The 101,341-nt window shown below is 39.0% G+C and overlaps 7 protein-coding genes across 13 annotated transcripts; 1 reads left to right on the forward strand and 6 right to left on the reverse strand.

Moving 5' to 3' along the window:
- Nucleotides 1-406: 406 nt before the first annotated feature.
- Nucleotides 407-6,398, forward strand: ctsz (cathepsin Z). The gene is made up of 6 exons (XM_031752009.2): nt 407-670; nt 2,291-2,454; nt 2,600-2,779; nt 3,176-3,326; nt 5,251-5,413; nt 5,621-6,398. Exons 1-6 carry the CDS (start codon nt 543-545, stop codon nt 5,744-5,746), a joined length of 912 nt encoding a protein of 303 aa, XP_031607869.1. The 5' UTR covers nt 407-542; the 3' UTR covers nt 5,747-6,398.
- A 1,795-nt stretch (nt 6,399-8,193) lies between these two features.
- nelfcd (negative elongation factor complex member C/D) lies at nt 8,194-14,812 on the reverse strand. The gene is made up of 15 exons (XM_031752011.2): nt 14,756-14,812; nt 13,133-13,245; nt 12,939-13,048; nt 12,732-12,841; nt 12,472-12,579; nt 11,404-11,556; nt 11,134-11,264; nt 10,848-11,013; nt 10,623-10,757; nt 10,402-10,541; nt 9,539-9,653; nt 9,358-9,453; nt 9,104-9,244; nt 8,665-8,794; nt 8,194-8,549 (listed from the first exon to the last, which is right to left on the reverse strand). Exons 1-15 carry the CDS (start codon nt 14,810-14,812, stop codon nt 8,515-8,517), a joined length of 1,740 nt encoding a protein of 579 aa, XP_031607871.1. The 3' UTR covers nt 8,194-8,514.
- A 2,520-nt stretch (nt 14,813-17,332) lies between these two features.
- kdm5ba (lysine (K)-specific demethylase 5Ba) lies at nt 17,333-35,929 on the reverse strand. Its single transcript, XM_031752035.2, has 27 exons — nt 35,639-35,929; nt 31,563-31,640; nt 31,068-31,190; nt 30,138-30,308; nt 28,054-28,179; nt 27,266-27,359; nt 27,034-27,140; nt 26,771-26,929; nt 26,505-26,624; nt 25,246-25,404; nt 24,720-24,901; nt 24,263-24,425; nt 23,962-24,081; nt 23,588-23,782; nt 23,162-23,343; nt 22,689-22,813; nt 22,435-22,585; nt 22,008-22,128; nt 21,447-21,802; nt 20,917-21,055; nt 20,657-20,836; nt 20,352-20,510; nt 19,444-19,863; nt 19,192-19,282; nt 18,917-19,101; nt 18,538-18,801; nt 17,333-18,408 (listed from the first exon to the last, which is right to left on the reverse strand). The coding sequence occupies exons 1-27, from the start codon at nt 35,789-35,791 to the stop codon at nt 18,271-18,273; spliced, it is 4,461 nt and encodes a 1,486-aa protein (XP_031607895.1). The 5' UTR covers nt 35,792-35,929; the 3' UTR covers nt 17,333-18,270.
- A 3,763-nt stretch (nt 35,930-39,692) lies between these two features.
- On the reverse strand, nt 39,693-42,487 carry rabif (RAB interacting factor). 2 transcript variants are annotated; one of them, XM_031752005.2, is made up of 3 exons: nt 42,355-42,487; nt 41,558-41,800; nt 39,693-40,167 (listed from the first exon to the last, which is right to left on the reverse strand). In XM_031752005.2, the coding sequence occupies exons 2-3, from the start codon at nt 41,693-41,695 to the stop codon at nt 39,919-39,921; spliced, it is 387 nt and encodes a 128-aa protein (XP_031607865.1). In that variant the 5' UTR covers nt 41,696-41,800; nt 42,355-42,487; the 3' UTR covers nt 39,693-39,918. The 2 variants fall into 2 exon arrangements, with proteins under 2 accessions (XP_031607865.1, XP_031607866.1); XM_031752006.2 differs by lacking the exon at nt 42,355-42,487 and adding an exon at nt 42,220-42,352.
- A 2,620-nt stretch (nt 42,488-45,107) lies between these two features.
- adipor1a (adiponectin receptor 1a) lies at nt 45,108-52,297 on the reverse strand. Its single transcript, XM_039612649.1, has 8 exons — nt 52,220-52,297; nt 50,165-50,380; nt 49,972-50,083; nt 49,346-49,519; nt 49,053-49,239; nt 47,598-47,785; nt 47,253-47,446; nt 45,108-47,033 (listed from the first exon to the last, which is right to left on the reverse strand). The coding sequence occupies exons 2-8, from the start codon at nt 50,309-50,311 to the stop codon at nt 46,905-46,907; spliced, it is 1,131 nt and encodes a 376-aa protein (XP_039468583.1). The 5' UTR covers nt 50,312-50,380; nt 52,220-52,297; the 3' UTR covers nt 45,108-46,904.
- A 2,037-nt stretch (nt 52,298-54,334) lies between these two features.
- Nucleotides 54,335-74,066, reverse strand: inavab (innate immunity activator b). Of its 6 annotated transcripts, none has more exons than XM_039612520.1 (10): nt 73,780-74,066; nt 65,301-65,378; nt 61,341-61,474; nt 59,140-59,262; nt 58,821-59,052; nt 58,683-58,736; nt 58,132-58,432; nt 57,346-57,501; nt 56,480-57,179; nt 54,335-56,176 (listed from the first exon to the last, which is right to left on the reverse strand). In XM_039612520.1, the coding sequence occupies exons 1-10, from the start codon at nt 73,814-73,816 to the stop codon at nt 56,084-56,086; spliced, it is 1,908 nt and encodes a 635-aa protein (XP_039468454.1). In that variant the 5' UTR covers nt 73,817-74,066; the 3' UTR covers nt 54,335-56,083. The 6 variants fall into 6 exon arrangements, with proteins under 6 accessions (XP_039468454.1, XP_039468456.1, XP_039468457.1 ...); XM_039612522.1 differs by having other exon boundaries at nt 65,301-65,383; XM_039612523.1 differs by lacking the exon at nt 73,780-74,066 and adding an exon at nt 67,553-67,779.
- A 7,846-nt stretch (nt 74,067-81,912) lies between these two features.
- On the reverse strand, nt 81,913-83,668 carry gpr25 (G protein-coupled receptor 25). The gene has a single exon (XM_031747965.2). The coding sequence runs from the start codon at nt 83,502-83,504 to the stop codon at nt 82,398-82,400; it is 1,107 nt and encodes a 368-aa protein (XP_031603825.1). The 5' UTR covers nt 83,505-83,668; the 3' UTR covers nt 81,913-82,397.
- Nucleotides 83,669-101,341: the final 17,673 nt, after the last annotated feature.

Raw genomic sequence — 101,341 nt, forward strand, 5'->3', positions numbered from 1 at the left:
CGTAATGACCAAAGTGTACCCATCTTATAATAAACCATGTTATAACACTCTGATCATCTCTGGTTGACAGCGAGGTCACTGTACTCAAATGACAACTGAGGTTCCAACCAACCAGGAAACAAGTTGTATCTAATAAAGTGTTCACTGACAGTAAAACACTAGAAATGTGCATATAAAACAGCAGCACATAACGAGTCTTTTATGTTTAAATTCATCTTATCTTGTCACACTGCTTAATAATTCCTCTCTTGCAGTTTAGGATAGTTTTTCACTGTCATTACAACATTATTAAAACTGAGCTGCACAGACAGGGCGACACTAAGAACATGCTCACACAACAGTGCCACAACATGACTTGTGATTTCCTTGTAAAGCACGTGGGCTTTCGTAGTTGGGGTCATGTGACTAGTATCGGCACCGGTCGATCTTTACTGCATTCACCCACCCAACTCACTCACTCTCAGGTTGTTTGTGCAGCGGACTGAAACTGTAGAAGCGAGTATCTCCTGGTCCCGTAATTAAAGCACTGCTCGGTGTCAGAGATGGCTCTCAAAGCTGCGGTTCTTGTGCTGTTTTCGGCCGTGCTGTCCGAGGTGTCGGCCGGAGTGTTTTTTAAGCAGAAGGAGCCCTGCTATGTCCCCTCACCGAAGAGAGTCGGCTTTGGACTGCGGTAAGTTCAACAAAGGCTTATGTCGCTTCTTTACATAAAGCATAGCAAGTAGTTTAAACTATAAAGAGAAGCGGGTTTAAGTATCTAAGTAACTAACCGAGGCTAGCAACAGCCGTCTGTTAGCTAAATTGGCTATTGTAAATAACCTTAACTAAGAAGTAGTTACTTTTTTAAACAGATTTATATGAATAAATAATTCAATATAAAAGATTTAAATAAGCCTTACGCAGATGTACTTGAAGTCAAAATCAGACCGTTTAAATCCTTTGTTTTATTTTCTTTGTTTTTGGAATGTGTAACAAAAGAAAAAAATAAACCTGTTTTCTCGGTTGGTACAAGTCACGGGATTTGGCGGATCCGTTTTTGCGGAAGTCCCTGCAGCTCAACCATCAGCCCCCAAAGCCTCATTTAGATTCAAAAACAGGTCTGCTAAACAGCCAGGAGCTCAGAAATAACAACGTGCCGTTCCCAAATCTCCGTCAGATTAAATACTAAATACTAGGCGTCTTTATGTGCAATCTGCGCTTTTATGTGAAATAAAAACAATAAAACTGAGAGCTATTTAGTTTGAACTTGAACTGATTTGTGCCGTATTTCTGAAACCAGTGCAAAAATAGATATTCGGTATGTTAAAGAAGCATTTACACTGCTGTGCAAACTCTCAAACCTGCCCTCGTGTCTTTATATTTTGCTTCCAAGGAGCCAGACTGCCTTGTAATTTTTTAATGTGATCTTTAAAGTAGTTCTTCAGGCTTTCTGAAGGTCTTTCACAGTTTTTCTTTGGACATTGTCTGTTTTTTCTCTCCTTTTTAGTCTACTCATTGTATCTGACTTGACCAAGGGATTAACCAGTGTTGTGTCTACAAATAAATAACCATTTTTCCTAGCATAAATACAATTATTTATTCAGTTTCTTCTGTTAAATCTATGAAACACACACACACTGAGAGATATAAAATAGTATTTTTTTCTTCAACAAGCTGTGCTATTGGCTGGAAAGTTTGCATATGACAGCATGTAGTGTAGCGTGGCCTTAAAAAAATTCAGGAAACTGGACAAATAGAGGAAAAATGAAAATGTTGCAGGGCTTAAAAAAACTATCTGCAGCAGATAAACAATGTCCTTAAGAAATAGGGGGAAAAGACCTGACACACAAGACCCGAAAGACAAGCTAGAACTGTGCAAACTCTGTTTTTGCTTAATATACTGTATTTCAATAAAGTACTGCACCAGTTTCCCATTTTCTGAGCAAAATCTAAAGAAATGAGGGTTGGCTCAAGACTTTTGCGGAATTTTGTATGTTACTGGTATTACATTTGTGTAATACCAGTAATATGTGTAATACATATGTGTAATGTATATGGTATGGACTGACAGAGCACACGATATTGGTATATTCCTCTTGATACTGCAGCTGTAATGTGAGGTTTTGCACATCAGACTAGTGAGAAGGACAGTTTTTTTTGCATCTTGTATCAAGACAAGTTATTTTTTAAAGAGAGAAACTGAAACAGAAGAGCAAGAAAAATTTCAAACAGACTTTATATGTTGTAGCGGGGACGTTAAACTTAAACATCGGACTGATCCAGTAACTGTGTGCAATGACACGTGTGTTCACAGGACCACACCTCGTCCTCACGAGTATTTGAAGATTTCCGATCTGCCCAAGTCGTGGGACTGGAGGAACATCAATGGCACCAACTACGCCAGCACTACTCGCAACCAGCACATTCCCCAGTACTGTGGGTCCTGCTGGGCACATGGCAGCACCAGTGCGATGGCAGGTATGACTCAGCAAAGCTTAACTATGTCACATTGTACATCACAAGACTATGACACAGGTGTGCTTTCATTTCTTCTTTCCATAGAAGGGACATTGATGAACAGAAAGTAATGGCTGCTACTTATTTCTTATTTGCATTAAATCAGATCGAATCAACATTAAGCGGAAAGGAGCGTGGCCATCTGCCTACCTGTCTGTCCAGAATGTGATCGACTGCGGTGATGCCGGCTCGTGCCACGGAGGAGACCACACCGGGGTTTGGGCATATGCTAACAGTCACGGGATCCCAGATGAGACCTGTAATAACTACCAGGCTAAAGACCAGGGTAAGATTTTCACAGTGCACACAGTGACCAGAGTGATGATCATATGCCGTTTACTCAGTGCTAATCTAAGAGGCCTTGTTTTGGCTCAGGACACTCCTGCAAGACAGATGAATGCTGTTCTGATAACCTAGGGGAATATGATTATTGACATTAAAGGGTTTTTACACAGTGTAGGCTAAAATGCACAGGATTTACTGTATTTCACTGCATGTGCAAGAGTAGACAGACTTTTTCAAATATGCAAAAACTAAGATTAGTAAATATATTTAAAGGACTTAATCAGAATGTGTTAGAAGACAATGCATTTGTGTTTTTATGGTCAAAATGTTCCCCTGGCTGGCTGCTGCATGTCCCAGTGAGGCTGAGTATGTATGTTCTGTTTCTCTCTTTCTAAAGATTGCAATAAATTCAACCAATGTGGCACCTGCACCACTTTTGGAGTGTGCAATACTGTGAGTAACTACACTCTGTGGAAGGTGGGAGATTACGGATCCGTCAGTGGGAGAGAGAAGATGATGGCAGAGATTTACGCTAATGGGCCGATCAGGTTTGCAGCTTTTTCATACGTTTATAAAACAGTCCATTCTGGTTGCTTTGTTTTACTTGATAATTCAATCGTAATAATAAAGCAGATATCCCAAACCAACATAGCACACTAGTTATAATCCTGATTTCCACCCTAAACCTTTTCCTGTCATTCCATACTTTCCTGTCTAATAATTGCTAAAAAGGCAAAAAGAAATCTCTAAAAAACAAGTTTGTTCTAGCAAAGTGAATTGTAAAATATTTATAACAATGTAGCTTTGAAAGAAGCTATGCAGTACTGCAAATTGTGGTATCTGTAATACCAAGTAATTAGAAATGCAGTATTGCCAATACCAATACTGTTACCGATACTTTCAACCTATAAAGGCAACTTATGTAGGGGAGAGCAGTGTGTCATGTTTTATGAGATAAATTGTCAAAGATATACAAATTCTGTAAACATAAAATCGCTGATTTAATAATTAATTAGTTCTCTGGGACAACTTTCATTTGTTTAAATGTGGTATAGGCTATAAAAAAATAGACGTGACAGTCAACACAAAAAGTACATGTTTGAGGTATAATTTTTTCAATTCCAAAAAATATATATATTTAAAACAATTAAGTGGGCTACATACTGAATGGATCATAACACACTAGTATTGATCTGATAGCAACACCAGCACTGGTATTGATAAAATTAATATTTGGATCGATCCGCCCGCAGATTTTTAAAAGAATCAAAAGTATGACTCATGTGACCTTTCTCCCTTTGAAGGGTTGGTTCCATTATCCACTCAGTTTCCACTCAACAAAATGTACTCACATTTTGTTAAATATACAGTATAGCAATGAGCGTGATGACAGTAAGCTCATGATGCACGAGAGTTTGTAGTGTGATCGGGTACTAAATATGGTGCAGCTAGAATACTATTGTACTTCCTCTTGTCTTGTTTCTTTTAGTTGAAATCCGAGGTGTGAAGCTGTTGGAGCTAAATAAAGATTATACTGAAACAAGAGAGGAAAGCTGCAGTTTGTCTCTGGGTTGAGCTTCAGTAGGACAGAAGTGTAGTTTTATATACCGCCTTCGATTGCAGTGAAAGTGAATTGTCATCTGTGACGGTATAGGCACATGTCAAACTTAAAGCTCAGAGGGCAAATCCTTGTTATTTGCAGATTATGAAGTGATTGCAATGACAGATGAGAGTATTTGTAGTTCTTAGGTTTTAATAAGCATCCAATTTTATTAATATTTCCCACAGTCATTGAGTTGTCATGTTGAGATTTTTGGAAATGTGTAAAAACCCAATGAAAGACATAGTGTTCCGCTTTTCCACAAGGATTTTTGCAAGCAAAGTATATATTTGTGCTTCACTTACTAAATTGTGTGATGGCAGCTAGTTGAGGTTTTGTTGAAGGTTTGATTTTAAGAGTGGGCCTTGTATTATTTATTACTAGCAAATGTACCAATATATACGATTGTGGGAATCCCTAAAATAGTTGAATGCGAAATATAGATATTGGCAACATTTATGCAAAGTTTCATCAAGGTTGGTCTGCTCGTCTAGGAGGTGATGGGAAACATACAGTACTTACATACGCTGCGATCATTATAGTGTGATGTCAGTAAAGTGTATTTGTCTGTTCTTGGCAGTTTGACAACCCTGACCCATTTTGGCTCTGCTTAGAAGGTGGTGGGTTGAGCAGCTTTTGTAGTTTCTTTGAATCATGTTTCTGCCTTGGAAATAAATGTTCATTAAATTCTATCTGCAGTCAAGAAGATCTGTGGTTTAAAGTAGCTTCTCCAGGCTTCATCATTTCAGCATCCGATCATCTGCTGCTGAAATGTTGTCAGTGCAGCAGGGCATTAAACTCATCAGTGACTGCTGCAACTTTTAAGCAGAAAGAGGAAGTAACCTGTGGTGTTTATTGGTTTTATTTTTTAGCTGCGGGATTATGGCCACAGATAAGCTGGATGCATACACTGGAGGTCTCTACTCTGAGTACCAGGACGAAGCCTACATCAACCACATCGTGTCAGTGGCAGGATGGGGAGTGGAAGACGATGTCGAGTACTGGATCGTACGCAACTCCTGGGGAGAGCCATGGGTGAGTCGATGCCAGATAGCTAATGAAAATGTCCTCTTGTTGCTGTTTAATTTGCAGCCGTTTTTATCAAATCTAATACATTTTCATGGTCACAAATAGAAGAATATTAAGTTTATTTCATTTGAGAAAGAAATCCTGTATCTGGTTTCTTAAATGAATGACTTTATTATTTAAGTCTTTGCTTCTTTACTTTATTTTTGCCTTCAGGGTGAAAAGGGCTGGCTCAGGATCGTGACCAGTGCCTACAAGGGAGGAAGTGGCAGTAAGTACAACCTGGCAGTAGAGGAGGACTGCATGTACGGAGACCCAATTGTACCCAAGAATTACCACTAGAGGAGCCCAGTGTCAGGTTGTCGGCAGACACTCCGATGCCTTCCAAAGAAAAGCTTTTTGTGTTTTAATGTTAAGAAGGGAATACGTTCAGGTTTTTCTTTTTTTAAACCTATAATCATTACCAGGGTCTTCCAGCTGAATCTCAAACTTGTTTATGCCAATTCAAACTGTCTTATTACCACAGAGAGGTGTGCAGGCTGTTTTACAAATATAACCTTTTAAAGGGTTTTATCAGAAAGAGGAGTGACACAAGTTTTTGTGCTGCAGAAAAATTCAGGCCATGCAAAAGTCATCACAGTAAATAAAGAGGATTTTTTTGTAACCTATAGTATCGAGACAGCGTAGGAAAGATTTTAGTTTTAATTTGTAAATTCACAGTGATTCAGCCAAAGAACACAACTATCACACTTTCTCCTGCACTGCTACGACATCGAATGTTTTCAGTGTATGGCGTTATTGCTATTGACAATGTTGCACTACACAGTGATGAATGCAAAAGCTGAAATAAACAAACTTTGTGTGCCTTTGAGTCAAATATAGATTCTTGTAATTTGCCATTTGTTTTATGATGAACACTTTGTATCAAAAATATTTCTAAAAATATTTTGTGATGATTTGTTTTCAAACAGTACCAATAAACACTTCATCTGTCCTTTGAGTTAGAATGTTTCATAGAAACCTCTCAGGCTCTCCTGCAGACATTCCCTCTTTTCTATTTTACCATCCACTGCCTTTACTTTAATACACACACATGCTAGTCATTATTCTACGTCAGTCAGGTGAAGATGAACTGACAGTCAGTTTGGCAACCTCTTATGATTCCATAACAATACAATCACCTGATCTCACCCAGCAGAGCGTGCTTTTGGTTTATTAAATATAAGACATAAGTTGCAAAGACACACAAGAAAGCTGCAAATGAAGATGCTGGCAGAGCATCTTAGGGAGGAAACAGAATCTAGTGATGTCCTTTGGCCCCGTTAGCTAACCGAACTACATTTATGCTACCTGATGATTTCCTCCAATACAGTGATGATGTTTGGAAGGTGCAGTTTGCCCAGTACATTTCAGAGGCTTCTGAAGTTTACTGAAAGAAGCTTTTTGCAAAATAAGCAGTCTTGATACCAGCACAGATACACAAAAGGAGAAAAGGCACATAAAGGTAAAAACAAGCCTTCCATTAGTTAATTCAGTTTATTTCAAATAACTTCCATTTTATTTGTTTAGTGCCGAATCACCGTCACCTCATGGCCCTTTATACAATCATCCGATTGTTGGTGTTTTGTCGTTTACAGAGAAAGCCAAACAATTGAGTGATTCCCTGAGCAAACACATGGCGACAGTGGGAAGGAAAGACTGTCAGGTGGCTCAGCCTGGGTAAAGCTAGAGAGTGTAGGACCTGAGAGCAGAAATTAAATTGAGTGGAAAATTCAGACTGAAAGGCAGATCTTGCATTTTCTATTAATGTGACAGCCCTGCAAAGAATGAACTACATCCCCGCTGTAAATCAAGAGCCTGTGCAGGTGAAATGCACAGCCCGGTGAAGGCCTTTATCAGAAAGTTGCCGTTTCCTTCAAGCCATTTGGAGAGCAACATTCTTACACGCCAGCAGTGAAGATGTTGGTTCTCTTTGAATTCATGTGCATTTGTGAACGCACATTTTTAGTGATAAAGTTTAACAAATACAGATCCTCTCTCAGTGGTGATCCCCTGTCTGCTGGTGTACACCAGGTGCTGCTTTCCCTAAAGGAACACTTCCTCCACTACTTGTCATTGTTAGCCAATGGTAAATACTTAGTTAACTACAGAAGTGACATTTTTACAATTCTTAAGACAGGAAGGAGTTCAGAAAGGCTGTTGGCATACACAAAAGAATAAAAGAAAGGTAGAACAAAACAATATGTTTTAAAGAGGTCTAATTTGCATTGTTAAACAGTCATTGGTTCACTAAGACTTAGTGGGGGACCACTGATGCTAATGACCCCTAGCTTTAAAAAGAGGGAGCGGTCACAATACACCATATGGGAAAAATAAAATAGCATAACATAATGTATTTAAATGTCTTACACAACCAGCATGAAAGGCTTTGGTGATGTTTTTTTGAGATTGTGAGTTCACTACCTCCAGTATCGTTTGCCTTGCAATCAGTATTTTAAACTTCTTAAATCTGCCTCTGAGAAATATCTGATATAATTAGAAGACTAAAACAAACAATGAAACTAATAAGAACTAACCTGAAATCGGCAAAGTCACCCTGGAAACAAACTGAAAACAAAAACTTCAAATGAAAGTGTTGTGTAATCACCTGTTTCAATTAAATATGAGGCTTTTGAGGTTCACAGATCTCCATATTAAAACAAATAAATAAATAAAATGCATGAGAGGGAGCTGATTATATTTACGTAGTCCGAGACTGTATGAAAAACAAACAAACAACAGAAACAAGCAACATTTTAAAAGTTTATTTTAAAAGAGCTCCGACCAACATAAAATATAGAAAATCAAATATACAGGTAAAAAAAAAAAAAGAAGCAACATTCAGCTGCATCTTCAGATAAATCTGTGTCATTACTTTTACACCACTCTGCCAGCTCAGCGACAGTCACAGCTGCTTTCATGTTTCCTTAACAGAAACTAATTTCCACTTCACTTTGCCAAACTGAAAAGTCCACCTTTTCATGTGCTTCAGCTGCAAGCACAGCACCTGCTTATCAGATAACAGATCTTCCACCTCCTTTACGTCTCCCATTTTGGGTGTCAATTCCACATCAGTTGATCATGATGAAGTTTGACTTGCAGTGGGCTGAAAAACAATCAGCCACATGTTAGTGCTTCAGACGGATGAGAGCCCAAAGACTTCCTTTTATTTATTACAGGAATAATAGACTTTCTATAAACTTTCCTTTCTCGCAACTTACCGATAAACTCAGCAACAGCGTCGTGTTCTCCCTCTGTGCGGATCGTTCCTGCGATGCTGTCGTTCTCAAGGATCGGCAAGAAGAGTTGAACAAAGTCTGACGTATAGGGAGGCGCGATCACATCCAGCACCTTTCAGACAAATACCTCACACTGAGCTCTGTTCACAAAGATCTGATGTACTGAAACAGTGTCTTATTTCCACATTAACCAATTATAGAGCATCAACTTCAGGTGTTTTCTAACGATTCTAGGTCAAATATTCATCCCTGGTTTTTTCTGGCATATACCAACTCCTCGGGTAAAGACATCACTAACCAATAAAGGAATGGAAACAGTTAACATTAATCTGCGCAAAGCTGAAATTGGACAAACAACAGGAGAACAGACCTGACAGGAAAGAGCGCACACATAAACCAGATTTCCATAAGCAGCTGTTACCTCAGTGACAAAATATCTAATGAGGGAGATATCTGTGTTGAGTTTCTCCAGACATTTGCGCATATAGCTGACGACGGGCAGGACATAGCCACGGCTCAGCAGGTGAACCATTCGGTCCAGCAGAGTCTTCTTCAACTCCAACTGGAGGGGGAAATAAAACAAACACGCTGTCAGCTCAGAGCTACAACACACAGGCGTCTGTTAACAAGCTGAAATTACAAGCATGCGAGGCACGCGAGGCACACAACGCCCACCTGCTCCATGACGTCCAGCTGAGAGTGCTCAGTCTCAAAGAGCTTGATAAGCAGCTGGAGGACCTGCGGGTGCAGCAGCTGGTGACACGTACAGATCTGTGCAGAGAAAAATTTTATGTTTGAACTTCAAGCTCCGCAAATTAACCACAATTTAATCTTTCATCTTGCAGCAGTGTCGCACCTCATCCAGTAAAGCTAAATGGACAGGAGTGTGGTCTGTTTGCAGCTGGAAATACCGCGGCTCGGACACTGTCCAGTCCACCCACTTCAGAACTCCCATAGCAACCACTGGAAACCTGAACACACAGACAGTCAGTCAGTGAGGAAGTCGGGGTCTCAAACTCCGGTTTTACTTTAAGTACCAATATTTGAACCCTTCTGTACTGTATATACAATAGATTCTAATGTTATAAAACTAAATAATCATACATGTAAATAGATTTTTCATCTGCACATTTCATCTGGTAAATCTTGGAAGCCCATCAGCTCGAGCTGAGCTGTATTCAGGCTTTGAATGATTAACTGAAGATCAACATATTAAAAATGCTGTTGCTTCAAGTTTCCCCTTTGTTTCTTCTTTAACACAATATACCTTAGTCTACAACAATGAAAACATTATGACACAGAAATCTGACTGTACGGGTTCTGCTTCAAAATATTGAACTGTCTTCAGTGCCTATGAAAAAAATCAAAATTAACTGCACAGTCTGGTAACATCACTAGATTTGTTGCTTCAGAAAGAAAAACAGGTGGAAGTAACGCTACGATGGTGCAGTAAGCACTGAAAGAGCTGCATTCTAATAAATAACCTTGTTCATTTTCACTGAGTAAAAGTGCATTTTTTCCTAATTAAACGATGCTTAACAATCACTGCGACATGTCTCAATAACCCTTACACTCCTTTACAAACATTCACTGCATGATGGGGTTAAAATGTACAACAATTAAGATTAGTGTGTTAGAATATGATAGAAGAGTAACATTAGATACGATGAAACCAACTAACCAATATTTCACATTTTAAAGCTCTTGTCAAACACTCACCTGATGCACTGGTACAAAGTGCCGAGCTCAGCGATCAGCTCTGTGGCTCCTTTGTTCTCATTGCAGCACAGGTTGTGCACGGTCTCAATAGCCTTGGAGGTTGACTTCAGCTCATCTTTATTAATGTTGACTCGCTTGTTCTGGATTTGGGATAAAATAAACATTTTCATTATTATACGATTTAAATTAGCAACGCACACAGCATCATTGTTTTTTTGTACCTTTTTCCAGGTCTCCACCACACTGGCAGCATAGGCCAAGATGTGGATGTATTTGTGTTTATGGTCTTGGTTGATCTTCGATCCAGGCTTGAAAAGCGACTGCATAAACAGGTCTAGAAAGGCCGGCACTCTGATCTAAAGACAAGACAGACATGTGCTTAAATTCAGAGTGCTTTAGTTATTAAGCACTGGACATAAACAGCAGGAAGGATGTTCTGAACTCACCAGTTCGACAGGAGGAGGGTCCATGCTGCTAAACATCTTGAACAGAACTGTTATATCAGCAGGATTCAGGGCTCCCTTGGACAACATGGCACCGAGAGCCTGGCAGGCTCGAGGGTAGGCTGCCGCTGTACCAAGCGCAAGGGTTATCTGACTGGCATCATGACCTCTGCAATAAAAACCCCATTTATTGCACCATTTTTATTACTCAAGCTCATCCACAAAACTCTAATCTCACAGTTAATCACATTCACTTGATCAGTTTGACCACATCAGATGACAACGTTACCTCTCATGTGCAGACTTTTGCACCTCCTGGCCGATCCTGCGGACAGCTGAACCTCCCTGTTCCTCCTGAGCGAGGATGGACATCATCGCCTGGGCAAAGAGGTAGGTGTGCTCGCCGTGACACACCATTTTCTGTTGGAAAGAGTCGGGCGCAGCTCATCAGAGACCATTACTTACAGCACTTTAAAAAAAGTGGCACACTGAGACAAAAGGATATATATTTTACAGATTTTTAAAGGTTGACAAAACAGACAAGCAAAGTAATCCTCACAGCAAATTCGGGCAGGTTCTTCTCCAGGTTTTCTTCTCCTCCGTCTAGCAGGGCGGCCAAAGATGTTCTCAACACCCGAGAGAAAACTTCCAGCTGTTGGCAGGCTGTGGACACGCTGGTGATCTCGCCCTGGTAACCTGCGTCTGAAATAAGCTAAACAAACACAAACACAATACTGAAAAGAAGCAGAGACAGTCCAAGTCATCAAGCTGCAAAAATGTATCAAAAAAAAAAAGAAAAATGATAAAATTAAGGTGAATTTTCATATTCGTGTAAATTACAATTACAACAATACCCTTACTGACCATGTTTTTATGTACACCTGTTCAGGTGCTTGTTAACAAAAATAACTAATGAGTCAAACCTATGCAGAACCAGACTGATTTATTGGCAGGCCTACATTACCTTTTCTGCTGATCTATTGGTATTGGCATTAACTGTTTCATAGTTTGTCCACCAGAGGGCACTCTGCAACTTCCCTGCTGGCAATACTTTTGTGGGATCTCACTAAGACAAAATCTAACTGATCCAAGCAGAGTTGGGCAGAGCATATACAAATAAATAAAAAACTACACATAAAAAATGTTAGATAAATCTGTGTTTCATGTGTCTGAAAAAAAAATTAGATGCCAATGTCTCTGAATGTTTGATTCTTATATCGGTCATACAAATCATATTAGTCACATGGCAGATCAGTGTGTGTAGACATGATCAAGGCAACCTGCTGAAGATCAAACTGAGTATCGGAATGAGAAAGAAAGTTGATATAAGTGACTTTGAACGTTGCACAGATGTTGGTGCCAGGATCAATGTGGACCAAAATCTGAGGAATTTTCCCAGCACATTGTTGAATTCACGGCATGAAGAATTAAGGCAGTTCTGAAGGCAAAGGCTTCAAGGAAAGTGTCCCTAATAATGTGTCCAATGAGTGTAAATGACAATGACAGAACATCAGAAACAAATTTAAAGTTAAAATCTTTAACTCGACTCTTTCTACTGGTTAGTTTGTGTTCATGTCCTAATCTTCAGCTCCTGCTGCTCTTACTGTTTCCACAGTCACTACTATACCTTTACAGTGAAGTTGAGCATCAGGCAATCTGGGTGAGCCTCCGCCAGCTTATAGAAGAGATCTCTCCACGTTGTGTGTGCTATCATCTGCTCGAGCCAAGCAGGAGTCTAAAATGGCAGGAGACTGGATTAGTTTGGTTTCTCTGAGCTTCAGTTAGATTTAAAATCACTCATTAAATTATGAAGCACAACACGCTCAAAGTTTCTCACCACTTTCATTTGTCATATGTGTAATTACCCCGGGTGTTTAGAGATCTCACCTCTCCCTCAACGGTGAAGATGGAATCAGCTTTCTGGGGGTCAAAGTGTTTTATCAGAAGACTCTTGAGGTGATTTTCTACTCGTTCTTGGACTTGTGCAGGCTCAACACCTGAATAATTACATTACACGTTAATGAAAAGCCATCAGTAAGACAAACTTAAAATAGTTTTCTGACACAACAGTAAGACCAGTAGTCTGATAGGTACCCATCTGGATGAGCCACTCAGCCAGCAGATTAACAGTCTGAGCCACGGCAGAGTAATTTTCAGAGAGAAGCTGGATGACATGTTCTGGAGAGCCACCTGCTTGAAAATACCTGCAGAAACAACATGGTTGTTAATCAATAAATGTCTTTTTACCAAAACTTATATTACATTTACATGAGAGTGCAGACACTTACGTTTTGAGGGTGCTGAAGATAGCAGGCTCCATGATGTAATCCCTACTGGAGAATTTCTCCAGGCAAGCTTCCTGGATTTTCCCATCATTTTCTCCTTCACCGTAACCATCCTCCTGAAATACACGGTGATGCAGATGCTTCTAAAGTGATTCATCTATCTTGGGAATAATAAGTAATACTCCAGTTCTCATTTGCATATAGTAACAAATTATGGTGTAGCTACAAGGTAGAGGAGAATCAACAGGTGCTATAGAAGATGTTATTATTAGATTCTGAGCAGGCTTCCTTACATTCATCCAAGTTAAAAGACACTGATATGTAGACATCAGGTTTGTGCTGCAGTTCAGTAACTAGGCAGAGGTTTCCCCAACGTTTAAAACACACAGCTCTCATACTTTGAGCTTATTTTTTTGTCTCTTCTAGTTGAATACAGGTCTATGTGACTATCGCACCTTATCCTGATTTACTACTGTTTGAAAAACATGCACACTAAAAACGCAACAAGGTGCCATATTGCAGGGCAGGCAAACTTAACTTCTACAGTCATAGTTTACATATGAGGATATAATAAAAATCATCCGTTCCTAGAAGTGGCAATCACCAGACACTCCACGATACGATGTTATCACAATACTTTGCTCACTTTGTCGATTATTGCATTAGATGAAAATTTTCTCTATATTTTCAACTGTAAATTATATCATCAAAGTTCAACTTTATCAATATCTTTTTAAGCCAATAAGATAAAGTTCCATTAGTTTTGCTGCGACCAGTCTGTGATTGAATGGGGTCACGCTGGCATTTAAGGGGGTAAGTAATAGCCAGGTTTCTGTGTGAGCACATCTATAAATGTACTGGCAGTTTGCTGCTCTGGAGCATTCAGGTGTCTCTCTTCCCAAGAGAACCCATCCCATCAAATTCACCTCAAGGTCAGACCGTGCCATGCTCAAAAGAACTGCAAAAACCCAAGAACTACATCTCAGACACTACAGATTTTATCAGTATTCATGTTAAAGGTTAAAGTTCGTGGTGGGGGGCTGATGATTTGGGCTCGTTTTGCAGGACCTGAGCGTCTTGTAAACATTGAGTCAACCATGAACTCCGCTCTATACCAAAGTGTTCTAGAGTCCAATGGTCCAACAGCTAAAGCTTGGCCCAAAGTGGGTCCATTTTTATCATGTCCTGATATATAAAACCTTAGAATTGACACAGGTGTGATTTCTCCTTTGTGACCACGACTGTGTGAACACTATCAAAACAGTCGATTCTGTTTTCGGTCATCCAAGTCAGAGATAAAATATATTTTATCAATTTATTTTATCATATATTTTAGTCAGAAATAAAACAAACTTTAACCTATGCCGACTTGATCACCAGTTTGTAACATGAACATGAAGCAGCTGTGTCGTTTGTTAGCCAGCTGCAGGCTAACTAAGTAGCCGAGCCGCTGAGTTTAGACTATACAATGCATCTTTAGAGTACCTGAAGCACTTGTCTCAGCACATCAGCTCTTATACTAAAGATAACAAAGGTCTGACAATTAATCATCAGCTGCTGTGACTCCAGCGATGCTAATGCTGGCTAGCTAACCGAGAGCCAAACAGCAACAAGTCGCGATCTCACCATGTTACCCTCCGTGCCTTCCCAGTCTCCGGAACCGCTGTAATATTCCTCGTCCATGGTGACGGGGAAAGCAGGGACGTTGGGAACCGCTACAATAACACACCTGTTGGATTTAAATCATGCACTGACTCGTTTAACTGCAGAAACCGGGCTGACAGTCAGCTTAGCCAGCAAGCTAACAACAACACAGGAGGAAAATGGCGAGGCGGTAGGCTGTAGGCCACGCCCCCATTCGTGGGTTCACTCCCTGAGTTTAGACTTTCAGGCTCAAACCGAATGGCGTTTCCTTTGTTTAGTACTTAAAATGGTAAACTTTTGCAAGGAAAACTGGAAAAAGGTGCGGTGATTTATTTAAACTTTCAAAACATATATGGAAATACAACATATAAGGAAAAAACTGAGTTTGTGCAATTCTAATGAGCTCGAAAGCCACTATTTGGTTCAATCACTGCAATCTGAGATTTCTTAGGAAAGCTTTCTCATAATTTTTTAAGTAGTCTTCAGGAATAGTTCTGCAGCCTTCCTGAAGTGCATGGGTCAGGGTTAAGTGGTTTAACAAAGGAATACAAAAAACAAAAAAAACCCATTCCTTTGAAAATGTTAAGGTAAAAAGAAGAAGTATTGCTCAAGAGCACTTAAAAGAAATAAAACAAAAGAAAGTCTGGCTTCTTGGAAAGAAAACAAAGAAATGAGGAGTGATTAAAATATTTGCATAGTACTGCATGTGACCAATTTATCTTCAGGTAGACCTCTGTAAAACCAGAGGAATGTTTACTATTTAATAGTTTCTTACTGATATAAACTAAGTGGATCATTTAATTGGCACAACTGTTTAAAGCATCTCTGACGGCACTAAAAGTCCACATATTACATTATGCACATTATAACCGACAACATGACTGTCGAGTAAAATAGCATTAGACCAACAAAAATGATCTCCTAGATTATAAGTGAAAATATAATATTACAGAAGGTGCAGATGGTAAAGCTTTACAGGATGTGAAAATAGTTTCTCTAGATTTGCATGCATGCATTACAGAGGCCTAAACTATTTTAAGTGTGCACTAAGTGAGTCTGTCAAAACTGAGAGTATCCACGTCCTGCCTTGTCTACTTAGAGAAGAACACAGACTGTCTGGGCTGAGTTACCAGAATTTCTTCTGTAATTTTACACATTTCTTAAAATTTAAGCCCAAACTGTAGCACTGAAAGATTTCTTTCATTTCCTCCAGCAGAATTTCTATATCATGTGGAAAATGTAGGATATACTGTCAGAATAACACTTCTTCTTCTTATATTAAACTATTTCAGGGGTTAAATGTGCAGGTAATCATCTTTACACCAATAGAAAGGGGAGGTTTCAGTGGTCTGGCCGGTTAAGGATCAAAGTGGGCTGTATGTGGTCCTTGATATAAATTGAGTTTAACATCCCTGTATTAGAAGACAAGACTTCCTGCCGTTTCTCCTCTTAAAAACGTAACCATTTGTTATTAACAGTTTATATCCTTTTTCTTTCTTTCCCTCATATTAACTACATGCGAGTAGGGATACTAGTTTTTCTTTTGTGGTCATTTTCTTTCTCTTGACATGGATGTAATTTATGCTTTTACTTTGGCGCCCTCTATTGGTCACATACTACATTGCAGAAGTTAGTACTTTGTTTTTAATTCTGAAAGATTGGGTCAGACTCTGCTGAAAACTTGCATAGGTCACTCTTTTTATTATTATACTTCATTCAATAGAATTAATAAATCTAACTGGTGGAGACTCCATCCACATAATGTTTAGTAAGACCACTCGTGATGTACACCTGTTGGCTCAGCCATCGGACTCATGCACAACTCCTGTCTCCTTTGGTCAACAGCCTCCTTACCTGTATCTTGTTGCATACTGTTCCCTGTACGTTAGCATGGACCACAAATAAGGGCTATATATTAATTTTTACACAGTTAGTGTATCTAAACATATGAACCTCAGAGTACAGTATAGACTTTTAAATTACACACTGTTCAAATAAAATAAGATAGTCAACTAAACAACCCTTTATTGGGTTTTAAAAGAAAATTTTTATGGAATAGTATGTCAAAACTTGTGCGCGAGAAAGAACATAATCACAAGTGAATTTCATTTTTGGCTTGCCAGCAGACACTGGAGCCTGTGATAGTGTGTGTATGCTGAGCTCTTTGTGCAGTTTATTGAATTTACATGTGAGGAATTTAATTATATGAGTGGCAATGAATACCTGTGTCTGTTAAACAATCACAAATAAATAATGTTTCCCCCCCCTCACTCAAGTTTGAATGAAGTATGCTTTAAGCTCAGTTATTAAGCGAAGGCGATTAAATAAATTCTGAAGTCTCCCCAACAGGTTGAAGTGACTCTGTTTCTGAAGCGATCAGTTTACCTGTGACTTGTGTTCATTTCCTGCCGGCTTGAGGATCACTGAACATCTTTTCCTCTTCCAAAATGGATGGAAAAAAATAAAATTAAAAAAAAAAACAAACAAAACAGAAAACAGCTGAAAATCCACAAACTAACTTTCATGGTATTCAACGCTGAGTACTGAGGAGTCCAGCCGTACAGGAACAAACGTTTTATTTTATAATGCAAACCGCAACATATGAATTATATTATTTACCCAAAGGAGCAGGAAAAAGGTCATATACCCGTGGCAAAATAAATCACACAGTCTGTGTTAAATCTAAGTCCAACACATATATCAGCCTCAGCCATAAAGGGAAAATCCACCCAAAAAACAACATGTACATTCCTTTGATGTCGGACAGTTCATTCTTACTTTGTGGCTTTAATTGAGTCTCACCCAACAGCAGGAATATGGGGTCCAGGACTTTTACTTTCCTCTGCAGACATCGCAGAAGGAAAACCTGACTTTATATCAAAGTCAGTGATTTGTGAAAGGATCGTTGATCCATTTCGGTTTTGACGTGTACACAAATTTGAAGTGAACTGTGTATCATAGGGTTCATAAAGTGAATTCTTCAGGGTTTTTGCTTTCGGAAGGCATTTTATCAAAGTTTTTCTACGCACAAATATAGCTCAGGTGAAAACTGAACTTTCAATTAATCTGTTCAGCTATTGCTTAGATAAATAATATTTACTCTACAAGAAAAAAGATAAGTTTCACATTGTTCAGATGCATGTAAAAGAAAAACAAACTGTTCTAAAATGTCAAACTGACATTTTTTTGGTTGAAAAATCCCTGCGCTGTTGGTTCTTGAAACATGTTACCACATCTGCATCGAGTCTTGGAAAGTTTCAGAAAGGATTAGTTGACTGGCTGAAAACCCAGCCATGTGAGAAAAAAACAAAACAAAAACAAAACAGTGACAGAAGTCTTTAGTAACTCTGGGGGAAAAAGAAGTAGCACCATGTTCACTGAGGGCAAGCCAGAAGGTAAAGGGGAGAAGCCGCAGGACACACAGAGTTCAGGTGTGCACTTAAGTGCTGCAGCATCTGCAGTAAATCTGCTCATCCTTCAACATGACTTTTTGGTCTTTATTCTGCTCTGCTGTATTCTGGCTGTGTGCAGCTTATGCAAACATAATCCTCCTTCTCCGCACGCTCAGCAGACAGACCGACGCAGATCTGGTGAAACCACTGATTGCAGTTGCCGTCACACTGGACCCAGTTTACCTAAAAATAACAAGAGGAGATACAATAAATTTTCCCTTTGTATTCTTAAACCTCAACTAAACAGGCACATAAGTCAGTGATCCATATTTACATAAGTTGGTGTAAATACAGCAGACTAATGAAACTCACCTCATCACCCTCTGGCTCTCTGCACCACGGTGCAGCACACAGCGAGTAGTCTTCTTCTGAATCTGAAAGAGCAGGGTCAGACGACGTGTGTGTGGGCGAACCGCTTCTCTTCGATTCTTCGCTCCTTTCTTTGCTTCTCTTGGGCTTTTTCTTGCGACACTTCTTGGCCTTCTCGCTGTGCTGAGAATCGGAGCTGTCCTTACGCCGCTTGGTCCGCTTGCTCTGAGTGTTCACGGCCTCCTTTTTCAGACTCGACACGCCATTCTAAGCACAACATACGAAAGGTGGACTTAATAAAGAATAGCATTATGGCATAATGCATTTGGTGTGACATACAGTATCATCTAAATGTAGTAAACTTAGTAGGAGCTGTTGTTACCTTGTGTTGAGGGCTCCCTTTTGGAGACTTCTGGTCCTGTTCTGTGCTGTTCCCACAGGGAGGGCTCTGTGAGGGCAGGGGGACCAGTTTGTAGAGTAGATATCTGTACAGCTGCTCCGTCTCAGGCAGAGTGACCTGCAGCAGGAATCCCTCCACCATCAGCTCCTCCAGCTCAGGACTTAGTCCTGTGAAAAATTAAAACAAAATGAGCATCAGAGTTGCTGTGAAAAGTGAAACTGCAGAGAGTGCTTAGACGAAAAAGCTTTGACACTTACCGTGGAGCGGAACAGACTGGTGCTCTGTATAAAAAGATGACCCACTCTTTTCCTGAGGCAAATGTGAAGACTCTCTAGGTCCAACTCTCACCTGAAACAATTAAAAAAAGCCATCAGTGTCTGTAAATGCTCAGTGTCTAGTGTTTCCATGATGGTGTCTAGAAAACGGGACCCCTGATGGTGAAATACAATAATTCAGACCACAAATGCTTCACTTAAATCAACAATGTTTACAAAATAAAAGCCACTGACCATCTTTGACACGTTCTCGAGTACTCCATCTGCACAGGCTTGCTGGACTCTGTGCTGCCATCTCACAGTCCTCTCGATGAGGAACCGCAGAGCGTCGCCCTCTGGCAGGCGGACCCGAATCCTCTGAAGGGAGGCCAGCAGGGGCAGGACTTTGTCCAGAGGTGGTTTTCTCGACCGCTGGCACAGCGGGCACAGCCAGGCCTGACCGTACTCAAGTTCTGCGGTTGTTGTAACACAACCGCAGTGGAAAATGTCTCGACAGAGCTCGCACTGCATCATGGCTCCTGAGGGAGCCTTTTGGCAAACACAAACACTAAGTGCACAACAGCTTTCAGCAGGAAGGAGCTTAGACTCGTTTGAAGACCTCAGAGCCAGTAAGATCTCCATCTCCCTCTGTCGGACCTCTGCGAGAGTGGTCATCTGTGAGGAGAGAAAATTAGATGAAATTAAAGACTAATCTCAAGCCTAACAACAATGCCTCTATTAATATATGAACTTTCCCTGATGGGACTTCTAATAAAGGAAATCATATTTTTCCCCCATTCACTTTCTGAGGAACCCTCCACTCATCGTTACACAGATTTGTGCCTACTAAACCTCATTTAATGCTAGGTTAACCTGCTGAAGGTGACCAAGATAGAGTCAGAGTCACTGCTTCTAATACTTGGGATAGGTTAAATGGTTGAAATGGCACATTGATAGACAATATTTACTCTGACAGAGTAAGGAAGAACAAGTGAATAAATAAAAAGATCAGTTTTTATCTGTTTATAAGTTATAAAAAAAACAGCACTTCTTAACAAAGAAAGATTCTGGAGTAAAGGAAACTATACAAGAGCTGGTTTTTAGTCCTAACTATACTGAAAAAGTTACCAGAGAAAAAGAAAATTTGATGCAGCCATACTTACAGCAGAGGCAGAGTCCTTACTCTCAGAGAGAGCTCTCTCTACATCACACACAGAGTCCAGTTTTGTTGAAGTCTTTTTAATGATCTGTGGAGCTTCTTTCACTTTTTTAGATTTTGACTTCTGATATGCAGATCCGATGTCACACCTTGGGCAGAGGACCTGAAAACATGATGACAAATTCTATTAGAGGCGCTTTTCAAGTTCAGGAAATTTGCCACATTTATAGTTTTGTAATATTTGGCACCAAATTTTCATACTGATGCATAATGATTATATTGGTCAGCCACATTTGCATACGCATTTACCTCTAGAAGTGAGAAAGGGGAGTTTTTTAATAGGAATGTCTTTGTGGCCGTCTCCTTCCAGCTCTGGACATCACTGACAAGGGCCTCCAGTCGACTGAGCGGGTCGAGCTTCACTGGGATGCCCTCTGCTCTGAGAACCAGCTCAGAGAGGCTGTCGAGCACAGGAATACGTCCCCCAAGCTGTAAGCACAGACAAGATTAATAATTCAGTTTCACACATTGCTAAAACTAAAGTGCTGAAAGCATAAAGTATGATTTACCTGCAGTGTTTCAGCTTCATGGAGCCATTTTTTGGCCTTGGTGACGACATCCTTCAGCTGCAGACAGTTGGGCAGATAAGCAGGGATGTTTTCTACTTCCTGCAGAGCAGCTTCAAGGGTTTCTATGCCCTGATATGGCCTGTGAGGAGGCGTCAGGGTTAGAAAACAGTGTAGATGTTTAGGTTTTATACAAGTAATAAAGAAATAAAATAGACATTTCTATAAATGAAAGACCATAAGCTCATTTGTAGTATTTGGTTTATGTTCATCCATTAATGGGTTAACCACTGTCACAGCACCATAATCCACTTTATCCACCATGACCCAGCTCTTGTCATGGCCACAGACGTGGCACATTTCACTCCGTCTGAAGTTTTCAGCTGGTTTTACACTTTCACACAACACAAAATGTGAATTTTACTGCATTTTCATAAAGTTCATTAGCTGCAATAACCTTGGATTTTCTTCATTTCTGCCTTCTTTCATCACGATGTGAGCATTAAAGAAGATGTGAACCTTCATATCCTCACCTGGCCTCCAGAAGACTGAGCACTCGCTCCTCCCACTGCTCTGACACGGTCAGCAACTCCTGCAGACGAGCCATGGCCCTCTCCACAGAGCTGTGAGGGGCCAGGCCTACACCCTGGTCTATCAGCCTCCTCATCGTGTCCAGACACAAGCTGTCCGGCCGACTGCTGGCTTGCTGAACGGTCTCCAACCATCGAGCCTGCTCCAGTCTCTCTCTGAGAAGGGGTAGCTGCGGCAGCTCCACGTCCAGGCCCAGACTCACATCCAGCAGGTCCTGCAGCTCCAGCGCGCTGGGTGACTCATCAGAAAGGAGGCGTTCACTGCGCTGCTGGAAGTCATCCACCCGAGTCAAAAGGTCCTGGAGATCACATCCAACAGGTATGACATTGCAATATTAGCTCGGACACACTAAAGTCTAGAGAAACTGACAAACCTTGGACACATAAGGACTGAAGTTGAAGCAATTTTCTCAAGAGACTAATAGCTTGGAATAATTACATTTATACAATTAAAAATTGTATTTATTAAAACAAACAAACAAACAAAAAAAAACAACAACAAACCTTCAGTAAAGGAGCCTGTCGGATGTTACATGGCAGGCTGTCCAGTTGTTTGACAAACAACCTCAGCTCCTCCACAGTTAACTCATTCTGGCTTTGGGACTTGCCTCCCCCAGAGCGGTACCTGAAACACAGATTAAAGCTGATTTACACACCACTTAGCACTTTGACTGGCAAAAAAAAAAAAATAGAAAACACCACGAGCAGATGAGCTCAACAACAGCAATTTACATAAATGTGAGTCAGCTCACACTAACACAAACTGGAAATCTGTCCCACAAAACAGGTTGTTCCAGAAAATAACAAGAACATGACATAATTGTGTAATGCCTTGTGTGACCTTATATGAAACTGAATCAACATGGCCGTTTCACAGCAATAAAGATGGAGCCACGAGCAGCGTGGAACATTTCAAATCAGATTTCAGTACCTCGTCTGCCTCTTCCCGTTGAGAAGCTGCTGTGCCGTCACAGAAACTTTATCGGCCTCTGAGGCAATTGTACGCAGCTGATCCAGGAGGCTGCTTTGAGGAAACGCCTTTGTTTCCGCTTGCTCTACCAGGATGTGAAGTTCCTCCAACCCTAACCAGGAAAAACAAGAGTTTGTTAGAAGAAGAGTCCAAACTACACGTTAACATTTGAGTAACTCGCTGAGATTACAGAAAGTGCGTCACGGTGGTGGCACCTTTTTTCTTGGTTCCTTTGTTTTCCACAATGTCCTGAACATTAGACACCCAGTCTTTATATGAATTGGCACGCAGCTTCACAGATGCCATCAATGGGTACAACTCATCCAGTGTAAACTTGTAACTGGACAAAAAAAGAAAAACGAAACTTGGTGAATAAACTGACAAATGTCATTTCAGTTTTCAGCAGAAAGTCATAATCGCCTGTGCCAAACATTACAAGCTCCAAACCTTGTCTTCATAAAGAAGGCAGGCTGGCCTTGCACAGCCTAATATTTGTAGGTTGAGTAGTAGTTGGCGAGAGTATAAAGTTACTTTTTTTTTTTTGTGAAACAGTGCTTATTTTTTTATGTTTTTGCTTTCAGGGAAAACTTAGTAGGCCATCCAGCTGAAGCAGACCCCTTGTGACAGTACATGAGAAGAGAATGAATATGAAAATGAGTATGCAGTGTTCCTCTGATTAATTACTTACTGGAGTGTGAGGTTGATAGGAGGACAAGAGCAGAGGTTCTGGGTGTGGTACAGGCAAACCATCTTGTCAGGACTGCAGGCACAGGTGATGCCAGACAGGTAACAGGTGGTCAGACACTTGAAACACTGCCGCGCCTCGTCTGGGAGCACCTCATAATCAACCTGTCGAGACTGCATCACACCCTGGGGACACAGATTCAGTCGTTAGAGCAACACAAGAGGCAGAGGAGCCAAATGTGACATATGTGTACCCAAAAAACAAAATCTCTCGAGCGGAAACTTATATTGAGACAAACAGCTTCTTTAAAATGTTTAAGTTCTCTCTTATTGCAGTCTGATAGATGAAATCTGTTATTTTGTGCTTCTTTTTGGATGGCTGTAATGTGCATGTTTAAAAACACTGGATACTGAGGATGAAGCTGCTCACCATTTTAGTGATTTTCTCTCGTAGTTCCTTCTCCCTTTGGATCATGATAACCATATCCTCATGCAGAGTGGCGGCCAGGTCGACATCCATCGTGTCTGCTTTAGTGGCCATGTTGCAAACCATCTCATCATGGGAGAAGACACAGTATCTGTTCAGCTGGCGATAGTGATCCACACAGCCACGGCCAAGGGGCATCTATCAGAAAACATGGAGATCGAGGGGTGTTTAAGAGGAATGAGTCAATCATGTGGCGCCAAAACAGTAATATTAGTAACAACAAGCTTCTGTTTAGGGTCTAATCCTGGATTAAGCTTAATGAAAAAAAACTGCAAACTAAGTATAGCATTATGTGATACAGTACAAACATTTCTTACCCAGTCCATTGTGCAGAAGTTGACCGCTTCAGCAAAGTTGAAACCCTGGTTGAATCCACTGTGGTAAGCTCTGGGGAAAGTGATGACGAACTCACCTGCACACTGGTTGGTGCGATAAATCTACAGGTGAAAATACAAGACAGAAATGTTCCATGAAGTTGTTTTAAAATGAATTAAATCTCAAAACAAACAAGTAAAACAGTTTAAACAATGTTGATATTTAAATCTTTTTAAATTTGATTTCCATAATTGTGTAAGAACATCATGTATGCGCAAATTTGTCTTCACTGTTTTTATTTACCGGGACGCCGTTGTTCATCAGCGTGTTGGGATTCATGATGGTGACCAGCTGATGAAGGAGGTCTGGCTGAGACTCAAAGAGCTCAGGAGCTAGTTTCTTCATGACCGCCTCGAGGTGCTCTGCAGCATAACCAGGAGCCCCATACCACGTCTTAGGCTCACCCCTGCACATGTGGACAAACCTCTTATTAAAACAAACAATCACAGTAACCCCGTATGTAACATATTCGTATGCATTATAAATAAGTTTCACAATGAGTGACACTCCTGTCCGTTTGGTTTTTCCTTGACTTTGAAGTTCAGATGAGATGTGTTTCTAATGTACACATATACACACGCACACACACAAAACTGCTTTTAGAGTTTAAAAAAAACAAAAAAAACAAAAAACAAATCCAAACTCCTAAATTAAAAATCATCATCATTACAGTTACACAACAGAGTTAAGTCCACTGTACCAGTGAAGATAGTTTATGGAGTAGCTCCAGTGGTCCTCGATGTGCCAGCAGAAAGAGGAAAAGCACATGCCCACGTACAGCCAGGGTACCTTCATGCCACAGATGTCGGCTGTAATGTGAGTCAGCACCGAGGCGTCGAGGACCGGCATGTTGTTCAAGTTCCAGCCGCTGGTCAGGTAATGCTGCAGGTAAGCAGACAGGCATTTAGACAGGTCTAAATACTCCACTCACTCAGATATAGCCCAGAAAACTTTTAATATGCGATTGCAAACATCAGTCATGCTTATTTTTACTGTTGCCTGCCAGAAATCTAACACCACTTTTTTTTGTGATAATTCAGCTGTAAAAGTTACCATGCTTTTAGAAATTAAAAACATTAATATACATATAAATATTAATTACATATAGACAACTATATATATTGTCTATTGTTTATTGATATTTAATGTTTTAAAGAAAACAAAAGGAGACAAAGCTTTTTCATAGAGAGAAGGCACAATACATTCCCATGACAGACAATTTGTACCTCATCCTCAGGAGAGACTTCAAAATGGCCGTTTCTCACGGGAAAACCACTCCCAAACTCCTTGGAGGCGATGTCTGCTCCGTACTCCACAGTTACATCCTCCTCGATGGTACTCACTAGACGCCAGAACTCCTTCTCCACCAGCTCAGTAGGCACCATCTTAATAGAATTAAGAAAAAAAATAAATAAAGGATTTATATTAAAGCATTTCTTTGTTTTGTGACATAATGGAATCCAGGGCAGTTTTCCTTGTTTTTTAAAAAACTGGTTTATGATGAAAATGGCACTTTCGTGCACTGGAATACTTTGATTTTGTACATATTTATGGTCTTGTGCACACAGCAGTTAGTAAGAGCCAGTATAGCCTCTGTTTTGATTGTGCAAGCTGTCACATTTGGAGGTCATGCAATAGTATAAATAAATAAAGTTGTGGGAAAACTAGTTTTACATCACTTCTGGTAAGAAATGCAAGAAATACTTAAAGTTGCTTATAACGCGGTTTAAAAAAAAAAAAAAGTTGGTAAACTGGAGCATATTAAAGAATTTCTCAATTTTTTTTTTCACTTCTGATTGTTGTTATTCTACTTCTATCATGACTGTTTGTGCCTGCTTTATATCTGATTAGTGAAATAAATTTAAATAAAGTCATTGCACTTCCCCAACTTATCATAATTGTACTTAGTAATAACTTAATCTAGTATATTTTTCATATTAGTGCTCATATGTTTGAGCTGAAAAAAAAAAAAATGATGAAATTCTCGGTTATGTCGATGGTTGGTTAAAAGACATTATTATAGCATAAACTCATTGGCCAATTCATTAAGATAGGTCTGGTCAACTGCTTATTAATGCAAGTGTCTAATTAGCTAATCACATGGCAGCAGCTATCACAAATGAGTATCACAAATGAGGAAAAAAGGTGATTTAAATGACACTGAACATGGTGTGTTTGTGGGTGCCAGTCTGGCTGGTTTGAGGATTTCAAAAACTGCTGATGTGCTGAAATTTTCCCCACAAAACCACCTCTACTGTTTATAGAGAATGGTTTGAAAAAGAGGAAATATTTAGTGAGTGTCCATTTAGCCCATTTTTGTTGTATATGGAGAACCTTCATGCTTACATTTCTAAACCATTAAGCTGCTGACATCAAACAGAAACAAGAAACTGGAACTTAAAGACTTTACTTTTGACTAAAATGAAGTGCGAGTATCAACAAAACAGACTAAAGGCTACTCAGTGTATGTGTGATGCAAACTCACATGAACTGGCATATTGAAATAATCAGACTTGAAGGAGTCAGCCATGTCTCCAAAAGCTTGGAGGGTGTAGCTCCTGCTGGCCTGCTCAAAGCCAAATGCAACAGGTGGTTTGCCACATTCCTGTCAAAACCAAAAGATGGTATATGAAGTTAAAACAAGGCACTTGGGATTATACTATAATTGTACATGTCAGACAGGAGACTACACTCCAGTTCACGGTGATGAGCAGACTTGAGCTCCCTGAGGGTGGAGGAGGTATAGCTCACCTCAACCAGGCACCTGGGGCATCTCCAGTCGCCTTTGGGAACATCGTGGAGCGGAGGGATGAGACAGAAGATGTGATAGCTGTCATCACAGCCGTCGCATAACAGCAGGCGGTCCTCAGCGCTTCCACTGCCACACACCAGACACATGTAGTGGTCCACCTGATGAGACAGAACACTTATGAGGATGTACCATGTACAACATAGATCCATTTAACAAAACAAAGTAGTTGGGCAATAAATTTAGTACATAGGAAAACATTTACTTTATTCACTGGAGGTTTGATAAGTTTATCTAATACAGTTTCTTCATATTCAGTTGTATCCTTGTGATCAATGGGCTCCTTTTTCACCTCAGTGACTGCCATTCTCACTGAAAGACAAGGACGAAGATTGATTGGAGGCTTCAGGAGTCCCCAATAACACTCAGACCCATTACACAAACCATTTATTTCAATTTATAAATCTATCAGTACAGATCGGGTTTATTTTTCTTACCAGGTTCTGGTTTGGCAGCATATGTTCCCATTCTCCTCCTCAGGTTGGGACGAGTCTCACGAACTTCTCTGGGTTCAATTTTGATATAGCCCCTCTGGATTGATAGCGAGAGTCAGAAACAGAGTCAGCTGTACTTTCAAAACTAATGTGGGAATATAACTAGTAAAATGCTGTCATAATGATAAGACAGAAACAGCTTGTTTTAGAGCTGAAACACAAGCCTGTCAAGACAAATGCACAACACCTTATTTAAAAAAAAAAAAAAATTAATAATAAATTTAAAAACGCATGCAGCAAAGAATCATTAAGAATGCTGCACACTGGAACAGTGCCCACTACTCATGCGTCAGCTAAGCCTTCCTGCAGTTCTTCTGCAGTAAGGGAGTTGTGTTTTGCCTACATGCCCAGCAGACATGTGGTTTTCTGGTTCCTGCTGTTTTGCTGCGACTTTCACAGTTCCTTTAGCCTCCATTACAGTCAGTGTAAACTACCTTTTTATAGCCTTCGCCTGCTTCGAAGGCATCAATTAGCTTCGCTGGAGATCAGCTGGTTAGAGGCCATAGTTGTTTAAAGTAACCACAAATCTGGAGAACAAACTCTACTGCCAGCAGCCAGTAACAATTATTGACCTGACCTTATAGGTAAAAATGAGTTCATCAAAGCCTAACAATTAGATTGAATTTACTCTGAAATTCTTAAAACTCTTTGCTCATCCTGACTTGCAGTATATAACACAAATAAGTTGAGATTCAGAGGGAAATGTCAAAGATGACAGACAACAGACTCACCTCAGATCTCATTCGTTTGGCTCGGCGAGCAATGCTGCAGGTCTCCTGGGGCTGGACAGACTGGCGCTGTGGCAGGTCGTGAGGGGTGTACTCCTTATCTTTAGTGTCATTGGTCAAGGTGGCCGCCTGTAGGAAGAAGTGAATGACACCAAATTAAAAACACACAGAAAAACGATTTAAAACGATTTAATTATCAAATATTTGAGGATCTCTACACTCAAACATGGCTCTCAACATTTGAAAGTACCAGAATTGAGTATATGAGTTTCAAAAGGTTAAAGTTTTACCGCTGTGGTGCTTCTATTTAAAGACATCAAACAAGAAATGTCAGTCAGAGTGTAGATCTGTCAACAGATTTCATAGTTTAAGTCAAACTTGCAAGTTACCTGCATCTAAATTTGGTGCCAGTGAATTTTTACTGACAGTTTTAACTTTTAGGAATTTGTGTTGGATAAAAATCAGTCTTTGTTACACTGGAGAAGTCACTCTGACAACACCTTATTTTGGTGTGTGCATAATGTAAGGTCATAAAACACTTGAATTTACATAGTGGAAACTTTTACAATAAAAGCACATCAAGTGCAAATAAAATTCCTTCATAATCATTTGCTTTCAAGACACTGTCAAGAGACTGAACTGCACCGTTTTTGGTGTGTACTGGATGAACGTTAAGCAACAGTACTACATGCTTTGTAGTCGTGAGGTCTGTACTACAAGGCTAGTTTAACATAACCAGGATGTCCTGTCTGTTATCTGGTTTCACTTACCCTAAGATCAACAATCAGGTTACGTGGTCACATGAAGCTGGGCGCATAACTCAATAAGTATAACCCAGAGTTTCCCAATCTAGCTACCAGCACATTAACATGAAAGAGGTGACGTTAATGGCATCTGACCAGTAACAAACATGGACAGGTCTACTGGCAGAATGGTTGGCTTTACAAAGAAAGCCAAAACAATGAAAAAAAAAAAAAAAAAAAGGTGAGAATTAACACATATAACAGGCTTAAAGTATATTACAAATAAGCAGTACAAGTGTCTGTAACAGGATAAGCACTGTATGGTAGTACTGTATTGAAAAGGACTGTATTAATGTGTGTGCACTTTAAGCTCTTTGGCCAGTGAGACTACAAAAGATCTACTACATTAATAAAGTTTAGCCTATTTAAAACCAGGAAAGAAAGCTGGCAAAAATGCTGACACTGCAAGTTAACAACCTTCTTAGTATCACAGTTGTATTATTAAGACGTGGGAGTGTCTGGCAGATAATATAATTGTTGTTCCATTAAATTAATGTTTAGATGTGCTTATGATAGTTTTCCTTTTCAATCCATCAGCTGCAACAATCTGAGTGCAAGGATTAAATATAAAGACATTATTCACATGTAGACTTACTCTACTTGCAAATTTTATATAGGGTCAACAAGCACAAATAGGTGCCCTGTTCTTTAGACCATCCACACTGATATCCGTGGAGTCTTCTGGGAATCGTGACGCTATTTTCCAGAGATTTGATCGGTCACTAAGTGTTGATTTCACACCTGCTGACCTCTAAACTAGAACATAGCCTGCTCAGGAGGCGGTTAGGTCTGCAGTATAAGTTACCATGGAGATATACTCCAGCAAGAATTCAACTGCTATTGCAATTTTGAAAACCCAGGGTTAACCCTGGAGTTACTTTCATATGCCTGCTTTGTACTACAGGCCTCTGGTTGATCTAACCTCTGAAGCACTAAAAATCACAAAATAAACCCCCTGTTACTCTTTGATAACTGTGCACAGTATCACTGTGGGTGAGAAGACTCAAGACACTGAAGTGCTTATGACCAGGCTGTTTTTTTCCATCATATTCCACATTTACTCCATTCAAATAATTATTTTTCTGTCATTATAATCCGACCAATAATTTCGTGTACATTTAGCCTGCAAACAAACAGTCCCCGGTCATTGCTCCTGAGTTCATCTCCTGTGTACATCTTGGAAGAAACTAATGGACTGCAGAGTCTTCCAATAAACATCCAGCCAGCTGTGAACCAGACTGCCTACTGTTACTCTGTAAAAAGAAAACAGGTGAGAGTACGTACAGGGAGATTGGCTCCAGTCTGGAAAAGGTTATATGGGTAGAGGATTCGCTCATAGTGTGCCCGCAGATGGGAGCCAATAGCCTTTCCTGGAGCAAAGCCCATCTTGACGGAAATCTTAGTCCAGCGGCGTTCTCTGCAGACTGCATCAAAGCCACCCTCTTCGTTCACCAACTTGCGTGAAATAAGTGAAATAATAAATTTAATATCAAGTAAGGCAAGTTTACTGGTGTAGAAAGCTGTTGTACTGACAAGTGACAAATTAAATAAATAAATACATAAATAAATAAATAATGGAGATGAATTGTCTTAGTAGGAAAGTCATTTTCCAAGTCTCTGCTCTCAGCTGGGGAGCAGGTTTCTCAGCCACTATGCGGGGGTTACTTTCACCAGGACAAGTGAAACCAAACAATCTTAGTTAAACCAGGGGTTCTGATTTGGGGGCCAGGGACCCCTTTACAATCTCATGCTGATAAAACTCTGGGTGCTTTGTGATGAGATGCCGCTTTAGGTTGGCTGGCTTCATTTACTAATGCTCACAGACAAAGAACACATTTTGGTCTTCATCATTCTCGATAAAGCCAAGATCAAGGTAAATGTTGTCATACTTTCTAATTTTAGCTGGTTTGGCTTTTGCATTACTTAGTAATGTGGACTGACTTAAATATTTTTCCATTGTGCTAATTAGCTCAACCGCAGATGATGCATTTACGTGCCACTACATGCCAGGTACCATTACGTGTTTTTGCGGACACGCTCTTATACATAGCCTCACAGCTCCTCACTGTAGTACTTAAAGGTTCAGGTTTTTCCTTTAATTTGTCACCCATCTGCTGATTCACAAGTCATAAAAATCAATCGTAATTCAGTTGTAACGTATTCATGATCACCCTCTTAGATTCATAACTGTAGCGCTAGTGGGGATTTTCACACCTTATTCAGTTGGTACAGGTCCAGAATCTTTCTTTCCACTTGAGGAATTTTCAGTTTGCATCCTTGTAGCTCCCAGAATTTTGCAATTTGATCCAGGAAGTTGAGTTTAACTCTGGTCTGAGCCTTAAAGAAAAAAGAAAAATTGTTTAGCTCCTCAAACAATAAGCACTGGAGTTGTAAGAAAATAATCTGAGAAGTACTAAGTACTCCAAAAAGAAGAGCACAAAAAAAAGAAAAGAAATAAAATTACTGAGTTACTATCTTTCTGCATTCTCTCCTACTAGTATTAACATTTTTTAAAAGACAAAAGACTGCAGAATACGTCTGCAGTCTTTTCACGGCTCACCATGACATGATAGTGATCAGATATTTTGACGATGCTGCCATTTTTATTTTTGAAGGACAATGAACAAAAGCAAAGCGAGTGAGGCAATACCTAAATACAAAAGATGAGCAAAACTGGATTTTTTAAATATATAAAGATGACAAATGTACCTCAAGCTCATTAAGCCGTTGTATTCGCGGTGTGAATTTAAGTCTGTCGACATCACAGGCAAACGGTGGCTGCCAATCCTGAAATGAGAAAAAAAACACAAAAAACAAAATAAGAAGACAGACCATTTTAAGCAAGATTAGACTAAAGCTGTGACGATTAGACTCAATGAAACCTGCTTTTGTTTGCAGATTTTTCAGTTTCAGTTGTATCATCATATACAGCAAGATTCCAAGTCTACTAGCAGTAATCATCATCATTACACTCAAATGAACCAATGTAGAGGAAAAAGCTGATGTTACCAAATGAATTAGGCTTTAGTCTTTATACCTGTCTGAGCTCCAAGTAAATACTTCAATTTCAATACCTGAATATAAGATGCGAGTACTGCAGCTTGGCACATAAGAATGAGGCAAAGACAATGGCATAATGAGAAACAGTAAGCCATTGTTTCATAAGAGTCAACATTTTAATGCTATTAAATATAATGAGTGTAAATATGACAAAAAGGTAGTAAATTTGTCAAACATAGGTTTGCTTAATTTCTGCTAATTACCTATTAATTAACAGAACTTGTCCCCACTTTCACTTAAAAACTTCACTTCGATGTCTAACCGCAAGCGAAGCAACTGAGCAAAACAACTGTCTTACAAACTAAAACACTAACCATGCTAGACTGCACAACTTCCTGTATGACTAGTTGTAACTGCAAGTTCAAGATTCAGGAAAATGATCTCAATTTTGTACAGTTCAATGTGTGATACAAAACAGAGTGTTATTATAACTGTGTTAGTCTCACATATTATCAAACCAACAATGGTAAATGCTGTCATACAGTTAAAGGACTGTCTCAATTACTTCCTAAGAACAAAGAAGAGTTAAAAAAAAAAAAAAAAAAAAAAGAAGTTTATTGTGGAGATAAGCTTTTCAGGTTTCACATTTGTTCTTCTTTAGTGTAACAAGCACTCATAAAAACAACTATACAGAAACCTTCTCTCAGTTATTTGTTGTTGCATTGTGCCTTTTATTATCGACTAATGTTTAGTCTATAGAGTTTCCACATTGTGAACATGTATCCATTAAACTTTCTGTGCCTAAAGTGGCGTCTTCGAATGTACTGTTTTGTCTCTTCTGGAGTCAAAAAGGCCAAAATGTTCAGTCTGTGGGATTCTTAGAGTCAGAACATGAAGCATTCTGGTAGAATATTATCATCGTTATTCAAACTAAACAAAAGATGCAGGTTACATTTTCTTTAATGTTTCAATGGCATTGTTAGCATTTTTTGAATAGTCTAAATATTATTAATACTGACGGAAAATAATAGATGAACAGATGCTGTAAACAGCTTGTGTTCTCAATGTGCATAACATATGTTTGCACTGTAGGATCTAATATCAATAGATTATGATTTTGTAACTTTTAGTCATTTGTGATAACATCCTAACCTGTGATAAGTATACAAAAAGGGAAGCCATTTTTACTAAAAAAACCCCAACAACAACAAAAACAACAAAACAAACAAACAAACAAACAAAAAAAACAGGTCTGTTTTCTCTTTTAAGACAACTACATTTACATGCCAAACCAACTGAAACAGTACTGTAATGAAAAGGAAATGTGGCAAATTTACATATACAGCCTGATAATGCGACCTGCAAATTAGTCTAACGCTCCTGATGCGTTTCAATCTTCAACTATCGCAACATTTCTTAAAAATGAACACAAACATTTAGTGTTAAGACTGACCGCCTACTGTATGCAGCGTTACCAGAGGCTCTTTAAAATGTCACAGTCAAGATTTACTGGGCCTGGACAATGAGTGAAACGCTGGCCAGAGAAGAGATAACAATAGCTGCATTAACACCACCTTATTGCTGGATTAGTCTAAAAAATGTTGTGGCACCAAAAACAAAACAATCATTTTTGAAAACAAATAGAAATGCGCTCTGTTTTACTGACCATCCTCCACAAGTCTGACCACAGCAGTTAAGACTGCAAGCACAAATTTTGGTCTCTACATGACTCAAGCCCTCCAATCTCAATCCAAAATGACAAATACAATTGTGAGAAATTAACCACAAACAGGCCTGGCAATGTCCTCGAAAATCATCTGCATGTGTGCTACTAACCTCTATAGTCAAAATGTGCCCCATGTAAAACCCTGAAGGAAACTCTACCTGTATACCGTGCACCAAATAAAATCACTGATCAAAAACAGGTTGTGGTGCAGTGTTTACTTCCTTTTTCAAACATTGTCTGAACCGTTTGTACATGGGAAAGGGTTAAAAGAGAATAAGGAAACAAAGAAACAGGGCTCTCAAATAAGAGCCAATCTATAATCTCTGGATTGTATATACCATTTGCACGCACAATTTGCAGACAAAAAATAAAACTCCAGGATCTCTCTCTTTACAAATAGATAGAAATAACAGTTAAAAAAAAATTTAAAATTACAAACTTATACATTTGTCCTGGTACAAAACCCAGCTCAAGAGCCCAGTTTCCATCTCTTCAAGGATTTAAGATTATTTATTAGTCTATCTGAGCCACATTTTAAGCCAAATTTTTCAGAACAAACTGCTGGTGCTGACTTATAATTGTGAAATGTAAATCATAGTTTAGGCAGCACAAATAGATCTCGAATTTCAATCCAACTACAGTCAAAAAACTATCAGCAGCTAATCATTGCTTACACATTTACCCCACTGGCTTCTTTTGTTTACATGAGCTGTGCATTTCAGCCATTTACCCAGCAAACACTGAAAGCAGTCACCCCACCCATCCGCTTTTGATGACAATTCAATCCCTTGTACTCATACCCAACGGGTTAAAGTGTGCAAAATAACCTTTTTTTTTTTTTTTTTTTTTTGAAATGCTTCCTGATTTCTGCTTTAGACGCATGGCACACATGTTAAAACATTTCCACCCAGGGCAAAAAAAATAAATATACATTTTATTTCTTTAAGTTGACAAAGAGAATACCTGGAAAAAATTGCATCAGGCATATTTAAAAAAAAAAAAAAAAAATTCAGTTCAATCTACCCTTTTAACGCATGGACACACCCTTGAATAAAATATATGCCCACTACGGTCACATGTCTCAGAAATAAGGTCAATGGGACATTATTTTTGCATTATGTTAGCTCTAAGATATTTACGAAAAAAAGCCATTTTATTTTCAGTATTTCCTTACAGACTTTGATATTTGACCCCTGAGACGTTAGAGAGGTGTGGATTACGCCAGGCTAATCGTCCAATTAGAATTATTATTAAAAATAGCCCTGGATTTGCTTCCATAATAGCGAAATAAAGATTAGCCTGCAAGTATAAAACTATCTGGTTGATAAACTAACGCTAGTAGCAGTCGAGAATAACCGTCATTTGAGTGGATAAAGTTGATAAAACTACGATGAAAGAGAGATGAGTGCTGTGTTTCTACGACCCTTTTCTCCATAAACAGTTGGCCACCGAGCACGTACGTTAGCCAGCGTGAGATGTCAGAAAACTGCGGCTTTAAGCGGGCCCCCACTGATGCTAGTCAGGTTAATTCACCCTGTCTAAATCCGTCAAATCCTGCTCAGATACTTGGGCTTTACATTTAACCAAGTGCGCAGAAATGGTGGTTAAATTATTAGTAGGTCAAGTCTAGGCGAGCCATTTCCGTGCGCAGACTCCAGGAAGCACTTCATTCTGCGCTAACGTAAACAATTTGCATCATATTTTGCGTACAGGCAAACTTTTGCGTTTGAATTTTTTTTTTTTTTTTTTTTTTTTATAGCGCTCTTTAAGTTGGGTGACCCTCTATCATGAATCCAGGTCTGGTTTGTTTTCACGACTAAGCCCGACCAGGACACAGGTTTCCTCTTGAATGGCATGTGTCTGAGAGCTTCCTATTGCCGTTACAAACACAACACAGTCCAGCTCGGGCTAGCTCACTATTCTTACTCGCAGGCGCAATCCGCCATGTTGAAACCTGTCTTAAAAACACAACTTTGCCTTCTAAATTAGCCACAGCGGCAGAGGCCAGCACACCGTGCAAACACCACGAATAATTGTCAAAAATAAAAGAATTACTCACCGGCGGTGGTCGGATCTTGCAGATACCAGTTTTCTCTGCAATTGGTCGTATTTTGTTGATGTACGCAAAAGGGTCGGCAAATTCCTCCCAGCTGGGCTCAAAAACAGGGCACTCGGGAGGAGGAATGAACTCATTCACCTGCGGCTGAGTCATCGTTGCATCTTCGTTATGACTCCAGCTGAAATATTTTTTAAAAAGGGGGTTCCTCAAGCCGTCTGTGCTTGCTTTGATCTCCAGCCTTTCAGTTCATGTCCACTCTCCACTCATTGAACTCAAAGACGAATTATCTAGTTGGAGACGAGCTCTGACAGCGAGGGGACGTACACGTCCGCTTCGACAAGTAGACACCCACGAATTATTTAGGCTAACGTCATTTTTGCGCCGTTTTCGTGCGCAAACACGCACTTTTGTTACCGAGATAAAAGTCAAAAACGGACTGTGTCTAAATTGACATTTTATTACACCAATTTAAGGTGTGCTTTCGTAACACAAAGGACTTAGATGGCTGCAAATCTGTGGTAAGATGGAGTAACTTTATTTTAGTTTTCACAGCGTTTTAAAAATATACTGTAGTTAATACTTTATTAGCGAGCAGTTTAGGACTATATAGCTTATTGGTTCAGTGGTTTCCTCACAGATGATCGCTCCCTTGTTGGGTGCGTTTGGTTATTTCACCCTGTGGTGAGACAATGCTCCTGTTCTCCCCTTCTCAAATAAAGACAGAAGCCTCACTCCGCCCGGCTAAGGCGAAAGAGTAACAGACGTTACCCGGTGTTCACTAATCGAACTCACCTTGAAGATCTTTGCGCGCTGACCGGCACTTTGTTTTTAAATGGTCTAGAGAAGCTCGTTGATTGGCAGAGAGGAGTCATATGTTGATAGTTCAGCCGTTTGCGTTTTTAAAATAAACATTTTCATTGAGTCAATTTCATTTGTTTGACGCCAAATTTATAATAATGATAATAATAATAATAATAATACTACTACAATATATTTTTTTTCTATGCTATAGATAGCTTGTTGGTTGTTCTACAATTGCTCTAAACATCAAACTTCACAAAGAGTAGCCTTTGGCTCTGAAAGGCTACTCTTTGTGCCAAAAACTAACCCCCCTCCCCCCAAAAAACAACAACAACCCGAAAACTTATCGCAGCAGTGAAAAGTTTTTTTTCTTCAGTTTTTGCCATATTTGTCACACTTGCATGCTTCAGATCAACAAGCAAGCAACAAGGGGGGGTCATCCAGAGGTGGACTTGCTGGTGTGTTTCGGATGATTGTCTTGTTCAGTAACTTGAGTGAGTTACTCAACATTCTCCTTTGGGTACAGAGCTTAAGTCACGGTACCACCACCATGTTTTAGTGTTGTTATGAAATGCTGTGTTAGTTTTACACCAGATGTAACCTTTTGTCTTATCAGTCCCCAAAATATTATCCCAAAAGTCTTGGTATTTTGGCAAATACGAGAGAAGACTTTGTCCTGTTTATGGTCAGCAGTATTTTTCTTCTTGGAGCAAAAAAAGAAAAAAAAATGGAGGATGCCATTTTTGACCAGTCTCTTTCTTATTGTTGAATCATGAACTCTGACCAAAGCTGAGGGAAGTGAAGCCTGTGGTTCTTTAAATGTTGTTCTGGGTTCTTTTGTGACTTCCTGGATGAGTCATTAATGCGCTCTTGGAGTAATTTTGGTAGGCCGGTCACTCCTGGGAAGGTTCAACAGTGTCCCAAGTTTTCTCTGTTTGTGGATAATGGCGCTCATTGTAGTTCACCGGAGTTCCAAAGCCTTAGGAAATTGCTTTATAACCCTTTCCAGACTGAGATGTCAGTGACTTTGTTTCTCAGTGGCTTCTTTAGATCGTGGAATGATGCGTTGCTTTTTGTCAAACAGGTTCTATTGAAGCGATTTCAGGGAGTAGTCAGGCATGGTTGAGGCTAGTGAAAATGAACTCAGTTTTTTAAAAATTGTGGTTATTAACTGTTAATTCATGATTTAACAAGAGGGGCAGTTCCTTTTCCACACAGGACCAGGCATGTTTGAATAGCTTTTCCCCCTTAATGAATAAAATAATTTAAAAATTGGACTTTGCCTGTACTTCGGTTATTTTTCTTTCATATTAAAATTTGTTTGATGATCTGAAACATGTGTGACAAATACGCAAAAAAGAATAAGAACTCAGGAAGCAGGCAAATACTATTTTTCTCAGCACTGTATAGAGCTGATTTGAATGTCCCTGTTTTCTGTTTCGCCTAAACTTTCTGTTAGACAGTAAACTGGCAGGTGTTTTTTGATGTATGCTCACTCTTAACAAAAACTGCTGTTAACACTGGATATTTTCTTCCCTTCTGTCCCAAGCAAGTGAAGGACTTTTAGTCAGTCTGGTAACTTTGAACTCATAATGACATGGTAATACATCATTTATACAGGGGTAGTCTTCAGAACACAAATCTTTTCATTCTTCACAAACCCACATACACCACACAAGGTATTTCAACTAATACCACCCCTGAAACTCACATGGTGGGACTCATCTTACTAGGTGTGAGCATCTGGAACCACATCACAAAGAAAATGTGCTGGTAGCTATAAAATCAGGGCCGTTAGTGATGAAGAGTAGACCTCTCATAGCGTGAACCACAGAACATAAGTTATTACAGAGAAACTGGAGACAGTTGGGTTGAACAAAATTATATTCAGAACTATAAAATCTACAGCTTAAAACTTTGCTTTGCAAGGAGGATCAGACTGGATGCAAATGTAAAAAAAATGCTTCTAACACCATATCGATAATGCAGACTTGCTCACATGTTAACACCTCGTTTGTGGATTTAAATGAATAATGTGCCAAACTGAATTTCAGATGGTAAGTAACTTAACATTTCCAGTTTTACTTGTTTTTGGGACCAGAAGTCCAAAACTGGGAAATACACTAAAACCTACATGCAGTCATGTGATGGAAAAAAAAATGTATTCACAGACTTTGTGTTGTCTTGTGAAAAGCAAAGTGCACTCTTACAGTTTCCAGACGTATTAAGATGCCAAATAAATGTTGGAGCACCAATATAAAAGCAGAAGTTTTGGCAGTTTGCTATTCTGGAGCATTCAGTCAAGACTGAGAAACTAAAAAGTCCAAAAGCTACATCTCAGACAGGCCTCAGTTATCATGTTAAATGTTAAAGTTCATGACAGTAAAATTAGGAAAAGGCTGAGTAAGTATGGCTTGTTTGAAAGGCCTTCCATGTGAAAGCCTCTTCTCTCTAAAAAGAACATGGCAGCACAGCTTAGGTTTGCAAAGTTTCATCTGAGCAAATCATAAGATTTCTGCAACAATGTCCTTTAGACAGACAAGACCAAAGTGGAGATGTTTGACCATAATGACCAGCACCACATCTGGAGAAAACAAAAGCACAGCCTATCAGCACAAGTAGCTCATATCAACTGTTAGACATGGTGGTGGAAAGATCATGATTTGGGCTTGATTTGTAACCACAGGACTCAGGCATCTTACAGTCACTGAGTCGACCAGGAACTCCTTTGTATACCAAAGTATTCTCAAGCTTGGCCGACACTGGGGCAACACGACAATGAGCAATAGCACAGCAGCAAATTTACAGCAGAATGGCTGAAAAAGAAAAGAATCAAGGTGTTGCGATTGTTCAGTCAGTCCAGAACTCAACCTGATTAAATGCTGTGATGGGGACTGTGAGAGCTGTGCATGCATGAATGCCTGTAAACCACAATGAACTGAAATAACACTGTAAAGAAGATTGGGCCAAAATTCCACCATAACGATGTGAGACACTGACAAAGTCAGACAGAAAACGATTCCTTAAAGTTGTTGCTGCTAAAGGTGGTTCTACAAGCTACCAAAACATCTGTGTACTTAGTTTTTTCCCAGGACTGTTAGAGGATAAACTGAGTGATTACCTACTTTTTTGTGTTCGATAATGTTTCAGTGTTCAACTGGCATCTTTTAACTGATTATAAAAGAATATGCTAAAATAAAGGAAGAAACCAAATTTTCTTTCAGGAGGAAGCTGCAAAGGACTACATTCAACATCAATTTCCTAAAAACCTTTTTTATTATAACAGGAAGGTGAAACCTGCCAGCATGAAACATGAGAATGAAAACAACACAGTCCTGTGCCTGTTAAAGACATACACACCAGTATCTGTAAGCATGTGTGGTGGATGAAGTCGGGGTCACCTCTGGGAATAAATCCATGAACCAGTGCTCTTATTATTATTTCAAGTTCTCGTGCACTCACTTACATATGCACTCATACTATGCGTGGTTCACCCTGTCCAAAGCAATGTAGAAACTTTTCTTGTCATCCAAACAGTGCCAGCCGATTGGTCCAATCTCGCAGTCTGCACAGATGAGGTACTTGATCCTCCCCACGTCCTTAGTGAAACCTACGTTCTCAAAAGTGTACATGTCATCCACGAACCAGTGGGCACTCAGTGTGTCACCGTCCACTGAGGCCTCTGTGCTGCTGAGGCCACTCTTTTTCCGCATGGATGGAAGGAACAGCTGGTGGCAGAAAACACAGGCACAGATGATATTAAAAAAACAAAACAAAAAACTCGTGAAACAGCACAAAATTAGGAGTGAAACAGGGTAAGCATGAAGGGGTTTGTGTCAGCCTCCAGCTCAGATTTAAGCTTCTCTCATCTGTTGAGCACAAATACAGCTCATCTTGAAGAAACAGAGTTAAATCACTGATTTCCTACTTTGCATTTGAGCATAAACAGGATGTTTTTCTTTGCATAGAATTAGCTGAGTCTGGAAAAAATTAAATAAAAACCTCCAGCACCTGCAGTTGTACTCTGCTCTTCAAAGAGTCAGCAGATCCTAAATATCTATGTGCCTTTTGCTCACACATCTGCAGAGCCAAGTCCGTCTTTAGTAACTAAGGCCTAAAGAATACATCTGTTTCCTTTCTTAATTCAGTAGCAGCACCTGCAGTATATTTACTGAAAAGCACCCTGAAGAATTAGTATTGACTTTGGTGTTTACAATCATTGGCCATTTTTTATGAGGCACATCTGTTCAATCGCTCATTATTACAAATAGCTAATCAACCAATCACATGCCAGCACCTGGCAGCAGACAACCTGCTGAAGTTTAAACGGAGCATAAGAATGCAGAAGAGAATCTCTGAACGCACAACACCTAAACTTAAATAACATGGGCTACACTTCATACAGGGTCACCAAAACTGGACAAAAGAAGATTGGAATATTGTTGCTTGTTTTGGTGAGTCTTGATTTCTCCTGCAACACTCAGATGGTAGGGTCAGAAATTCTTGTGTCATCAGTTCAGGGTGCTGATGCTGTTATGTTGCAGGGGATATTTTCTTTGCACACTTTGACTGAGCATAATTTAAAGTCTGAATATTGTTACTGACCATGTCCATCCCTTAATGACCACTACCTACTGATCTTCTGATTGTGGCTTACAGCAGGATAACACTCAATGTAACAGCTCAAATGATCTCAAACTGGTTTCTTGAACATGAAAATGTGTTTGCTGTACTCAAATCATCTCCACTGTCATTAGATCTCCCAAAAAAGCACCTTTGCGATGTGGCGGAACAGGAGTCACATCATGGATGCGGAGCCAACAAATCTGCAGCAACTGTGTGATGTTTTCATGTCAATATGGACCAAAATGTCAGGAGGAATTTTTCCACCTTGTTGAATCTCTGCCACAAAGAATTAATGCAGTCCTAAAGACAAAAGCTGGTCCAACTTGGTCCTAGCAAGTTGTACCTAATAAAATGACCAGTGAGTGCATATCTGCCTCTGATTGGTTTGTTTCAGCAGCACTTTGGTTTGGCTTTATTATCCTTTGAAGCACACAGGAACTCCCTGATATTAAAACGATGAATGTCAAAAGAGACTGAATGCATGCGTCATACCTCCTTCTCCGCTAACACGGCCGTACCGGGGCAGAGCACCTTGGACCCGCAGCGTTGACAGAGCACAGACTTGCTGTTCTTGCCGTCATCAGAAACCAGGCTGGATCGGTCCGTGCTTTCTTTCGATTCCTGATCCATGTCGATCCCCAAAGAAGAGCAGGTTTACTCGGACGAAGGAGCACAAAGAGGCTCAGGGGAGACTTCCACCAAGAAAACCAGGCTGGTCCAAGAGACGACTGTTAACTGTAACGGTTAAGGAGATGATGTTAATTAAAGTGCGATCTTAACAAAAAGAGAAGAATAAAGGGAGGGCACGAACAGAAAGGGTGCACCGGAATTACGAGCCGTGCGGAAGTCCCTAATCCTAATTCATTTTTCTTTACGTTCCAAATACAGGTCACACATGTTCCTAAACCTAGGGTGACCAGCCGTCCTCTTTTTTGCACTTGTTGACTTGTAAAAGCCTATATAACACTTTTTATTTCACCATTCTTTAACCTCACAGAGAAGGCATCATTTAAATATGTTAAAGTTTTCTTTAAGCAAACAGTATTATTAAAGTTCTTCATGACTGGGCCAAGTGTCCTCTTTTTTGGAAATCAAAATATGGTCACCCTACTAAACCACAGCTTGAAAAATACATTTAAAAAGACAATTTTAACCTAATGCAGTCCAATGGGATGACCCGTATCTTCATGTGTGCTAACTCCGGGTCTGACACTGACAGACATAAACCTACAGAGCAGAGACATATGTTTTAGACACATGCATTTTAAATTAAGCCAAATAACGCGTACCTATATGTTGCGGAAACTAAGATGCTCTGAACAAAACTGTATGAGACAAGCAAGCTAGCTGAAGCTAGGCTAACAATTCCTGGGTCTCTGTGTGCCAACCAGTAAATGCTCTCGTGTTGAAACACGGAGCTGTGACTTGGTTCCTACGCCAGTGAGTCCCAGTTAGGTTTTATTTTATGTCGTTTTTTCTTCACTGTTTACTTAACAAAACAAAACAAACAAACAAAAAATCAGCTTAGTTTAGGTTACTTTCCGTACGAAGAAGTATTAGGACCATATTAAAAAAATAGTGTCCATTTTAAATATTAAAGTCAAGATTTTGAGATTAAACTCGAAATAGCATTCTGATCCAAAACAAACAAAAAACAAAACAAAACAAACAAACAAACATCGAACTGTAGAGATTCCATTTGTCGCTTTAAGCCAAACAACTGCCACGGCTCCTATACCCTCTACAAAACGTGTAGATGAGTTAGTGAAACAAAATGATCAGTTCTTATCGTGTCCTGTGTTACAACATACAGGGCGTGTAACTATCTCATCTACACGAGGCATTTTGTATAACAGCCGTGGCAGTTTGTCTTAAAACAAAAACTGTAATCTCCACATTTTGACTTTATTTTCAAAATGATACTTCTTCATATGTATACCAGAGCCTACTTGAGTATTGATTATTAGGAAAATCAGTACAGGTATTACAATAAAGCCTCATCAGTTATCATAACAAATTAACAAGTATCTGCTTGCCTAAGTTAGTTTTCCCCAAAAGTTCCCCAAATCATTTCACTTAGTTTTAATTTTAGTTAACTATAATAACCTTGTTTCCAATGTGTGGGCCGCGATCCTGCAAGGGAGCCGTCAGAGGTAATTTCCTGTATATATAATTCAGTTGCCTGAAATGCCTCTCACCGTGTGTGTTGCCCTGTGGTAGGACAAACAGACTGAGATGCAACTACTTAACGAATACCTTAACATTGAACCTCAATAGACACCGACTTCAACCACCCCCACCTCCTCGTTCTGCAATAATTTCTCTGGTGCATAATATCACAGCTAATGATCAATAACTTCAAATGATTAGAATTCTCTTTGCAATATTGTCTATTATTGGCTAAGTCATGATCATATACATGCAGTTTCATGCTGTTCCTTAACATGAATGCTTTTTGTTATCACATTATTACCATCTTATGTAGTACGTTTGTAGTTCTTATGTAGTACTTAGTACTATAACTTTAAAGGATAAACTATGGAATAAGATGCACTCATATATGCTGAATCAAATGACAATCCTTATGGAATAAATCTTATAAGATCAGATGATCTTAAAAGTTTAAAATTGGCATGAAATGTTAGAGTTTGATGTCTCGAGACCGGTCTTGGTCTCGATACCACTTTTACATGGTCTTGGTCTTGTCTTGGTCTCGGATCCCTCGGTCTTGCTGTCTCAGATCGACATAGTGGTCGGGAGATTTGGAGTCAACAGTATCCATGACACACAACGTAACGTTCGATAATGTGTCATGTGCAAAAGCATCAGCTCTAAGAGCCGTGGTTAGAGAGTGCTTTGTAGTGAATCAGAAGAGTCGACTCCCATTGAGCGAGAGCCGGCTCCTCAATCAATTTCCTTTCGCTGCTCAGCTCTCACGCAGTGGCTCAGCTATGCTCTAATCCCTCCATATTGCGGCCAATCACATGCGAGGATATAGGATAATATCATTATGTGAAAAACAGAGGGTGAGAGACGCGACAGTCAAGTGGAGCGTGCATCTGTCCTCTCAGTAAGTGAGTGAGACGGTAGACAGCGGTGAGGAGGGCTGTGCGAGTGCCTCGCAAAAACACATAAATATGCCTGACACCCGTAAACGAAGCAGCATCTGGCTGCAGTTTAAAGACTTTTTTGTCTCGGTCTCGACTTTGTCTTGGTCTTGACTCGGTCTGTCTTGGTCTTGGTCTTGGTCTTGTCTTGGTCTCGATACCCTCTGGTCTTGGTCTTGTCTTGGTCTCGATACCCTCTGGTCTTGGTCTTGTCTTGGTCTCGATACCCTCTGGTCTTGGTATTGTCTTGGTCTTGGTTTAGGCGGTCTTGATTACAAGTCTATGAAATGTTAACATTGTAAAAAGAAACCAAACTAGTGAAGCCACAGGGTTTAAAAAATACTATCAGAAGAACACAAAAATAATATTCTGTTATTACAGTATTAAAATATTTGTAGGAGTAGTATAAAATACACGAATTATGTCTACCACGCATCCCTGCTGACATGCAGGTGACCTGAGAAAAAGAACAAATATTTTAGGCTCCTGCGTGGTACAATTTCACAAAAACCCCCCCAAAACAAAACATGTCAAACTGCAAATACTTTATAGCTAAACATTTATCACCTTCAGTAAGTTTGAGGCTTCATTTGTGGATTAAAACTGCTGTGTTCAGGAGTGTAGTTTTGCTAACACAGCGGTTTACATTGTACCGCTGACGATATGATACAATCAAATTATGTTTGAACAAACATCAAACCGCAAAGGAAAGCACTGAAACATGGTACAGATTATATACTCGACATAACTGAGAAGAGGAAGTAGACCATGAATGCTTTTGTCTTCATTTTTGATAACTGGTGATGTGACATTTGAAATGTCAAGTCATACATTCCTGTGACTGATGCTGAACCTGCTGAGTGTATGTTAATGTAATCAGCTGCTTGTAGTCCCTGAACCTTTAAAATGTACACTGGAGAAAACTGGACACCACATTTTCACGTGTGGAAAAGAATTTATTACAATAATTTTCCAAGATTACCATTAATAAATATTTAGGTTTACATTTCTGTGAAATGTATGATTTATCACTTTCTACACAGGACATTACACAAAGTCAAGAATACACGTTGTTTTAGTCTTTGTAATAAAGCTTGAATAAGTTCATCTAGAAAAAGGAGTCTTAAATTGAAGTTCATACAACCTATCAATGGAAGTGTAAGTGTAATGCAAATCCAGTAATGATTCGATTGTATATTTATATATATATATATGGCAAGGAAAACAAGAAAAGTCAACATCTGGAAATCCTTGATACTCCCTTGACTCTTAAGATAGGCCATTTTATTTAAAACATTTCCATTGGCCTAAGGCACAGGAATACTAAAAGTTTATACAGAGCATGTTTCCTCATATGGATTCTAAGTTTTTTAATTTAATAATGTACGCTAAGGTGTAATTGATATTTATACCTCTCACTCCATTTGAGATCTAGCACAAAAGAAAAACCTCTGACAAAAACGCAATTGAACCAATCCATATCTGTACATTGTGCGTAGCCCAGGAACTAACTCTAGAAATTAATCCATGAAGTGCCAGGTGACTGATAAATAATGACTGGGTAGTTCTAGTCACCTCAATGTTTCAAGCGTCTTAGTTTAACCTGAACTAAGCTGATTTATTTTTATACAGCAGCTACAAACTCTTAGGGCTTTTCTGTGCCGTTAAATGATTTGAAAATGATCCATTTGGGATTTTTCTTGATTTAAACGATGCAACAGAAACAGAAAAGAAATATCCAACCCTGTGAGGATCTGATTAGCTTTAATCCATGTGTTATTCAGACACTTACTGTGCGTAGCTCTTATTTATGGGGCCTAAGCTCTAAGCTTTATTCAAAAATTATTGATCTGTTTGCTGAGCAGGGAGTGTCCACGTGAACAAATGAGCTGTGGATGAGCTGGAGTTAGCCAAGAGGCAGTTTTCCCCCTCTAGGCATATGGTTCAAAGTCACCCTAAAACCATATAAGAATGTAACACTTAAGCTTTGACCGGGCTTTCAGATAAACTTGTGGTTTATTGCTGAGTGGGCTTATGTAACAGATAAATGAATATGTGCCGGTACACTCACCAAAACAGACAAACAAAAACGAAAAACAAGTGCTGACAACCATGCCGAAAACTAGATGCTCCCAACCACCTAAGCTGTCCTCAGCTTCTCTACACCAAACTCCTGCAGGACAGCACATTCATCTACTAGCTTCCATGGAAAATAGGAAAGGAATGGTTTACAGTATGTGCCTTCTTCTACAGCACAAATTGGTGACAAGTAACAAAGTGGCTGGGGTACTAGTAAGCTGCAGTTTCAGGAATACATGACTTTTTTTTGGCTAAAATCCCACTTTTATCTTAGCTGAAAATGCAGATTTTAAGCTTAATAACAATTTTATTAACAAGTAGCGCCTGTTTCCACCATGGTACATTGGCTAGTTGATGCTACTTTATTGAAGCAAAAAGAAGCCAAAGCAGAAAGATCACAAAAAACCCAAACAAGATGTTAAAAAAAAATCAGAAGTATAGAAGGATGAATAAGTGACTGTTTTGAATTCCAGCAGCATTTTGTGTGTGTGTGTGTGTGTGTGTGTGTGAGAGTGTGTGTGTGTGTGTGTGTGTGTGTGTGTGTGTGTGTGTGAGTGTGTGTGTGTGTGTGTGTGTGTGTGTGTGTGTGTGTGTGTGTGTGAGAGAGAGAGAGAGGGGGCTATAGAGAAAAGTTTAAGTCACAGTCAGGCCTCTCAGAGCAGAGAGTCATCTGTGCATCCTCCCTCGAGGCCGTATCGGAACTCCTGCAGGTTGGAAACGCCATAGAAATGGATGAACGCTGCTGCCACGACCAGAACATGAAAAATCTGATGAGAATGGAACTGACAGAAAGAAAGATGTGCATATTAGCAGCATTTATTATCATTTGCTTGGTATTTAAACAAACTACCAAAGATACATCCAGAGGCTACAGCTGAGTATAACACTGTTCCTTTAGTCACTCACTCCCTGCTAAACCTACAATAGACTGTAAATACTGAGCTTTGAACTTGCTCAGACTACTACTGACTGCTTGCATGTTTGAGGGAGGAAAAACTTACCCAGATGTCGCACTTGCCGGGGAAATAGCGTTCAGGGATCCTGGCTGCGTACAGACCAGCGCCGGTGATATACATGGCCCCCATCAGGTAGAACCAACCCATCTGGCCAACTGTGGTTGCCTTAACAAAGCCTTCCTCAATGGTGAAGTGCATGGTGGGAACAATGCCACTTAGTCCGAGACCCATGAAGACGCCTAGAAACATGGATTGGATTTACGTGTTATTAGTTTCCTGAAAATTATCCCCACTGCTCAGAAGAGGAATAAACGGATGTGTGATAAAACTGCAACCAAAACAAACTGCTGCAAGTGTAAACAGTGTGTATGTTCCTTTACTGGTGCCCACCTGCTCTTGTAGGTCTGTGACGAGGTGTAGAGAATCGGTCCCACTGGGCGACAATGATGGCGGCAATGCCGAGGATACATACAATGGTGAGGTAGATAAGGCGAGGCTGAGGGGAACAATAGAATGAGTAGTACAGCCAGGGCACGAAGGAGCCCATGATTAGGAGGGCGATCCCCGAGTAGTCAAGCCTGGGGAGAGAAAATAAGTGTTTGGATAGAAGACCTACAACAGAAATATCAAACTCATTTTACATTGCCGACCACATACAGCCCACTTTGATCTTAAGTGGAACGGACCAGTTTAACTCCTCTTTCTGTCGGTATAGACAAGTTTAGAAATATTTTAATATTAAAAAAAGTGCATGTTCAGAAATGCCTCTAAGTTTTTCTACATGAGAAAGAAATGCGGCTTGGACTTAAATTGTAAGAAATAAAGCTGTAAAATTACAGAAAAAGTTCTGTTAGCTCATTGTGCAGGCTGTCCTGCAATTATAAAACAGATAATTTTTGTTAACTGAGAGAATGTCCTCTTTTTGTTTTATAGTAGTAGTATTTGTAGTAGACAGTGAAAAAACAGGAACTTTCTGTCATTTAATTGTTTATCTATTACTTGGTTACTTTGGTGTAGTATGAATGGATATAGTGGAGGTCTTTATCAGTAAGAAAGGATGTAAAACTTGTGAAAATACAGTTAAAAGTCTAAAATGCATTCTGTGCTTCATATTTTTCAAAGCCATCAAGTGGGCTAGATTGGAGTCTTTCACGGACTGATTCTGGCCCCCAGGCCTTATGCTGCGACACCCCTAATCTAGAAGAAGCAAAAACTAAAAACTTTTTGATGCTTCTGAAAAAGAAAAACAACAGAACTTCGTTTCCAGGTCTGTTCAAAACATATATTGTTGAAATATGATAACTGCTATGTAAACATGAGCTGTGGGTATATGAAGTATAGTGATGCTTCAAGTCTGCCACAATAAATACTCCTATGTTGCATCTTTAACCACAGATCAATAAAAGCACTGACAAACTCTGGGGTCAGGTTCTTGTTAAATGACCCTTGGAACATGGACAGAAAGGGTTGGGATCAAATAACTAGCTCCTCCTGTTCTTACAATAATATGTGTGTGTGTGTGTGTGTGTGTGTGTGTGTGTGTGTGTGTGTGTGTGTGTGTGTGTGTGTGTGTGTATCAGTTAAACATCCAAACAGAAACATGTTTTAAAATAAATACTAAAGTCACTTGATGATTAAACAAAAACTATAGAGGATTTAGCACAGAGTTATAAATATTTAATCAATATTACACAACACTCAAGGTGACAAGCTCGAGTTGCATGTGTGATTTGAAGATGCGACTGAACTTTAACAGCCTCCATAAACAAATGAGAGTTTATTTAGTCTGACAGAAATTATTTGTTCATGATGTGCAAAGCACCGTTTAACAGTGTGAGGCCTTACTTGGAGAATGTGCGAGACACTTTCTCAGAGTGGCAGTAGACCGTATGAAAAAGCCAGGAGAAGCTGAGGCAAAGCACAGCACCCAGGAAGAACATCCCAAACACAACCTTCTCTTGCAGCGGAGCCATAAAATACATGTTGGGCCGCAGCATGGTTAATGTGCCCAGACACAGGAATAAGATCAGCCCTGAGAAAGACAAAACAGGCTAGAAATATGCAGAATGACCCAGATGAAAATATTTTTGACCATAATGAAAATTTTTATCTGCTCCTAATCAGTTTGTAATGCTCACCTAACAGGTGAGTCCAGATGTTTCCTGTTTCAGTGTGAATTCTGAAAATGCTTCCAAAACAGGCCCGGAAGGATGGCATGGGTGGTCGATGTCCATGCAGGAGGTAATCGTTGTCCTTCAGCCACTCTGGCAGGACATGAAAAGGGATTACTCTCCAGCGCCCCTCCCAAACCTGAAAAACAAGAATAACTTTTGCTCACAGAGGCATAAATTCTGAGTTTATTGTGAGGGTCTTCAAATAAAACACACAGAAAAATGAAAAACAATACAGGAGTTATATTCAGCATGTTAAAGATTGTGTATGAAAAAATGATATGGAAACATGTCTGAGAGTTTGAAGCAAAATCAAACAAAGCAATAATATTTAAAGAAAAAAAAAAAAAAAGAAGTATTCCGTAAATGTGTCTTACAGAACTGTGACCTAGATATGAAAGACATTTTTCAGTACAAAAAAGAAGTGCTCATCATTGCTCTTGTGTGGACTACTTACTTAATGAACACAGAGTCTTGTGATTTATTAAGAACACTGACATATTCTTAATAGGCCAATTCATTAGTCTTTTTCCCTCAACGAGTTCTGTTTAAGCATTAAAAGACAATTTGGGTTTTTTTTTTTTTTTTTTTTTTATGTACAAACTCCTCCATCTTCTCCATGGCATGGTGAGCCTGTAGTGGTAAGGTCAGAACCTCACCCACCTCATCCTCCTCCTCTTCCTCATCAGCAAGCATTGCGGCTCCCTTTAAAGAGGTTACGACACTACTGAAGTTACAGAGAAATAACAGCTTCTTTCTTTGTTGCTTATTCTGAAACAGTCCTACCTCAGGATGGACACTTTTGGATACTGCCTGCCGCGCCCCTCCCTCTTCCAGCAATGGCCCCAGCTCCATCAGCTCAACATCTGGGACCTGGCAGTCCTCAGAGATCCGGCAGTCTGCATCACTGGCAGACCCGTTTCGGCCTGACATAGGGAGACTGCCTGATGATCCACTCACAGTCGATGTATTCTGCTTCAGATGGTATACTTGAATTTCCTCCTGGGGGGCACCAGAATTGCAATCAGCTTTACAATCTAAGTATGTCAACACCTTCATGTAGTCTGACTCCAGTTCTCTTCAGTCCTCGAAACACTCAGTGATTAAAACTACACAACTAAAGACGGCAACAAAAATAATAAACTAATAAAAGAAGAGTAAAAACAACCACAATTAAATAACGAATATCTATGATAAGACCGATATTACGTTATCTACAGACAAAAATGCCTCACAATGCAAATAAGCTAGAATTAATTATGAGATGATAACTGTGGAGGCAAGAGGCCAACAGTGTTACTGGCTGATATCTCTGTTGTATAGGATAAAAGACTCATTTCGAAGCACCCAGAGCACAACCTGAAGACATAAAAATGAACTGCTTTGTCCACGACTTGAATTTGGAATATTTAAAAGAACTAAACAAAGCAAATCAGGATATTTTGTGTTTTGTATTTAGAACCTGACAAGTATGTCCACTAATATGGAGCTCTAGACCAGGGATGTCACCTAAAACCTGGTCTGAAAGGGGATCAGCTTTAAGTAACTGAGAAGGCAGAGCCTGTCAGTGAGGAGAAAAGAGGTGACCGACTTTAACCTACCTACCTACATATTTAAATAAGCAGCATTTGAATGTAACAGGTTAAGTTTACATTTATCAAATGAATGGTATATCCTATGAACGCTGATGCTGATGTTAAACACTTTTCTTTCTTTTTTTTGTGCCTGTGGTAAAATAAAGCCATCAGTCCAATTTGCTTCAATTGGCCTCATTTGTAAGTGAAGTTTCTGTTTCCATGTTACTGTGTCACTATTAGTAAGCTGCTATATTATATTACTATAAAACATTTAGTATAAATAGTCTGCATTGGCTTGCTTCAGGTTTATGCCTAACTGAGAATAAGCCTTTGTAGAAAAACAAAGAGAACAAGGAACGCAATCTGTCTGTGTTGCCTTGTTTTTTGATTAAAGCTAAACATTTTCCTGTTATTTCTGCACTTCTGATAAACAAAATGTCCACTGTGCTTCAGGAAATGAACCCCGCTTAACAAAACTGGTTAGAAATAATCACTTTATTACAGATAAATGCTGCTGATTTTCTACTTTCACTCTAAATGAAACCTCTTAAGAGGTTTTCAATAACTCATCTATGCCATAAACCCATCTACTTGTAATTTCATAGGGCTTCAGCAGCTCAATAATTAGCACTCACAATGCAATTAATACGTCTAGTACTTCTAAAAAAATGGACATTAATGTGAGCTTCGCATGAAACGCCTGTGTTACTGACCGAAAAATAACAACAAGGAAACAAAAGAAGTGGCTAAACTTGTTGTTAGCTGTACGTCTCCAGACAAGTACAGCACGACGGCAATTCTTATTTCAGACAGGATAACGATTTATGATGTAACCCTAGTACTGACAGCACACATAACACATTTAACCATTTTACTGTTTAGCCCAGGCTCCCAGACGGATGTTGATTAACGTTAGCACAGCATCAGACGGAACAGGGAGCACAAAATGTAAACAACACCAAGATACAGAGGATTTGATACAAATTCTCAGTATCAGTACGCTTTCTTACACTTTTTAAGGAGTAAAGCATTGATTGTAACCTTCTCCGACAACGCTTATAATGAGCTGGTCTGAGGTGCTATAATATCAGGTTGCTAACGTTTCCTTTAAGCTAGCGCCGAGCTGTCGCTGAGGAGGGGACGATTTTCAGAGAATTAACTTAATAATAAAAGTATTTACGAATTCATCAGTCTGAAGTATTATCTAGAAGCTTTACTGTCCCAAGATCCTTTATGACAAGTTCATTTAAAGCAGAAAAGTTACCTGGCAGGGTAGCCTTCAAACCAGGAAGGTGAATTATTTACCGATGAGAAACACAATTCTTTCCGGAAGTTGAAATCTCTTTTGTAAGCCGAATCCAGTTCTCCTTTCAAGATAAAAGCACCCATTCGAATGTCGAGAACAAGTCAGACGTCTTCACGAGGTCAGAAAAGGTTTTTAAATAATTAATTTTAGTCAGTGCAATTCCAAAATGACTTACACAATGTAAAAATATTGTTTTTAAATGTAAATGTTTACAAATGTAAAACAGACAATAGTGCAGCCCCCACCCCATTACACAATAACTGGTAGGACTGATATGGTACATAATTTGCGTAGTGTTGGAATCTTTGCACTCGTGTAAATAACCAAAATAAGTCCTGACTGCTGACGTGGTCTGCTGCCATAACAGTCAAGAAAATGTTTTTATATGCTCCTGTTGTTGCATATAGCTCTGCATAAACAAATTTTATCCCACGTCGTCCGTTGACAGTCACCAAACGTAATTTTGTCGCATCTTTTTAAAATTACAAATAAATAATCTTAATCTTAAATGTAAATGATATAAAAATTAATTTACTATCGTGCATAACTAATACACTTTCGTTTCTTCTAATTAGCTTTTGTTTTGACTTTAGCCATTTATTCGTTTCAGCAATAATTTAACTATTCTAGTTTGGAAGGATTTTATTATTGTTTGTACAACACTTTTTGAAGTGTTGTGTCAAGCCGCTAAATATAAGGAAATTTCTGTATAATTTATGTGTACAATATTGTTCAGTATCTATTTTTATTTCAATTAACCAAAATAGGTTTTTTTCACACGCTTGTCTTTAATTTTGTTTTTATAGTTCTAACTATATCAACCTTGCTATAATCCCTTTCGAATGACTCAGAGGTACGGTGCCTCTATCTGTAAATGTCAAAATGTAATTTCAAATATATTTTAACACAGACAGTGCTTGTGTTTAAAATGCATTATGGTGTGTGGTACATCAAAACTAAGATTAACGAAGACCAATAAAGCACACGCTAAGAAAAAAAAATTATACCTGTGCCTTCCTGTGCTACCCCCCAGCCTCCTATAGATGCAGCTATTGTATTAATGTGAAACTTCATATAACTTTCTTCTTGAGTTATCATGTTCATGAGATTTTCAGAAAACTTGACCTCTGACCTTTAAGTCAAGATCACCAATAGTTAAACCCCTCCACGATTTTCAGTTATTGCATCTATAGTAACAATTTAAAAATCCTATTTTTTCTCGTTTTCCAGTTATTATGTTCACAAATGTGGGTGTCCACGCCACCTGATAATAACCCATCAGCCTTTTATGACTAAGGGGGTTAAAAGTAGACTTGTGCAGTTTTCTGGAAACACTAAGAATATACATGGTAATATTTTTTTTTCTTTACACTTTGTGCATCTCAGATATAAAACAGTGGCTAACCTGCTGTTATGGGTAATGTCTCAAATATTAATGCAAACATTTTCTATTTACAGTTTATCAAAGTGGGTTTCTCCCTTCAATGTTAATAGTAATTAATGTTAATAGCATTAATAGTAATTCACTGGCATTCAGATCAATGCTTAACCTGTAAATATTAAAGTGGCCAAAAAACAAAGAAAAACAAAAACACTTCACTCACATTTCTGAGGATGTCTTTAATCATAAATGACTAAGTAGTGTGTTACTTCATCTCACACAGTTTTCTTTATTTGTGAAGTTTATATAAAAATTTTAGCATCAGCACATTTACTCTAAATGTAAAACCATCCCCAAAACACTTAACTTCATAATTAATATTTTGTTAGCTCCTCTTGTTATTTCTCCGTCATATTTAGTATGAGCGTGTGCCATCCTTGCTCTTTCAAAGGTAGATTGCAGAAAAGGCAGTGATAGTCCAAGTCACATGATCGGTTGTGTCCAAGGACGACCAGACAGTGTGATAGTGAGCCAGCATCTTAAAAATGAATAATTCAAGCAACGATATGGCCATAATTGCGTACATTTACATCAATTTTTTTTCCTACCTTGACATGTCAAAATGTCTTCAGGAAATATTTGTATTACAAAGGTCCCGTCACAACACACAATATAAGCTAATTAAACTCAACAATACTCAAACAATAATCTTTATTCATCTCCACAGGGAAAACACTTTCACAGGTTTTTTTTAAAAACAGCAACATAACACAATAAATCCACTTAAACTACAGTAAATGATAAATAGAAAAGACAGTAAAAAAAAGAGACACAAAGGGTAACATGATTGTGGTCTGTTTTTCTTTTTGTAAACTAGACACCTGTTTTGTTTTGCAAACTCTGGTCCACATTTTATTTAATTTCAAGTCTGACTTTTCACGGGTCCAGTGGTGCAAATCACAATAAATTAAGATAAATAGATTACTGTGAGAGACCAGTCAGTGTGTATCTGTAGCTGAATTCGCTCTACATGACTCTGATTCTCAAATATCTATTATTTGAAGTTTGTTTGGTTGAGAGTGGTGGGCTTGGAGTGTTTGTGTCTACCTCAGTGTCAAACTATTACTGCTGCTAACAGAAAGGTTAGTGAACCGCTCTCTCAGACGCAGGTAAAGGCACAGATGAAGTTCAAAACATTACAATTTGACACGCTAATAGCTGCCAAGCCTCAAGCCTCTGCTCAATTTGCCACCATCCCACATGAATGAGTTAGTGTCTAGTTTCAACTAGCTGTTTAAGTCTGTTAGTTCAAGTTAAATGTTTCTGTAGCTGTGCCAGTTAAGTATAACATTGAGACAAATTTGCCTCCGTAAGTATGTGATAAAGAGATCAAACCTGGGATCTTGAATTAAAGCAGCACAAGTTCATTAAAACTGTGACTTAATTAATCTCAGGTAACATGATAAAAAAACAACCCAAACACACACTTATAAAGGGTGTGTTGCTAATTTGCATTATTTTAGCAGTAGACTCCTTTCCTTCATACAGGTAGGATGAAAACGAGTATATTAGTTTTCCAACTAGCAAACAGCAGAAACTTAGCTTCTCTGTCTGGGGGTACATTTCTCAAAATGATTAATTATTTGGTTTGTTTTAAGCTAGAGATAACCACATCTATGTTACATTAAGGCCGTGCTAACACGTATATTTTCTTGTTTTAAAACACATTTTAATACATTTATACATCATGTCCACATTACTGCATTTAAGGCACCATAAAGCATTATTTTTTAACCCTGTTTAATTCTGCATGTTATAGATGCAGGACGCACATCCATTGTGTTTTAAAACAAAAACATGTTAGTGTGGATCTAAAGTACCTAAGGTAGTTCAACATCAATCTGGCGTTATCAATTCATCCCAGATTCATTTCTAATACAACTTTACATCTGACTACATTATGCACATTTTGGTAGCTGATTCTTCGTAGGATCTCATGTCATCTCTTCCTCCAGTTTTCATTTTGTTTGATTGCTTCAGATGTGAAGGAATGATAAGAAACCTGCAAGGTTTAATCAATGGATTGACCTAAATTTAGCTGGCTGCTTCATTAATAGTAATTCACTGGCATTCAGATCAATGCTTAACCTATAAATATTAAAATGGCCAAAAAACAAAGAAAATCAAACAAACACTGCACTCACATTTCTGAGGATGTCTGATTTATGGTAACCTGGAGACTATAGTTAGTGCTGTGCCATGTAACATTGTTTTGTAAGACGCTCCAATTTTTCACTCCAGGATAACAAAAGCTTTCATGAGAAGTCCTGATAGAAATAAAAAAATGCTCTACATCAATTTTCTATCTCACTTTGGTATAATGGGAAAATATGCTGCCTTTACATTAACAGAGTTAAGTTTGGCATCCAAGTTTCTTCTCTTTATACTTGGCTGTAAAAGTGAGAGGCATCCTCTCCAAACCAGTGGCCTTGAGCACCCTCTGCAGCTCTGTGGAGAGTCCCTCTTTGAATAACCTGGAAATGATCAACAGAAAGAAAAGATGAACATGTGGAGACGTACGTACAGCAGTAAAAAGCAGAGTATTCTCCCTGTCGCAGCAACACAAAGTAATTGTTCACTTTCACTTCAAACAGCTGCCAGCATTTAAAAACGGAGACAGGTGTACAGTGTTACTGTGTCAGATCATCACAATGCAAACATTTTGTCTGTATCATATCAGCATTTATGTATTGTTCAATTTCTCACCTACTTATGACTCTATTAAAGAAAGCAGAATGAAATGCTTTGAAAAAAACGAATAAGCTTAGCTCATTTACCTGCTCATGGTACTGCTGAGTTTGGTAGCAGGGCGACTCTCCGACAAACACGTTTTTCATCCGCACTGCTCCCTGTCTGTCAAGGGAACGAGACCTGGGTGCTCTTTGCTGACTGCGTCTGTGCCACGACTTTAGCTGTTCGTTCACTACTTGTCGTGGGAGACCATTCATGTGGCAGTGTGGATGGTCCCAATTTCCTGGCGGGGTGATTCTAATATCAGGAGCAAAAGGCCTCTGTACTCTCTGGTGAGGTACTGCAGTGTCTTTATACCTATTATCATATCTATTCGAGGAACAAGGAGCTTGCTGGGGGAAATAGCTTCGTGGCATATCCATCTCATTGTAGACCCGTTCTTCATTGTAATAGGCTTTTGGAATACCAGGACTGGGCTGCTGCCGGGGATTACGGTAAAAGCCAGCATGCGGGAAAGCTTGAGGTCCATAGCTGCCAACTGGGCAGGGGAGCAGGAATGCAGATGGAAATTGTTTGGGCAAATCACCGGGCAATTCCCGACACGGGGAGCTATTGTAAGAAGGAAACGAGTTTTCAGAGTTGCTGTCGTCAGAGCTAGCATGGCTTCTGTAGTTCAGTGTAGGGGATGGAGTCTCTGGTAAAGTTATTGAGTATTCGGTCAGCCGCCTCCTTGGGCCTCGGGGGCGACCGCGCTCCTTTTCAAATGCAGAGTCAGGAGAGGACAGCCTGTGCAAACCACAATAATTATAACAAACACAAAAACAAAGCTACTTTGCAAAGAAACTGCATGAGGCTTAAATAACTTTAACTATATTTTTAAATAATCCATTCAGTAAAGGAGCACCACACAGGGTGCAATTTCAACATGCAGATATGTGTGAGGTATAGCTACCTGAGGGAGAGCTGTCTGTGCACTCGCATCTCTGGGGTGGAGGGTGTACTGTTTGACTGGGTGCGACTCAGCTTTAGATGGGAAAGTTGAACAGGCAGAGCCGACTGTGCTAAACAAGCTTCCAAAGGTGGCAAAGACTCAGGTTTGGCTGGGCTGCTGAACACACAACATAGGAGAGTAATTAATATAACAATATTTCTTATGAATGTTTAATGTGGGTACTACATGAAGGGTGGACAGTGTGGACATATACGCACACACACTTTGACAAATGCATTTTGACATATCAAACATTGAGTGATTTAATACTGTGGCAAACAGCAATTGTTCCTTTTAGAAATGAAAACAAATAGAAGAATACACATCAGAGGCAGGAGTTTCTATATATAAATTTGTATAGAGTTACAGTTCTCAGTTGGCTCTGCACACTGACTACTGTTCTATTTAATTCAGAGCAATAATGGTTGTAGTGAAAAAAAGGTTACTTTTTAAAAATGGCTTCTCTAAAGTAGATGAAGATGACCTGTTTTGAAGTAAAGGAATTTCTTACACTGTTAACGTGTTAATTAACAGTTTCCTTTTAGATTTTAGAAGTGAAAGGATCTTTTTTTGTTGTTCTTTAAACCTCATTTGGTCGTTGGGTTCTTTGGAAAAAATCCAACTGGATTCCTTCCAAAGAATCCAACGTTCGTTTACATAACATCACAAATCATAGTTTGTGTTTCCAATTCCAATCCTCACAACTTGATAAACAGGAAAGGAGTTATAATGGATAGCCTGGGTTACCTCATCTTGATGGACGAGCGCGACTTCTTGCTCTTCTGGTAGGGCTGGTCAAGACTTGACTCAGTCCACGGGGAGTGCTCGATGGGAGGAAGGTCATACGCTGGGCTCAAGGTAAAGCTCAAGTCAACGCTTGGATGGGGAGAGTGACTCAGGTTCAGCTGCAGGGACTGTGGAGTCACACATGGAGAAAGGTAGGCGCCATCCACGCAAGACTGCGTGGACAGAGGGAGCAGCTGGGGAGGATCTGTCTCTGCTGGATAAGGGAGTCCTGAAGAAGGCTGTGAAGACTGACTTGTGACTTCTAGGAAAAAACAGAACAAACCCCCCCCACAAATGATATGTATGGTAAAGAATTTTGCATGGATAACATTTACTGTCACCACAGACTCTCTAGCTTTGAGAATGACAGTATTTAGGAAACATTTGAATTCTCGTGAAGTTTCTGTGGTTAACTAGTCATCTGATAAACTCTGTGAGGGTTTTAAACTAGAAAAAAGAAAGAAAGAAAGAAAGAAAGAAAGCGCTTTCAAAGAAATAAGCAAGAACCTTACCTTCATCTTGGACAACAGAATCAGATAGAGAGCTGTCATCAGATGTGCCAACATCTAAAAAAACAAAACCAAAAGACACTCAGTATTAAAATTAAACATTTATATGAAGAGCCATTATGATGTGAATTGTCACCTTACCTGGTTGTGTAATACTGAGGGCAGGGAGTGGTGATGATCGGCCATGCTCCAGTCGAAGGCTGAAGGCCGTCTCTTGTAGATGCTTGAGTTTCTTCTCCTCTCTTTTGCACTGCTGCAGGCGGCTCTTCCTCACAGACTTGCTCAAGTTTTCCTCTTCACAGAGCTTCCGTGCAGCTTCATATATCTTCATCTGAAGCGCTAGAGAAGCGTTGACTGAACTCAATTTTGAATCCTGCAAAGGTTACGGCAGTTTAGCAGAGAGACAGACAACAACAAGAAGACACTATTCCATTGTGCAGTCTCCAAATTTGGCTTATACCTCTGCTCCTCGAGGGATTTTGAGTTCGTCAAGTTTAAACGCAGCTCCAACGCGGCGGTGAACCTGCGGGGGCTTCTCTCCTGGCTGCAGAGGATAATCTTCTGACAGCCGGCCTGTCAGCTCCTAAACAATATGTAACTAATTAAAATCCAAATGTCCATAAAGCAACATCTCAGCATGAATAAAAGTTTATTTTTATGATGATACACAGAAGCTCGGTTAAATGGTCAATCAAAACAAGGCTTCTTTTAAAAATCAACACCGATAAATCTCGTCAGTTTTGTTCCTGGCAGTTTTTTTTCCCATGCAGTTTACTCAACCATCTCCATGTTGTAGTTCTGAAATGGTGTACAAGTATCTACATCTTATCTCTTTACATGTTCAGGCTTATAGGTGCAGAGATGTGGTTGCACAATTTTGCATTTGCAGAGATTTTCTTTCACAACACATTCTTTGGGTTTCACTTTCCCACTGTATTAAGTACCCGTGTCTTCACTGAACCCAGAGAAAAGCAAAGCACTGTTTCCGATTTCATTAAAGATCAGACAAAAGAGGCTCATACTTTGAGTCAGTCAGAGTCAACCGCCTTTACAGACAGACAAAATCTCAAGTGTAGCCAATAAGCTTACTTATTCTTTTGTCACTGAGATCTGGGAGAGGTATCATGACTCTCATTAGTTCACCTACAGCATGTCCCAACAGGACTGCCTTGCCCAAGTGTCAGCAGGAAAGAATGATCAGTCCTGGGATTTTACCCCGGAGCACCCATGCACGTCATGAACATGCCTGAATCTGAGTGTGTGTCCAGTTGGGAAATTTCTAGATTTCATTTCATAGAAAAGAGGAAAGACTTAACATGAAAAATAACGACGTGAAAAAAAAAGTCTCATGCTGGATCCAAACTGAGGCTGAAACTACTTAAACCCAAGTCTTTAACAGCTATAATGCATTCATACACTACAGCCACATTACATGGACTGATTTCTCTCCACCGTCTATCTGAAAGAAATGGGATAACAGAGAACAGGTACGATGGATAACGGTGATAACCTTGAAAATGCATTAGTTAGAATTGGTGTTGACCTTATTCCTTCTAAATGGCCTAAAAGGAAAAGAGAAAATAGCTGAGAAGAACTCAGTCTCACTGTGGCGCTGAACTATCTATTCTGAATGACTCACTTTTGAAATCGGCTAAAATTTCATATCTTTTCCTGTGATTTGGAAATTCTCTGTGACGGACTGGAGACCTGACCAGAGTGTACCAGGTCTTGTTTACTTCACCTCACAAATAAACAAAAAAAATTGAACCTTTACTTTCATTCAATCACCTGGAACTTTTAGTTCACACTTTAATATTCTCCTGCCTTGATTATTGCAATTCACTTTTCAATTTTGCATCTCTCAGTCCTCCATAATTATTTCCAACTGGTGCAGAATGCAGCAGCCAGGCTGCTAACAAAAACTAGCTGGTGGTCATATATTACACCTTTTCTTGCACCATTTCACTAGTTTCCAGTGAAAGTCCGAATCCACTTTAAAATTCTGTTACTAACTTACAAAGGTCTACATGGACAGGCCCCTGCTTGTATATCAGAGCAGCCGGCCTCTCCGATCCTTTAACCAGGGTCTCCTAACTGCCCGTTGCTCTGGTTTTAAAACCAGAGGTCATTTTTGATCAGTTCCAGCTCATCTGCAACCATGTATTAGATAAGTGATTAAAAAGGATGGACGGGTTGATTTGGAAATGGAGCATGTAAAACTGCAACCTATGACTGTCCTGTGATCTCGCATTAGCGTCCCATCCTCAGTCACTTTGCATTCATACATATTTGTCCATCCACTTGTGCTACCAATATTCTCATTAAAAAAAAGAAAACACGAAATGTCCCTCCTGCAGGTCACTTTGTTAACACCAAAACATAACAAGAAAACTGCCCCACCAATTTAATCCTTCATAAACGGAGGCTGAATCATCTGCAGTGTGCTTCCAGTGTGAGCACAAGCTGCACTTGTGACAGCTTGCCTAATTTCCTAACAATTGTCTTTACTTTGTGTAGATCTACTTAAACCATTAAGACTTTAATGAAGAGATGAATTAGATGTGACTCATTTGTTCTGTGACATGTGTCATTGTAATATGCAGCCTCGCCAGGTTTTAAACGGTTGATCTGTGGATGACCAGTGAAGTAAGCGTTACTTACAGCTTCTCGGATGCACAGTTTCCTCAGCTCATGTATGCAGATCTCCAACTTCTCTTGGAGCTCCTGGTGTTTGATCTTTATGGCCCGTGTGTGTGTGATCACATCCTTTGTGTGGGTTGTTGGGCTGTCAGACCCTGCAATGGCAAAGGAGCACATGAACAAATATGAGATGATGTGACATTCATGTATTTCTTTGTTTAAATACATAATAAATTACTAAAAAAATATATTATATTTGATGCATGAGTTTTTGGGACCTCAGCATCATCGATGTGATTTTTTTGCAGTGTTAGTATGAATAATAAAATGCCAGAAAATGCAAGAATGGTACAAATTAAAACAAAGTGATATTTATTTTCTTTTTTTAGAAAAATGTGTTAAAAGGTTCAATAAACACTCCACTTTCAAAGAAAAATATTTTTTTGGCAGTCACTTGATGGTTAAGACTTTACAGGGTAAAGGAAAAGCAAAAATCTCCAATGAAACTTAAATCCAAAAGAAAAAAAAGTCATTAAAAGCACAACTGTAACTTAAGAAGAAAGTCAGTGATGATTGTCATTGTGTATCAGCAAGATGACAGAAACACTACCAAGAACACCTGAGAAAACTGAGATTTTAAATCTCAGACCGAGATTTGAAATCTTAACAGCGGTTACACAACATGTACAATAATTACACACATATGCAGGGAGAGGAATAGTAAACTTCAGGGCTAAAGAAACATCTAAGCATGCTACTGTCCAACTCCAATGGAGGTCAAACAGGGACAGCCATATCATTCACAGCCTGATGAGTCAGCCTGAAATGTGGTGGCCCTGAGACCCCAAAACTGAATAACAGCAGAAAATGGATGGATGGCTAAAGAAGTCAAATAAATCTGTCCAAATAAACTAAAGGAAAATAGATGAAAAGGAGGGAATCCTCTAAAACACACAATGTTTAATTATTTTCACCTAGTATTTGACATCACTCATAAAGGTAAATACAAAAAACATTCAGCTCTTCTTAAAGATACCAAAGCACATACACGTTGCTGGTTCATTGGCTGAACCTAGACAAATTTGATTCTATTCCAAAGAAGAGTCCTGCAACAACTCCCGCCTTTGTGAAGCTTAACGTGCTCAGTTTCTGTCGACATTGTGTTGCAGATGTGTGTTTTCAACACAGTCCTCAATTTGCTTCTGAAATGCGTTGTGCTGAAGTGACAACTCTGTGTGCACAACAATGCCTGGATCTTCACCACAAAAACAAGAAACTGACTAAAGACAGTAAAAATCGTTCAATGTCATACTTACAGAGAAATCAGACTACTATGGAGATACAAATTCAATTGTACTCACATATTTTATCTGTATTGAGCTGTTTAAATCTAGTTTTTTTTCCTGGTGTGTATATAAAAGGGTTGTTTATGATGTATACTGTTATGTCTGTAAAGAGCAGCTGGAGAAAAAAAAATCTATTCAGTCATATCATTGAAGCAGATTACCAATGGAGGCCGCTGAAACTAAAAGCAACAATAACAGTGGACAGAAGAACGAATCTATTGTCTTATCTGCTGTTTTAATTAGTAACACTGAAGCAAAATAACCGTCAGGTTCTCTGTTACTATAAACAATGTGAGCGTTCGACTGGTGCTGTCTGTAGCCTTGGTGACTAATGCCATTAGGTCTCCGGCTTATGGGAGTGGTTTCAGGCATCATCCATTAAGCACCACATACCTTCAGAGATTATTAACAGAATCCCTGCAGGTACTGACAAACATATGAGGCGCGACAGGAGAAAAAAAAAAAAAAGTGACAGCATTACAATAGGCTGAGAAATTCCTCTTCCTCACAGTCATAATCGCCCTATTCTTTCTGGTGTGACATTTTTTCATTGTATAGAACAAAGATCATGCGGCTCAATTAGGGCGCGAGGAATTTCAGAGGGCCAAAGCAAACCAGCAGAAACTAACGTGTGTGCAAAAACAAAACAGCTAATGTTTGCCGTTAATTATATGATACTGTGAGGCAACTTTACTGACACCCTGAAGTAAACTGTGGCAATCCTCCCCAAAAAATGACAGAATACAAAGATCAGCATGCTTACAAGGGCTGAACTTAAAATGCCCAGTTGCGCCTTTGGGCAGGCAAATTGTTTAACCTCTTCCACCCCGCATTTGTGACCAACGAGCAACTCGCCCTGCTCTGCTATGATCAGTATGTACGCTGCATTGCTGGAATTCATTCCTACTGCACCAAATTCATGAAAGCTGTAGCTGGATATTTATTAAAGTTGTTCAATAACAAAAATGTCTATTTACTCACTGTTACAGGATGTTATTATATCTTGACAAGTGAAAATGTTTTTACATCTCATTATGTCCTCCTAAGGAAGACATAGGCATTACTCATATTTCAAAACTCAAAAAGTTGTTTGAATTGACCCTAATGTTATGGAACTGTAACAACTGAAATAAGATGCTTTTATGTGTAAATAAAACAAAAAAGTGGTTACAGAGTTAGGCAGACATAACCTCTTTTAGCTATTCCTCATCTCCGTTTACATCTCTGAATACAATGGCTACTACAAGCATACTGTCCAAATTTCTGACCCAAGTGTCAGCAGCGGTTGCATTGTGTAGGTTGTAGGCAGCAAAAGGTTTCCATGAATGTGAAGAATGAAAACTATGGTTTCTGCTGCAATGGTTTCATCCTGTTGTTTGTTTAACTTGGTAGATAACATCTACCTGACCTTGAAGGAATGACTTCTTAAAAGTGAAAAGTTAGTGGAGATTATTTTATCGAGAACATAACTGATTTTTCTGCTACCAGGGTATAACTCCATGTTTGGGTGAATTCTGTTATTTTCTAAAAGGATACCGTTTTGCTAAGTCAGCAGTGATCTCAAGAAATCATCGACACTGTTGCTTAAAAATATAATATACTTTAGGTTTTACTAAGAGTGACTTGAAAGCATGTGCTGTGATAAATTTATCTGGTTTGATGTGTGATGTGTTTGCTCAGTTTCAGCACTCATTTATGGCAAAAGCAAGGCTTTACTGGGAAAAATGACTTTATGCTTTACAGGTCAGATGTGGGTTTTCAGAACCCGTTTCAAATGGAAATAGTCTATTACCATTTTGATAGTTGACACACTGCATGGGAAAAACCAAGCAAAGATGCAGATTAGAATCATTGCAATGATGCAATCAAGAGCAACCGTATTTTCCAATAGTTACAGTGTTGATCTTATGTTAACAGTCTGCAATACAGGGTGTATGGAAAGAATCATCCGATTTTAAAGTGCTTTAATTCTGCATTCGTTTACCGGTAATGGAGTTTGGAGTTTGTATGGACATAGATTGACATAGATCCTGAGGGGGGGAGTGAGGCCGATGACTTTTCAGTCTTCAGCCTGTGGAAATAAAGCTGTGTGGATTGTGATTGACTGACAGTTTTGTATATTTTTAAGTATTTGCATTGTTACTAAACCACAATATTTAAAAGAATGGACACAGTTTGACATCTTCAAGTTAAAAAAAAAACAAATCAAGTGAAAAACAAAAAGAACAACAAAGACTCATTACTGAAATTAGTTTCTTCGCATGTTAGTATAAATGTTTTGAAATGACAGGAAACAAAAAAAGGTGAAAAAATTTAAATCGTGGGCTTTCACATGGCTTTTTCATGCTGAGTTACAACTGTCACCACTGCCTAGCACTTAACTCTACTTCCTACTTTCACATTAATGTCAGCATTTGAGGTTGTTAAAGTTGCCCAGTTTGTTCCTCCTGCCTGTAGCTGTTCTACACTGACACAGAATCAGGGGAACAGTTTGAAATCTCACCTCTATATCATTGCAGTGTGCAATGATTAGAGTGGATAGTTTTTTACTAAGCGTGCTATGACGGTTGTGCTGCTACATTTAAAAAAATAAAAATAAAATAAAAATGCTGAAACACTGATTTTTTTTTTTTACCTGAATGAAGAATGATGCCGCTGTCAGTGTCGCTGATCTCCCCGTTCCCCTCCATGTCAGTAGATGGACTTCCTGTTCCTGTTCTTCAGTGGAGGCAAAAGATAATGTCACATACCCTGTCCTTCTGTTAAGTAAGAACTTCATTTTCATTTAGTTTAAAGTGCCAACCTCTTTTTTTTGTTTTTTTAAGTGTCATAGCCCTGAATTGGACAAAGCAAGCGAATTTGATTCAGAATTTGGGAGTTTATTCACAAAGCCTGCGACCTAAGATAATCCAACAGCAAGGAGAAAAAACAAAGAATAATCCTAAATAACTAGACATTATTCTTCAAATAAAACCAATAGCGTAATTAAAAAAAAATCCTAAAACAAAGGCAAACATCATTAACACACAAGCTTCACAAAGACCGCCCATTACGTAATCTGTGACCTGTTGCTTAAGTGATTCAGGTGTGACTTGCCTCTTTGAACTCTTAGACAGGTGTAGTCACAGTCTTCCACAGCATGAGTACACATACATGTTGTCAAGTCTAGGGTGTTTCCTGTGACGGCCTGGTTGTTAGGCTCTGATGTCATGACTGCCACTAACTCACTCCGTGTCATAGCTGGCTCACAATGCATGAGTTATAAATCCATCTGGTGGCAAATAAAAACTGGGAAGTTTAATAATTAACCAAGTGAACAGAGGAATGCCACTGTGGTTGCATTCCAGCACACAGGCTTGGTTAACTTCAGCTAAGACTAGAAAGCAAAGGAACAACTACCCAAGGTGAAGTCAGCTATGTCATACAAGAACCAGTTTAATGTTAGTCGAGCTACTGGGTAACACCAGGAAACATGCAGAGATCTACAAAAATAAATAAATAAAAGTAAAAGTATCCCATTATCTTATACTGTCCTAAAAATGACATAACCATGACATACATCCACAAACCTGTGACTGTTACCTCCACACCTCTGAATCACAGATAACTGCCAGGTGTTTTTGCACAGTTACAGCAAAACAGTAAAAAGCCACCTCATCATCACTGAGCACTGACATCTCAAACCAAGCAATTAAAAAATAAATAAATAAAAAATAGATGCAGCCACACACCATCTTTGGCAGATACACTGACACAATCTTTAAAATCCATAGGTCAGGAGTGCCACCACTGATTTTATGCGACTGTCTGGATCAACATAATCCTACACAGTACACAACAGTTTTTTGTTTTTTTTTAAAACTACACTTGCATACTGTAAAAGTACATGCAAGTGAAAATGATAAATAAACCCACTTCTAATTGGGCCTCAAAACAGACCCCTTACTGGGAAGAAGATTTGCCAAGGATACCTCCACAATCCTAACACTGATTTAGCTGTTTGGCTAATAAACGACGCTGCACAGCAGCAGGAACAGCTTGTTACAACCCTGAGAGAAGTGAACGAGACTGAACCGATGCGTCAGAATCTTATCAGTTTCTATTAGCCCAGAGATAAGATAGGAGGGAGCAATGAACACAGCACTCTCATTTTATACACATTAATGGTCCCAATCTGTGGAAATGGACTTAAATGATGCAGCACAACTTTAAGATTTATAGCAAAGTACGCCAAAGACGCCCCTTTCAGAACCACTGGACTGATCTATCAATGTTCTTTCAATGAAGCCTTAACAGCCACCACTAATCCTATTAGCCCAAATAATGTCAGTACAAACAATTCAGTTACCGAAACAATTACTCTGCTTTATTCTGAGACATTTTGATCAACACTATGATTATTCAAGGTTGATTTTCGTTTCCAACAATACACCAAAGCATATCCTCTACATTAAAATCTGGGGAGTCCAGTTATATGCCTTGGAGCATTTTTGAGTTTTCCGTTTCCCACTTGGCAAGTTGAAGTCAAGTTAAAATCCCCGGGAAATAATCTGCACTCATCTATCCTCCACGCATGGATGAAGTTGCTTTCTCAGTTGCAAGCGAACTGAAACTTGTCAAGTGTTTACAGGTATGTATTTGGTTTGGTGTGATTTACTTGCCGGTAAAACATATTTTTCTTGTTTGTAATATTTTTTGAACAACTTTACATCCTTGAGGACAACTAATTAACAGTTTCAGTAAAAGAATTTCATTGTGTATAAGCATTCACATTAATAGTACAATTACAGATATTCTACATTAATCCAAGTTAATGCACATGGACGTCTGTAGGTTTTATGAAGAATGTCATTAGGACAAAAAAAACAACAAAACAAACAAACTTACTTTACTTCATGGAAAACTCAAAATCCAACCAGTGAAAAGTTTCCCACAGAATTCCCAACTTGAACGGAGATACACAAAACCTGAGCCGCATGGAGTCTGGGCAGGAGTGAGAGACTCACCGCTAAGAAAGCGCTGCTTGCTGAAGAGGTGTGGCCTCGCACAGCGAGGGCTGAACACTTGAGACGGTATCATATAACTCGACTCCTGTGTGAGCTTGAAACTGTGTCAACAACAATGACCAACACACTGAGAAATTACAAGTCACTTCACGCTCTTATCAGTCCACTTACAGACGGGTGGGGCCATCTTTGACTGAAACGTGTGTCTCATGACAAATGCAATATTGACTGGCACCCTGACAATAACACTTTAATTAATTCATTGATAAACAAATTGTTAAAAAAAAATAGATGGTAGACTCTTTTTTTGTTATTAGCCAAAACAAAAAAGCAAAAACATACGAGTTTCATGCTCAAAAAATTTGCTAATTTCCGTTCTCATATTTTATAGACCAAAAGATTAATTAGCACCGAAGTCATTCGAGAGATTAATCATGAGCTCTTTATTTATTAGTTGCATCCCTGTAAGTTTATCCTTCTCAGCAGCCGGCTTGCAGCAGTCAAAGATCCTGGTTCACTGTGATTTGTTTAAGGGCTGGAAATTTGTTTGTGGGACAGAGCTCATATCTGGTTTAAATGATTCTATGACTTCATAACTGCATTTAAATGACTCGCTCACAGAGTTGGAATTCTATTTTCTCACTATGATCATTATAAACTATTCCTAATAACTGTGAGAGTTTGAGGTAGTTAGTACAGACCAAAGATGAGAACACCAGAGTCAGTGCATGTTTACTGCCATCTCCTGGTTGATTAAAAGCAGAGAAAACAACAACAACACACAATCATGAATTTAAAACTTTACTAGCATAGATTTTCGTGTGTCCCCTTAAACTTCCCCCACCTGTCTACCTACTTCCCGTCTACCCATACAGAGGCTTTTTTGCATCCTGCTCTTTCTTCCTGCATTGAAAAGAGGGAAACAAATGGCAGTGGCATAGTTCACGTGATTTACAGAGCACCTGCTTTGCATGGTTCACATTCATTCTGAATCTCAATATTCAGTTTGGCTTTCCAGGAATGTTGGTGCTCAGACACCCGCAAAAAGGTCCAGCAATTCCCAGACACTCAGGGATCAGATCTCAAATGACATGGCACCGAGAAAGCAGCAAGGTTTTGGTTCAGTGACTTCTACACTTAAGACTTCACACTGTGAGCACTACTCAACACATTTCACAGATACTAAGCCATGTCAGACTTTCAAGTTTGCCTTTGACTAGGTGGGTTTTTCTGCACTGAAAATTTCTGAGCACCTCAGACCCAGAAAAATACCCTCCCCCCATTTTAATGCTTTTGCTCATTTAGGATTCATTTAATCAAGTATAATCTACATTTTTGTACATCAAATGATCATATATAACAGGAAAATGCATAGATTTCTGTTTAAGAAATAAGTGGTAATCATCCTTTCACATGGATTACTGCATACACAAACAGACAATATTTGGTGTCTCCTTCAAAAACAAAAGTTAAATGATGTTAAAAACACAATTCTTCTCCAGTTGCAAAAAGTTTAAGCCTATTAGCTAATGCAGTCTAATAGGCTTCAAATGTTTTCTAAATGGGAATTTCAGGAAATCTAGTTTCTCATGTGGCTCAACTGATCAGACAGGTCTTTCTGACAGTTTGCCCATCCCATTTATTTTAAGGCTAAATAAATAAGAGTTCAACAGCCTTTTTTATGGTTTATTATAGCACTAGATGTATTAGTTGTATGACTATATTAAGCTATATTAGATGCATTAGTTTGACCTAATAATAAAGCAAATAAAGGTTGTAGTTGGGAACAGCGCTTACCACCTACTTCAGTCAGCTGAGATTTTGTGTTTTACAAAGCGCACTCATAAACAGTATTAAACATGGGCATAGCTTCCAGGTCTGAGAAGTGAAGGCAACATGGAATTCCCTTAAATATGTATTCATTTTAACTTCCAGCAGGGGCAACTTGTGGTTGCAAAATGACCTTGACTCCTATAGACATCTATGGGAAAACATCACCCCAACATCAGTAAACACTACCCTGATGAGTTTATGGGTTAAGTCATTAATTTTATGTCATACTGAATAAAGCATCAAGTTTAGTTTGGAGAAATACTCTGGGCTATAACCCACTGGCTATTTACTTACTGAGAAGCCAATAAGTGTGTGGTTTCTCATCGAATCGCCTTTCAAAATGCCAAAAATAGTGACATCACCATCTTGAGGCTTTAAAACAGGGCTTCAGAAACCACTGGCTGAGGTCATAGAGGGTTAGGGTTTTCACAATACTAGAATTACCAAAACACAGGAAAACACTCGACACTCAATAGCATTTTCAATACCATGACAAAGATTTTGACCCCCTTAAGCAAAAACAAAAGGAATGAAATTATATTTAGAAAGTGTTAATTTTTTTAATGTTTAATTATCCAAATTATAAGTTAGATTTAACATCTAACTTCTAACTTCATCAGAGATCGTGAAGTTAAATATATTTTAGAACCTACTTAGAAAAAAAAGGTACAGAAAACAACACAACACCTAACATTTAAAGTGTGGTGTTAGTTGTGTTATGCTCACTGTGAAAGACTGAACCACCGGCCACTGCCTGCATGTTAAAACTGACCTCACAGCTGGCTACAACAAAATAACAAACATTTTAATAAATTATTGTAAAGGAAAAAAAGTCGAAGTTAATCATCTTGTCCACATGTGCCTGCAGCCTATCATCCACCGTTCACATTGCTCTGTCTCAGTCTGCATCTTTTTACACCCTCAGCTCCGCTCTTCAGCCCTGAAACCTGTCTGATTCTGCTGTTCTGCTCTGGATTTCACTCTTTATTTCTACTTTGATTTCCTCGCTGGTCTGCAGAGTGCTTGCTGTGCCCTCCAGGTTTCCAATGACAACGTGATGATAATGTGGCTATCGGGCAATTGCTAACAGTTAAATGGATAAAGTGGGCGCAGGCCAGTTTAATACTTCACTGTTGTTGAAACAGAAGCTTTACTGATCTCTGAAATTCCTGTGTCTGTCATCCAGCAGCAGTGCCGTGAAGTTGTGAGCTAACTAGAGGAGGCAAAGACGGCATCGTCTGTAACAATACAGCTGCAAATGGCGATCTTAATTTGGTATTCATTTTAGTGTCTATGCATGTTTAGTTAAGATTTACTCACTTAAAAACTGAAAATACACAATATTTAAGGCTCAAGGAAATTCAAAGGACAGTTATAAAGTTAAATGAATTCATCCATAGTTAATGAGTAAATAATGCCATGAGAATAACGATCAAATTAGTAGTGATGAAGCATCCCTACCCATTACCAGCACCTGTTAGTACAATACAGCAGCACATTATACAAAAACAAAACAAAAACAACAACAACAACAGCATTAAATCAGATATAAGAAATTAATTCATATTTTAAGTACTCATGTAAAACGCTACTGATAAATTCCAGGATTTTCACAGGTTTTCCAAGACCGTCTGAGCCCATATAATACCCCGCACTGATCTGGGAAACTACAGTTAAGAGGAACTGAGGGAAAGCCGTAAATGAGAAATGCTTAGCCACATTTTAACACCTAGTCAAAGATGCAATTATAGTGTAATATTTCACAGTCAGGAGCAAATTAGTCACATCACAGCTGTCCACCAACAGTGTATTGAAGTCCATCATGCTTGATGTGATGACTAGTAAAACTGTTTCCCACAAAGATACCAAACACACAGCATTCAGAGTTATGGTAGCCAGTTGGTGGATGTCATCATGGGTAGTTTATATAAACCAGAAGTCCCAGAGAGACAGAGAGCAGGCTTTGCAAAGGAAACATAGCAGCTGGCAAAACAAATTCTTTAAATATTCTTGAGGCCTTTTTATAAGTGCATGGGCTAGACTGCCGCTGCCAATGCAGAATTATTAAGTGCCAGTCCTCAGTACTTTACAACTTAAGTCAAATGTGTGTCAATGAAACACTTTTTAAGCTGCACTAATAAACCACAAACCCTAAAAAAAAGAAAATAAAACGCACAGGAAGAGAATCCTGTTTCACACCTTTACACCTCTCACTGCCTGCAGCCAACTTAAGCTTTATGTTGGTTCAAACTCCAACCAACTAATGTACATGTGAGAAAAAACCCCCCAAAACAAAACACTACATGCACACTTTGGCAGAAGAAAAGTCCCTGATTTGATCACTGAACAATTTGTTTATCACACGCAAGCCAAGCATTAAAATTGTGGCTGAGAGTGAACAAGCTTAACACATTAAAAACTAAAATTAAAAAGATGAGTATACAGTTATGGTAAAAAAGGGAAAAACTTAATACCCTTAGCAGGTAAAAACAACCTCAGATGAACAGCAACAAATGACATATTACACAGTGTCATTATTTATTTAACAAAAACCAAATCAAAAAAACAAAATTCAACCCACGATTCAGCAGCTGGCAAAAGCACCTTTAGTAGCAGTAACCTGAAATTACTTTTAGTTTCTTTATGACTATCAGTCTCTCACATCGTTGCGGAGGAATTTTAGCCCACTTTTCTTTGCAATCTTTACAACATGGCTTCAGTTCATTGAGTTTTTTTCCCCACACTTATGTACAGCTCTCTTAAGGTCCTGCTAGATTAATAAAATTAGTCGAAGTCTGGACTTTGATTGGACCACTGCAACACCTTGATTCTTTTCTTCTTCAAACATTCTGACATAGATTTGCTGCTGTGTTGCTGCAATTCTGACCAAGCTTCAGCTGTCAGACAGGTGGGCTCATAATTTACTCTAGAATACTTTGGTATGGAGACGAGTTCATGGTCGACTTGGAGTCTGCTAGACCACCGGATTATTTGGACTTATTTGGCAAAACAAGCCCAAATCATCACCCCTCCGCCACTGTGCTTGACAGCTGGTGTCTGGTGGAGGTGTTTGTGGAGGTGTTTGTGAAAGTCAAAGTCCAGACTTCAACTCGATTCAAACGCTGTGGCGGGATATCACAAGAGAGCTGTATATAAATGGATCATTGCAAACCTCAATGGTGAAAGTCATACAGAAACCTGAAGTTACTTCAAGTTATCACTACTAAAGGTGGTTCTTCTGGTAAAGGTGGTTTTACCATGACAGTACACTGTTTCAGTTTGCTTTATCTCTTCCATCCCAGTGTTATATTATATTTACACCAAATACCAAACACGTTTTTTATGGCCTCACACATTTAGTGAATTTTACACTCATTCTTTAACATTCAGCTAGGGGTGACTGACACATCAGGAAACTAAGGTTTTATGTGGGTTTAAACAATGCTGGGCGGCACAGCATGAGTTTGTAATTACTGCTGCAATGGAGGGTCAGTGAAGTAGTAGGGGTTAAGCCACTTCTGTCTTTTGCCCTCAGGTCAATGCTGAGGAATGTGTGACTGCGGTAAAATTTCAATCAAGTGAAATGAGAAACTAACCAATGGGACGACTGCACAGGAGAAAACCTTCACATGGATCGGAGCATAATAGCGTAATAGCATCAAACTTGGGAGTATGCCTAGTATTAACAATTCTGTAAACTGTGTGCAAATTTCAAAAAGCTGGCAAAAGTACTTCATTAAACTTGCACTTTATGATCAGACATGTTTACTCTTCCAGTCAAAGAGGATGTTGCCATCCGACAACTTCTGTGTACAGCCAGGTATCTGTACACAGTTTATTGTGCACCTTCAAGCTTGACTTCTCGTTTGCAAACAAATGACACACCAATGTTTTTTTTAAATATTAATTCACATTAAAAAATAAAAAAAGATCAACAGACTCCGTGATACTAACAGTGTTTCTGGATCACTGGTTTATACACACACACACTGAATACAAAAACAAATAAAAGTAAATCTAACTGAGAAAGGAGACAGTGTGACTGTATCATCCACTCGCTCAGTCAGATGCACTGAGCTTGCTGGGCCTCATCTTTAGAGTTTCTCAAAGTTTAGGAACTTCTTCGCTTCAGTGGTCAGCTTTTCCCCAAAAATGCTTTCATTCTCTGTTTCACTGCTACCCATCTTTAAGTTAGGTTAAGCAGTTCTAAATAAACAACACGCTTCACAAAGCTAGTTAAAGTAAGGTAATAATTCTTAGCTTTCTCGCTCTTACCTTCGTAGCTAGTTAGCCTGCTAGCAGCATGCCTCATCTACATCCATACAATCTGCGCTCCATTGGCTCGCAGCCTCCCAGATTTGAGCTGGAAGTTTACTTTAGCTACAGTGGAAAAAAAAATAAGTGGAAGAAAACAGAACCGAGTCCTAACGTTACGTCAGTGTAGTCTAGCCGCTTGAATTAACAGGAAAACAACCATTAAGCTGAAACTGAGTTCTCCAACCGCTAACTTTGCTGGAAAGCATACTCCGAGCGCTCACTGAGGCAAAGGAACGCAGAGCTGCCTTCAGGTACCGTCGGAAACAGTTAGCACACGAGCCAACAACAAGTAAATACCATGGTAACCGCGTTTTCCCCAAAGTGATCATCTTCTAAAAACTGATTTCCAGTGTTTTCTTTTGTGTGTTTTTTTTTAATGCAATGTCTTTACTTATATTGCTAAACAGACTAAATAAACAGGATTTACTACGTGACTTTTAAACTAGATAAATAAAGGATATGTTACAGTCACTTCGCCAAAAACCGATTTCGGCTTCTACCTTGCAACAGAAATGTTGTTTGTGGGTCAAGATGAGTCGATATCATTCATGATGGATACATTTGACATTTGTTTTACATATTATTGGCAAACAAGTTATTTATACCAGTTTAAATACAGACAATGGCTTTTTGGCAAATACTGGAAATCATTGGTAATATGGTTTATAAAGGTCATTCACATACATTTACGTGTTGTTTTCGAGCCACGAACTACTCGTGGTTTCAGCCCTGCCGGTTTGGTGTTTCTTACATGTAACAATATAACAAGAAAAAAAGGAGAAAAAAAGCCGCAGTGTTGAGCAAACCTTCACCAGCAATTAAGTCTGAGATGTCCAGCACCACTTCTGCAGTTTATATGACTCCTGCTGTGTTGTCACGGGGACATCCCGGGCTTCCTATTGATGCCACTTTTGTAGGGACTGGGCTAACAGAGCACACAGAGTTTTTCAAAACGATGGAAATTACAGCTTCCATATTTTGTGGCTGCAAGGAAAGTTAAGTAATACCCCCCTAAACTCAAATGAATGTAGTGTCCTCTGGAAAGTAAGAACTCTCTCAAATATAACTCTCTCAAATATAATGAAACAAGGCTCACATATACGGATTCCCTTCACAGGTTAGTGTCCTGTGCGGCAGCTGAGAAACCAAATCTCACAATGGCAGAGCCCAAACTTATACAATACTAAAATAAAATATCTTTCTGCCTTTTTTTTTTTTCATCCAGTGATCAACCAAGACCTGATGTCCACTTCTAGGGACAGAAGATAAGAAATATATAATAACATTTTTTAAGATGATGCAAAATGTTTCTTTGAAACACAGTATTTAAATGTTCTAAAATAAAATAAAAATAAAGGGCCTACACGCTGTGTCAGCCACTCGGATGTAAGAAATTACGAATGTTAGATAGGCTTGTGAACGCAGCACCACTTACGGGTAGTGAGGTACAGATGACCAGTGCATGACTCCTCATAAAGAGTCATGTATTGGTCATCAAAAATATTTTTTTTAAGTCACAAACAAACAAACAAAACCAAAAACCAAACAACAACAAAACGCTCACTGTGAATCTTTATTAGGATGACTACTAAGAGGTAGGATAGACCTACATTAGAATTCTATCGAAACGTCCACTAGAGGTCCCCCGCACCTTACTTTGAGTTCCCTGTAAACTATGCAGTCCTGTGAAAACTGCCATTTAAGAGAGTGTACTTAAGATAGAACACTATCGCTGGGTGATTTTCACCCGAGCAAATACATTTACATGATTTCTCTCTCCCACAGGTGTTAGCGTGTCGAAGAGACTGTGCCTTCACCAGGGAAGTCTCAAATGTCCCAGGATTGGGTGGACCAAAGACCAGCTTTCCAGTGTCATTATATTTTTAGGATTTTTTTTGTTCTTGAATTCCTAATTTTTCTGTAATTTTGGAGCATTATTTTAGGGTCCGCCCATGACAATTGTTTCATTTTGTTAGACATGGCACAGTTGAAAGTAAAAGAAGACCACTCTAACTTGTCATGTGTTGTCATATTTTGATATATTTTGATGACAAGTACTTTTTATTGGTCATATTATATCGGGTAAAAATCACACGGCATTAGTGATTGTGTTACTATTTATAGCATAGTGCTCTAAGGTTAAGAAGGTAAGTGGCTGCTGCTAATTAAATGCACTTGATTCATTGATCAGCAGTAAGTGTGATCACCTCTATAACTGCAGAAGTTCTGGGAGTTTGCTGGTCTGAAGCATTCAGGTTTGTGTTAACGCAATGCCACAGTCTTTCCAGGAATAGAATTTGAGCAAATTTACCTCAAGATGAGACCTTGCAATCCTCAGAGAAATTGCAAAAACGCAAGAGTTATTTCTAAGAAACTGCAGGCCTCAGTTAGTGCGTTGATAAGAAAATGAGACTGAACAAGTATGGTTTGTTTGGAAGAAAAACGAAACACAACGTGGCAGCATGTCTTAGGTTTGCAAAGTTTCATCTGAAACCACAAACAACCTGGAAATGTTTGGCCATAATGCACAGTGCTACGTTTGGAGAAAGCAAAAGCACATAAGCAAAAACACCTCATGCCAACTGTCAAGCACGATGGTGGTGGGGTGATGATTTAGGCTTGTTTGCAGCCACAGCACCTTGGCAGCTTGCAATCATTGAGTAAAGCCTGGACTTCTCTGCATACCAAAGTATTCTAGAATCCAATGTGAGCTGTGCAACAGCTATAGCTTTGCGCTTCAAGCAAACCTACAACAGAATGGCTGAAAAAGAGAAGAAGATGTTGGAGTTACCCACTCAAAGTCGAGACCTCAAGCCAGTTTAGATGCTGTGGTGTTAAGAGAGTTGTGCATAGAAAAATACCCACAAACCTCAAGGAACTGAAGCAACGCTCAAAGAAAAGTGGAACAAAATTCCTTCACAATGATGTGAGAGACTGATAAAGTCATACGGAAACTTCACGTTGCGTCAGGTTATCACTGTATGATAAGGCAACTTCGATTTTCACAGAGTCCTGTACTGTATAGACTGCGTAGAGTCCTGTGAAAGCTTTCCTTTTCTTATCACTCTACATTACACTCATAACATATTTCCTCTTATGAGTCCCTCCGTGTAGGAGAAAATATTATGCTTGCGTAGCTGGTTTGAAAAACCAACAAAGGCCAACAAATGAGGTTTATTTAAAATAAAGGAATGATTCTAAGAAGACAATTTTCCTGTAAGTCTAATAAATGTTTAGGATAACCACAATAAAAATCTCCAGCTGAATATCCACTTCTTTTTCAATTCAGGGTCATCAGTGTCACAGATCAAGAGGCGGTACATGCTGGACACGCCATCAGTCTATTGTGGGGTGATCGTATAGAGACACTCACACCTGTAGCCAGTTTAGAATCATCAGGTAAACCAACCTGTGTGTCTTTGTATTGTGAAGAAGCTGGAGTTTCAACAGAGAACCCACTCAGGCGTGGGAAGAATATGCAAACTACACAACCGGCCAGTGGTTTCAAAACCAGGACCTTCCTGCTTCGTGGTGACAGTGCTAACCACTGCGCTGCTAAATAATATAATTCTGAATATTAAATGATGTAACCAGTCGATTTTTGTTCAGATTTTGCAGGCGGCTTTTAATCCCAAACATCAAGTCATTATATGCACTGAATTCAGTTAACACTGAGTGACATAATCATAACAAAATCCTGAGTTGTAAGTCAGTGTAAAGCAATTCAAGTGAGCTGTTTCCTAAAAATAAGTAGCAACATGTTAATGCTGCTGATGTTTTCATCTGAACTTGTTATTGAAAGAGGATATAGCCAGCTTTTAATAGTAAACAACGTCTGTCTCTTTTTTTCTCTTTTTTTCCTCAGCGCTTCCTTGATTCTTGTAATCAACAACACGTAACCACATCAGTTGAGGTGTTGTTTCATTTTTCAGGTAGACAGAAAAAATCTGAAAAATCGACCCTTTGTTTTTCTTAAAAAAAAAAAAAATTCTAACAGCAGCTATCGTTAAAAACATAGTATACACAATATTCAGAAACACAGTTCATGTAGAATTATTATGAAAACTTTCAAGTTTCAGTACAAACCAAATGATCTATTCCTGTTAGTAAAGGAAAGAAAGCTGCTAAATCTTAATCAGGGTTCCTTACAGGAAAGTGTCAAAGGCATATCTGTGCGGGTGCATGATTTTAAATCTTTCAGTGTTTATTTGAGACCCCTTGTTTATCAAATGTTGCTCATGCAGGCGTCGTTTATGAGATTATAAAAACCACAGCCAGTCGTTTCATGTGAGGCTTACGGTGCTGGCATGATCTCATTGCAAATGTTGTATGTGTTTGTGGTCGAAAGGGGGTGTAAAACAGTTTAGCTGCGCACCATTATTTTGCAGTGCTGCTTGAAGTGGGGCAAAAACAAAAAAAGAAAGAAAAAAATAGTGATGGCTACTGTGACACTACTGTGCATGTATCTGTGTTCATACTCATTTTATATTTGTTTTTGCAATTAGTAACATTAATATTTGAATTAAATGCATTTATTTGCCATTTTTTGCTTTGAAACCTATTCCATTAAAACTCTTTAAAGAAACTATGATCCTAGTCAAAACAAGGGACAACTACAAGAAAAATAAAGTAAAAATAAAAACTAATATTAAGTGTAAATCCAGCATTATTAAAAGAATAAGTAGAAAGTTGTGTTGAGTAATCCGGTCACAATCAATTAATCTGATACTTGCAGAAGTTACATAAATGGCCTTTTTGTGAAGACTGAAACATTAACCAAAAATATTTTGAAGATTACACTCACGGACCAACAGCCATAATAGTTCTGGTTAGCTTTGATGTCAGCGTTAAAATACAACACCACTGTTTTATTATTGTATTTTCTTTTCTTACAGTGACTTAACGGCATGAGAATAAACTTACTTTTAATTTTACAAGCGAACAGAAAAGTTCACACGGCATAGGGCACGACTGTTTTAGCCCTGAGGGGTTTTGTAACGAGTACAGGGGAGAGAAGTGCAATAATGCTATGAGAACACTGCAAGTTCATAGTCACGCCAACACTAGAAAGAGAAACTGGCAGTTCAAAAGTAAGAAAGGTTTGATAAAAACCAAGTGCCAAGGTCTCACCTTTCAATTTGCGTGTGCTTGACTGGCAGAATGACGACTAAGTCATTTCCTTACCCGAAGAGTTTGAGCTTTAACATTTACATTTCTTCCATAGATTTTCTGCTGTGAATGTAGAAGTGTTCAGCTCTTGCTCAAATGAAAAAGTCAGAATTAAGTCAGTTGGGGGTAGATATCAGGTAGCAGACATTGCCTGTAAAAGTTATTTTATGATTTTTTTTACAGTTGTGTCAGATAAAAGTGATACATTGCAAAATGTTCACAGCTTTTAACTGAAGTGTAGATCAAAAAATTTGATAACATTTCGTATTTGAAATGTATTTTAGTTTAGGGTTAGAGATAAAATCTGGCTGTGTGAAAATAGCATTTAGTTAACATTGACCTCACTGCTTAAGTCCACGTGACTTTTAACATTAACAACAACATCGGCTGCACTAAATTTCTTGCATTTAAGAAAAAAAAGTTAATTTCTTTGCAAATAAAGTTTAATCTTTGAAGAAAACATTCTTCCATCATTAGCATGCTTTAGCATTAGTATGCTGACTTCATAGGCGAAGTGTGAGAAACATCTCCCGTTACCCACATGACCCATGCCATCTTTAAAAATAAGACAGGAAAAAAGGGAATGAATCATTATATATTTTCAACAACACACATCATCTTTGTGAAACATTTCACATTTAGTCAGTTAAGAAAAATAATATGACTAAGTGTCCCAGAGCTGTTCGTTGAGCCTGAGAGCTGCAGCGCCTGGCACCTGTGGTTCCATCTTTGCATGTCGTCTGTGATTATCTGCAAATGTTTCATCAAAGCAACCTGTGCAATAAATGCAAAAACAACTTTAACTGAAAAGACTTTGGCAAACTGGTGCAACTAAAAAAAAACCCAAACCAAAAAATGCAGAAATAACTGCATGTTAACGTAAATGGTTTGGATTTTGACTCTGCTTTTAGATCGCAAACCACTGAAACATGATTCACACACAGTATACATACCTATTATTTGTAAAGACCAGTATATAGCACGCAACATACATGTCCACTGTGTCTATATATTAGAACAGAATAGACTGATGTGTAGTGTGTGTGCATGTCCGCTCCACACAAGATACAGATCAAAGAAATTAAAGCTGTCCATTTTATACACCAAAAACAGCAGGTAAAATATTTGTGCCAGCACTATAACAAAAGCTGGTAAGATACATCTAAAAGCAGGAAGGGGGAATTTGTGACTTCCCTATTCTCACAGCCAGCACTGAGCCTGCTTTTTCACATGATTCAAATCAGTCATAGAACTGAAAAACAAGTGGGCAAGCATGAACATTTGAACTTTCACATACCTGACTTCCCCTTTGCCATCATGCGAATGCTTTTGACTTCTGAGAAACTACAAGCAGGGGCACTTTATGTCTGAGTTGGGGTCAAAAGGGTGCGTGTGTGAGTGTGTGCAAACGCAAATGTAAATGTAAAATGATTGTAATATGTAAACCGTATCTAGGTTTGTAGCAAGTGGGCAACTTTTAAAGGTTTGTGTTACAGATGACCTGACCTCTCAGCCACACGTGAACATAAATAAGTAAAAGAAAATTTGAAAAAAATAAGAAAAAGGAAAAAGCAACCCCCACTCACTCAACAAAACCAAACTGTTGCTTCCTGTTGCAATTGTCTGTGTTGGTTGACCTCAAGTTGCCAGCTCAGTGCCTCCTTGTATATGTAAGCGCCCTTTTTTCTCATTTTCACCTTCTCATTTCTGTTCGGTTTCTGTTGCAGTTCACATGGAGATCACTGACTTCATACTTCATATTTTAGCAAAAATCCCACATCATTTCTGTTTTATTTATTTATTTTTTTTAAATACATTGTCTTCTCTTTGGGCTCCATGAAAAAGAAGATATTAAAACGCACAAAGTGAAACTGTTTAGGTAGAGTTAAAAGACAAAGTATAACATAACAAGACAAGAAAGTTGGGTCCCTTGTGAGACCCTAGGCTGTGGGCTTCACACCTGGCAGATGTAAGATAAGATAAGATAACCTTTATTAGTCCCACACGTGGGAAATTTGTTGTAAGTATGCTGCTGTGCTGCCATTAGAGAAGTATTGTTTGTTCAAATTTTAATGCAGTTGTGAAATTTGTTTTGTGCCAAAATATGCTTTATCATTGTAGTTAAAAACCCCCAAACAAACCCAAAACAAAGCCAGCTTTAATAAATGTGTGAGAAATAATGTGTGAAAACACACACTTCCTCTGTAAGGACGAGACAATTTTTTACTCTACAGTGAACTCATCTCTTATTTATCTACTCTCCATTAGTGAACTGGCTCAACTGAAATTGTACCACTGTGACTTAGATTAGTTATTATTGTTGGATAATAACTGGTAATAATAATAGCTGGTTCGATCCCCGGCTTGGACAGTCTCGGTCGTTGTGTCCTTGGGCAACACACTTCACCCGTTGCCTACTGGTGGTGGTCAGAGGGCCCGGTGGCGCCAGTGTCCGGCAGCCTCGCCTCTGTCAGTGCGCCCCAGGGTGGCTGTGGCTACAATGTAGCTTGCCATCACCAGTGTGTGAATGGGTGGATGACTGGTTGTGTAAAGCGCTTTGGGGTCCTTAGGGACTAGTAAAGCGCTATACAAATACAGGCCATTTTAACTGTGAAAATCCAATATCACATTTTTTTAAATAAAAGTTTTCAGTGTGCAGCCTTTTATTTTTATGACAAATTTTTTGTTGAGTTTTAATTCAGTTACGAAAAACATCTGCAGATCAAAGAATACTTAAACATTATATTAAAATTAAACCAAAATAATAAATTCTGTCATTTAGCACTATTAACTGTAACTACTGTAACTACCGTAATTAAGTGTAACTGTAACTAAATTTAACTACTGTTTTCTAGCAGATTTTTAGTCATAGTATCAATTAATCTCAGAAATCTGAGGCTTTATTAAAGAGGATTTAAAGTTTTACGTCCCACAACATTTTTATCAGATTCCATTTATTAACTGCAACCATATTATGCAAATATACAAAACAATTATAATAGTGATAAAAGTTATACACAGAAGACACAGAATATTTTTTGATATTCATTTTCCACTTTTACAAATTATCTGTTCAGCTACAAATGTTAAATGTTATTTACATTTCTAAATTAATGCAACTGTAGGGTATTGTCTATTAATGCTAAATATTTACAATATTAATAAATTTCATACAAAGCAGATATCATGGGAAAACTGCAATTTAAGAAAAATCTATATCACACTTTTCCAAGTAACATGTGCATGCTTAATATGTTACAATGCAATAAAAGGCCAGTATAGTACTAACAAAATCAAAACCCAAAACATATAATGATGTACAAACGAGATGTTAAATTGATCTTAAGGGTGGCAGTAACATTATTACTTTAACACCTCCAGAGTTCACGAGAACAATCTTCCTCCTACTAAACCATTTGAATTTGACTTCTCCCACCAGTTGTTCCATTGCTGTCTGAAGTGTAGCCGTTGGTGAATGAAGCTGAAGAGTTGAAGCTCTGCAGCATCTTTGGCTTTCCCAAGCAGGTTTTGTACATCATCTCGGCGCGTCGTCTGAAGTGATGGTCCAAGAAAAAGTAAATGGCTGGGTTCACGCAGCTGTTGAGGAATGCCAGGCAGCAGGAGATGATGAGCCCGTTTTTAAGTTGTGAGTGAACTTGACAGCTGGCTTTAACACCTGTGAGACGTAAAATAACTGTGATGGATTTAAAAACATTGTAGGGGAGCCAGGACACCACAAAGGCCACTATGATGCAGAGGACCATCTTCAGGGAGTGCTTGCGGCGCGCTTCAGCTCGAGGATTTCCCGCAGCAGCGCAGTGCTTGTTGAGGTGCATGATGATGGTGCCATAGCAGAGGACAATGATAAACACCGGGAAGACAAAGGTGAGTAAGGCCATGACCAGGCTCATTCCAAGAAAAAAAAGTGAACTTTGATCCTCTGTACAGATATTTTCATCTTCGTCTACTTTCCGGTACACCAGAGATGGGATGCCAAGCACCAGGGAGCTTGCCCACACTGCAAGACAAGTGGCACGAATGCACAAACTACTCCTGAGGTACCTTGAATCCATCAGCTTCACAACAGCCAGGTAGCGATCAACACTCATGCAAGTAAGGAAGAAGATATTGGAGAAGCGGTTCACAGCAATTATGTAGCTGCTCATCTTGCAGAGAAAGTCGCTAAATAGCCCAAAGTTCCAGTAATTTTTCTGCATTGCAGAAATGGCCCACAGTGGCAGCGTGAGGACAAAGATAAGGTCAGCCAGGGCCAAGTTGACAACAAAGGTGTCCACGAGACGACCACCTCTCTTCTTGTTTCCCACCACTAGGATCACAAGGAGGTTGCCCACAAATCCTGTGAAAAATATCAGGAAATAAATTGTAGGCAAAAAATACTCTGAGCCATTAAGGGGTTTTTCACACTCTTCCTGGAGATCATAAAACGAAAAATTGTAACTGTAGTTTCCGTCAGAAATGTAGAAATAGTCTACAGTAGTTGTGCCTTCGTCCATTCTGGAAGATCACACAGAGGCTCTGTAGTGCAGCCGTTGTATTGTGGCAGAGTGGTTAATCTAACCATGTCAGCATGCAGCTGCTTGATATTACAAGTGCTAACCACAGAGAATCCTATTTCAGCTCTCTTCCTCTCGCTTTGCTGCACTGTCTGAGATAACTTCCTCTAAAGCTCTTTCTCAGGCTTTTTTCATGGGTTTTTGTTTTTAGCGAGCCAAAAGACAGAATATAAACCCAAAACAAACAAACAAAAAACTTGACACACATTAATCAAACTTGCTATACAATAACATGATGTTCCAATATTACAGTGCATTATCATGGGTACAGCAGATTGTATGAGTGCAAAACTTTTGCGTTTAAAGTATAGAACTCCTACAGATGTTTTCCTTGTGAAAAACCTTGAAGTCTTATACATTATTTGTGCACCTTTCTACTTTAGAGTACATTTGTTGGCGCAGATTGTTATATGATGGTGGCTATATTCATAAAAAAGGACAGATTGCACCCTTAAATTGCTTTACATGAGCGCCTTTTCTTTTTTCTTTATTAAAGAAATTGTGTATTGATGTGTCACGCCAGTAGGGGGCAGTTTGATACTGTCTGTGGTGACCTGCCACTTAAAGTCAGGGGCTGTGGTTCCTGAGAAAACGCCACTGATCTACTTCAAAAGACTTTAGTATTTACATGTGAAAAAAAAATGAGGTCCACAGCCGGCAACACCAAATTTACTAACATCAAAATATGTGACTAAAGTCATTTTACAATGCTTTAAATGTCTGCCCTTTTTATTTTTTAATTTTTTATTTAAGAGGACAATTTGAATTGGTTTGACATATGTGTTGAGCCCCTATTTTCAGATAACACGCCATAAAATGCTCTTATGTCATCATTTCTTTTTGTTGTTGTTGTTTTTACATAGGGTAGTTTTTATTTTGCAGTGCTGTAACATTTTAAGGTAAAAAATTAGTACCATAAGGAATAAGGACTTTGGATAAATACTCTGAGATTTATTAGATTCTTAAGTTAGCTTGGCCTACAAATACAGTTATATCAGGAGGAAAAGTATAAAAATATGCATGGTTATATAAAGGAATATATCCACATATCAACTATCACCATGACCTTTTCTGTAACATTTACAACTCATCAGAGCCTTTTTATTCTGATCACAAAGCAGTACTGCTGAAACAGACAGGATATACACTGGTTCTTGTTTCTGTGCTTTTTCCTGTCAGACTTGATATTTGAACTGCTGATCTCACCTCTGTTTTATTTTGTTTTATAGAGAAAGTGAGCTTGGCATTACTTAAAATTCAGCGGTGCATTCATCTTCATTCGTGCAGGCTTTTGCTGATTTTAACCTGCATACTGCATACAACGATCCTTTCTGGCATCGTTGTATTTTTTACTCAGTTGTATACAGCATTTGTATTCTATTTTTATCCTATTGTATATTTTATTCTATTTTATTCTACTGTATATAGTATTTTATTTTATTCTATTCTGTACAGTTGTGTACTGTATTTATTCTTATTGTATTCTAATTTTTGCTTCAGAACTTTTGCACTGTCCACTTCCTGCTGTGACAAAACAAATTTCCCACGCTTGGGACTAATAAAGGTCATCTTATCTTATCTTATACACCCGCCTGCACGACTCTTACTATTTAAGTCCAAATCTTTCATTAAACAGCATAGTGATCATGATTTCAGTTATGCTGTGTTCAGATAATGTGACTGCACAAGTGCACACACTTGTAATTGTGTGACAGCATTATACTGTCAAATTTTTAGGAAGCAGCTGACTCACATGTCTGAACTCATCTATAGAAGTTCTTCATTGTACAACTGTAAACACATTTGTGTGAAACCCTCGGAATGCCAAGGAAATGTATATAACCAAAACCTCAAAACCAAAAAAACAGAAGAAGAACAAAAACGAAAAGATGTATCGCACATACCAGAGATATACTTGGTTACGCCTGAATACCAACAGAGTCAGCAGAGGATATTAGTCATAAAACCAAGCAGACAATAAAGAGATGTGTGTACATTGTGCACAGATGTTTCCACGCATAACCACAAAAAACAACCATGAGCAACACTGAAAATCATTTTTGTCAAATAAGACAATAAATGGACTTCAGAGTTTGTCCAAAAGGAGACCAAAGGAGAAACGAAGTCCCTGGTCTGGCTCATTGTGTTAGAGCCAGAAAAAGTGAGGCTGGCCACGTCTTATAGGAGGCTGGAGAACGCGTCATTGTTCTGCGGAGAGTTTCAGTTAAGAAAGCACAGTGAATGAATGACCTCCTTATGGGATCCCTGCTCCACTTTCTAGCATTGTACGTTATTCAAACACTCCTTCACTTTGTAGTGTCAAGGTGATGTGTGGATATACTCATCACGGCAGAAAATCCTGTCAGTGCTCATTGTTCGGTTCGACGACGTTCTCCCTCACGCTCAGCTGTACCTTTTCCTTGGAAAAGTTTTAATTATTTCTCCTGCATTCTTGCTGCTCTGTCAGTGGAACGCTACATTCCTCTCCTCGAATAAGTGCTGTCTCACTCCAATTGAGCAGAGTAAATGTGAGAGCCAGTGAATGGAGCAGCCTCAATAGGAGAAAATAAACAATTGCATTGGTCCATGGGTGCAGCGGGGGAGAGCGGATGAGAGGAAGGGAGAAAGGCCTTCCTAACGTGCTAAGATTCCCATGGATACTCAGTCCTTTTTCTGTTTGGAGGAGGATCTCGTAAAGTACTTCAACAGTGGATGATTTCTCTTTTCCTTTTACTCTGTTTTTATTTGAGGAGAGAAAGAGTGGTATGTGTCAGGGTGATTGTTAGACATGGTGGTGGTGGGGGGGTCACATGCACACACGTGCGCTCTTGTACACACACACACACACACACACACACACACACACACACACACACACACACACACACACACACACACACACACACACACACACAGACAGATGTACAATTTGCTCCTCACTTGTCAAGTGTTACGTTTAAGAAAGGGAGTCCATTGTTTGGGTGTGAAAGGTTCTTGTTTTAACAGTTTCACTGAATCAGAAGTTCCCCCAACACAAAGGATTGCGCAGCCCCCCGCGCTCTACTTCACCTGATCCCTGATGTCTGAAATACTCCACAGTTTTAACCCACTTTTTGCCTCATTTACATAGAAAACCAAATGAAGCAAAGCGCAGAATAACACCTGAATGCTCACATATACGTGGTTACATGGGTTTAAAGAGGTGCGATAAATGAGTCAAAAATGCCTAAAACAAGTCATTCCTGTGAAACTTGGGCTAACTGTCATGTAAGCACCCAGGTGTCTGACCCTCCTCTGTCATTGTTAAGAGTTCATGACCCAAGCAAAGAGTTGGCAGTGTGAGTAGAAGAAAACAGTAGATTGTTTTTCCTGGGCTGTCAAAGTGAGGCCTGCAGGCCCACAGCAGGTTAAGAATGCATTTTCTTTATCAGCAGTTCATGTCATATCGCGAATAGTGCATTTCTCTCCCAATATTACAGCAGACTAGAGACTCCTAACACTCCTAAAGTTGGCTAAAGTTACTTTTAATAGTCACTTGATAATTGGAGCATTTAGAAATGTGTTATATTACAATGTCACCTACAGTGAGAGGTGGGTATTAGAGAAAATCAGTTTAGCTTGTGCATGTTGGTTATTTTTTCCTGTGTTGCCAGCTGTAGCTACATTTACCTCTGAGCACACTGACCTCATTGCATACACGTTGGTAGAATTTCTTCCACCACATAAAAAAACACAAGCAAAACGTGTTTTTCCCCTGAGCGACATCTGAAAGATAGCTGTGGTACAGGCATCATTCTCCTCTTCAACACCCATGCTGTGTATCTGTACTTAACCTGCACAAACTTCCTCAGATTTGAAGCAGAACTACTTGGTTCTAAAATAATGTGAATGTTTCCACAGTGCAATGACTGCCCTCTCGGCCAGCTTGCCAGGTGACCTTAACATACACTCTGACACAGCCTACATTGTGAATGCGTTGGGGATTTCCTTTGGCCACAATAAAAGAACCATGCCGTTACATTTTAACAGTATGCAATAGTTTGCTTGACAAAGTCGCTAACTGATTTCTAGAACTCCTAAATGAATGTTCAGCATTACTTATTTCCAACAAATAGTAATGCGAGAACTTGCCCTGCTAATGCCCTACTTTGAAATGTCTTCCCATCAACACAGATCGCTGAAAAAGATAAAAATAAATGACGATTAGAGAAGAGAAACCACCATCATCTTAATAGAAACACTACTAACACTTACAAAATGTGTAGCCCTCAATCATTTTCTGGCTCCATAAATTTGGTCATGTAGGTGGTTAGTTAGGTTTTTAACATAATATCCACATTTTACTGTAGTTTGTAGTTTGAAGGTATTAGTGGCGATGTAGTCTAGGATGTTAAATATCTGAAAAGATACCCGGTTAGTGTGAGTGTGTCATTAGGTGAACACTGAAGCTGTGCCCACAGTCACTCATTCATTACCGACAAAGAAGTTGGTTGACAGTAGTAGTGACCAGGAAATGTGGATGGGAATTTTCTCCTTTCTATAAACTGTGCAGAAAAAAGAATACATGTTAGAATAACAGTGTACTTGTATGTGTGAGTTATCACAATCCTTAAAACATAATTACTGAAATCTGTCCAAAAAAAAACCCCTTTTTGCTTTTTTGGTCACAGTATCTAAAGCAGTGAAAGTGGTTAATATATGTAACGTTCCAGAGAGGTTTTGGTATTTAATTTAATTTAAACAAAGGCGCCTTGCACGAGTAAATATTGGTTCATGTATGAGGGATCCTTTTGGTTTGTTTTTGAAGTTGTTGGTCATTACTTTGATGGCAATGTTTGTAGCTCAATGTAATGTAATGACAAAGCACCAGCAAAAAGACCACAAGTGTGATACAACACTATTACTGCTATTCTTGATGATGGGATGCAAAGAGGACTGCCTTCTATTTGAATTTTTTTTCATTCTTGATTTTGCAAGATCTGCTTTAACATTTTTCCACGCGTCATGCATGTCATTCTGCTTTTTTTTGATAGGTTCAAGGAACGTGACTAATGAAGCTAATCCACTCGCTTAATTTTTGCAAAATGGGAAATAAGCTATATGACTCAAGGTGACTTGATGTGGACTGGAAGCTTAAATGTGTACATGTTAGATTTCTGTCCAGGAGCATTTAGCAAACATGCTGCCGAATCACTCAGGGAGTCATGTTTCATCTGCTTTTGACATAATAAGCAGGCACAAGAGAAGATGGAGCGAAGAAGCCTGCTGCCCCCTTCAGCCGGATCACATTTGTATTTCAGCAGTTTTATAATGTGCACACAATTTCATAATGTGCACACAATGTTGTCATGATGAGCATATATTAAAAAAAATAGAAATTTGCAAATAATGCAAAAGAAAATCAGCATTTGTTTAATTAAATCGTGCATCCTTCTACAAGCCCAACAGTTTTTACAGTAGAGTTTATTGATCTCTTGCTACAATAATTTTATTATTTAATTATAAAACAACTGTGGTCACAAAGTGATCTACAGCAGACTAAAACAAATAAAACCTCAGCAGAAATCACAAAAAACATAATAGACAATTAAAGTATAGTTAGCATTTACCCCCCAAAAAATGCATTATAGATTCAGTTATTAATGAATTCTAGACTGATTTAATTATTGTGTTATTCTAGTTACTTAAGCCTTGGTTGAAATCAGAAACATTAACCTTTTATTGACTAAATTAATATTATTGGTGTTGTAACTTTTATTACTTTTCACTTAAGCTCTGCATTAGGTCCAGTTTATGATCCAGCCACAGTGGGTTCATTGGAGACATATTGCATATTCCCTAATTGTGTTGTGTAAACTACAATCAGCTTCATGCAGATTGGTGATAATTTAAGAAATAAAAAGATTTGCAGTCTCATTCGGAATGATAATAGCGATAAGATTGTGGATGTTTGTTGACTGACAGGTATGGTGCTCATGCTGGTTTCGCCTTGTCTCCCAGGGGAAGGTTTTAGGAGCAGATGGTTGCCCGAGTGGACAAGTGTCAGCTAACAGTAGATGATCTTCTCAGCAAGAGGCCATCATGCTATAGTTTGTCCTTGTAAAATGAAGAACAAGGTTTTATCTAAATGTAACAAACGATGCCTCAGTGCTTTTGATTACTGACCTGCAAAACAGGCCAGGATTGGTCGATGACATTTGTCATGAGGCGAGCATCTGCAGCTGAGCCGTGTTGATTGAGTGAGACCCGATCTGGTCCCAGGGTGATATGAGAACGATGAAAGCCTGAGCTGTGGTCATGATTGTGGAGACAGAACCAGCCAGAGGTGGCAAAAGTACCGACTTTCTTTACATAAGTACAAGTAGTGATTCAACTTCTTTACTCAAGTAAAAGTAAAAGAGTACAGGCAATGAGTAAGGAAGTAAAAAGTAGCTCTTTGAAGGAAAATTCTACTAACCATTTTTTCCAAAAAAGTACTTTGAACCTTGCGCTATATTATTACAATAATAAAATAATATTATAATTCTAATGAATCTGTTGTGTAGGACACATACAGTGAAAGAGAATGTGCGCAACAATTTTCTGTTGCGCACATTGTAGAGAATGACTTTACCTCCACACCTAAACAGGAAAATGAGCTTCAGTAGGTTTTCTCGGCGTACAGCCTGTGATCAGCTGACCTTCTGCTCTTTGCGGGTTCACAGAACTGAATTCAACAAGATGTCAGCAGTTTCACAAGCTGTCTTGGCTGATGTTTATCTTCCACTCTGGCAGTATAGAGTTTATACTGCCTTCATACTAGACACTATATAGTTGGTGTAAAGTTGGAATTCAGTGAATTAATATAAGCATTTGCATCTTAAATGCAAATTACATGCAAATTCAAGAAAATCTAAATCTAACCATAAGCACCAGAGACACCAACACAGTGCTTTAATGCAAGCTAACGTGTTTATCCTGGGTAAAACTAACCAGAGTTTTCATGCAGCATTTGAATAACACAGAGTTGGTATACCTCAGTTTGTTTTGCAGGACGTTTCACAAAATGAAAATGTGAAATATGTGTTTTAATCAATATGTGATTAAAATGAGGCCATTACATGTAAGCTTAAAATTTGCAGTTTATCAAGTCCTTACCTTTAAATATAACCTCTCTTCTTCATCTGTTGTCTTGTCTGTCTTTCTGCATCTTTGTGTTTAAATTTATCGCTCACTCTTTTCTCTCTCTGGGAAATCCAGACCTTTAGCTACTAACACACTGTCTGATAAACTACACACCAACAGTCTCAGTGTTTGCTGATGTTTATTCAGAAACATTGAATTTGAAATTACCTGACACCTAAAAATCTGTCACTACCTTCACGCTTCCTCCTCTTCTGTAGTGCTAGCTAGATTCTAAAGTACTGCGACCACAACTTGTGGACTCCCGCACTCATCCGGCCTACTTTGACTCCAGACTATAAACCCTATAAAGGATGCCATTGAACCTAAAGTAACGAGTCTGTTTTGAAAATGTAAGAACAGATATTTGTTTAAAAATTTAGCAAGTAAAAGTAAAAAGTTGTCAGAACAACAAATACTCAAGTAAAGTACAAATACCTGGAAATTCTACTAAAGCACAATAACAAAGTATTTGTGCTTTGTAACTTTCCACCTCTGGAGCCTGCACTTTCCTTCTGAAATCAATGATAAGTGTTTTCCTGTGCGTGATTATTGTCAGTACGAGCACTTTTATCATCTGAGCTGGCAGAACTACCAGCCTTCCGCTGAGGCGATAATGTGTTTCACTTTCTATGAGCTGGGACTGTTCCCACTCTGTGTTTTGTCAGTAGAACAGATTTCATTCTCAGTTTTGTCATTAGCTGTTTAGACCTGTTCATTTCGAGAGTGTTTTAGGTCACAAGGTCAGAGGACAGGCTCCCCCAACACCTGGGGGACAGAGTTCATCACTCAGAGAGCCATTAAGAAACAGAAGTCTGAACAAGACCAAAGACAGACCTATCACTTGTATGGGGGGTGATCAGAGAGAACATGCATTTGTCTAGAGCAGGGGTGGGCAATCTCAGTCCACGAGGGCCGGTGTCCCTGCAGGTTTTAGATGTGTCCTCGAACCAACACAGCTGATTTAAATGGCTAAATTAGCTCCTCAACATGTCCTGAAGTTCTCCAGAGGCCTAAGGTGAGATCTAAAACCTGCAGGGACACCGGCCCTCGTGGACTGAGATTGCCCACCCCTGGTCTAGAGGCATGAATCAGGGGCACCACCAAGTGGGGGCCAGGGGGGGCACTTGCCATGCCCCAAAATTTGCTGCCCCCCTCTCAGGAAGACTGTCCTATGTTGGTAATAAAGTGATAAGGCTGCAGAAAAGGTGGTGCCAGTCCCTGGGAAGATCACTCGTGCATCTCAGGGCCAACACAGAGACAGGCAACAGTTCACACTCTTACATGATCTAATACTTACTCGTCTTTCCTGAACAAGTTTGCTCTTAAACTTAGCTCCATTCTGGGAAAGTGAATAGTAAGCTGCTTCTGAATTTATTAAAGCAATGGTTGGGACCTCCAGTCACTCAGTTAGAACATATTATGTCAACCTATTTTCAGTGATATCAACTTTAATAGCAGGAAATAAATTAGGCATATAATTATTTTCTTTCTGTCTTTTTTTTGCCATATTTTTCAAGTAACCTATTATTGTTTTTTGTGTGCCACCCCGGTATTTTTAGTGCCCCCCATATGGCCACCCCTATGAAAAAATTCTGGAGGCGCCCCTGGCATGAATGTGAGCAAATGTGTGCTTTTAGGGAGGAAGAGGGCGGAGACATGCACAAGCATGGATGCATTGTTGATTTTGCAGAAGAATTGTTTTCTGAAGAGAAAGGGGGTGGATTCATAGGTGGGGTTGATGAATGTGTTGATGGTGGCATTTTGATAGGGGTAATTTTGACCTGACAGGGCCCAGGCTCTCTCATGAATCAAAATGTGTCAGCCAGTCGCTGGAGATGGAGGGTCGCTCATTGTGGCTCTGACACCCGTGTGAGGGGCTGAGGCTGCTGGGGGTCAAGTGTGACACCTCATTAGGACGATGTTGATTTAGTGTGGCCACAGCGCAACAGACCTCCTCCCATGGGGTATGGAGAGGCGTGTGAGTGAGGGGGTGGGGAGCACCTCACACTGGACAGAGAATGGGGGCCTACTGCTCTTCGTCCGCAAGGCCGTCATCTGACAGCTTGCAAATCACGCACCTCGACCCCTCAATCCCCCCCCCCCCATTTAATTTCCACCCCATCCGTAGTTTTAAACATGCATTTCATTGAATCACAAAAGAGCTGCGTCCAATTTCTGAGGGTTATAAAATGTGTTTTCTGTTTTCTTTGAAGGTTGAAGGTCTGGTCTGGTCAGTTTTTCACCTCAGTGAGCCTACCACCCCTGGCAGAGCAATTCTGGCCTTTCACCTTTGAACTTTCAATTTGAAGTTGTTTTCCATGATGTCAAGATTGCTTCTGACAAGCTGCAGTTGCGCTCTCAGCTCAAGTGCAAACATGTCATTTTAAGGAATGAGTGTTTAAGGTTTAAAAGCAGGCCCTCTGTCATGTGTTCTAAATTTGTACCTAACTGTTTTGAATAGATGCTACTGACAGAAATGTTGGAAACAACAAAATGCTTTACTGTGTGAACTCACAGCTCGAGTGTTTCTTTTTATGTCATGCTTAAAGTTTCTTTTTGTCTCAGCAGATCATTCCCTTTTAGGGCAACTTTTTTTATCAGCACGCTGTCAGACTATTAGTGGTTTATATGACACTGAGCACTGTGCCATATACAGAGATGAATGTTATAAGTCACCATCAAACATCAATGTGATTTACGTAACTCTGACTGCGGTGAAGCTAAAAGTCGTTTCCGAACTTTGATTTGAAATGTCCTTGAGTCACAATGCTGATTCCTGCAGGCCAACATCAACCACTGCTCAATTTATTTTTAACGTCTGTAACTTACTTAGTTTTCATTTTCTTTCTTCATCTATCTATCTATCTATCTATCTATCTATCTATCTATCTATCTATCTATCTATCTATCTATCTATCTATCTATCTATCTATCTATCTATCTATCTATCTATCTATCTATCTATCAGAATAAAATAGACTGATAAAAAATGTTTTAACCATTATGGTAGAATAACAGTAAGATTAAGTAAGTATGAAGACTGATTGTGTTAAGTCTAAACTTTGACCTTTAGTTGTAGTGCCCCCTTCTGGTCAAGTTGTTATACTGCATTTAAAGTTGTCCATGTGCAGCTTTTGCAACTAAAACTATTCCTGCTGGTTTATGCAACCTTTACAGGAACTGCACGTATCAATTAAAAACCTTTACTTGACACGTATTTATTATTAACAAACGCGATCATTATCTGAAAGCCAACATTTAAATAAGATCATGCAAACTGGTGCGCACCATTATGAACCATCATCTCCATTCTTCTTTGATGCTTGACACATCCACTCCTGACAACGGACTGGCGATGCATCTCATCGACACAGAATTCATTGAGAAAATTAACATCTGTCTTAATGTCTCTCCAACTGCTTGAATTTGATTACACCGGCTCAGAGGCATCCACCAAATGTCACGGCTTGTCACTGTGCGCTTTCCCCCACTTTCTGCACTGCACAAACGACATTAAATGACCCTTTTTTGCATTAACCCATCATGCATACCTAAATCTAAAATGATGGAAAGCATTGAACTAAATTAATGTATAATTGTATGCATGAATAATGAATGAATATATTTAACTCTATAGTTATCAGTCATTTATTCATTAATAAAAAAAAGTAAATCAATTAAGATTTTATGTTTTTTTTATTATGTTAAATAAACGCTGAATTATGCCCAAAAAAGCATTCAAATGTAAAATAAGATTGTCATGAATCACACCTTTTTCTATTCCTCAGTGTGTGAGCGATGTGGACACACACACACACACACACACACACACACACACACACACACACACACACACACACACACACACACACACACACACACACACACACACACACACACACACAGTCAAACAAATGTGCAGTGGGCCATCTGTCTTTTCTGATGCTGCAGATCTGGGATAACAATGAAGGCTTCGTGACATTTCACAGATTTGCCTCTAAACGTTTCACACCACCACAACAGACATCTGCTTTTCTTGTCACCGCTGTCGGGTGTGATAATTAGAATTTTGTAAGTTGCAGAAAATTATATTTGTCACCCACTTATCAATAAATCGCTCTCTCCGAGAATGAATGATTTATGAATGCTGGTATAGCTGATGTCACAGTCCACTTTTGTTGCCTTTGAGATTTTACTCATTAGTCTGAATAATAACTGTCACTAATTCAAGCTGTTCTCGAATGGCTTTTTGAATAGAAGGAGAGGGAGAGAGTGCGAGCGAGAGAGAGGCAGCAATAGAGAGGAGAGAGGCCTGAGAGATTAACTCCAGTGAGCTCACTCTGAGAGGCCCAGGAACGGCTGAATATTGTTCTAGTGGTGAGAGAAGGGGCTGGTGGGGGGGTTTGAGGAAGAAAAAAAAATCCCTATGCAACCAGAGAAATGAACTTGATGATCTCAAGGGGGCGGGGGGAGGATCACCATTCCTTGCTCCTGACAATCAAAATTAGATTGGCCAGCACTGTGTCAACACTAGCCTCAGTTAAGGCATGACAGGGGAGGGAGGGAGCACACCCCACTCACCCCCACCCCCCTGTGGGTGTTTGAGAGTTTGCCATGTGAACTATGGAGACCCCACAGTGCCTTTCACTGACTGCTCAAGCCCCAAAGAAATCCTCAAGCCTTTTTTATTGGTCGGCACTGTAACCGATGGCACCTCTTCCCCCGAGTTTCATATTTTGGCAGCTCATTAATGCTTTAGTTTGGTACTTGGCTTCATTACACCCCCAAACTTGAAGTTCTGGGATTTTAATCTGCAAAAAATAAACGTGGGGCATTCCTTCACGTTTTTAACCTTTCACTCCTCCTCACTTCATCCCGTGTGAACTCTTGAGGTCGGCTGACCCGTGGCATTAAAGCTCAAATTCATCCAAACAGCAATTTCCCTGCCCCTTTTAGTGTTCTCTATATATTAGTATATTAAATGGATGTACTTTAAAACAGGCAAACAAATGAACATGGAGATAAAAAGATATACATAAGTACATGTGACTATTTATCAGGCCGTTCACATTTTGTCCTACAAAGGAGAATGCCACCCTTTACAAGCAAAAACCAAAAAATCAGCAGAACACACTGCATGAAGCAAATACGAAAAAAATAAAAACAAAAACTTTTAAGATGTTGTGATTATGAGAAATTCAGTTTTAGGTGTCAAGAGCCTGAAATGAGGCACAGGTCAATGTTTTGATCCCTTTATTTTGTCTGTATTTCCCCCACATTAGCTATTGGTGTAAAAGGAGAGTTAAGATGAAGTTGATTAAGGGTTGTGTTTTTGGAGGTTTGGTCAGTGACCTGGAATATTTGGTGTGTCCAGCCTTACCATTGGAGAGGGAGTGCAGCTGTGTCCTCATCTAACCCCCTTCTTTTTATTCCTGTTTTATCATCCCAGTGAAATTCATCTGAAGCAGCTCAACAGAGGAACAACTTTTGTACGTTTTCTTGATTATAGAGACACAGCATCCTGCTGTTTTGGGTATTTTGTGTTATGTTATTGAATGTATTTGCTGCAGGATTCATTAATAGTATTACATAATATTTCTGAGATTCTTACTCCTGTGTTTTTGTCTCCTGTTGATCCACAGATTGAAGATATTGCAGTGATAGGATTAATACTCGTGGTACTGCAGGGCCAAGAGTGTGGGGTGAAAGGTTTTGTTTTTCACTCTTAAGCTGATTCCTGTTTTTGCCAAAAGAGAGATGTCCGACTGACTTTCAAGCATTCGCACACTGCTGTGAGGAGCATTCAAAATAAATGGAGCAAACGTGCGGATTGCTGTTTACTGGCAGAGGAGGATGTCATTAAGACGTCATACCTGTGAGGACTAGAAAGAAAACTATCTGCTTTTTATGTGTTTTTCTTGTAGATACACCTTCCTCTAAGTATTTGTCTCCATTTTGGCAAAAATCCTAAAACACATATTATGGTTAGGGGGATGAGGGGTGAAATGAGGACAGAGGAGAGAAGGAAAAACAGGGAATAAAATGAAAACAAACAACATCAGCAGTAGTAATTTGTTAAGTATTTACTGGATAGCTAACCTACAATTTCTGTGTGAAATGTAAAATGATATTTGATATTGATGCATATGTAATTAATGCCTGGATTTTGTATTGTGTGCACTTAAAAACACTCCAGTTTATTTAAACAACTAATGAATAAAAATGCTCCCATGTCCTACATTGAGGTGAAGCAGCTTTCAGAAGAAAGCTCAAGTATTTTTTATATAGAACATTTAAAACCATGTGTGTATTGTTTTACAATACAATACACACATTGTATTGTATTGTATCGTATTGTCACACATTGACAAGTTTCACAGCTCCAGAGATCAGCAGTTTCCAAAAGCTTGACAAAACAGTAAAAATAAACTTTTTAAAAAGCCACAGCTTGTCCAAGGTCGCACCAAATAATTAACTCATAATAAATTAATTAACTTCAATTTCCCAAGGTTTATAAGTAAAATGCATTTCACTTACATTGTTGATTATCCAATTGTGCTGAATTCAGGAGAATGAGAGGGCCTGACTGCAGAGGGTGTTCAGACTTATAATTGAAACATTTGTGACTTCCTTACGTGTGCCTTGTATTTAAACAAAGGAAATCCTTCAGGGTAGGGGCTGGTCATCTTGTCCCCAGGTATACTCTGTGGGTCTGTGAAACTGTACTGTGACATGCCCCAGCAAAGCTGCACTTCACCACCACCATCTCACCATCAGGGCCAGCAATTGTCTGCTTTGAACCAGATGGTGTGCTGGGAGCACAAAAGAGTGACAGCTGTCATTCATGGGAATGAATGAGTCTCTGTAGTCAGCTGTGAGTAAATGTGTGCAAGCTGCACCGGAGGAGAGAATAAAATAGATTAAATGAAGTTGGTAACTGTGTCTCCCTGCATCAAAATAGAAAGGTGGCAGGGTTAGGTTACGTGAAGCAGACTAAAATCGATGCAAAGGTACAAACTAGATGTATGACTAAGTGTGAGCTTTATATTAAAACATGATAAATGCACAATAAAAGTGTTTCGGTTTTATTCTTTTCTCTGCATTTAAAGAGGTCAGGGGTGATTTACAGCTCATAAAAGTGAACCATATGACAAAATCTGAACCAAACCAAAAAGAAACAAATATTTATGATCAGCTTGAAAAGTCAGGTTTATTGCGGTGTTGATAATTATAACATCTAATGAGGATTTTTCAGTGTGACCGTTCATTTTATTGTCACGTGAGACTCTGAGTGTGTGACCTTTCTTGAACAGACCCCCTCTCTAAACAGCAGCCCATCTCCAAGCCAGACAAAAAGGTGTTACTGATAACTGTGTCCAGCAATTTAAGTTGTTGAGAGCTGCCCCCACTTCACCTTCTTTCTAAACTTTATGGCTATAATTGCCATAAAACTCCTCCTAAACCCTCCCAGCCCCCACCACCCTGAGATCTTTGTGACATGTTCAGCACTCCCATTGTACTGTACGTTTTCTTCTCCTTCCATAAGAGCCAGCATGGCATACTTTAGTTCTTACTTAATGAAGCTGGGTCAGAGTTCATCATGTTAGCGGGTTTAAGGCTCTAAGTGCAGCATTCAGCCTCTAACACTTCATGTCCAACTTGAACAACCCCTTCTTATGTGCCAAAACAATAAAAACATCCATCAATGTCCATCCTTGTCTATGTAGGGCGCGTATGACTGATGATGTGTACGGCGCATTGACGCACTTGAGGGGCAGGGGACTGTGTGAATGTTTGTTTATGTCGAGTGAGGATTTGTCAAAAGGTTTATGTCATTGCTGGCATCGGGCTCCTCGAGCTTGTACTGGGTGGTCTTTGTCTGTTTGCATCCGTAAAAAGCTTCGTTCTCACTCTCATTTGTCCCCTATTGATTCTCTAAATTAGGTTGATGAGAGGCCCTCCTATCAGGTGGCATATTAATTGGGTCAGGCTGGATTTTATATGAAATCCAAATAATGGCAAGTCGAACCCCAACACTAAACCTTTGTCCTGCAAGTGCTCTCTTTCACCAATTAGCCTCGCAGTGAATCTGCTTCCTGCCACCTCTGCGGCCTGTCACTATGAACCAAGAATCAGGATGCCACCAGCGGCTCAAGCAAGTGTGTGTGTGTGTGTGTGTGCGTGAGAGGAAGACAGGAGTGTGTTTGCTTGTTACTACTGAGCAGGTCCTGTCCTGTGTATTTGTTTTATTTATATATTAGGTTTGCATAGCCCGTTTAAGAACCATCCATCAATTTATCCTATTTAAATTTCTGCAAGTTTAAAGGTTCATTTTCAATTTGGTTACATTTAGTAGTTTTAGGACAACAAAACGAAAAATAAATGTTTCAGCATTTTCCCTCTTGACATCTGGGTGACAGTATTTATTACAATTATAGTTTTCATGTATAGTAAGTGCAACATAAACAAAGCAAAAAAATCTTACAGTTTAATTTAAAATGCTCACCATTTTTTAAACAAGGACTAAATGGTAATCTTTGCTTTTTACACTTAGCTTATCCAATTCCATTCAATTTTATGTATATAACACCAAATCACAACAGCAGTCTCCTCAAGGCGATTTATACTGCAAGATAAACACCCTAGAAGAACAAGAGCAAATGTTTAGTTTACTCTGAACTGTTCAACATGTGTAAAATTGGTTTCGTTAGTAAAAAAAACAACAACAAAACCCCCCCTTAAAACTAATTTTGTAAAAGCATTTGGGTGAACTCCAGGACTAACAAACATCATTAACTTCTTGAAAAAACACCAATTAAAAAAGCTATATAATAATGTGAAATAATGTTCAGGCTAACATTGTTAGCATGTATTGTTTTAATGTTTATAATGTTGGAAAATAAAACATTCACTTTTATGGTTAGTATCATGTAATTTTTCCCATTTCTTCTCTAATGGTGTGCTAACACCAGGTGGTCAGTTCCTCGCTTGAGCTCAGTTTGTTTGAGTGTGATGACGGTGTACCGGACACGGTATGCATAATTGCTGTAATCACATCTTAAGGCTTCCTCACTGAGAGCTGCCACAGTGAAAATCTCCTTGTTAGGAAAACAGCAAATATCTGTCAGGACAGTATGTCACAGCTTCCCCAAGTAAGCCACAAAATGCATGAAATCACGAACCACATTGTGCTTTGCAAAAGTGCTTTTCAAGAATGCATAGTGAGAGAGCTAAGAGCAGGAAAGGAGCTGAGATGCTGTGACAAATTGAAGTGTACTTGGCTTGGATCTGTAGGGCACTGTGAGAGCAGGACAGTTGGGGGTGGGGGGCTGGTGTGAGTACAGTCTGAAACAGGTATTTGTCCAGTCAGTCTTGAGGTGGTTATAAATATTATGTAGCTATGAGAATAAAAAGCTCACATTGACTCATGATGAGAATTGAACATGAGCAAAATAAAGCAGGAAACTCAACACAAACGGATACAAGTTCACTAGTTAAACTGTCTGACTTCCACCTGCAACTTCATTTAAGTGTTGGTAAGTGTTGAATTTGACTGTACAGTAGGTAAGTAATGGTTTACACATTTGAAATGTGATATAAAATGATCTTTTTATTGATTTAAATACAGAATGTTAACAGAGTTTTTTCCTAAAACTTTTATACACGTAAAATTTAATGTTGTAACACACAGTGTTTGGTTAGGTTAGCATAATTTCACCCATTCTAGACAGCATGCTACCAGAATAGAAACATAGAGCTCATCATGCTTGTGTAATGCACTTATACCTACAATTTTTTTTCACATATATGTTGAATTTAGTCTATTATTTGGGCTCCTTCAAGTGTTAATTTCCATAATAGTCTGCAATAAATTCCTCCTCTTTTTATTTTTATTGTACTGCAGATATTAAGCAGCAATGAATTTAAACATTTGAAGGTCTTCTTAGTCTTAAATGTTTCAATGGTACAGTCTGATTTGGTAAATTGAAATATTTTATGTACATATTAATCTTAAAGTTAGAATAGATAAATAAGAAACCAGTTTTACCAGTAGCACTTGATAATACAGCCCACGGCTAAGGGTGCAGTTCTCCTAGAATTCAATTAAATTTTCTTAGATTATGTGAAATTGTGATACAAAGTGTTTCCTACTTACAGTTAAAAAAGTAAACACCATTAAACTTTGTGGGTCAAAGGCTCCTTATAGTCTTTTAATGATGGGTTTTATCAAAATATTAGTTGTGTTGTGCAAACTTTTCAATCATACGTTACAAAAAGGTTGTACAAAGTTTTAATATATTTATTATAGAAATAAAATGATAGAGTAAATCTGACCAAATGTAATAATAATATTGATGTCTGCAGAGACAGGAGCGATCAGATGCACTTTTTGAACAAATGCCCTCAACTGAAGGACGACATTTAGTAAATGAAAAGAAAAAAATATTTCCAAATAAATGGTGTTTGTCCTGTTATGGTTATTTCAATTTGTTTATCCAAGTGTTAAGGCATTTTTTCATATTCTTGTTGTGTTTGTTGCATTCAGTATAATTTCTTTTTGTGTGTGTTGTATTTATTTTTTATTAAAAGCTTCTGAATGCAAATCACCCTAA

This window comes from Oreochromis aureus, linkage group 5, assembly GCF_013358895.1.
Source record: "Oreochromis aureus strain Israel breed Guangdong linkage group 5, ZZ_aureus, whole genome shotgun sequence".
Classification (NCBI taxonomy): domain Eukaryota; kingdom Metazoa; phylum Chordata; class Actinopteri; order Cichliformes; family Cichlidae; genus Oreochromis; species Oreochromis aureus.

Coding starts and splice junctions, on each gene's coding strand:
- ctsz (XM_031752009.2), top strand. CDS start 543: ATGGCTCTCAAAGCTGCGGTTCTTGTGCTGTTTTCGGCCGTGCTGTCC. Junction 671..2,290: donor AGAGTCGGCTTTGGACTGCG/GTAAGTTCAACA, acceptor GTGTGTTCACAG/GACCACACCTCGTCCTCACG. Junction 2,455..2,599: donor CAGCACCAGTGCGATGGCAG/GTATGACTCAGC, acceptor GCATTAAATCAG/ATCGAATCAACATTAAGCGG.
- nelfcd (XM_031752011.2), bottom strand. CDS start 14,812: ATGGACGAGGAATATTACAGCGGTTCCGGAGACTGGGAAGGCACGGAG. Junction 13,246..14,755: donor AAGGCACGGAGGGTAACATG/GTGAGATCGCGA, acceptor CGTGTATTTCAG/GAGGATGGTTACGGTGAAGG. Junction 8,795..9,103: donor TTAGATATTTTGTCACTGAG/GTAACAGCTGCT, acceptor TTTGTCTGAAAG/GTGCTGGATGTGATCGCGCC.
- kdm5ba (XM_031752035.2), bottom strand. CDS start 35,791: ATGACTCAGCCGCAGGTGAATGAGTTCATTCCTCCTCCCGAGTGCCCT. Junction 30,309..31,067: donor ACCTGTACCAACTGAATAAG/GTGTGAAAATCC, acceptor ATTTCACGCAAG/TTGGTGAACGAAGAGGGTGG. Junction 28,180..30,137: donor AGACTGGAGCCAATCTCCCT/GTACGTACTCTC, acceptor TTCTTCCTACAG/GCGGCCACCTTGACCAATGA.
- rabif (XM_031752005.2), bottom strand. CDS start 41,695: ATGGATCAGGAATCGAAAGAAAGCACGGACCGATCCAGCCTGGTTTCT. Junction 40,168..41,557: donor CCGTGTTAGCGGAGAAGGAG/GTATGACGCATG, acceptor TTCTGCCACCAG/CTGTTCCTTCCATCCATGCG.
- adipor1a (XM_039612649.1), bottom strand. CDS start 50,311: ATGTCAGGCCGAAACGGGTCTGCCAGTGATGCAGACTGCCGGATCTCT. Junction 50,084..50,164: donor CCAAAAGTGTCCATCCTGAG/GTAGGACTGTTT, acceptor ACCTCTTTAAAG/GGAGCCGCAATGCTTGCTGA. Junction 47,447..47,597: donor TCACAGACCTACAAGAGCAG/GTGGGCACCAGT, acceptor CCATGTTTCTAG/GCGTCTTCATGGGTCTCGGA.
- inavab (XM_039612519.1), bottom strand. CDS start 66,436: ATGGATTTTAAAGATTGTGTCAGTGTATCTGCCAAAGATG. Junction 61,475..65,300: donor CGGCATCATTCTTCATTCAG/GTAAAAAAAAAA, acceptor TTGCCATTGCAG/GGTCTGACAGCCCAACAACC. Junction 57,180..57,345: donor CACAGACAGCTCTCCCTCAG/GTAGCTATACCT, acceptor TGGTTTGCACAG/GCTGTCCTCTCCTGACTCTG.
- gpr25 (XM_031747965.2), bottom strand. CDS start 83,504: ATGGACGAAGGCACAACTACTGTAGACTATTTCTACATTTCTGACGGA.